The 120,259-nt window shown below is 32.9% G+C and overlaps 9 protein-coding genes, 1 long non-coding RNA gene and 1 pseudogene across 21 annotated transcripts; 8 read left to right on the top strand and 3 right to left on the bottom strand.

The window, feature by feature from the left end:
* Window positions 1–9,159: 9,159 nt before the first annotated feature.
* On the top strand, window positions 9,160–13,998 carry LOC137807799 (protein NRT1/ PTR FAMILY 2.9). Of its 2 annotated transcripts, XM_068608600.2 has the most exons (5): window positions 9,160–9,224; window positions 9,307–9,507; window positions 9,583–9,800; window positions 10,217–10,776; window positions 12,881–13,998. In XM_068608600.2, exons 2-5 carry the CDS (start codon window positions 9,396–9,398, stop codon window positions 13,791–13,793), a joined length of 1,803 nt encoding a protein of 600 aa, XP_068464701.1. In that variant the 5' UTR covers window positions 9,160–9,224; window positions 9,307–9,395; the 3' UTR covers window positions 13,794–13,998. The 2 variants fall into 2 exon arrangements, with proteins under 2 accessions (XP_068464701.1, XP_090155654.1); XM_090299528.1 differs by lacking the exon at window positions 9,160–9,224 and having other exon boundaries at window positions 9,270–9,507.
* Window positions 13,999–17,391: 3,393 nt separating this feature from the next.
* On the top strand, window positions 17,392–20,944 carry LOC137807800 (protein NRT1/ PTR FAMILY 2.9). Of its 3 annotated transcripts, XR_016519149.1 has the most exons (6): window positions 17,394–17,540; window positions 18,207–18,370; window positions 18,461–18,678; window positions 18,905–19,458; window positions 19,542–20,519; window positions 20,637–20,944. XR_016519149.1 is itself a non-coding variant. In XM_068608601.2 (5 exons), exons 2-5 carry the CDS (start codon window positions 18,229–18,231, stop codon window positions 20,458–20,460), a joined length of 1,833 nt encoding a protein of 610 aa, XP_068464702.1. In that variant the 5' UTR covers window positions 17,392–17,540; window positions 18,207–18,228; the 3' UTR covers window positions 20,461–20,944. The 3 variants fall into 3 exon arrangements, 2 of the variants coding, with proteins under 2 accessions (XP_068464702.1, XP_068464703.1); XM_068608601.2 differs by having other exon boundaries at window positions 17,392–17,540; window positions 19,542–20,944; XM_068608602.2 differs by having other exon boundaries at window positions 18,211–18,370; window positions 19,542–20,944.
* A 5,808-nt stretch (window positions 20,945–26,752) lies between these two features.
* Window positions 26,753–29,314, top strand: LOC137807802 (protein NRT1/ PTR FAMILY 2.9). Its single transcript, XM_068608603.1, has 4 exons — window positions 26,753–27,042; window positions 27,141–27,358; window positions 27,588–28,147; window positions 28,373–29,314. Exons 1-4 carry the CDS (start codon window positions 26,907–26,909, stop codon window positions 29,274–29,276), a joined length of 1,818 nt encoding a protein of 605 aa, XP_068464704.1. The 5' UTR covers window positions 26,753–26,906; the 3' UTR covers window positions 29,277–29,314.
* Window positions 29,315–33,687: 4,373 nt separating this feature from the next.
* LOC137805934 (uncharacterized) lies at window positions 33,688–35,449 on the top strand. The gene is made up of 3 exons (XR_011080281.2): window positions 33,688–33,805; window positions 34,083–34,158; window positions 35,255–35,449. It is a non-coding gene; the product is annotated as an uncharacterized LOC137805934 (long non-coding RNA).
* Window positions 35,450–41,178: 5,729 nt separating this feature from the next.
* On the bottom strand, window positions 41,179–47,850 carry LOC137807803 (ATPase 11, plasma membrane-type). 3 transcript variants are annotated; one of them, XM_068608607.2, is made up of 22 exons: window positions 47,748–47,850; window positions 47,291–47,401; window positions 47,055–47,174; window positions 46,863–46,961; window positions 46,635–46,772; window positions 46,353–46,487; window positions 46,045–46,224; window positions 45,731–45,937; window positions 45,530–45,649; window positions 45,320–45,439; window positions 45,046–45,168; window positions 44,853–44,957; window positions 44,615–44,759; window positions 43,940–44,104; window positions 43,562–43,800; window positions 43,341–43,373; window positions 43,140–43,221; window positions 42,867–43,027; window positions 42,454–42,639; window positions 42,191–42,373; window positions 41,930–42,105; window positions 41,179–41,565 (listed from the first exon to the last, which is right to left on the bottom strand). In XM_068608607.2, exons 2-22 carry the CDS (start codon window positions 47,342–47,344, stop codon window positions 41,469–41,471), a joined length of 2,868 nt encoding a protein of 955 aa, XP_068464708.2. In that variant the 5' UTR covers window positions 47,345–47,401; window positions 47,748–47,850; the 3' UTR covers window positions 41,179–41,468. The 3 variants fall into 3 exon arrangements, with proteins under 3 accessions (XP_068464708.2, XP_068464706.2, XP_068464705.2); XM_068608605.2 differs by having other exon boundaries at window positions 47,709–47,812; XM_068608604.2 differs by having other exon boundaries at window positions 47,548–47,796.
* Window positions 47,851–51,270: 3,420 nt separating this feature from the next.
* On the top strand, window positions 51,271–53,571 carry CRR4 (Pentatricopeptide repeat (PPR) superfamily protein). The gene has a single exon (XM_068608610.1). The coding sequence runs from the start codon at window positions 51,620–51,622 to the stop codon at window positions 53,474–53,476; it is 1,857 nt and encodes a 618-aa protein (XP_068464711.1). The 5' UTR covers window positions 51,271–51,619; the 3' UTR covers window positions 53,477–53,571.
* Window positions 53,572–70,008: 16,437 nt separating this feature from the next.
* Window positions 70,009–73,632, bottom strand: LOC137807805 (calcium-dependent protein kinase 10). Its single transcript, XM_068608611.2, has 7 exons — window positions 72,652–73,632; window positions 72,300–72,443; window positions 72,022–72,174; window positions 71,654–71,769; window positions 71,374–71,541; window positions 70,733–70,963; window positions 70,009–70,578 (listed from the first exon to the last, which is right to left on the bottom strand). Exons 1-7 carry the CDS (start codon window positions 73,277–73,279, stop codon window positions 70,405–70,407), a joined length of 1,614 nt encoding a protein of 537 aa, XP_068464712.2. The 5' UTR covers window positions 73,280–73,632; the 3' UTR covers window positions 70,009–70,404.
* A 9,907-nt stretch (window positions 73,633–83,539) lies between these two features.
* On the top strand, window positions 83,540–85,389 carry LOC150028854 (pentatricopeptide repeat-containing protein At1g18900-like; annotated as a pseudogene).
* Window positions 85,390–92,224: 6,835 nt separating this feature from the next.
* Window positions 92,225–93,190, bottom strand: LOC150028855 (uncharacterized). Its single transcript, XM_090300153.1, has one exon. It carries the CDS (start codon window positions 93,188–93,190, stop codon window positions 92,225–92,227), a length of 966 nt encoding a protein of 321 aa, XP_090156279.1.
* A 9,796-nt stretch (window positions 93,191–102,986) lies between these two features.
* LOC137807808 (uncharacterized) lies at window positions 102,987–112,084 on the top strand. Of its 7 annotated transcripts, none has more exons than XM_068608612.2 (15): window positions 102,987–106,042; window positions 106,124–106,252; window positions 106,333–106,521; window positions 106,613–106,659; window positions 106,757–107,066; window positions 107,243–107,345; window positions 107,434–107,643; window positions 108,477–108,581; window positions 109,106–109,302; window positions 109,407–109,622; window positions 109,704–109,979; window positions 110,106–110,253; window positions 110,338–110,471; window positions 110,848–110,934; window positions 111,010–112,084. In XM_068608612.2, the coding sequence occupies exons 1-15, from the start codon at window positions 103,373–103,375 to the stop codon at window positions 111,094–111,096; spliced, it is 4,908 nt and encodes a 1,635-aa protein (XP_068464713.2). In that variant the 5' UTR covers window positions 102,987–103,372; the 3' UTR covers window positions 111,097–112,084. The 7 variants fall into 7 exon arrangements, with proteins under 7 accessions (XP_068464713.2, XP_068464714.2, XP_068464717.2 ...); XM_068608613.2 differs by having other exon boundaries at window positions 107,437–107,643; XM_068608616.2 differs by having other exon boundaries at window positions 107,243–107,309.
* Window positions 112,085–117,272: 5,188 nt separating this feature from the next.
* LOC137805935 (uncharacterized) lies at window positions 117,273–118,861 on the top strand. Its single transcript, XM_068605809.2, has 2 exons — window positions 117,273–118,181; window positions 118,703–118,861. The coding sequence occupies exons 1-2, from the start codon at window positions 117,382–117,384 to the stop codon at window positions 118,803–118,805; spliced, it is 903 nt and encodes a 300-aa protein (XP_068461910.1). The 5' UTR covers window positions 117,273–117,381; the 3' UTR covers window positions 118,806–118,861.
* Window positions 118,862–120,259: the final 1,398 nt, after the last annotated feature.

Genomic DNA, 120,259 nt, shown 5'->3' on the forward strand with positions numbered 1-120,259 from the left:
TTCCTTCATGTGGAACTGTACTGGTAGGCACCGGACGAACGCACGTGGCCGACCGGCCTTATGCACTAAATGGAAACGAACGCACGTGGCCGACCGGCCGTATACACAATAAATGTAAGGGCATTTATGTGACAAGCTAAGGTGGTTAAGATACACCTCCGAAGAATAAGGAATATGCGTTTAGAGAAGATATGTTCCCCGGGTATTCCGGAGCACGACTGACAAGACATATCCATAACCACCCTGAGCCCAAGGGATAGAAAGCCCATTAGGCAATCCTATAAATACTGTGCTCAAGCCAGAGAAAGGGACGTTTTCATTCACTTACGAAACTGCGCTTAGAATCTCATACTTACTTGAGCGTCGGAGTGCCTTCGCAGGTACCCTCCCCCGCCCGACCGAAGTTGATAGCACGAAGGGACGACCGACCAAAGGAGACAGCAAGAAAGGACAGTCGACCAGAGGAGAAGAAGGTCAACACGTCAGCAATTGCACCACGTCAACCGACCGTGCCTGGGCCCCATCTCTCCACTCAGGTACGATTGGCGCCCACCGTGGGGCCGAGGCAAATCTTCAATTTTTGAAGCTATAATGGTTGCGACAAGAAACAACAACGACGCTATGGCAGAACAGATGACTATGATTCAAATCCTCCAAGCTCAGATGGAGGAACTGCGACAAAAGGGGATGGAAGACCATCGTCAACATGAAGAAGATAGACGCCTCCAAGAAGAAGATAGACGCCGCCAAGAAGAAGAAATCGCCTTATTAAGAGAGCAGAATGCACGACTCCAACAACAGGTCGATAATCCCGAACGAGAAGGCCAATCCCATATGGCCGACCGAACCGCCTCTCGCATACCTACACCTGCCAATACCAATCCTGCTTCCAGAGCTGAAACAGTCGAAAGAAAGTCAAGGAAAAGGGGTCATCCTTTTACAGACGAAATTATCACCACTCCACTTCCTGACAAATGGAGAGGCCTCGTCATTAAACTCTATGACGGCTCGACCGACCCGGACGAACACTTAAATATCTACAAGACGCAAATGACTTTGTATACCACAGATAACAATGTGTGGTGTAAAGTATTTCCCACGTCGCTCCAGGGAGAACCTCTTACCTGGTTCACAGAGCTGCCTCCAAACTCCATTAACGATTTTGACACCCTAGCCGCAAAATTCTCCACTCAATATGCCACTAGCCGACCGCATCACATGTCCTCCATGTCTCTCCTAGCGGTACAACAAGAAAAAGGTGAATCTCTTAGAACCTTTCTAGATAGGTTCAACAAAGCATGCATGAACATCCGAGGGCTCAAACAAGAGGTTGCATTGCACCATTTGGTCTCGGCCATCCGACCGAGCCGTTTCACTGAAAGTCTCATCAAGAAACCACCTCAAGACATGGAGGACCTTCGAACTCGAGCAACCAAATTCATGCAAATCGAAGAACACATTGATTACCATCAACGGTTCAAAGCTGTCGGATTCGGAGCCCTTAAAGACCAAACCCAAAGTAAAGAAAGAGAAGTCGAAACCGAACGAACCGTCCGAACCACTCTGAGGTCCGACCGGAATAGGGGAGGCCGAATCCCCAGGTTTAACAGTTACACCCCTTTAACTGTGCCGAGGGGACGAGCCCTAGATGAAGCACTACAAACGGACCTAATCCCGACATTGAAGCAGTATCAAACACCACCGAATGCAGATACTGCTAAGCGTTGTCAATACCATCAGAATTTCGGTCACACGACCGAAGGATGTCAAGCTTTGAAGGATAAAATTGAAGAACTCATCCAAGCTGGCCATTTACGGCAGTTCGTCAAGAGGACAAGGAGTTCAAGATCCCCACCACGGAATACTGACCGTCCTTCCCGTGGTGTCGACCGGTCGTACCGTAACGATTACAAACGCCACACTGACCGTAGCCAGACTTCGCGAAAACGCAGCGAAAGCCCCGTTCGGCGTACACGCCCCCGTACCACAAGTCCCGACCGAAACGCCCGACCTCGCCAACGAGTCCGCGAAGTCATCAACATGATTGCTGGACCCGTTAACTTGGGCGAACCGAACCACGAAACAAATTATATAGCTGGAGGATTTGCCGGTGGCGGGTGCTCAAATTCCGCCCGAAAGAAACATCTTCGTGACATCCAGTCCGCTCATGCTACCACGAGGAAGCGTCCACATATACCTCCGATTACTTTCACTGACGAAGACTTTACAGCCATAGATCCAGCCCAGGACGACCCCATGGTCATCACTGTAGAAATTGACAAGTTCGCAATTGCCAAGACTTTGGTAGATCAGGGTAGCTCGGTCGACATATTGTATTGGGACATTTTCAAGAAAATGCGCATCCCAGAAGCACATATTCAGCCCTATAACGAACAAATTGTAGGGTTCTCAGGTGAGCGGGTCGATACTAAGGGGTACATAGACTTGTACACAACCTTTGGTGAGGAAGACGGCCTCCATAAAACAATAAACGTACGATACCTCCTGGTTAACGCACAAACTTCCTACAACATCCTGCTCGGTCGTCCGTCCATTAACAGATTAAAAGCCATTGTGTCCACTCCACACTTAGCCATGAAATTCCCCTCGGCTAACCACGACATTGCAACCATCCATGTCGATCAAAAAACCGCTAGGGAATGCTATGTAGCAAGTTTGAAAAGTGAGCCAACTCGACGACTCTATACAACCAATACGGACGACCGAGTCCCGCAAAAACGAGGACGTTCCCCCACACGGCGTTCCGGACGACACATGTCCCGTCGTCAAATGATAGCCCTTGTTGACCTCGACCCTCGCATGGACGATCCCCGTATGGAAGCAGGAGAAGACTTGCATCCATTCCCGCTTCGCGATGATCGCCACACTACGCACATCGGTACTTCGCTGAAACCGGACGACCGAATGGCCATCGGGACGACACTTGTTAAAAATTCCGATCTTTTCGCCTGGACGGCCGCTGATATGCCTGGCGTAGACCCACAGGTTATCACTCACCGATTATCACTGTATAGAGAAGCTAAACCAATAGCTCAAAAGAAAAGACATATAGGCGAGGAACGACGTCAAGCCGCACGTGAGGAAGCCGACAAATTGTTACAGGCTGGATTCATTCGGCAGGCCCATTACACCACATGGCTAGCCAACGTGGTTATGGTGAAGAAAGCGAACGGAAAATGGCGTATGTGTGTTGACTACACAGACCTCAATAAAGCTTGCCCAAAAGACTCGTATCCTCTGCCTACCATTGATCGTCTCGTCGACGGTGCAGCCGGACATCACATCCTCAGCTTCCTTGATGCCTACTCTGGCTATAATCAAATCCAAATGCACCCGGCTGACCGGAAGAAGACGGCCTTCATGACTGATTCCGGCAATTTCTACTATGAAGTAATGCCCTTCGGACTCCAAAATGCCGGAGCCACTTATCAAAGACTAATGGACCACGTATTCCACGACATGATTGGTAGGAATGTTGAAGTCTATGTCGATGACATCGTCGTCAAGTCCGACTCATGCAAACAACATATTGCCGACCTAAAAGAAGTTTTTCAGGCCCTCCGCCAACACCAGATGCGACTCAATCCGGACAAGTGTGCGTTCGGCGTCGAAGGGGGGAAGTTCTTAGGTTTTATGCTAACTCATAGAGGCATAGAAGCTAACCCCGAGAAGTGCAAAGCTATCTCCGAAATGCGAAGTCCCAACTCCATTCAGGAAATTCAGAGACTTATCGGCCGACTCACCGCACTATCCAGATTTGTTCCTAAACTAGCCGAACGAACGAGGCCAATCGTCCGACTACTGAAAAAAGCATTCCGCTTCGAGTGGTCGACCGAATGTGAGGAAATTTTCCTCGATTTGAAAACTTTTTTATCAACCCCGCCGGTCATCCAGAAACCGGACGCACGAGAACCCATCATAGTCTACCTCGCCGTTTCACACGAAGCCGTCAGCTCAGTCTTAGTGCAAGAAATTAATTTTGAAGAACGGCCGGTTTACTTCGTCAGCCGCGCCCTTCATGGCGCCGAAATCCGATACCAGACGATCGAAAAGGTAGCCATGGCCCTCATCATTACCGCCCGACGAATGCGTATGTATTTTCAGAATCATCGGATTATTGTTCGGACAAATTACCCTATTGTAAAGATCCTCACTAAACCAGATTTAGCCGGACGAATGATCGGTTGGACGATCGAACTATCCGAATTCCATATTCAGTACCAACCACGCGGAGCGATCAAGTCGCAAGCTCTCGCCGACTTCGCAGCTGAACTCACTACTTCTTCAGCCGAGACCGAACATTCATCATGGATCTTATATGTTGATGGCTCCTCGAACGAGAGGTCGTGCGGCGCTGGAGTTGTTTTGGAAGGCCCCAGCGAGATTGTCATCGAGCAAGCCCTCAAATTCGACTTCAAAGCTTCAAACAACCAGGCCGAATATGAAGCCATATTAGCCGGTCTACGTCTCGCTCAAGAATTAGAAATCACTAAGTTAATTTGCAAAAGTGATTCCCGGCTTGTCATCGGTCAGCTTAACGACGAATATGAAGTCCGAGAAAGCTTTTTACAGCGATACTATCACTTAGTCAAACAGTCGATGAGCACCTTTTCTGAAATTTCTATGCAGCACGTTCGACGCGATCACAATACCCGCGCGGACGCCTTGTCCCGGTTAGCAACCACGAAGTGTAAAGGAATGCATCGGTCGGTCATCCATGTTACGCTTGCACGCCCAAGCATCGACCTACAGGAATGCCTGACGACCGACACGGAATCTACTTGGATTACCCCAATCAAGCAATATTTACTCGACGGCACATGTAGTCCTCTCGGCGAAAAAACCATGAAGCTGCAGGCCGCCCGTTTTGTCTTAATCGGCGACGACCTTTATCGCCGAGGTTATACCCAACCACTCCTTAAATGTTTGACACCAGACCAAGCTTCCTATGTCATCCAAGAGTTGCACGTAGGAATTTGCGGAACTCACTCCGGCGCACGGACAATGGCTGCCAAAGTATTCCGGGCTGGATACTACTGGCCGACCGTCCAAGGTGACTGCACCAATTTCGTACAAAAATGTCTTAAATGCCAAGAGTTTGGCACTTTGTCCCATCAAAAGCCTGAGGAACTCCATTTTATGTTATCACCTTGGCCGTTCGTCCAATGGGGTATGGACATCATTGGTCCTTTCGCCCCCGGTAAAGGCCAGTGTAAATTCTTACTAGTCGGCATTGATTACTTCACCAAGTGGATCGAAGCCGAGCCCCTGACTGCAATCACCGCCCGCAATGTTCAAAATTTCGTATGGAAAAATATCGTTTGCCGCTTCGGGCTTCCACAAATCATCATCACCGATAACGGTCGGCAATTCACCGACCGAACGTTAGCTGAATTTTACGAGAAGCTCCACATCAAACACATCGCTAGTTCAGTCGAACATCCGCAAACAAACGGACAGGCAGAAGCTGGAAACAAAGTTATTTTGAACGAACTGAAGAAACGTCTCGGCCCAGCAAAAGGCAACTGGACTGAAGAACTCTTAGAAGTATTATGGGCATATCGTTGTACTCCTCAGACGACTACACAAGAAACGCCGTACAGCCTAACGTATGGCACCGAAGCTATGATCCCCGTCGAGATTGGCGAACCCTCTCTCCGCCGGCAAACCCTTGATCTTGATCTAAACAAGGAAAGCCTCTCGGTCGGTCTCGATCTCATCAACGAACTCCGGGACAAGTGTAGAATTAGAGAAGAAGCATGCAAAATTCGGGCGGCCAGACGATACAACTCCAAAGTTAAACCAAGATTGTTCCACAAAGGCGACTTAGTATGGCGAATGCGGAGCAGCGCACGGAAGGAAGGAGGCAAGTTCTCCAACAATTGGGAAGGACCTTTCCGCATAGCTGATACGGCAGCCGGTGGAGCCTATTATTTAGAATATTTATCTGGGAAGGAAATACCGAGAACGTGGAATGCCACACATCTCAAATTTTATTACAGTTGAACTCTTTCCTCGCTCAGTCGGTTTTTCCCTAAGGAGGGTTTACGACCGGGAAGGTTTTAACGAGGCACTAAATTAAAATCCAAATCTCCTAGTCCTTTACTCAATTCATATCTCGTTCGGCATCAGAATTATTACTTTAACGTAATAATAATTATTTATGCCTCGTTCGGCATCAGAATTTATCGGATTTATATATGCCTCGTTCGGCATCAGAATTATTACTTTTTACGTAGTCAGAATTTTATATGCCTCGTTCGGCATCAGAATTATTACTTTAACGTAATAATAATTATTTATGCCTCGTTCGGCATCAGAATTTATCGGATTTATATATGCCTCGTTCGGCATCTGAATTATTACAACATAATCAGAATTATTTATGTCACGTTCGGCATCAGAATTATTTACTCAATCTGATGCCTCGTTCGGCATCTGAATTATTACCTCAACGTAATCAGAATTATTTATGCCACGTTCGGCATCAGAATTATTTACTCAATCTTATGCCTCGTTCGACATCTGAATTATATTATTACCTTAACGTAATCAGAATTATTATGCCACGTTCGGCATCCGAATTATTTACTCAATCTTATGCCTCGTTCGGCATCTGAATTATTACCTTAACGTAATCAGACTTTTTTATGCCACGTTCGGCATCAGAATTATTCACTTATTTATGCCTCGTTCGGCATCAGAATTATTCACTTATTTATGCCTCGTTCGGCATCAGAATTATATTATTACCTTAACGTAATCAGAATTATTATGCCACGTTCGGCATCCGAATTATTTACTCAATCTTATGCCTCGTTCGGCATCTGAATTATTACCTTAACGTAATCAGACTTTTTTATGCCACGTTCGGCATCAGAATTATTCACTTATTTATGCCTCGTTCGGCATCAGAATTATTCACTTATTTATGCCTCGTTCGGCATCAGAATTATATTATTACCTCAACGTAATCATAATTATTATGCCACGTTCGGCATCCGAATTATTTACTCAATCTTATGCCTCGTTCGGCATCTGAATTATTACCTTAACGTAATCAGACTTTTTTATGCCACGTTCGGCATCAGAATTATTCACTTATTTATGCCTCGTTCGGCATCAGAATTATTCACTTATTTATGCCTCGTTCGGCATCAGAATTATCTTATTACTAATGTAATCAGAATTATTTATGCCTCGTCCGGCATTAGAATTATCTTATTACTTTAATGTAATCAGAATTATTTATGCAAGTGTGCATTGCCCACATGTCGGGTCCAGCAATTTTCTATGCCACATTGTTCATTAACTCTTCAAAAGAGGCGTCAGACTGTGGGCCAGGGGTCTCCCCCTCGGCCTCCTCATTTAAATTATCATCGGGGTTGATCGGCACCAGCTTTCCATCAACTATTATTTTTTCTGTCGTACTGGTCGTCCTCCAGGGGTGCTCCATGCAGGCAGGCCACTTGTCCGATGCCTAACCGAAAATATTCTTCGCTAATGCGAACGTCCCGTCATTCCGTTAAATTTAATGTCTGACAACTCGAAAGGCACAACAATTATTACGACTCTTCGGCTTTTATTCACCTCGAGCCTGGGGGGCAAGTGTACTGGTAGGCACCGGACGAACGCACGTGGCCGACCGGCCTTATGCACTAAATGGAAACGAACGCACGTGGCCGACCGGCCGTATACACAATAAATGTAAGGGCATTTATGTGACAAGCTAAGGTGGTTAAGATACACCTCCGAAGAATAAGGAATATGCGTTTAGAGAAGATATGTTCCCCGGGTATTCCGGAGCACGACTGACAAGACATATCCATAACCACCCTGAGCCCAAGGGATAGAAAGCCCATTAGGCAATCCTATAAATACTGTGCTCAAGCCAGAGAAAGGGACGTTTTCATTCACTTACGAAACTGCGCTTAGAATCTCATACTTACTTGAGCGTCGGAGTGCCTTCGCAGGTACCCTCCCCCACCCGACCGAAGTTGATAGCACGAAGGGACGACCGACCAAAGGAGACAGCAAGAAAGGACAGTCGACCAGAGGAGAAGAAGGTCAACACGTCAGCAATTGCACCACGTCAACCGACCGTGCCTGGGCCCCATCTCTCCACTCAGGTACAGGAACCATGGAGAACGACCCCATCGAGTCCATTAATGAGTCAACCCATAACATGTATAACATTGTTTCTATTAGGCCATGAGGAGAGAGAAGGTGTGGCTTTTGGGACATTGGATTGATAAATTTAAATCTTCATTTCTTTTGGATAAGGAAAGGTTGATACCTTTTAAGTGGTTCCAATGAAAAAACGTACGTGACTGTTACTCTTATTGAGGACTTTTTTGTTTCTTAATTGCTCATGCAATTGTAAGAGAAAAAAACACTTTTATTTTGAAATGGGAACTTAAGACATGTAGTTTGACTAAAGTGTGAAAAGATAGCTGTGTGAAAAGGGATAAGATTTTTTATTTATTTATTAGCAAATGGGATTCGTATTTCAACGGGACAATTATTGTTACACAGTGAAATGAGTGGGGTAAAGAATTCTTCTACACAAGTTTAATTGAATGATTATCCAGTAACCAGCTAGCAATCGTGATCCACTGGGAATAACTAAAAAAATGGCTTTCAAACGTTGCTTCTGGACTATCTTCTGTCTTGCATGTTTCCTAGACTAGTCAAATTATGTAAATATACCACTCAAGCATCAAATATTCTAATTAATTTAATATTTATGGACTAATTTCTTTCAAACCATTAATGGAGATTTTTATGTAAATCAACCAAAATCTAACACTAAGCATGTGTCCAAAAGAGCAGTGCTTTCATTTTTTTTTTATCTTTAATCCAAATAACTTCCTTTCTACAATTTTATTTTATCTTTTTTACTTTCTCACCTTTTATTTACATTTTATCTATCTATCAAACAGATCATTGGAGAATTACTTAGTCTAATTTATGTAATGTTCTTACTTTAATTACTATTTAAGAGAAAAAGTTAATACTGAATTCAAAATAAAATAAATGGTTTATGCTGTAAGGAGAAGTGTTAGTATTAATTATATAAAAGAAACAGTATTAAATTATACGTGGAATTTATATAGTTTTATGTGTGTTAATAAAGGTAAAATGTTGAAAAAGTTCGTTGATGTCGGCATTTTTGTGCGTGAATTATCTGTGCCAAAAATGAGGTAATTTTTCCATCCACTTATTTTGTTGAGTATAAGCCGATGAACAAGGAAATAGGCTCACACTATAAATTCATAATACCAGGAGGGTGAAGAATGGAACAAGGTTGATGAATACTAGAGAGGTGTTGAGAAAATTTTAACAACTATTTGTTTCCTCTCTTAACCTGAGTGATGAACCTTGTTGGGAAAAGAGACTCAGGTCCAGAGATTATGGAGAAAAATGAGGCAGAAGAGGAGCCAAAGATTAACTACAGAGGGTGGAAAGTGATGCCCCTTATCATTGGTAACTATCTCTAAATTTGTATATGCTTTTTATATGATTCCTTATTACTCTTCATCTCACTTTCACATCATGCAGGGAATGAAACTTTTGAGAAGCTAGGAACCATTGGTACCTTAGCCAATCTCTTGGTTTATCTCACAACTGTTTTCAACTTGGACAGTATTACGGCCACAAATATTATCAACATCTTCAACGGCAGTGCCAGTTTATCCACCGTGGTTGGGGCTTTTCTCTGTGACACCTATTTTGGCCGCTACAGCACTCTCGGATTCTGCACAGTTTCTTCCTTTCTGGTCTCAATCTCCATCTTCACCGCATTCATGCCTTCAAAATAATAATCACTGCTTTTCTCTACTAACTTCTAAAACAGTTTTGAGAAAAAAGTACTTTTGTAAGTTTAGGTGATATGAAACATGTAACCACACCAACCTAGACCTGTTAGAATCCATCTACTGGGAGGGATATTTAATACAATCCACCTAGTGGAGAGTTTTAAGGGTTTGTATCAAACATAGGTTCAAATCTTTATTATATATTGACACATATTTTATAAGAGTTGCTTTTTGAAAAGTAGAACATACCTAAAGTGACTTTGAAAATATTATTATTCTTTCTGTTGTTGTTTATAAGAATCAGTGATCTAATATATTATAATTAAGTTTGATGATACTAATATTTAATGTGATTACTGTGATTGGTTATTGAACAGGGGTTACTTGTTATTCAACTAACAGCATGGATTAAGGAAATGCATCCACCTAGCTGTGGAAAAGAGAACAGCACATGCACAGGACCAAGCACAGGGCAGATGGCATTTCTGCTGTGTGGATTTGGACTTCTAATTGTGGGAGCTGCAGGGATCAGACCTTGTAACTTGGCATTTGGGGTTGATCAGTTCAACCCCAACACAGAGTCAGGAAAAAAGGGAATAAATAGCTTCTTCAATTGGTACTTCTTTACCTTCACATTTGCTCAGATGGTATCTGTATCACTCATTGTATACGTACAGACAAACGTGAGTTGGGCTCTGGGACTTGGAATTCCTGCTGTTTTGATGCTCTTAGCTTGCACACTCTACTACATGGGAACCAATTATTATGTCAAAGTTAAACCAATTGGTAAAGCTCCACTAACAACTATAGTTCAAGCTATTGTTGTGGCAGTAAAGAAAAGAAAACTCAATCTACCACAACAGTCATTGCTTTCCCTCTTCAACTATATTTCTCCACACTCTCTTAACTCCAAGCTTCCTCACACTTCTCAGTTCAGGTAACCATCATCATGTATTTAGAGGGTATTTCGAATGCCTTACACAAAATCAGTATGTTTTCACAATGGCCTTATGATAAGCTTTTTCACTGTGCTTCTTGGTGAAACTTTTTGAAGGCTGTTTTTTAAAAAAAAAATTATATGAAGGTGGAAGACTTTTACAAATAGGTTTACTCGAAAGTTAACAAATATTTCTTCTCTGTTCATGCATTAAAATGCATAATTTTGTATGGAAATTTACATAAAAGCAAGTCCATAATTTAAACCATATATACATTTAATGAGCTTCCCAATTTAGCTAAGGATAAACAACATATACCTTAAATACATAACCATTCACTTTCTTTAAATGTGCAACATGTTTTTTTAATTCACTATTAACATAAATTTATGTTACTAATATTACATTTAAACTAAAGAACATATAAAGTTTCTAAATATTTTATCTTTATAAGAGTGTAAATAATAGTTACTATATTGGTTGCATGAGGAATACTCTTATAAAGAACCATTTGAGAATCTTACGTAACCATTTGGGAATCATTTGAGAATCTTACGTTGAATAGAGATAAACAATATATAATTAAAAGATATATTCACATTAAGATTTTAAGTTTAAAATGATGTTATGTACTTTTATATGAGTTGAGATATGACTTGGACTTGTTCTTATATCCATCCAAAGAACCTAATAGAATCAAAATAATATTTGTTTCTATCATTGGTTATGTCATAAATGTTAAATTTTTGTGCAAAACACACTAGTCGTTTTCATAATTAATGTAGAAAATATATAAAACTTTTGTTCATTTTACAATCAATGCAGTATTTACTTTCTAAATTGATTAATAAATTATTGATGTAGAATATTTTATATTAGGACACCAACTTGTGTCTTCCCTCATGCTTCTTCCCTTTATGTTTCGTTCTCCTCGAGCATCACCTTCTCCTCCTCTTCTAAAGTGCCATTGTCTCATTCTCTCCTACACCACTATTCCTCTCCCTCCATTGCACATCTTTTTTCTCTTATAGGTTCATCTTTGCCTTAGATAGACTTGAATCATGTACACTCCTATTCTCAACTTTCTATTCTTAAATCCTTGATTTTCATATTTTAGGTTTTGAAATCTAAATTCTTTTTATATATTTTCTTGTATATTTGAAAAGTTTATTTATTTTTTGTATATTTCAATACCAAGTGTTTTCTTCATGGTTCTCCATTATGTGAAAAATTTCAAGAACATACTCGTTTTTAAAAAGAATATTTTATATCACTTTTGCTTTACAATAAAACAACTTTCTACACTAATTACCAATTGATGTTGAAAACTTTCACTTCTTATTATTTATATTGATTCATCAATATAAAATATTTAAAATAACGTCAGAACAACAAGATTACAGAGAAAAATAGTCAATATAAATGTAAGTCACAAATTATAATTTCAATATATTTAAATATTTAAAGTTGTGTTTTAGAAAGAATGTTGTCAGAACTTTTCTTTGTCGGTACTTCTAGTATCTTTCAAAGGGTTGGAATTTTATAACAAAAACCATTTTTATTTATCTATTGTTTCTCTAAATTTAATATTTATTACCTTTTTTATCAATTACATCTTACTTTCTAAATATTTCTTTCAATACCTTATGAGAGAACTATCTCCCTTAACAGAAAGTCATAATGCCAGAAATAAATTGTAATTAAGTTAAAAGACTAAAACATGTTTTTTAGTTTCTAAAAAAGAAATCCAAAAGTGACACACTCATAACCTAGTTCGAAATAGCTATATATGAAATTTTATACATGAAGATACATTAAACATACATTTTAGGTTGCATGGATTTTAAAGAATTTTGGAGATAACATTTTTTTTTTCAGCAAATAGCAATGAAATTAAATAAGACCACTTCAGGTGGTCCAACCCTTATACAACAAAACAGATAACATAAACAAATGAAATCATAGATAAACAAGTTTGTTTTATTTTTAAACAACTTGATATGTAAATACTATTAAAAGAGGTGACTGATTCAATAAACTGTGTGCTGTATTAATGAATTCCTAAAAGTGATTGGTTCTAAGAAGTTGAATGTTATGTAACAGGTTTCTTGACAAAGCTGCTATTATAACCCCGAAAGATGATATAAACCCTGACGGGTCTGCATCTGATCCATGGAATCTTTGCAGTATGCAACAAGTGGAAGAGTTGAAATGTTTGGTGAGAGTGATCCCCATTTGGGTTTCAGGAATTTTCTTCTTCGTTGTCATTGTCCAGCAGAACACAATGTTGGTGTTGCAGACCCTTCAAGCTGATAGACGCGTTCTAAACAGCAACTTCGAGATCCCAGCAGCTTCCTACACTATCTTCCAGATGATGAGCCTCACCATATGGTTACCCATCTATGACCGAATTATCGTGCCTTTACTCCAAAAGTTCACCAAAAAAGAGGGTGGCATCACTGTTCTTCAAAGGATGGGCATTGGAATGTTTCTCTCTGTGCTATGCGCAATGGTGTCTGGTTTTTCGGAAGAGAGGAGAAGGACTATGGCTTTGAGCAATCCTATAGGAATATATCCAAGAAAGGGTGAGATTTCTTCGATGTCAGCTCTGTGGTTTATTCCTCAGCTAGCACTTGCAGGACTCTCCGAGGCATTTACCCTCGTGGGACAAGTTGAATTTTTCTACAAACAGTTTCCTGAGAACATGAAAAGCCTTGCAGGGTCTCTTTTTTTCTGTGGTCTTGCAGGATCAAGTTATTTGAGTACTTTGCTCATTTCTATCATCCATAAGGTCACAGCCAATTCTGCAACTGGGAATTGGTTACCTCAGAATCTGAACAAGGGGAGATTGGATTATTTTTATTACGTTATAGCAGCTCTCGAAGTCTTCAATTTAGGTTACTTTATACTGTGTGCCAACTGGTATAAATACAAAGGGGCTGCTACTACCACCAGTAGTGACCTTGAGCTAGATCAAGTATCCAAACCATCTGAAACAACTCATAACACTGTCTAATACTTTCGCCTTCATTATGTAGTTTCTGCATACGTACAAGAAAAAACTTTATCATCATCCCTAGTAATTTTTATTTGATTTGAGAATGATTGTCTTGTCTCTTGTACAAATTCCTGTAATAATCTTCTTGAAAAAATGGTTCAGCCCATAGTTGATAATGTTTCTTTGGCAGCAGAAAAGTTTGCATTTGGAAATAGTTTTATTATATTGTGTCTCCTATTACTCTGCTACTATACCTGCAACATTTTGTATCACAAAATTATAATAGTCACCAAATAAACATTTAATGTTTTGAAGTTATTATTCAAGTTATGTTTTCAAGATTTCCATAATTATTAATGCTTACTTGATTTCACTGTCATTTTCAACATATCTTTTGGCCTTTAACACAAGTTTTAGGATGGTTGTTATTGTGAGATTTCTTCTAGAAAGTTTTCAATGATTTTCTTGGACCAACGAGGGTTGTAAGCACCACCAATTAATTGTTGGACATTACTGCATTATACAACGGCACCCAATTTCAGTATGAAAAAACGAAAATGTACTTAACTCAGAAGTTATTCAAGAAATAAGATAAAACATTTTTTTTTAATACTGTGAAGGAAGAAACACCCCTTACTTATAATTACTAGAGAAGTACCCAAATATATTTTCAAAGGATTCCTTTTAGATAAGTGGAATTTCGTATTCAGTTTTCATTTAGCTTTTCCGTATATATTATAAAAAGGACAAAAATCACTATGTTGTGTTTCTATCTATAAATTAACTATTATCAACAAAACATTTATAGGATTTTTATGTTTGGATTTTTTATTTTTATTTTGTATCTATAATATGTTATCCACATATTAACACAAATTTAAAGGTAAGGAAAGGTGGGGAAGAGTGTAAAAATATCCACTCACCTATACAGAAAAATGAAGTGAAAACCACCTAACCTCAACCCCTTTTTAATTTTACCCTTAAAATAACTTTGCATACTCCTAAAAATATTAACTATAATTAATAAAAATAAAAATATTATATATATTTATAATAAAATAAAAAGTATTACATATATTAATAAAAATAAAATAATTAATTATATTATAAATTTTTTATACATCGATTATGCATAATATATAATCGATTATATATATAAATCTTATATCATAAATTTTATAACATGATTATTATAGCTTATATCTAACATATATAATTAATGGATTATGTTACAAAATTTATATATAATTTAGTATATATTATATATAATCAATTTTGTATATAAATTTTAAAATATAATTAATTATAATAATATAGTATAATTATATAAAATAATAATAAAATAAACAATAATAATAATATAAATATTAAAATAATATTATTATTAGTTAAAATAAAATTTTAAAATAATAATAATAAATGTAAATTAAAAATTTATTAATAGTTAAATAAATTTATTAAAATAAATTATTAATAATTATTATTTTTATTTTATTTTATTTATATCAAAGATTTAATAATAATAAAAACAAAATTATAATATAATCAAATAAATATAGTTAGTCATATAAAAAAAATAAATTTATATAATAATATTACTAATTATAAAAATAAAAATATAAATTAATTAATTAGTTTTTTAAATATAACAAAATTAATTTTAATATTTTATTAATAAAAAAATTTAAATTTCATCACATTCATTACATTATTCATTACAAAACCTTTTCTTACACGTCTACTCTAAAAATCCAATATAAACATATTTATTTTCTTAACTTTTTTTTGTAATTTTTTTAAATCATTACACATTTACTCATCAAATCGCTTGTAAATCCAAACACATTTATTCAAGTCAAGAATTTTTCATGAATACATAGTGAACCGAAACACTTTGACTGAAGTCAAGAATTTTTCATGAATACATAATGACCTATTAAAAATAGGTTTAATCTATGAATTTGTGTGAAAGCAAAAGCGAGATTCAATGGAGGGGTGTGCACTGTTCACATGCATGTTAAATTGTAAAGAAAGGCTGTGGAAGACACATTAGCGCACGTACTAAAATATTCTTCTTGACTACAAATTTTTCGTAAATAATTAATAAAAACAAAAACATTATATATTAGTAAAAATAAAAATAATGATTAAATAAATTTAGTAAATAGTAACAATATTAATAATAATTTTTTAATAAATATTTATAATTATAATTAAAAATATATATATATAACATAAAAATATATTTATTTATATAAAAATTAAATTTATATAATAATATTCAAATTTTATTTCCAAAAACAATGATAAATTTATAAACTTACATTTTATATATTTTAACAAAATTAAAAATTCTCTCACTCATAACTATCACATCAGACTTCAATAATTTTTTCTCACAAATATATTATAATATAACTTAATCCAAATAACTTTACTTTCAAACTTTCTTCTCAAATTATTCCAACTTCACTTCCTCAAATTTTCCCACATCCCTCGAGTCTAAACACAACCCAAAAGCTTATCCATTATTTAAATAAACTTTTCTGTTATTATATCATTTAGTAGTTTTTCAAATGTTTATTAATACAAGTATGTTTCTTTAATCAATTCTTATAACTTAGTAAAATTGTGAATATTATTAATTATAGAGATATCGTAATATCATTTAATTGTAAATGAATATGTTAAATTGAAAGTTTTGTATTGTTGTAGGTAGATGATCATATTATTAGATGGTTTTTGTCAGAGAAATAGTTAATATTTTAAAAAATTACGATGGTTATTAGTTATTTCCATAAATAACATTTTTGTTGTTGATTATTCTAAAAACTCATAAAAAGTTACATTCATATCTTCTATGTGGATTATATCAATAACTGTCGTATAGAAAGTATTTTTTATGATAATTATTTTCATCATTATCATATAAAGTTGTGTAAAAAAAATCATTTTTTACGTAATTTTTTCATATTATATGACAATTTACTTACAATTAATATAGTACATTAAACATATTATGATGATTTTTTACTAACAAAAAAAATTAAACTTTCTTGTTACTTTGATCTGTGTTGATTCTAACAAATTTTGCAAACCCATATAAAGGTGTATGATACATAGTAACTATAATAAAAATATTTTCCAACCTTAGAGAGAATTTAGAAAAAAAATATGAAGTTTTAAATGATAACGTTACTATTTTTTATCTTAAAATAAAATAGAGATATCAAATCCTTTTTAAAGATATTAAATATTGATGTTGTATTAAATATTAATTTTTTTTAGGTGTTAGTTTAGATGCTGAAATGTCAGTGATACTTAATATTTAATATGAAAGTTTTTATACAAAGTATTCAAATTTTTTTGTAATGTATAAATCTAAATGTCTTCCAATAATTATATAAATTATAAATGGGTAAAAAATAGTATTTATAGTGAGGCAAAGTGTTGGAGATGATTCAAAACTAGTTGTTGTAGGGAGTTACTTGAATGCAAAATTTATACAATGGTGGGAAGCACAAAACTTAAAAAATTCTTTTAAGTTTTTTAAGGTCAACTCAAAAAACAAAACCGAAATTCAGCCTATATCTCAGAAAATAAAAATATATTTAAAGTAAAACTGAAAATGTAAAATGAAACTATTAAGCAAGATACAGTGAGTCCTATGTCTCTCTCTTTCTCTGACAAGTCTTTTAGTTGAGTTTGAAGGCTCCGTCCATGATTTTCGTTTCGCACGGGATCAATTAACATCTCTCGTTTCAGGTACTGCTATCACCCCTTTGCATTGCTTTTCGGTTCCTCTCTCAATTTTTATGTTGCTTCATTCCTGAGCATTCCTTTGCTTATGCTTTTCTTTCAAGATATCATCTTTTGATGTACTGAGTTGACTTCTTGTTCTAAGTTTTCTGCTTTATGGATTTTTTTTTTCTGGGTTTGATTAGATTGCAGTAAGTTTTGTGCTTTATAGAAATTTTGCCACAGAGTTTAAATTAAGACAGAATTATGAAGGTAGCATTTTGGATGAATTTGGTAGCATTTTGTACGATGTATCTGTGACTGGGCAAACTTTAACCTGCAACAAACTTCTGAGATTTTGTATTGTGTTCTTCTTGCTTGGGTTTTGCTTTTTGCTTTTGGGTATATCAAAATATATATATATTTTTCTTTTAAAACATGTTGGTCGCCAAGGAAGATCTACCCGCTTCAACCAAACCACAAAAAAAAGGGTAATTTATAAAAGGAATTGAGGAAAGGTAATGACAATAAAATTTAGGACTAAAACCTGGGAGTGAAAACTAGATCTTTAAATCAGCTTGGGTAAATTTGTTAGTAGGTAGGTGCGATGATAGTACTTGGTGTGGTTTTAAAATTCCCCCTATCTCGTGATCTCTCTCATTGGTCGTTCTTGCCCTCCTTTCCTTCTTCAAGGTAGCGCTTAAAGCTTATAATTATGAACACAATTGGCGAAAGAATGCCAAAGAGAGAGAGTTTTGATGATGACCAAGAAAGTTTATTGAAGAGCGATAATAGTGGAACAGATGATGACCCTAAGATTAACTACAGAGGGTGGAAGGTCATGCCCTTCATTATAGGTGAGCAGGGTTTTGTGATTTTATATGCATTGTTTTCTCTTGTTGGTTTTTCTCCTTAGACCTTGATTGATTCTTTTGTGTAATTGGCAGGAAATGAGATTTTTGAGAAGCTAGGAGCCATTGGCACTTTATCCAATCTCTTGGTCTATCTGACTACAGTGTTCAACTTGGAAAACATCACGGCTACAAATATTATCAACATCTTCAATGGCAGCACCAACTTTGCTACATTAATAGGAGCTTTTCTTTCTGATGCCTTTTTTGGTCGCTACAAGATATTGGCATTCTGCACAGTGGCTTCCTTTGTGGTAAATTGCTGCTGCCTGGTGCCTTTTGTTTATGGATAAACTCAACACAGTTAGGGATATCTGAATTTGTAAAGCTAACGACATTCAGAACTAGATAATATGGTTTAAGATAATCTCAAATAGAAGTAGTTCCATTTTAAAATGCTTAGAAAGAAAGGTGCTTGGTTTACCTGATTGGCTTGTTAAATTTTTGTATCTGATATCTTGGTTTCCCTGCTTCATACAGGGTTTGTTTGCAATCCAACTGACAGCGGCGGTTGAGAAGCTGCATCCACCTCACTGTGAAGAGTCCCCCACATGTCAAGGGCCAACAGAGGGTCAAATGACATTTCTAAAGACTGGTTTAGGTTTGTTGATGATCGGAGCTGCAGGGATTCGACCATGTAACTTAGCATTTGGTGCAGATCAGTTTAATCCTAACACGGATTCTGGGAAAAAGGGGATCGCTAGCTTCTTCAATTGGTACTTTTTCACTTTCACTGTTGCTCAGATGATATCCTTAACAATTATTGTCTATATACAGTCAAATGTAAGTTGGGCAGTGGGTCTGGGAATTCCTGCTGCTTTGATGTTTGTATCTTCTATAATCTTTTTCATGGGGTCCAAAATGTATGTGAAAGTTAAACCAAGTGGTAGCCCTATAACTAGTATAGTGCAAGTTATAGTGGTTGCAACAAAGAAAAGGAGGCTGAAGCTCCCCGAATATCTATATCCTTCCCTCTTCAACTATGTAGCTCCCAAGTCAGTGAATTCTAAACTTCCCTATACATATCAATTAAGGTAAACAACATCAAGCAGTTAGCATTTGTTGTTAGTTATGATAGATTATTAGGAAGTGTTTACCAGATGGCTTATGTTAACAGGTTCCTTGACAAAGCGGCAATCATGACTCCCCAAGATCAAATAAACCCCAATGGATCTGCTACTGATCCCTGGAATCTCTGCAGTATGCAGCAAGTGGAAGAGGTTAAATGCTTGTTGAGAGTGTTACCTATATGGGTTTCAGGCATTTTGTACTTTGTTGTAATCGTCCAACAGCACACCATTTTAGTGTTCCAAGCCCTTCTATCCGACAGGCGTATTGGGCAAAGCGAGTTCTTGATCCCAGGAGCATCCTACTACGTCTTTTTGATGATTACTGTGGCAATTTGGTTACCCGTCTATGACCGAAAAGTTGTGCCTTTACTCCAAAGGCTCACTGGAAAAGAGGGCGGTTTCACACTCCTTCAGAGAATGGGTATTGGAATATTTTTCTCTATACTCAGTATGCTAGTATCTGCTAGGGTTGAACAGCACCGTAGAACCCTGGCTTTGATTAATCCTGTGGGAGTAACAATAAGAAAAGGTGCAATCTCATCAATGTCAGGTCTGTGGCTGATTCCTCAGCTGATATTAGCTGGATTGGCTGAAGCATTCATGACTGTTGCACAAGTTGAGTTTTACTACAAACAATTTCCTGAGAACATGAGAAGCATTGCAGGTTCTCTTTACTACTGTGGACATGCAGGGTCAAGTTATTTGAGTAGTCTGCTTATTTCAGTTATCCACCAAGTCACTGCCAAATCTGAAACTGGGAATTGGTTACCAGAGGATCTTAACAAGGGTAGATTGGATAAGTTCTATTTCCTCATTGCTGGTCTAGAAATTATTAATTTAGGTTACTTTGTGTTATGTGCAAGGTGGTTTAGATACAAAGGCACGAGCAGCAGTTCTGTTGAACTAGAAAAAGTGACAAGACAATCGGAAAAAAGTGCTAATGGTCTTAATGATTCGAGTCTATAGCTACTGCGTAGAAATAGGCTACTACTATTTTTCATTGAGTGAAGCCACAACTAGCAAAGGTTAAAATCAAGATTAAGTATAGTAACAAAAATACAGTCTGTTTTTTTTTCTTTTTCAATTAGATAGATACGTTATGTGTAGATGCATCTTGACAGATGAATCTTTTCCCTTTATAGGATACGTTCCTGCATCCGAAACTTTTCCCTTAAAGCACCGAATGACAGTGGAAAAAAGTTTACACTGACATAACGATTATATTTTCCTCAATTTGTTTCCTACAGATCAAGATAATGATTGTAACCACCTGAAGTGGGTCAGAGTGTGTGGTCTTTCAGCTCATCTTACACGAAAAGATCTCGCGAGAAAGAAAAATAAGAACACTATTATAGGCATTCTCATTGATTTTGTAAAATTTTAATTTTACTTTGATTTATGTATTTCTCACACTATTATTAAGTAATTAACACCTCAATTAAGCACTGTATTCTGCACGGTTTGATTCAATTTCCGTTTGTTAATATTAGCACATCATTACGACCGATTTGAAATTTTGAATTACCTGCTCTTGAACTGCATGTGCATTTAGATAGATTGATCCAAAGTGATGACTAACAATTGTGAACATAATTCGATTTGTCATGTTCAATGAGGTATTTTCTTTGAGTTTTAACAACGTTTTTCTCCGAACAATAACACGAAGCTGGACTTGAGTCCAATAGCAAAGGACCCTGATCCAGAAGAAAAGTGTTACATCCACTTCCTTATTCAGTAAAATCCCAACAAATCAATTTTTACGCATTAAAGTAAATATACCAAAGGAAGAGCTTCTATGATCATGTTTCTCAAAATCATTTTTAGACAAGGCTAAAAAAGGTGATAATATTATACTTTATTTTTCTCTCCTTTGAGACAAAAAAGTTGAATCTACACTAGACACGGCACCTTGTTATATTTTAGGTATATGAAGTTGATGCACTAATATTCCAATAATTGTTGTTCACTTGTAAGTATACAACTCAGAGAAATTAATAAGGTCCACAAAAGCTGAATGAATTTGTAGTTGTAATGGCATATGATTAGAATTTCGATTAATACAGCTAACCAATGATATATAGTACAGTAAGGAGCACGCAAATTAGTAGTCAAAGAAATTAAATTATAGAGTTTGTATAAAAAAAAAGAAAATAATTATCATTATATTACGGTAAATACAAAAGTCACTTTATATATATTTATTTTTGAAGTTATTACATACCTTTAATAGTACTCCTTAACGCAGTCTCTTTTTCATTTTTATATATAATAATTTCCTGCTGGATCAAAGTTTTACCTCGTGCAGTTTTGATCCTTTAATGGTGTCACCAACTTGTGAGAAACCTTTTGTGGCGTACTTGACTTTTGTGCATTTGAAACTGTGTATTCAACTCGTATCAGTACCCTCTCAACACTGCTACCACATGGTTGGTGGCTATATTTAATTTATATGATGGTAACCTTTTCCTTAGAAACAATTCACGATAGGCTTGAAAAATTTTAAGCAAAAGGTGAAGAGTGAAGACACTGAGACACACACGTATGTAAACTGAAGTTTGTGCAGTTGTGATTTCGTGTGATTTCATGCAATCTCATGCAGTGCAGTGAAGACACACATATAAGAACCTAGCCCCATCTTAGCCTGGATCTAATAATTGAATGTGTGCTGTAAAAGACAGTTGAGAATAACAAACACATAAAGAAAGTGGACATGCCTTGTATAAAGCATAACTTCATGCATTTATGTAGGGTAACGTGTTCTAAGTTTGCCAATCCGAATTTTTTATGTCCATGTCAATTATTTAACCAATCCAACAATATTTCAGATCCTGAAAGTGAGAGCCACAATTTTGGTAGTGAAACAGACCCAAAAGAAACGACAAAACTGATTCAGTTCATCTGGGTTTCGAATCAAACATGAGTGGTAATCTGAAAAACCAGAAAAGTGCACGTAATCGAGTCATACTACAATGAAGCATACCCGTGCATTTTTAAGCTAACGCAACCATGATAGGTTCAATAATGAGTCGAGTCTCATAAAAATATATAAGAAAATTTATAAACTCGGTATAAACTAGCATGTCATATTAAAAACTCCTTTTCAATTGAAATGGATCATGAAGACTAGACAAGACTCAACAATGAGGACACGGTCCAATGTTTTGAAAACTATTATATGTAAATTACCTATTCAATAAGTGAGTTACTTAATTATTATAAAAAATTCAACCTTACAAAACCTTACAAAACTCACTTATGTGATTATTTAATGATGTGATTTTTAATACATCCTCTCACACCGAAATCTTTCTATGATGTATGAGACTATATATTATGCTGATAACGTTAATTAGTAAATGATTTGATCATGTCAATAAATTAGGTAATATAGGTTTTAAATAATTCTGATAACATATTAAAAAATTGATTTAAGTCTAAGTAAGGTTGCATCGACCGTGTATACTACAAAACGTCTTTATCTTTAGTCGATACGAGATCTGTAACATTAATAATTAAAAGTCGTGTATATTATAAAACGTATTTATCTTTAGTCGATATGAGATATCCAACATTAATAATTAAAAATGCATGAATCCAATAGGTATACATTAGTTAATATATATATATATATATATATATATATAAATTTGTTAAATATATTTCGAAAAGGTAAATTGGTGTAGCGGTTGAAGAAAATGTTTCTTAAATTAGGGCACAGAGTTTTAGCATGGATATGGTTTTAATATGTGCGGTTGATCAGGTCTGAGTGTTGGAACATTTGTTGAAAACAATATAGTTCGCTCATACTGTTTAATAATATATATTATTCTCTTTTAATTTATATAATTTTTTAAGAAAAAAATTATAACAAAACTAAATCCATATACATTTGGATCTGATCTTATTTGATACTTGGATATCAAAGAAATAAAAATGGTAAAATGGTGCCTATGCACGTTTAGGATTTATTTGGAGTGGTGTTTGAGAAGAGAGTGAAAGGTACGATTGTTTAGACAAGTGAAAAAGATGTAGTTGATGTAATTGATGTAAGTGGAGAAAAAAGAATTAATTGTTTACTAAAATGCCTTGAATTTATTTTGTTAAGTTTAAATTTTAAATAATGAAATTAAACATGTGTGTATATGAATAAAAGAAAACAACTGTAAATTTTATATGATATGCTTATGGAAAAAGGAATTTGTGAATGAATTTAATATGACAGCAATAAAATTTCATTAATGACGCAAAAATATTAAGGTTCATTATAGCATGGAAATAAAAGTTATCTAAAATTATAAGAAAGAAATTACACATAAGGGCAAGACTATATCTCACACTGTCTTTTTAAGTTTTTGGATTCTATCTTTAACTGCATCAATATGTTTGAAACCTTGACAAAGGTTTTGGAATACACATTCAAATATAATTGCATAACTTGTTCTAATATTCCTAAATATACTCAATATTTGGTTTAACATGTTATCTAAGGTAAGGTTGGTGTCCTCAATCCTATTTTTGAGGTTTTCTTACCATATATCTTAATCACAATCAATTTTGTCAAAGATCTCTCATTTAGAAAATGTGACCAATATAATCTAGTATTGATCTCTAAAATCAAGTTAGAAGAAGAACATAAGATAGAGGGATGTCACTGGTCTTTAATTTTCACAAATAATGAAAGATATGTTATAGCCAATTAATGACAATATTATGTTTCATTTTCCAAATATTTTCCAAATCATGAAGATATCTTCTTGTAGAAGTTGTGAATACTTATTGTTGCATGGAATGAGATATGAACATATACATATGCATGGACATCCATGAAACTCCGGTCTTAACATTTTATTCAAAGCATCATTATCCCTCTCGTAATTTAGGTTTCTAGGAATGTTTGTTAGGTCAAATTTTATACCCTCATATTTCAAGTTGACGATATTTATCCAATTATCAAACTTAAGGTTTCAAGATCAACTTTCTTATAAAAAGTTATGATTTTTAAGTTACTTCATTAATCATTTATAAAATTTAATTAACTTCTCTTACTTTTTATATATTATTTTTTTTTTCAAAGAGCTCACGTTGAGTTTTTTTTTGAAGAAAGTCCTAATTTACTTTAAAAAAAAATTAATTTAAAAACCAAATATACCATTACAATTCACGAACTCAAATTTATCTTTCTCAATCATATTTCACATGTATGTACAAGTCCAACTTCATGCATGTAAATCAATACAAAAATAAAAAAATTTAGTTAAAAATAAAATCTTATAAATTTACTTAGTTAATATTAGCTTATAGTCTTCAAACTTATGGAGTAGAGTTTAAAAACGAATGACTATTTGACTCAAAATCTTATAACGAAGTTGAAGAGACTGAAATTGGAAATTATGAGGCTCAGACACGTATCTTAAATAACGTGTTCGTATCGAACATACGTATCAGACACGACATTCGTAAGACACTTGTAAAACATGTATTCGTGAAGTGTTCAATTCAAAAAATATTTGTGCGATTTCAAACACAAATTTAAAAAGGAGAAATACATTAATTTTCTAAAAACTCAAACTTATTGTATAAATTTTTATTATAATTATAAAAATAATGAACAAATTCTTTTGAATCAGCCATGAGAAACATCTTTTTTAACCAAAAAAACTGAAACATACTTGTACACATAAATCTTTATTGTCAATTTATATAATTCATAATTATATAATATATAGATATGTGTCTTTGTCTCCTACATTTTAGAGATTATATGTACCCGTAAGGTATGTGCTACATAGATGGTAAGAGATTAAATTTTTATATAAATGAAAAATTAATTAATTTTATAATATATGTAAATCTTAATTTAAATAAGAAAATGTTTATTTTTCATCTATTTTAAATTCTTATTAATATTTATATAAATAAGTATTCCTTGGAGGTTATACTGGTTATAGAATTTGTTCGGGGAGCTGTACCTTAAATATCTTTAGAAAAAAAATGAATATTTTATAAATTAAAATTATTTTATATGTATGTTAGCATATAAAAACTCTTTTATATAATTTTTGTAAGTTCTTATTTTTTAACCTGTTCGTAAGTATTTTCATATGTAAAAAATATATGTTTCATATTTTTGTATTTCTTAAAAATATTTTATAAAGAAACTTATTTGCTTATTCTTCATGTGAAAATGAGCTTAAATAAAATAAATTACTCAAGATAATATAGATAAGTCTTCTCACTTCTAATTAACTAATTACAAAATATAAAAATAATATATTTTGATTATTTTGATTTATCAAATATAAATTTAAAATGATTTAATTTATTATTAAATTTAAATATGACCAATAATATAAAAAGTATATTATTATTAAATTATATAGACTTAAATATACTTTTAGTTCTATAAAATGAGTGACTTTTTATTTTGATCCTATAAAGTTTTGCTTTGCTTTTTATTTTTCTAAAATTAAAAATTACCACTTTTTAAGTAGTATTATATGATAATAATAAACTACTGATGTCCTATAACTATTCCAAGTAACACAAACCATGTCGTCCGATAATATATTAATGATCTGAAATTTATATAAGGTAATTTTTTATGATAATTACTTTATTAACATTATTATCTTTAACATTTTTCATTATATATATATATATATGCTATTGATTAGTCGCTAAAAAAGTCATCAAGTATGAATTTGACTCATTTATATAATTAAATAGAACATAAAATTTAAACTCTTTTATTCATTAAAAAAATCTGATTAGAACTTGGAAAAAAAAGACATTTCACTCATTATCCTTAATTTTCATGTTTTTCATATATTATTAAATTATTAGATGTGAACCCACTCATTCATTCATTCAGATTATAAGATTAATTTTAAAGTGAAATCTTACCTTTCACCATCAACCACAAAAAGGTGAGGTCCTAGTCATTAAACCCGATACACAGTAAAAGCACGATTTCAATAAACTATTATCTTAATTATATATATTTTTTAATTTAAAGTATTATTATATTATTATAATGATTTATGAAGTATACGTGTTTTATTTTATTGGTGTTAAAAGAAATTTTTTCATTCATTTATGGAAAATGATACTTTAATAATTTAAGAAATTGTATATAATTCTTCATCTAATGAGTTTAGAAATAAAATAAATATATAATAAAAGGTAGATTTAGAATTAAATAATAATAAAAAATATTAAAATAATAATATTAGAGTTGCAATATAATTGTATGAAAAATGTGAATTTTCAATGTAGCATTACCTTCATTTATATACAAAGTTCAGTACTCTCCTTCTCTTGTCTATTTCAAGCTTCATTACCCAACACCAAAATCCATTTCTTTCTCCCTACTGTGAAGGAGCAACAGAGTTCATATACAGAATCCCGAATAGATGGGAGCTGAAGAGGCAGGGAGAACAGCTATGGAGACAATGGAGAAAGAAAGTATGGAGAACAATGAGAAACATGTGACAGACAGTGATCCTAAGATTAACTACAGAGGATGGAAGGCCATGCCCTTTATCATAGGTAAGGAATGAAAATCTTGTTCATCCTAAATGCTTTCTGTGTGTGGTATTTTTATTTTTAGTCTTACCTTTTGAATGACTTGTATGTCTAATTTGCAGGAAATGAAACTTTTGAGAAATTGGGAGCCATTGGCACCTTAGCCAACCTCTTGGTCTATCTCACCACTGTATTCAACCTCAAGAACATCACAGCCACAAATACAATCAACATCTTCAGTGGCAGCACCAACTTTGCTACCATCATAGGTGCCTTCTTATCAGACACCTACTTTGGTCGCTACAAGACAATAGGATTCTGCACATTCACTTCATTTTTGGTACAACTTCAAGGCTCATACCTTGCCATGACAACATTCCTCGCACAATTTCATGAAATTTCATCACCAAATATCTAATATTTTCTCACAAAACACACCGTTTACAGAAAAACTCATACATCTACATCAATTACTTGTATAATAGTAATTTAATAGACATCAGGCTTGAGCCTTTAGCCAAGTGGTACATACTCGAGCCTTTGTAATTGTTTCACCTGCATCTAAACAGGGATTGCTTGTGATACAACTTACAGCAGTATTTAAGAATCTGCATCCACCTCACTGTGGGAAGGAGAGCAAAACATGCAGAGGACCAACTGCAGGGCAAATGGGTTTTCTATTGGCTGGATTTGGTTTGCTTCTGGTGGGTGCTGCTGGGGTCAGACCGTGTAACTTGGCATTTGGAGCTGATCAGTTCAATCCCAAAACAGATTCAGGGAAGAAAGGGATCAACAGCTTCTTCAATTGGTACTTTTTTACCTTCACTTTTGCCCAGATGGTCTCTTTAACACTAATTGTGTATGTACAGTCAAATGTTAGCTGGGCAATAGGGTTGGGAATTCCTGCTGCCTTGATGTTCATATCTTGTATAGTGTACTTCATGGGGGCCAAAATTTATGTCAAGGTTAAACCAAGTGGGAGCCCCATCACTAGTATTGTGCAAGTTTTAGTTGTTGCAATCAAGAAAAGGAATTTAAAACTACCTGCAGAACATCCAACGATTTCCCTCTTCAACTATGTGCCTCCCAAGAGCATTAACTCTAGCCTCCCTTACACGTTTCAATTCAGGTAACTCATCAAGCTTAACTTTTTACTTCAGCAATTTTTTATTCATAGTTGGCTTCCCAAGTAGTAAGGATTATTTGTTTTGGCAACATGTTTTCTGCTTTCATTTATTTTTTTCATAAATATTATAAAGTTTTCTGATTATTTGTGAAATGGAAGTATATGTGTATGTGTGTATATATCAAACAAGTCCTCAGTTTCTAACTGAAATGAGAGTTTCATGAATAGATCATTGGAGAAAGCAGCAATTGTGACTCCAGAGGATAAAATAAACCCAGATGGATCTGCAGCAGATCCATGGAACCTTTGCAGCATACAGCAAGTGGAGGAGGTAAAATGTGTGACGAGAGTATTACCTATATGGTTATCAGCCATTCTGTACCACATAGTTATTGTCCAAAATCACACCCTTCTTGTGTTTCAAGCCCTTCAATCTGATAGGCGTTTTGGACACAGTAACTTCAAAATCCCCGGTGCCTCCTACAATGTGTTCTTGATGTTGAGCATGACCTTGTGGCTACCAATCTATGATAGAATAGTGGTCCCTTTTCTCCGTAGACGCACTGGAAAAGAGGGTGGCATCACACTCCTCCAGAGGATGGGAGTTGGCATTTTTCTCTCTGCACTATGCATGCTAGTAGCTGCAGTTGTTGAAGAGCATAGGAGAAATTTGGCTCTGACCAACCCTATAGGAGTGCAACCAAGAAAAGGTGCTATTTCATCTATGTCAGGTCTATTGTTAATTCCTCAGTTAGCCCTTGCAGGTCTATCTGAGTCATTTACTGCGGTTGGACAAGTTGAATTATACTATAAACAATTCCCTGAAAACATGAGAAGCATTGCAGGGTCACTTTTCTACTGTGGCATGGCAGGGTCCAGTTATTTAAGCACTCTTCTGATTACAATTGTTCACAATACCAGCGCCAAATCTGCATCGGGGAATTGGTTACCTGAAGATCTTAACAAGGGGAGATTGGATTTGTTTTATTACATGATTGCTGCTATAGAAATCATGAATTTGGGTTACTTCATACTGTGTTCAAAATGGTTCAAGTACAAGGAAAATGATAGCAGTAGCCTTGAACTCAAGGAACTGCCCAAACAATCTGAAACATCCACTATTGGTGTTTAATGACCAAGTTAATTAATGAATAATTATAATTATAATTATATTAATAGTAATAGGTAGAATATCAAGTGGTGATCTTTTTAGACAAAATTGGATCAAGGTTCTATGCATGCTTCTTTTTAGAAGAATTATATTTTGCTCTTAATTTTATTATGATTAACGTGCCATAATATTTTTGGTTTGCATGAGTATTTTGTTTCGAAAATAATTCTTACTGGGATACCGTGGAAATTTGTATGGATAAATTTTCAAACAAAATTCCAATTTATGATTGATTGTTAAGAACTCTTTAAAAGTCAATTATATATCCTCTCTCTTAAAATAAGGGTAAGGACGGTTTGACACCTATAATTTGTTTACACTCAAGTTTTAACTTTATAAATTATTAGTTTATTTATATTTATTACTTTTATTTTAATATAATATTTTATTATAACAAACAGTCAAGGAATCAATAATTCAATTGTAAAAGTTAATTATTTGATTTATAAACATATATACGTGATACTTTACAAAGTAAATCACTTTAAATAGACATTATGGACTTTAATATATCTAAATATGTCATTTTTTCTATATTAAATACTTTATTTTATATCTGTTGCAATTATATCAAGGACTTGTATAATGATGAAGGTCAAATAATACACATTTTAACTACTTTTAATCTGTTCTTTTGATAAAATATAATTAATTTATTTAATTATTTATGAAGGTTTAACTTATAGGTAAAGAATATTTGCTTGAGAGAACATTTAAATGCTTGAGTGATAGTTCTTTTTTTTCAAGTTGGAAGTTAGAAACTTGGGCAAAAGAGTGGTTATGAAGTGACTTGTTATAACTTGAGTGGAGAAAAACTCAAGAATAATGAATATTTTTATTAAGTTATCACTTAGATGTTGTAAGACACAACAATATGATCTTCCAATCAAGTGGCATTACATTGTTCGTTTTAGCCAAAAAAAACTCCAATACAAATTTTATTATTAATGATAACTGAAAATGTTTATGAATGATACATGTAGGAGATATATTTTAGGACACAAGTTTAAAATTATATATGAACTATTATTTGAATGTAATAATAACTATATGAACATATATTATAGAGATATTGTGGTTTTATTGAATATAATATTATGATTGCATTTTATATAATCCAATATAGTTTTATTGAATAACTATATGAACTTATATATATATTTATATATGAATAAAAGTTGAAAATATATGGTTTAAAAGTTGTACTTGAAAGAGAATAATATGATAGTTGATTAAAAAAAATAACTTACTATTAAATAAGGAAAATTTAGATAAAACATAAGCAGGTTCATTCGGTTTGCTTAAGATATGATACCAATACAATTTTTTTCTTAAAACATATAAATGGATCCTTTATGTAAGGGTCAGAAAAATAGTCTTAGAGAGTGATACAATTAAAATAATATCTGAATATTTTATTATTAAAGTTAAAAGAGTATATAAATAGAAATTCAGTTATTCATGTTTTATTTTAAAAATAATCACCATCTCTCTAAAAACTCTTTTTTCCTTTCCTCTTCCTTCTCTTTAAGATCCTGACTACCTCGCTCATTAGTTTGACGATCGCAGTCCACCATCAAACTACTGATAGTGAATACTAAGACTGTCCAATCATAATCTTTAATAGAGTAAGTTCATTTTTGCTCTTCTCTATGAATCAAATTTTGAACTTGTTAGGTTTGTCTCTGCATAGGCTTTGCATGTGACTCTTTTAGCTTCATGCTTAATCTCTGTTAGCTCAAGGTCCTAGTGGTATAATTAGATTTTTTATCAGGACTTTGTGGTGCAGGTTAGGCTACTCTTGAGCTTTTGGTAGTTTGGAGCTCTTATGGAGCATCTGCTTATGTTCAGGTAAGGGAAGTTAGTTTAAATTTTCAATAGAATCTTAGGCTAGAAGATCTAGATATGAGATGATGTGGTCACCAGTTCAAATTTTGGTTTGCAGGATTTATTGTTTATGAGTAATGTAGTATTATTTGAAATAAGATATGAAAAATGTTGATTTTGATATAAATGATTTATGGTAGAAGATTTTGTTTAAATCTGAAAACTTAGTTGATTTGTATAGTTGATTAGTGCAAGTTACTTTTGAAATGAATAAGTTGTTGAAATTGTTTTTGTTTGACCCTGAATGATGAAATTTGGCATAATTATGTAGATTTTTCTGCATATCTCGTTCAAGTAAGAATATAATGGAAAAAAGAGGTGTTCTCAGATTCCTTCTCACTCAAGCGAATAAATTCTCTCTCGAGCGAGATCTAGAATGAAATTATGGGTACTCTTGGATTGAATCTCGCTAAAACGATAAATTCTCAAATAATTATCTCAAATTAAAAACTATAAAGATATTTTTAATGTCGTGAAACAAAAATCATCTCAATTTTGATTCAAGCCATACAAATATTGTACAAATTATATGAATTTTAAAAAATCCTATAAAAGAATAGCAAAGTTAGTCTTATAATTAAGTCATTATTTTAGTTTTAAAAAATATACACAGTCATATTATTTCTTAAAAATAAAGAAAATTTGAAATGCATATTTGAAATGTCAAATAATTTTCTAAAATTAAACTACTTATCATCACTTTAATAGTTAAATATATGTATTTAACTCGCAGTTTGAACTAATAAAAATAGATTACACTTTTAAAAGCTTTTATTTTTGTTTTGTTCACTTTCAGATATATGAAAAGTGTTTTACATGAAGTCTATGGTAACACTCTATTTTTCTTGCATTCAAAGTCTGAGTGAAGAGTTTAACACAGAAAGAGTGAGAGTATACAGTGTGGTTGAGTCAAAAGACAAGAAGAAAGTTTTATAGAGAGATATGGAAATTGTTTTACACAAAATGAAAGAAAAAAAAAAGGTAATTCTTCTCTTCCTTGTCAACTATATTTTGATAATGTTAAAAATACTATAAAAGAATAATATGTTTCCAAATTAAGAGCATAGTTAAATATGAATTACTCACGTAATAAAAGGTCGTTTATAATTAATTACAATTATTTTAGCTTTTATAATGATATAAAAAATAAATAATTAAAAATAATAAATATTTTTTCTAATAAAATAACCTCTATTCATTTTTTCTTTTTTTCCTTTTTTTCTTCTCTTAATTATTTTCCCTGTTTTTTATCTCTCTAACAGGTGGGACCCTAGGGTTTTTTAGTTGCACCCACTTCCAGAAATTTGAATAAACAAAGATGCATTAAATTCAGCTGGCAGATGAAAAAGGGCAATCCAATTTCTCATTGTCTTCAATGATGAAAGATGATAGAGTCAAAAGATTTCTAGAAGAAAGAGAAACATAAATTGACTCGTTGACTTAGTAGCTCTGAATCATCCTTATCACATTAAATCCAAAGACATTTTCTGAATATAGTTATAATAAAACGAATCTATGTTTAAGATAATTTACAAAAGTAATTAAAATAGTTTTTAGATTTGTTACATTTAAAAAATTTAGTTCTATAATATTAAGACGGTTATATTATATTAAAAATCAAAGCAATATAATTTTAACTAATATAGTTCGAAAGTAAATTGAGTTAAATTGTAAAATTATATGTGTTTGCGCTCAGATTTGTATACTGAGTGACCAAGAGCCCAAAGACTGCATTAATGATGTTATTAATAAATAATTAAGTCTTAACATTTCATAAATAATGATTAAGAAGTAATTATTACTACAAAATTTCATAGTAACGACCTCAAACAAAGACAATTGTCCTAAAATCATTGTTATAGACAACAATAAATTTATAATTAATTTTTGTTTTAAATAACAGTTGACCATCGTGTTAATTTGGTTCTCAAATAACGACGATAGTCCTATGAACTGTCGTTATACGTACTGTACTGCTTTTAACTCTTACGTGTCCAGTTTCTCTCATTTTCACTTTTTCACTTTGCGTGTTTTCGTTCTTCTTTCTTCACTTTGTGCATCCACTATCGCTCCTTCTTCATCTTCACTATTCATTGTCGCTCCTTCACCTATCGTACCTTCGCTCCACTGCCACCACCACGAGTCCTTCGCTAGCACCACCTCCTCCCTGTGCATCTCTCCTCTGCACGCTGCCAATACCTCCACACACGGACATCCGCACGCCTCCAACACCTCTCTACAGCGCCATACCTCTTTTTCACCTCACCTAACCACCACGTCGGATCACTTACTATCATCGCATCAGACATCTCACTGCCACCCACGCCGGACTGCACCTGCAACTCCACTATAGAAGGTTAGTATTTTTATTGGTTAGGATTTTAAATTTTTTAATAAATATTTGAATGTATGTGTTGATTAGTTAATAGTTTAGGGTTTGTGGAAACTTAATTTAGTGGATATTTGATGTCTTGGCATTGAGGAGAAGAATGATAGATTTGGAGTTGGCCAAAATTAGCACGAAGAAACTTTAAACGGTCATAACTTCTAACGAAGAAATCGGATGGAGACACAAAAAAAAGGAAAAAGTTGCTTGAAACGAGGTAATGAATCACGTAGCCGATTCCGAAAGGGATTGGGGTCCTCCAAAAATCCATCATTTACTATTATTTTTTTTAATTTTTAAGTATTATTTAGGTATTTTGAGGTTTTAGTTCTCATACTTACACTTGTCAGAAAATTCTAAAATTTTGCATGATGTTTTCTAGTATAAATTATAAATTTATCAAACCATCATGATTATATTACATTCACAAATTTATTACTCATACATTACATAATGTTATGTGTGTGTTCTAACATGAAATCTTATTATTTCAGTGTTTATTTTTAACATGTTGTGTTGATTGGGAGGAGAAGTACAAATGTAAAGAAACTCACTTGGATGCATATTAAGGTAATCATGTATAACACTTTAGAATGACAAAACTTTTTCATATATTTATAGAATTTTTTGTAAATTTTCATATTTAAATTGTGATATTACATGCATTATTGTTTTGAAAATTTGATACTTTATGCAAAAATAATAATAATTATTTTTTTTAAAATACACTTATAACAACGATTTCATTTGAAAACCCTTTTTAAGAACCAATCAAAACATTATAACAACGATTCCTACTAAAACCATTATTATAATTATTTTTTTAAATTTTTTCGATAATTTTTTACACATATTATTAATATGATTTATATACAACTAATTTATAACGATACCGTAATAAGTTTTGAGAATCATTTTTATATAATATTTTTAACCATGAACTTTTATATGCAGTAGTAAAACATCTATTTAAACCTAATATTGATTTGTGCATCGGAGTTTTATTATAGATATTCCTGTCTCAAGAGATCGAGACCACGGAGAGACAAGAAATCCGATATCACCAAGAGATGAAAAAACCAAAAAGATCAAGAGACTAAGAAAATATCTATCCCTACAAACCTTCCAGAAAACACCAAGAAACTAAGAAAATACTACCTTTGAGAAACAAGAGTCATTATTGCTCACCGAGTGCCCTTACTCGTCAAACATTATCTTGTTCATATTGGTTTTTATTGCTTCTCATAATGCACGGATGCTGACACTACATCCACACTTTCAATGTGGGACAAAAATGGTGATTACAAAGTCAACAGTTAGGTTTCATCATACACTGAACAAGTATTTTAAGTGCTACTTTGTGTTCTTACCTTAATCATTCTTTATAATATGGGTCAAACAATTTCTCTAACAAACCCACCAAATTATAACTAGTTTTGATGTCTTTTAGAATATATGGCCATCTTTAAATGTCTAGGAGGAGATAATGATTATTGCATGCTTTTTTTCTGACATTTTCTTTCTTCTTGTATCAACTTTTTATTTTTATCTTTTCAGTTCTTTCACTTCTTACATTCCAGAAATATAATATGCTCCTATGTTTATAAAAAGGAGAAGCTATCGAAAATCTAAGCATTGTTTCTATTCCATGGTCACTATTTTGCAGGGTTCCAAGGAAGACTCTGATTCGTATCAACTGGATACAAATGAAAATTTCTATGCATAATCCATAATAAGACGTACCTGCTGTGTCAAGAAATGCCAACACACATTATTCATAAAATTCTTTTTAATAAAATGTTTATCATCACTTAAGTCCCATTAAATATTCTCACTCTTAATATATTCATCTTAATATATTCAGTTTGATGTAAATTCTAACTATTCATAAAAAAATCAAATTATTCATAAAAACACACGCTACAATAAAACCATGAAATAAAAACCAATTTTTAGATAAAAAATAATTAGTTGCAATAGTAACTAAATTAGATATCATTTTAGAAACTAAAAAAAATTGGTTTCTAAATTAGTTTCTATTATTGTTAAATAGTTTCTAAACTAGTATCTAATTAGCAACCAATATTTTAACTATCAATTATATAGTTTCTAAATTTGGTAACAAAAATCTTGGTTGCTAATTAGATATCCATTTAAAAACTATCTAACAATAATATAAACTAATTTAGAAACCAATCTTATTTTTAGTTTCTAAAATGGTCTCTAATTTAATTACTGTTGCAACTAATTATTTTGGTCTCTAAAAATTGATTTTTATTTTATAATTTTCTTATAATGACTGTAATTTACTTTCTATTTCATTATTTTCTTGTAGTGATTGTAATTTGCAATATACTACTTAGTAGGCGGTTTACTAATATTTCACAGTAGTTAAATATCTTATTATATAAAATAAGAGTATGTAATTTATGTCATAACATCTATTAAACATGTCGGGATTGGTCTCTTTATATTGTAAATTAGTTAAAAAAATATAGTAATATTTTTTACCCAATTAAAAATTTATTAATAATAGATAGTACAATTTATAAAACTAAAATTATGTCTTTTAACCGGAAGAATTGTTAAAAGTATTTGATTGACCATTAAAATAGCATTGTTGAATTTTTAATATTGAGATACTTAGTAGATATTTTTTGAAATTTGTATTAATAAAGGATCAAATTGAATAAAAAAAATTAATAGGACAAAAATGTAATTAATAATGATCATAATAATAATAATAATAATAATTATTAATAAAAATTGTGTCATATTACTAGTGTTAAGAAAAAAGAAGTTTGTTTTGTGTGAAATGGTTGAAAAGACTTAGAAAATAGTTTTAGAATAGAAGTGATATATTATTAAAGTGAAAATAGTAATAAATAGGAAGACCACAAGTCTCATTTTAAAAAATCATCATCTCTTTAAACTTTTTTTTTTCTTCTATCTTCTCTCTAACTTTTTGAATCCCTACGTCATCAAACTGATTATCGGCGTTCATCATTGGATTCTTATAAGTGAATACTACAAGACTGCCTGATCAGATTAGATACAGTAAGTTCATTTTTGTTTCTTCTTCTTTTGAGTCAGTTTTGAACTTATTAACTTACCTTTGGTATAGGCATTTCATGTGGTGTATCTAACTTCAAGATTAGTTATGAGTCCTAGATCGTTAGATCTTTGATCAGGACTTTGTGATATAGGTTAAGCTACCCTTGGGCTTGTAGGATTTGAGCTTTTTGTAAAGGAAGCTGATTTTAATTTTCAATAGAACCAATCTCAAGTTTTCTTGCATAATTGTTTGTTGTTGAGTAAAGTAGTGCATTATTAAAAATGGTTGATTTTGTGTATTTTGTATAGTATATGTTGTTTTGATCTTAATGAGTTATCAATGGTATTTCATTTGAGATTGAAAGTGTTGAATGGTAGTATAATTTGACTTGAATTGCATTATGAATTCTACTTAAGTGTAAGACTGTATGTTATTGTTTTGTAGATATGAATGATTGGAAATTGGTTTAGAAATAATGAATATATATGTTGACAGAGTATCTCTATCATCTTAAGAAAAGAAGTATCATTTTAATGTTGTAAGTTTATAAAAATATAAGTTTTCAATGTAATTTTTGGTGAAAAATGTTAAGGAGATAAGTTGTTGGGAAACTTTCTACTGCATATCTCGCTCAAGCTAGTATGAGAGAGTGAGTTCCATACCTATTTTTGCTCAAGCGAAAATAGGATGAAAAATAAGGTGTCCATTTTCGCTTGAGCGAGAATCCCGCGGTATTCTTGCTCAAGCGAAAATGGGGTGAATTTGGGGTGTTCTCGGATCCCTTTTCACTTAAGCGAGAGGATTTTCGTCATTTTTGCTGAAGCAAGATTATTTTCGCTCAAGTTAAAAAACTTAAATTTTAAGATTTGCTTCTATGTTTTTTGTTTTATTATTGTTTATTGTTTTTAACTATTTTCTATGTGAATTTTAATTATATAGTTAATTTGAAAATCCTTTAATTTTTATGTGTTTTATGTAAATTTTTGGGTTGTTTACTTTTAAGCTTTGATGTGATTAAATGGTGTGATTTTGAATAATGTAAGATGTGAAATATGAAATTATAATTGAGACATAGTATTTTCAGGAAAGAAAATATCGTATTGAGATTGTTAGGAGAGTGTATTGATTTATGAGTGCTCTGTGAAAGAGATGATTCTGATTCTACAGGTATAATGAAATAATATAGATGAAGTTATTAAGGTGATGAGAGTCGAAGGAGGTTCATATTGTTGAAGATGGATGAAGTCTCTTCTCTACCTAGTGTTAGTGTGTGTTTGATGTAGAAAATAGCTAGTTTGTTTTGAAGTTTGTAATAGGTTTAAATGATCTTGTATGTAGGCTTGTGGTTGTGTAAGGTTGCCTTTTGCTACTTGATCTATCCTAGATGCCTAACCAAGCCTAGATCAAGCACATGAAGTGGTTAAAAGTCTTTTCAAAAGCTTTTTAGAGTTTTCTCCTAAAATCAGGATACCACACAAAAATTAATCTGTTTCTCTGTAAAAGAACAGGTTTATTCTTTGGTCTGCTGAAAGGATTTTCGAAAGTTAGTTAGGGCACCAAAGGTACAACTCAGACAGTTATTTCAGTTAGCTGAGTTGGCAGTTTTCACAAAATAAATCTGTTAAGTTTAAAACTGAATCTGTTGTTTTCATAACAGCTTTTCAACTGTTTTTTGAAAAGAAGTTAGAAACTGTTTTCTATATAAAGAAAAGTCTCTCTCACATGAAAGGATGCTGAACAATTACGTTTTTGACAGAGATCAAACATTTTCTATGTGAGAAGAAGGATTGAAAGTTTTTTTAAAAGGTTTTCCAAAGGAATTTTCAAGTGTGCTTGTTCTAGGAAACCTTTGATCTTGGTGAAGGTGTTGGTGCAGTTCTGCAACAAATTGAACTACTGGTTTTGAGTTCTTGCATCTTCTTTTCAGGTGTAATATTTCCTTTATTCTGGTTTGTAAAGGTGTAAGTGTTAGTCACTCCTTGATAGGGTTTCTTGGAGTGCAAGGTGTGCTGAAATAGGGTTTTTCAGCATTGGTTGTATTGTTCTTGTAGTGTCCAAGAACTGCTGTGTGTGTAAGTGATTGGTACTGTTTTTAGTGTATTCCACCTTGGGGTAAGGTGAAACTGGATGTAGCTCTGTATGAGTGAACCAATATAAAAACTTGCGTGCCTTTTCTTCTCATCCCTGCACTCATTTCTGGTTTTGCTTAATTCTGTCAAGAACTAAATCTGTTCTTTACCAATATAAAAACTTGCGTGCCTTTTCTTCTCATCCCTGCACTCATTTCTGGTTTTGCTTAATTCTGTCAAGAACTAAATCTGTTCTTTTGAAATTGAATCTATTAATTCTGGGTTTAAATAAAAATTGTTCTTCCTGATTTGTTAAAGCTCTCTGATCATAAACAAGGCAGTTGTATATGATGTTGTAACTGATCTGTGAACAAATAGTCTATTCATTAAAACCTGAGAAAGATTCATTCTCATTAAAACCTTGTGTTGAATGAATGTGATTGATTGCTTAGCATAGCTGTATTCTTCATACTCATAAAATCCAACTAAGTTATAACCCTCTGTTGATTACAATTTTAATTTGAACAAATTCAAATTGTATTAGACTGCTCTGAAGAATCAATCCGTTTCATGTAAAAACAATCTGTTCTTTTGCCTCTGATATACTGAAAATTGTGTGTTCTTGCGAAAATTTTATAAGCTCAATTCACCCCTCCCCTCTTGAACTTAGACTCTAATAGACCCAACACATATGACTTTGTTTGTGATTTGAAAAATAATCTGGCTTGACAGCTCATATGAATTAACCTTGTCATATGAGGTGATTTGATGTTGAGATTATATATTATGCGCATGGTTGTGTGGATTCACATCGAGTAGTATAACAGATGCAGGTATTTGAATGTTAATTTCAATACACGAGTCTTTCATAAGTATAGTCAAGTGTTTCTGTGTTAGTGGGTCAGTAAGTCTGACATGAGAAAGATTAACTATAAATTTGTATAGACACTTGATTTCTTTTTGAAATGTATGAGGATTGATGAATTTAAGCTTGTTAATTAAAGTTACATCTTATTAGAAGTTTTAAAAATGGCTAACTTACTTTGTTGTTTGTGTTGTGTTTTTTTTTTTTTATGTGATGATTGTGTTTTTACACAAAAAAAGATTATGTTTAAGGTGATAGAACTTCACTCAGCGAAAGGAGCATTTGATGTTTTGTTTGTATATTTTGTTTTAACATATGTAAATATTTATTTTTGATAATAGAATGCAAGATGTAGTATTTAGATGTAATAAATAAGGATGTTACAACTGTGTTAAGCTCAATGAAGTTGAAGGCTTTGTGTTAAATTTGTAACATATTTTATGATGCAGCCAAAGGGGATAAGTGGTGTGTACACTTGATGAAACAATGAACTATACTTACAAAAAGGAAAAGGCTCAAAAGGAATAACCTCGTAGGCTTTTTGTCCCTCCAGAGTTTATCATCTCCAAAATTCTGGCTTGTCAGTCTGAGGATGATGATTGCTCCTAAAATTGTGAATTGGAAAAGTTTTTGACACTTTCTCCATCACAAAGAGTGCCTATAGCCTCCATGTTAACCATATATTTCAGGAATGGCATGGCCCACATAGTGAAGAATCTCATAATAGGTTGAAAGGACAAATGCATACTTGTGATATACCATTATTGCTGCACTCCCATCTTTTCTGCCATTATTCTTTTCGGCTTCTAGCAAATGGATATGGATACTCATTCATCCAAACCACCTTCTTTTCCTTCTGGATTCAGGGCTTCACAAACTATACTTTAACTATTAGTATTTGAACCACAAATACATTATCTCTTATCCTACTCTCCTGCTTCTAATTGTAGAAACAGTGATAGAGAGATCCCAACTTTTAGCTTTTGTGCAAATCACTCCAAATTTACCAATGCATTCACTTCCCTTTCATCAAAAGGTTTCAAAGGGGCTTAACTCGTTTATATATTAAGAAAAAACGTAACTAAATTAACTCATATATAGTTGACAAAAAAAGTACATCAATCTGTTTTAAACTACTTGTTTAGGAGCCAAACAAATATAATCCAACTCAGGGAAACCTAGCTTGATGGGTTAAGTTAGCTCAACTAAATTATAAAAAAATAGAAGAAAAAAGTACTACCTTTTATAAATCATTTAGAGAATTCAATCTTAAAAACCCAAATTAAGTGAATTAAAAATAAGAAGAGAAAGAGTTAGGTGAAGAAATTCAGCTCATAGTCACTTTGACCCAAAGTTAAGTAAACAACCTCATTTGAACTTTTTTACCAACCCAAACAATTAGTGACCAAATTAACTCAACTCGTATGACATGACACCTCTATCACCATAGAAAGTTACAATAATGCACTATATTGTTAAAATACTCTCCTCACCTTAAAATATCAGCATTCAATTTTTTGTTTTGAACAAGGTGTTTATCTCCATGACACAATCTATGGATAGTTCTTCAATTCCAACTTGTTCTGTTTAATTTCCAAAAGAGAAAGAAACTGAGGAGGTATATAGATAGAAATGAGTTCAGAAGCATAGAATACAAGGATGAATTTCTCACAGTTCTTGGCATCATGAAATTGTGGAGAAAACGTGGGAGGTAGAGTGATAACTAACAGGAAACAAGATCACATAAATTGACCTCACAAAACTCGAAACAGACGGCAGAGTAAAAAGGACATTAAAGTTGAACATGTGTAATCATTACATTATATTCTTCTCAGCAACACTAGAATGTAACTCTTTACAGTATAACTATGCAAATATATGATAAGCATATTCAAACTGTGTATGCTTGCTGAATTGTGTCTATGTCAAGTCCCTTCAATCTCACAACTGATTCTACATGACCTTTTAGTGTATGGAGTTCTCTCAACCTGCATACAATCACTAGGAAATAAATAACTGCGGTTTATAGAAAATAAATTTATCCATATAAGACTTTAGTATAAGTATTTATCCTAAAACAAAAAGATGAAATTCTTAACTCATATCTTAGGAGAATTAGTGGGAGTAGTTGTTGTTGTTTTGGTTATTGTTGTTCCACACTTCAAAACATTTTTTGCAGCTTATATTCAACTTGCATGGAGCATCTAAAGCTCCAAACTTTTGCAAATATTTTTAGATATAATTATGCAGTTGTATGCCTGCATTGCATATGGTATATATCCCCTTGAAATCGTGAATGCAATATTCTGATATTTATCCCCACCTTAATTCCTTAGAAATAAAAACAATTACCTTGCAATTTCAGCTCTCCTTTTAGCTTCTTCGGCCATTTGATTGAGTTCATTGACATGTGTGCGCTCATTGAACTTGCTGTCAGGTGGTTGTAATCCATGCAATGTTCTTTGCGCATGTGCCCATTGAAGTTCACGTTGTTCCTTCCCAAAGTCCTTTTGCCTTGTGAATGCAATCTACAAGACAGTGAAATCCATAAGCATAGAGCAAGAACTAAAACCAGCCTCGGGTTAATCACTCAATAAAACAAGCTCTGCTCACCCTTTGCTCAATGACAAGATCCCATGCCCTACCGCTGAGAGCATAGCGAATTAAAAATTTAATGATATCAAGTGGGATATAGAATATTATGTTATATAACCATATAACACCAGCCCAACCCCAACCTATTCCTTCAATTGCAGCAAAGCTCCAGTTAGCATATACTGCAATCAAAGTGGCAATCTGCACAAAACAACAAATCCATCACCAAACTTATTGCGATAAAAAAATGTACAGCAGAATTAAATGGTTTTGTGGCTTACCAGTTGAGCAACTATAAAAGCAACCACCAGCAATAAACCAGGACGCTCAACATATGACCAACCTCGTGATCGAGTTACAAATATAAGAGCCTGACTAATAGTGCTCACTTGAAGATAGATTGCAGACGCAAGTTTTCGAAAATCATGCTGAGCAGTTTTTTCAAGAGTTGAGACTCCAAAAACTTGCTGAAAATGAAAATATAGCAGACAAGATGAATAAATCAACTAGCCATCCAAAACAGCCAAACGAAGAATCTAGGTAGGTAATGAGTGAACATTGATTCAAATAAATAGGAAACATTAGATCATAACATTAATGAGTCCTAGCTAACATTGCTGCCATAAAGGGTGAAACAACGTTCACATATGTCACGATGAATTCAGATATGAAACTGAAATCATAGAAGACATACTGGGAAAAAATCTGTTTTGTATGCTGCCCAAAAGAATATGACTGTCATCATCGCCAAGTAACTTCCAAGCACAACACCAGTAGTAAATATCTCAGCTAGCTTCCAGCTATCTGGCAGAGGAGATGGTTTTACACGATCTTTAGAAATTGTCATAATAGTTCCTGCAATGTTAAATAAACATTAGTCACCAATAAAACTCAAGGTCACATACATTGAAGCATGATGCAGGAGATAGGCAACAGGAAAGAATGACAAAGAAAAGAAACAACGAACCATCATTTAGGATGGCGATAATAAGCACCATAAAGGGTGGAAAGTCAAACTTCCATATAAGAGCCAGCAACATGAAACCAAGCTGTAAGCATGTCAAACATGTAGAACATAGCAAAACAAAATTAGACCCATCTCATCGTTACATCATCCAAAATGGCATGCCAGGTAGAAAATTAAACCTGGAGTTGCAAAATGACCTACCACAATACGAATTGTAATTGAGACTGCATAAATCTGCATGATAGAAGTAATATTGATCAAATGTAAGTATAATAAACAGATTATGACAAGCGAGATGACCAAAACAAAAATATTTCCCAAACACTAATGTACGGTATAGAGGATCATAGCAGTAGAAGTAACAATGATATAGATGATTTAACAGGGGGAAGCTGTTGAGTAACAGTAATTAAATAGCTCACTGTATAATTTTTCATTCTCTGAAAGATAGCTCGGCTGGTCAAAACAGCACTAATAATAACACTTAGGCCCGGTTCTGTTAGAACAATATCAGATGCACTACGAGCTGCATCAGTAGCATCAGCGACAGCTATACCAATGTCTGCCTTCTTGAGAGCAGGTGCATCATTCACTCCATCACCAGTCATTCCACAAATATGTTTCCTAGCTTGCAAGCGTTTCACAATCTCATACTTGTGCTCTGACCAAATATACAAACCAACTAATATGAGCAAAGAATCATATAATACCAAATTACTACAATTACCAATTAACCTTCCATCCACCACATGTCAACAATAAGCAAACCAATAAATTGCAATGACAACACAGAAGCATACCAGGAAATACACCAGCAAATCCATCAGCCTTTTCTATTAGCTCATCAATTGGTAAGGCAGCAATGGATTCATCTTTGTCCTGTCCAAGCAAAGCTGATGAAGGATACATATTGGTACCCATTCCCAAGCGACGGCCTGTTTCCTTTCCTATAGCTAGCTGATCCCCTAATAGAAAAAGGAAGATACATAATTGAGTATTGGGAGGAGAAAACGGGGTTCATAATTTCATACAAGCATTATATTGTTGGCCATTTTCAGAAATAAAAACCTTTACTTTAAATGTACAAGTTAATTTCCAAAGATACCATACCATGGATTACAAATTCTTTCAGTACATAACAAAGATAATCAGATTGCGGTTTGTCAACCCATCTAAAGCAAAATCTTTCACCTACTTGTACGAATATGTAAATTTAAGTTCCATAATAACTCAGACCAATAATGTCCACAAAAAAAGAAAATAATTCTGATCAATAAGTAACAAGTTTGGTGAATAACAAGCAAGATAAATCAGGATTGTCAACATTCACGGGACTAAGATCACATCTGCTGCTTATATAATACAACAGCTTATTTCCAGTCCTTATTAAACTTGTTACATAGGCTATAAAGAATTATGATTTCATTATCATAACACAAGCAAAGCAAAGGTGTTCACTATGTTATGTTACAGACCTGTAATCATTTTGACATTTACTCCAAGGTTTAGTGCCCTCCGTATTGTTTCTGCACTATCATGCCTAGGTGGGTCAAAGAGAGACAGAAGGCCAACAAATTGCCATGGACCTCCAGCACTCTCTTTCCTTCCATCTGGAACTTCCTGTATAAAAAAATGAAGAAGCCTAAATTAACGTTTCCAACTTAAAACATTAGTATAAAAAGGCACCGATTGATTAAGCAATAAATTAATTACTTGGTATGCTACAGCAAGAGATCGTAAACCACGCTCTGCAAACTTGTCTATCACTGAATGAACTCTACGTTCAATCTCTGGCTTATTGTGTGCAAGATTCAGGATCTAAATATCATGAACAGATCACATCACAATGATAATACACAAGACCAACTGTTAATATAAAACTACACAAACAATGTTGCCAAATTACCTGTTCCGGTGCACCTTTGCTTACTCTATGCATTTTACCGTCATGATCAAGATAAGTCAATGCAGTCCGCTTATCAGTAGGATTGAAAGGAAGAAAATGTACTTCTTGTATACCAGCGCGTGCCTTAAGTGGCAGTAAGTTAAAAAAGAAAAAAGCTAGTCAGCTTGAATTTAGAAAGATGTGTCAATGTGCACGTTATAGTTGCAGGCTTGAAGCTAAAAAATATGCCTCAAGAGGAATGCAAGGGAATAATAAATGTATGAATATGACTAACCTCCTTTGGGTCAGCTAACATCCCAACTATGGCTGTATCAATTGCATCTTGATTCTCAAGCCTTGAAGCTCGGGCAGCCATCAAAATAACAGTATCTGGATCCACTCCTTTTGCAAAAACCTTGATTAAAATCAAAATTTATCAGAACAAGTGGATATCAAACACAAAAATAACCAACAAATAACACCATTCAGCCATTAATCATCCAACCTCAACTAGATTTTTGTCAACAGTAAGCTTATTTAGTGTCAGAGTCCCAGTCTTATCACTACAAAGCACATCCATGCCTGCCATTTCTTCAATGGCTGTCATCCTCTTTGTGATAGCCCCCTGCAGACATTATCTCCATTAGTTTTTACCTGCATATGTCCACCCAAACCCAAGGTGCTAAACCAAAAGAACCAGACTGACCTGCTGAGATAGCCTGTGAGAACCAATGGCCATGGTCACAGACAAAACTGTGGGCATGGCAATTGGAATTCCTCCGATCAGAAGTACAAGGAGGTTATCAATTCCAGGACGATAGGGTCTATCTTGGATGGGATACATAACAATAATCTCGATAACCATCCCAATTGCAATTGAACATATGCAAAAGTTCCCAATTGCAGTCAAGACCTGAAAAAGGAGCAAAAGAATATAACAATGAAATCTGAAATTCTATACAATTAATATCAGTAAGATTGCAAGGGAGGAGTGAAAAGTTACATTCTCTCATAAGTTACCTTTTGAAAGTGACCCACTTGATTTGTGGTATCAACAAGATGAGCAGCTTTCCCAAAGAATGTATGAACACCAGTAGCAATGACAACAGCTTCAATCTCTCCCTGTTTGCAGGTTGAACCAGAGTATACTCCATCACCAGGACCCTTTGTCACTGGAAGTGATTCACCTGTAAGTGCAGACTGAAAAGCACAAAACACAAAGGAAAAAGAGGATAATTGACCAATTAGGCATGTGGAGGATTCAAAGAACAAATAGTATGTGATAGATATTTAAAAATAATAATAAAAATAATAAACAAATAACCCACTTGATCAATTTTCAAAGGATCCCCTTCAAGAAGCCGAGCATCTGCTGGAATAATATCTCCGAGCTTGATGCTGATTATATCACCAGGAACTAGGACAGCAGCATCTTGCTCATTCCACCTACCATCTCTAAGAACCTTTACAAACACATTTATGAGAAAAGAAACTATAAAAGGAAAAAGAAAGACAAAATTCCTTTCAGATGCAAACTGGACCAATAAGAATATGGAATCCACACACCCAGGCAATATTGAGATAAAACAAAAGAAAGACAGAGTTGATACCTTCGCTTTTGGAGCGAGCCGAGCCATGAGAGCTGCTGCAGCATTACCAGCATTGTTCTCCTCGATGAAACTGATGGTTGAATTGATGACAAGCAATGTAATGATACCCACAAAGTCTTGCCAATCAGGAGCTTTCCCCTGCACAATTTTTCAAGGAACAAGTCCGAAGAATCAACCTACAAACTCATTCATTGCCAATATAAAGTCTCAAAAGCTAAGTTCACTCACCCCTCCATTTGCAAGCGCAATTGCCATTATAGCAGCAGCCTCCATAACCCATGATAGAGGATTCCACATAAATCCCAAAAACTTCAAAAATTTGCTCTCCTGAAAAGTACTCCAGAAGACAATTCACCATAAAAATTCAATTTTGGAAGTGTGATTTAATGAATGAAAAAAAAACAGAGAGAGAGAGAGTACTCTCTTCTCTTCAAGCTTGTTGTGACCAAAAATGGTAAGCCTCTCCTCAGCAGCTTCACTGCTGAGACCTTCCCTGCTACATCTCAGATTCTCCAAAACCTCCTCAATGGGTATGTTCTCCTGCATTCACAAAGTAAATAAAAATAAAGTCCCATCAGTGAAAAAAAAAAAGGCCAAGAAAGACTCAACAAGCAACAAAACAGAGATAGAGTGATTCAGATCTGTGTTAATGTTACCAAATCCACAGTTTCCTTCAACACAGCCTCCAGCACTTGGGACTTGTCCCCCATCCTGGGTTTCTTCTTCTTCTTCTCTGTGTATCTCTATAGCTACCAACTTTGCTCTCACTAGCAAAACCGTTCAGAAATCAAGAGTTAGCTTGCGTGCCTGAAGAAGTGCACCAACCGAAAGAGTTGGCACTAAGTACAAGTAAATAAAAAAAGTGTGCAAACTGCAAGAGCGTATGGTATGGTTATAGGTAGGAGTAGACAACCTAACTATGACCCCGAAGTTTGGGATCCAAGATTGAAACGATGTACAACAACAACTACTCTTCACAACACAGAAAAGCACAAACACAAACTCCTATGGATTGCATATGCATGTGAAAGAAACCATGTTAGAGTTGCAGCAGTATTAGTAGTACACACATACATTACATACTTAGAGCCACTTGCTAGGTAACATACTCACAGTCACATCTTTATTTATCTCTGCCTATCCTTCCCTTTACATTTTTTTCTTCTTCAAATTTTGCTTTTTGAATGAGATAATGTTTCAAGAAAATATAAAAGTTATCTAATTTCACCTTTTATTATGGACATAATGCCAAGCTACATTCCAAATATGAATAATTAAGATAAAATCTAAAATAAAATGCCAAAACTTATATCAATAATTTTTTTTTATGATAAAAATCCAGTAGAAGAGATAATGTCTCAGTCTTAATAAATGCAAATTTTTGTCTTGCTTCACATTATATTTGACATTGTATTTTTATATTGCTAAGTTATTTGTCTAAACTGTGATCTGTAGTTGTTCTTTTAATATAAATAGTTTTCAATAAATATGTGTTGTAAAAGTGTTTTTTTAAACATATCTGGGCTCAACAATTTTATAATTTTTATACAGTTTTATTGATGCGAAATGATAAGATTTTATAGATTTGGAGTTATCTTTGTGATTTAAATTATATTCTAAAACATTTTCATTTTTAAAAGAAACCAAAGCTCTTAATATTTAGTAACTAATATGCCTTGTTCTAAAATAATTATGGGTAAAGTTTTGATATAAAATTTTAAGAATATAAATGTTTTACTCTTAAAAACATTACTAATTTTCAAACTAGTTTTCATTATGTTACTGTTATGTCTCATTCTGTCTAGAATTTAATTAAATTGAGTAATGTACGGAGAAATAGCCTTTATAATAATTGTTTACAATATTATAATGGCCAATATTTATACTTATTGGATAAGATCTATATAAAAATTATTTCTAAATAAATGCAAGTGGATAAAAGTTCCTGAGTTGCATTATAACATTATAAGAGATGGGAAAATATATTTTGTCTCTTATAAAACAACATTGAAACATTAAAATGGCAGGCAAAGAAAAAATACAGGTGAATTAAATTGCATTTATAAATGGAACCATTTACTATTGCTATAAAAGGGGATTGGTGTGAAGAAAGAAGCATAATTGGAAGTGAATGGTTGTTCAACTAAAACTTGTATTTTGGAAAGATTTTAAAAAATATATATCTAATCTGTTTTTTTATATTATGAATATTTATTGAAATGTTAGTGTAGATATAGGTAAAAGGTATAGAATCACTTCAAAATCTTCTATTTTAGGTTTTGTTTGTGTTTTTATCCTTTAATCATCATTGCATGTCATGGGAATCTTTCCTATTAGTGGTTTCAAGGTTATGACATGGTCCATGTAAGAAATATCATTATTTAATACTCATAAAAAATATTAAGAGTGGGTATGACAAATAAGTTAGCAAAATTAGTCCAAATTTTTTTAAGAAAATGTAATGCAAGTGCATTTCATTTGAAGAAACAGTAAAATGAAATTTCACCATTTAGAAGTGAGAGAATGTCATGCAAAGATGGACCATGTTTGCTGCAAAGCTTTTACATCACTAACAAAGTTATGAATTATAACTAAGTATCTTCTCATAAAAAATTAAGAAAAATATATACAAATAATATATAACAGTTTTATGGTAAATGTAATTACAAACTACAAATGTGATGTTTATATAATTATTAGCTTAAAAGTTACAAACTAGGTACTAATTATTTTTTGAACAAATCTTGGTACATATTGTTGAATTTAGGGAAGGTAGGGAAGGTGGAAGAGTCTTTCAGTCATCTGTTTTCCGTCTGCGACTTTTCTTAACGTATTTGGGGTCTTGATTTTGAGTGGCTAGGCGTGTCGTTTGTTATTCACAAAGATCCTTTGGTAATTTTTCTACAATTCAGGTTAAGTCAGACTTCATATTTGGTGAATGACGTTTGGCGTGTAATTTGGGTTAGTGTTGTGAGTGAAATTTGGAAACATAGGAATTTTGTGATCTTCGATATGGGTGTGGTAGATGTGCTGGAAGTTTTCGCATTGGTACAGGTAAATGTTTGATCTTGGATTTATGCAAAGTCTCGTGGTGCTCCATTTACGTACTTTAACTGGGATTTTGAACCCCGTGATTTGTATGAGGTTGATTGTTTAATGTTTTCTAAATGTTTAGTTTAGTTTTTCCTTAGTTAATCTGGAAGTTGTCTCTAGGTCGAAGTAAGGTAAAGTTTTTGCTCTTTATGTATAAGGGTTGGACGGTTCCATTTATTTATTTTTTATTGTGATAAAAAAAATTTATTAAATTCTATGTCTATATATGTATGTTATGGGAATATAAGGTATCCACCATCTTTTAGCAAAAGTAGTTCATCCATGACCTGAATCAAAAGATTTGTCCAATTTTTACTTGTAAAAAACAACAAGTGGAAACATTAAATGAGTATAATTTCTTTTAAGAACAATATAAGTTTTAGCATCACTTAATAAAGTAGTAGCATGGAAATGGACGTGTTTTGTGTTATTTGGTGCGGTGCGGCGCAGAAGAGAAGGTGGAGGCTGGACCAGTGGCCATTAAATCTATGCCAGCATAAGCACATGCACGCACTTACTATCAAAACTCATCTCTCTTACTTTTCTTTCTCATATATAATGTATAATTGTATAGGATGTAGACACTATATATTCTTGTTTTTAGTTGTGTTTTTTCTTTTTATTTTTATATTAAGACGTATTTTATTATTGTATAATATGTTTATTTATAAATTTTGTAATAACTTTTATTATTGATAGAGTATTTAATGTATATTAAAACTTGAATAAAATGATATGATTTATCGTGTATTATTTTTTTATGTATTTATTCTGATTGGTTGAGTGATTGCTTATCCGGTCTCAACCGATATAAAATGTAAATTGTAATATAAAAAATCAAAATATATTTTTAGTTTTTTCTCATATTCATTGATTAATATATTTTATTTTAAAAATAAATTAACAAAAAAGTTAAAAGAAAATGAAATACGCAAATTAGAGATCAAAAAATATGAGAAAACATTTAAATAAAAATAAAATATATTCTTAATATTTAATATAATAAAAAATGTAATTGAAATTCAAAAGTAAGTGAATGTTAGAAAATAGTTTTAGTTAAAGTATCTTAATAAAAGAAACAAGTGAGACAGCTTGGAATGGCTTGTTGATTCAACTTGCCGTGTCAAATAAAAAGATTGAAAGTGATTTGCGACGGTGTCCATATTCCTTTCGCTTTCCCCTACCATATGCAATTTTTTTTTCTTTTTAATTATTTATTTTTTAAGCTTTATTTATATCAGAGAAGTAATTGATTCAAAAATTAAAAATTATCATTTTAATAATTAAAATTACTTATTTTAAATTTATTTATTTTAAACAAGACATGCTGCTTAAACATTACTTTTCAACCAACCAAATGTAAGATAAAAAAATATTTTATTTCAGATTATATATTTTTATCTTTTAAAAAGTACACGTATAAGTAAGAAAAAAAAGAGGAGAAAATGGGTCTATCGACAATAAAAAATTGAATAATATAAATTATTAGATGTGATATTTATGTCGCTCCCAATATCACTTTTTGTTTTTAATCAATGAGACTGTTAATATGGAATTTCTATTCAAATGAATTATCAAATGAAAATAACTTTATCATCATATAAGTTTTACAACATGTATTCTCAACCCATTGAAGAAGAGATGTGGAGAGTGATAAAGACAAGAGGAGAAAGGAATGAAGAGAAAAAGAATGCATCTCCTCTTCCATGGAAACAAAGATAACCTTATCCAGATGGGAGGCAATGAGCCACCATAGATTGTTGAAAATGAAACTATGGAAAAGTTATAATACTACACATTGCCTTAGTCCAAATTGGTGACTCAACATACCAAGCAACTTTGCACTAAAATACACTTTTTATAACTAAAATATCTAAAAGTTTGAGCCATTGATGGTTGTTTGTGTTGGTTCCTCTTCACACCAGCCATGGGCTTCAACCATTTTTTCACTTCCAAAATGCACAACCACAGAACACGTGAACCAACTCCATGCACGAATCATTACAACAGGATTCATAAAAAACCCTGCTTTTACCACCAGACTCGTTCTCTCTTTCATTTCCTCACCCCATGAGCCTCTTGTCGAGTTTGCTCGATACGTCTTCTTCAAGCACCATGCTTTTCGTCACCCCCAAGATGACCCTTTTCTCTGGAATGCTGTTATCAGGTCCCACTCTCATGGGTGTGACCCCAGAGGGGCCCTGGTCCTAATCCGCTTGATGCTCGAAAATGGGGTGTGCCTGGATGCGTACACGTTTTCCCTGACTATGAAGGCTTGTGGGAAAGTGGGTTTGGTGAGAGAGGGAATGCAGGTTTGTGGGTTGCTCTGGAAAATGAATTTTGGGACTGATGTGTTTTTGCAGAATTGTTTGATCGGGTTGTTTGTGAGATGCGGGTGTGTTGAACTTGCACGGCAGGTGTTTGACAGAATGCCTGACCGGGATATTGTTTCGTATAACTCGATGATTGGTGGGTATGTGAAATTTGGGAAGGTTGAGCAGGCGCGTGATTTGTTTGATGGTATGGAGGAGAGAAATTTGATTACTTGGAATTCGATGATTGGAGGGTATGTGATGTGGGAAGAGGGTCTGGGGTTTGCTTGGAGTTTGTTTGTTAAAATGCCGGAGAGGGACTTGGTATCGTGGAACACGATGATTGGTGGTTGTGTGAAGCATGGGAGGGTGGAGGATGCTCGGAGGTTGTTTGATGAGATGCCAGAAAGGGATTTGGTGAGTTGGGTTACCATGATAGACGGTTATGCGAAATCGGGTGATGTTCTTGCTGCCAGGCGGTTGTTCGATGAAATGCCAAGGAGAGATGTTATTTCTTGTAATTCAATGATGGCTGGATATGTTCAGAATGGTTATTGCGTTGAGGCTTTGAAAATATTTCATGATATGAAAAGGGCAGGGAATGTGTTTCCTGATGATACTACGTTGTTGATTGTTCTTACAGCGTTTGCCCAATTAGGACACGTGGAAGATGGAGTTGTGATACACCATTATTTGATGAAGAAGGGATACTCTCTGAATGGTAAGCTTGGTGTTGCTCTAATTGACATGTATTCAAAATGTGGTAGCATTGAGGATGCGATCTCAGTGTTTGAGAATGTTGAGCAAAAATGTGTTGATCATTGGAATGCTTTGATCGGTGGCTTGGCTATTCATGGAATGGGTGAGATGGCTTTTGATTTTCTCATGGAGATGGGAAGGGTTTCAGTTATTCCTGATGATATAACATTCATTGGAGTGTTGAGTGCTTGTAGGCATGCTGGCTTGTTGAAGGAGGGAATGATATGTTTTGAGATCATGCAAAAAGTGTACAAGTTGGAACCTAAAGTGCAACACTATGGATGCATGGTGGATATGCTTAGCCGAGCAGGGCATGTTGAAGAAGCCAGGAAACTCATTGAGGAGATGCCGGTTGAACCCAATGATGTGATATGGAAGGCTTTACTTAGTTCTTGCCAAATTTATGAAAACTTCTCTATGGGAAAGCCTATAGCTCAGCATTTGACTCAGCTATATTCATGCAGTCCAGGTTCCTATGTGCTCCTGTCTAATATTTATGCCAGTTTGGGCATGTGGGACAATGTAAAGAGGGTTAGGACTGAAATGAAAGAAAGACATTTAAAGAAAATTCCAGGTTGTAGTTGGATTGAACTGGGGGGTACTGTTCACCACTTCTCTGTAAAAGATAGGACACACCCTCAGGTTACTGAGATTTATTCTTTGTTAAGTAGTTTGTAAATTCCTATTTTGAAGCTCATCCATGATATATTGTTTGAGGTGGAAACTCGTGCAATGTGAATGAAAAAACAACTTGAATATAAGGTATTTATTAACATTGACGTCTAAACAAATCTATTAGTGATCATACACCGTATTAAATTGGAATTTCTTTTTATAATTATACAACTTGAATATGAAATCTTAAGTTTTTATAAGTTAGCTTCGAAAACTGGAAAATGGTGGACCAGGGAGAACAGAAGGTTAGAGTATGAGAGTAGTGTTACTGTTTGATTTATTTGTAAAACAAAACTACTTTTTAAGGGAATCAAAACAAACATCCGAAATGTGATTCCGACCATTTTGTTTTTCTCTTAGGATGAGAGATTGTGAAAGCGATTTATAAAATAATTCCCAATGACATACTTCATATGAATAATAATTATCAAAATTTCCTGTTAAATATTAACTTGCAGATGTTCTTTTTTGGACTAATCACATTTTATCCAAACTCAATGTCTTTTTATTTCCTGCTTTACTGAACATCTGTTAATTTATATTTATTGACAGATGCATTATTTCGGTTACCATCTTATTTAATTTATCGAAAATCGGAAATACTATATATATTTTGTATTGTGATAATTTAATAATATTTTTCAATGTCATTCGTATTAGAGATTTTAAGAATAAATTCAGAATATCATTAATAGTGAATATAGAAAATTGGAACCTTAACAGAGATACTTAATTAGAATTTGTACTTTATAAATATTGGATTCTTATTTTATAATAAAAATTATAAAAACTCACTTATCATAAATCATCTCATTTTATTTGACTTTTCTACTTTTTTTAATAATTTATTTTAAATAAATTATTTTATCTTCTAATAGAATTCTAACTTGAAAAATCTGATGTGAAATATGGTTATAAGTTTCAAATTTCCCTTACAATTTTTTTTTTTTTGTATTTTAGTTTGAAATACTTGAAGTTTTGAGGATTATTTATTGAATTGTGAGAGAACACTGGTTATATAATTGAGCACTTTAAAGTCATGGACATTTTTTCATTGTATAAAGGTTGCAAAATATATTGAGAATAATGGATTGATATGAAATTGAGGTTATAAATAGATGAATTTTTGTTTGATTTGTGTATTAAGTATTGACATCTATAATTTAACTGGTTAATCTTTTAAAGAGGGTTTCAATTGATCTTGTGATATTTGATTAAGTTTTTAAGAGTTTTGTTTGATTTTAGTTTTTTTTTTCCTATTTTTTTGAGATACATTTAATTTATAAATTAGATAAACTATTTGAATTATAATTTAATTTGATTTTAAATATAGAATGATTATTGAATGTTATTAATATTGGAATTGTTGAATTTGTGCCTTAATAAGTTAGGTTGATTTTGATTAAGGAAACACTATGAAAAATATTATTGGTAAAAAATTTGAAATCTATACAAGTGGAAGAATGTTTTAAAATATGAAGATTTTATGTGATTTTTTGGAATTGTAACTTGGTTTTGATCTCATTAAGCTTTCCTTAACAAATGTTGTTTTAACATTTTATTTAATCATTGTAATATGATGATGACAATCGGATAAATAAATAAATAAGGCCTAAAGAGTGTGAACTCCAATAACTTAAATGCAATGTGTAATTTTCTTTTTTTATATTAAACTATGCACTTGGTTGAGTCCAAGGTGTATGACTTCTAACAAATTCTTTAAAATTAAAATTGTGATGTTATTTCTATTGTTTATTGAATGCTTTTGATTGAAAAATTTGAAAATAAATTTTACATCCGATTATAATGTCTTTGATATTGTGAAATCCAATTTTTTATTTGTTTTCCATATTCCAACAAATGAGAATTTGTCCAACAAATCTTTACTTAAGAATAGAGCTAATTTTTTATTTAGATTTGTTGAGGAAACTATACTTTACGAAAGAAATTTGTTGATTATATGTAATATTTTAAATATATTATTTGTTTATAGTTGGGAATGTTTATGTATATATGATTATGTTGAATTAACCAACTTGTATGAATGTAATTATTTGAAGGTGAAATATTTGATATTCTTGAGTTTGCATTTGAATAATTATCATCATTATTAAATAAATGAAAAGTAAGAAAAATCTGTCAAACTCAACTCCAAATATGCAAAGTATTAGAACATTCAAAAAATAAATATTGAATAGATTCTTCATATTTTTTCACAAAGCGTACACATATAACATATATGCAAACTTTTATTCTAAATATATTAATTTGTAGGAGGTCACCCATGAAAAACTTTCCAGAAAAATTTTGGAAGACTGAATAAATGAAATCAAATGAATTTACCCTAACCATGAAACTCCTAATTTATATCTATTATAGATTTTTTATTCAAATCTACCAACCTTTTCTTAATTCAACTAATCTACTTAAGAAAATATTTAAGGGAATAATTTAATAAATCTCAAAATGAAAGAAACTCTAAGCAACTAAAACTTGAAATGAAAGAGATTTGATGTGATTTACCTAACTTATCTGGATGAATATATATACTTTATTTATAGTTTGTCCATAAAACTTCTCATTTGAGCGACACTAGTAAAGAAGAACAAACTTTGTAAATGAAGTTTTTTATACTAATTTAACTAAAGAAACTACTTTTACAATTAACAAAATTTCCTCCATATAATACTCAAATCAACTTATTTTAATTTAAGTAAATTCAAAACAAACAACCTATTAAAACAAAATATCCAGAAATCAAACTCATACATCAAATATAAAATATAAATAAATAAAAAACATCCTTTAACCCGATTCAAACTAGTAAAATCCAACAATATTCATAGGTGTACATAAAGCTAATAAAATCCTCAACCACACATATATAAATTCAATATTATCATCACAAAATCCTTGCCAATTATATACTTCTCATATCATTATCAAAACCCAATAATTGAAATCTCAATTAACAACACCACAATTAAATTCACAAGTGTCTATCATAAGATTTAAGCTATTCCAGATTTCATTCTTACCATTTTGAATATTTTATAAAGTAGTAAATCAAATTAGTTTCCCTTACTTTCCTAAACTTTTCAAAGAATTTATCTCAAAGCTTAGAAAAGTTAGTAAAGTCCTAACTTATCCGTAGGAAATTGACTCTTAAACCAAAACATATAAATATGAATGTAGATGCAATAGATTCATGTATTCGACTCATATCTCATATGCAGTAAGAAAAGCCAATTAAATATAAAACCATGAAACTTAAGATCTAAGGGAAAGAAAAATCTTAATATTTTTTTATTTAATTACATTATCCTACATTTTGTCACTTTCTAGTCTATATGATTTAATATTAAAAAAAAACTCATAAACCGAGAGATAAGTAAAAAACAAATATTTTAAAGAGATTAAATTTTTAGCTAAATAAAGTACTAGTTGATTTTATACTTAATAGCTTTAAAGTAATAAATTATTTATTCTCCATTTAACTTAAATTTTCTCACCCATACCAGAACAAATTGAGATCAATTTATATTATCTAATTACCATTACCAGATTTGGTTTCTAAGTAAGTAAGACTGAAAAAAAATTACAATTATTCAACTTTATATTACTTTAAGTTTATCTTAATATATTTATCTCAAATTTCAATCCATATTTTTGGATTTGGAATAGATATAGATTAGATGATTTTATGGATTTTAAAAATCTAAACTCAAAGTAAAGTTGGGTTAAACACTATAAGAAAATCATTAAATAAAAATTAAATTTAGAGACTAAAAATAATTAGTCACTATATTGACTAGATTAAAGAAAAAAAAATTCAAATTTAAAAAAGTTTATATTGTTAATAAAAAAAATTAAAATAGTTTCTAAATCACTACAATAAAATATAGAATTACTTACCGATTATTATATACAGATAAAAATCTATATGTAAAGTGAATGTTACATATAAATATTTATATACGAACTTTATTTAATATTTAAATAGACATGACATACAGATTTTTTCGTATATAAAAGGTAATTACATACGGCTATCATCTATATGTAACTTTGACGTCTTGAAGCAGAAATAATTACATACAAATATAATCCGTATGTAAAATATTTAAAATTTAATTTAAAAAATAGAAATTATTACATACGGATATAATTCGTATGTAAAGCATTTAAAAATTTAATTAAAAAATTGTTACATACGAATATAATTTGTATGTTACTTATTTTAAATTTAATTAAAAAATAATAAAAAAGTGTTACGTACGGATTATATTCGTATGTAATGTATTAAAAATTTATTTTAAAAAAATTGATCTGCATGTAACTTATTTCAAATTTAATTAAAAAATATCAAAAAGTAATTAAAAAAAATTATTATATACAGATAAAATTTGTATGTAACTTATTTTAAATTTAATTAAAAAATAACAAAAAGTGTCACATACGGATTGTGTATGTAATTTATTTAAAATTTAATTAAAAAATATAATTTGTGAGTGATGTGATAGTTGGTAAATAATTTATAAATTATTTTAAAGATATAAAATAGATTTACAAATTTATCCTTATTATTAAAAAATATTTGAATAATAAATTATGATATATATATATATATATATTTAGTTTGAATTAATTAAATTTTTTTAATATATAATATTCATAATTACTTGTATTTTTATAAAAAAAAACGAAAAATATAATAGAAAATATTATTGTGTTAAATATAAATAAATTGATTAACTATATTAAAATTTATGAAAATAATATTTATTATTATATACATTTTGTTATTTTATATGAGAATGTTTAGAGTTTATATTATAATTTTATTTTATTATTTTCATTATTTATAATTATATATTATTATTATTATTAATATAATTAAATATTTTTAAAATTATCAAATAAATTTATGTAATATTTAATTTTTTATTTTATAATAAAATGTGGGATACTTTATGGTGTTTTTGCTAAGATCAAGTCTAGTGCATCTCAGAAAATAAGAAAAATAAATATTTAAAGTCCTGTAAATTTAATGCATGTTTTTTATTACTAATTATAATACCTAAAGACGATTTTGATTATTAAATTATTTTTTAAGTCTAGTTTATTTTTAAAGTTCAAAGATTAACTTCTTCTTAAGTAGTATAAGATGACGTCATTTTATACTCGAGCTAAATCAAAATAATTATTTACTCGTAATATGATCAATATTATTTGTTTACATGTGATATTTTTTAAAAATAACATTTTACTTAATTTTTCTATATATTTTTGTATCATATGTCATAAAATAAATATTTAAAATCTTGTATATTTAATGCATAAAAAAGATTCTTTATTATTAATGATAATACCTAAAGATGATTTTGATTATTAAGTGATAATCCTATTAATGTATTTAATAATATTAATAATATTTAATAATATTAACAATATTAATAAAATTATTAATATAATTTATATTAATAATAATAATAATTATAATAAACATATTGGTTTTGGATTAAACTAAGCCTAAACATACTGTTTTTGTTAGGTCAAGATCAAGTTGGAAATTAAAATAAATATAAATATATTTTATTAAATCTAAATGTTATATCTATTATTATTCCTAACTTTTTGTCCTAGAATATTGGTTCTAATTTTTTTATATTAATGCTTATTTTCATTTTGGTACGGTGTGTTTACTTGATTTGAAATATTCTTTGTGTCTCACAACAAATTATTGTTAAACTTTCATTAGTGTAGGATGTGTAATGTTTCTGTCATGGTGAATGAAGTTCGAAAACCGTCTGTATTACAGTAGTTAGTTAAGTTTGGAAGCACACGAATAACGTTATTTTTTAAATTAATGTTAAGGTAATTTTTATATACAAATTAATCTTTCATTATATTTTTATCTTTTATTTTAAAATATAAAGTATAATTTTCATGGAAGAATTTTTTTCTAATTAGAAAAGACAAAAAAAAAATTATTAAACAATTTATTATTATTTTTTTACATATTATTTTCTACTTTTCAATTTTTTTCACTCATCCAAATTAAAAAATACAAATACATAAATACGAGAAGATATTTGTTTGGGCTAGTCATTAATAAGATTAGTAAATAGCCTAGTCTTACTGAATTAGCATATGCACATAGAGACAGTAAATGTGACAGAAAGGGGCCCAAAGACATGTGTAACGGGCTGAATTGGGCAATGGAAAAAGATTAGATTTAAAAGCAGATCCATAATGGTGCCCACCCCACCATCCATCCCTCACATGATGTGTGTCAGTTCAGTACCTTCCGTACTCTCCTATTCTGTCACACCTTTTTCCCAACCCTACCTCTTTCATCTTTTTCTTTCACATACTAAATAACAAAATTTTTGCTTTTTTAATTAAGTGTTACTTATATTTTAAACACTAATTAACATCAAATAAACTATAACCACAAGAAAATACCAAAGGAGAAAAACAGAGTTTCTTCAATAATTTCAATCAGTATTCAAAATCATTGTAAAACAATTTTTATATATACCACGATTATAACATTAATGGTGTATTTGGATTCACGAAGACATTTAAGGAAGTTAATTTGAAATAAAAAGTATGAAAAAAACGAGGTTAATTGGATTTAATTATTTTAGACTGCATTTGTTAAAAAAGAAATTAAAATTTGTGAATATGTTATGGTCATAGAAAAAAATTGATTTAATTATTTTAGACTGCATTTGTTAAAAAAGAAATTAAAATTTGTGAATATGTTATGGTCATAGAAAAAAATTGATTTTTTTAAAATGTGTAAAATATAAGTTAGTAAAAATTATGAATGGGGCTATACCATTAATGTAGGATAGTGTTTTAAGTACATGGCTTTGTCCTTTCTCTTTAAAAAAATACATATACATGCTTTCTTAAAATGGGTATATATACATTCTTTCAACAACATATACATGTACATTGTTTCTTAAAAAGGGCTTTCAACAACTTTGAGATGGAGAAATGTGATTAATGAAGGGTTTAACAGATGTAGTTTTGGATTCGTATTATGGAGTTTTTAAGATGTAGTATTGTATAAAGTAGAAAAAAAGAGGGAGCTACTTAGGTTCTGTTTGGAGCATTATTGAAATCACGTTACATCCAACCATTAATGCTTCCTCACCCTATCTCTTCAACGCGACATGCTTAGGCTGGCACCCTAATCTTTCTGTCCTTTCTGTCCTTATATTACCAAACCTATCACTCAAAACTCTCACATAAATATTTTCTTCTATCATTTTTTTTCCTCATAAATTTATTTCAACAAAAATCTATAAATGAAACTATCTCATCATTAATTATCAGAGCAAATCTATTTACGGTTCAGACTCAGAATTCGGTTCGCAAAATGTGAAATTACTTTCATCAATATCCAAAAATTATTAAAATTTAAATTTAAAAGAAATTAAAAAAAACCTTACTCAGATTTATTCTCGTATATTCAATATAGTTTCTTATTTAGAGGTTAAGTTAAGTACATTAATTATATATATATATATATATATTATTTTCTTTTTATTATCTGAAAGATAAAATTGTGATATAATTTCAAACTTCAAAATAAATAATACATGATAATTAATTCTAACTATATCATCTTTATTTACTGACATATGATAATATTTTCTTTATGTGAATTTTTTTAATTTTTTTTAAATGGGTTTATTGTGAAATTTTTTTATTTTCTTTATCAGATTTATTACATACATCTTCTGCTATTTTACTAATATTAATTCAAATTTTATATTGAACATCATAGTATTACACTCTTCCTTTGTTTTTATATATTATGAAAAGTATTTTTTTTGTAATATTTAGGTGTGAGATTAATCTTTGAAATAATGCAGGAGACCATTTTACCTATGTACCACATGTATTCTTTTTTTTATAGAAAAGATTCTCTAGGTCATATTTAATAATTACATGAAAAATGACTCGAATTCAAGAGTGTTGTCAAATTAAAAACCATCTTGTATGATTATTACTATTGATCCACATATTCAATAATGTATTAGAAAACATGTTTAGAACATATTCAAATATTATAAGAGTTTAAATTTTTATCACATAATTAATAAGAATATTTTTTATGTTTTTATTCAATAAAATATAATTTAAGTATAAATTTCAAACTAATCATTACAAAATTAACTTTTACGACACATAACTAGGCTGATTAAATAATAATGTTGCACATTTAAATTAAAATAAGGCATAATTTTAGATATTTTATATTTTATATTTTATATTTTGGATATTATAAATGTTTTTTCTCAAAATAAATTAGATTTATATATATATATATATATATATATATATATATATAACTTCTATATTAGAGTGTATATTGAAATAATCATTCATTCTTAATAAACCTTAATATATAAAATTTTGTTTTTACTATGAAATGTGTAAATGTGAGTGTTTGTGTGTATGTGTCACTCTAGATATAAATAAAAGATATTTAATGTTTTGTTTGGATGAGTCATTTTATTCTTGATGAAGATTTCAGTCAACATCAAGAGTAAATTGACCCATCCAAACAAATATCTTAAGGTGTGTTAAAAAAGATTGTAAAAATTCAGAGAGACTTTCTTTGGGGTTGGGAATCTGAGGGGAGGAAGATTGCTTGGGATTCTTGGGGAAAAGTGTGTGATTCTCTTGATGTTGGAGGACTTGGTATTATTGATATTAAGGTCTTTAACACAACCTGGTTGGAAAAATGGACTTCGCGGTTGGGTTAGACTAAGGGTGGTTTATGGAAAAAGATTCTAGAGTATAAGTATGGAGGTTGGAAATGTCTGAAACAACCTAAGATGAACAATTGTGAATCTCTCTCATGGAGGGACTTGAAGGAAATTTGGAAGTTGGAAGAGTGGGGTAGGAGTTTTGAAGACTACTTTAAGTGGGAAGCTAGTAGCTATTTCTTTATGGGAAGACAGGTGGGTGGGTAATGTTACTCTAAAGAGTACATTTCCAAGACTTTACTCCCTTAGTGTTGATAAAGATATTACGTTGAATATTTGTGGGGATTGGAGTAACAATGTTTGGAGGTGGAATTTAATTTGGAGAAGGGGCCTCTTTGAATGGAAGAACCTTCAGGTGCGTCAACTTCTTGAGGTAGTGCAAGGTTCGAGCTCGGTTTTGACTTTTGATGACAGATGGACTTAGCAATGTGGTGAGTCTCTTGAGTTTTCGGTTAATTTAGCTTATGGTCTTTTAAGGGGAAAGATTGAAGGGGAAAGCTCACGTATGTTCAAATTTTTTTAGAGGATTAAGGATTTACCCTCGAGCCTATGTTACACCTTGGAGGGTGCTGAAAAACAAGATTTTTTCTAAAGTTAATTTGGCTAGACGCGATGTCGTGGTTGATAGTACTATTTGTTGCTTTTGTGGGATAAAAGAGGAGTCTACTAACCACTTGTTTTTTGGATGTATATCTTCTTAGCTTGTTTGGATCTTTGCTTAGGGTGGTTAGGGTTGGTGGTGGTTGCTCCCCAAGATTCTTACTCACATCTCTTACAGTTTAATATTTGTAATGCATCTGAATCTGTTAATTTAGTTCTAGAAAGTGTGTGGGTTGTGGTGGTAAGGGAGATTTAGTGTCATAGGAATAATGTCATTTTCAAAGGTGGTGTGGTGGATCACTCTGAAATTTTCTATTTGGCCCAACTGAAGACTTGGTTTTTGGTCACTTCTAAATTTCTCTCTGCTTGCTTCTCGTTTTCAGATTGGTGTCTTGACTCCCTGGTATGTCTATATTCGATTTAGTTTGTTGGTTAGTTATTGGTTCATGGGGTGTTGTTGCTGGGGCATTTTTTGTTCGAGTGTATGGGTGTTCTTTGGTTGTTATTTCTGTATGTTGTTGGTTTTGAGGCAATCAGTCTCTGGTGCTTCCCTTTTGTTTGGTGTTTGTTTTGGATTTTCCGGTTTAGGTAGCTTTTCCTGGTGTTATGGGATTAGTTGTTAGATGTTAGTTTCTTTATGGGTTTGGGTTTTTTTTTGGATGTGACATTTGTTTCTTGTGGTTTGTATAAGGATTTGATCACCCCTGAAGTGATCCCTATTTATTTTTTTTATTCTTTTCTGGTGATAAAAAAACTATTGATGTGGATTTGAGAGTTGAGAAAGGTTGGACACTATTCATGTTTGGTTGGATAGATTGACACTAATTTGGGAGGAAAGAAAATGAGAGATGGAGTGAAAAATGACCCCTCCTAAACTGTGAAGAAATGCAAAAAAACTTTTCATTAAATTGGTCAATAACTAATGTGTCTCTCGATCTTCACGTACATGATATTTCTCATCCATGTTGCCATGGTGCATAATACTTCCTTAATCGATTACCAAGCTTTCCATAATCAGTTATGGTTTAAATAATATTTTTTAAAGAGAGCATAAGGTTACACTATATATTGGTGGATGTTTGGATTTGAAAGGGGGCAATAAGGTGCATGAAAAACATTATTAATAAAATATACGGTCGTCAAGATATCATTACCATCTTGTTAAGACATCCTATATTAATGCACCCTCATATTAAATACTCAATATCCATATTAAATTTAACTTAATGCTTATTTGAGTAAATTAATTGAATATGAACTCAATTAAGTTGGGTGTAATCATTTTTTTAGTCTGCAGTAAATCATCATTTAAAGATGGTATTACAACTTATATAAAATTTTAGTCTGCAATCGAACAATGATAAATCAAAACATATTGAAGACCATTAGCTATACTTAAAAAACAACTCAAACATGGGACAAAATATAGAAAACATAGTAAAATATAATTATTTTTCTTCGATTATTTAATCTCTTCTAGATTTTCTTCAAAACATCACTGAATATGTAGAGAGTGAATTATATAATTACCATGTTCATATTAATCCATACCACAATATTTTGTTATGGAGTTGTTCCTTCTTTTTTTCCAGGAAAATCTCCCCCACAAAGTGTAATTAACATAATTATATCTAATTGCATTAATTCCTTTGCAAACTATTTAAATTAAGGTGACTTATACTCGAATTTAGGGTTATGAGCAGGAAAAGGAATCACATAATTTGATTGGAGGAAGAATATCCACAAAAAGGAATTGCTTTCCGTAAGTGGAATCCTTGGCGTACCTTCCTCATCAAATTAACATTCTACTCCACTTTATCATACTTTACACCTTTTTCATTCACCTTTGCTCAAAATCAAGAAAAAGAAAAAGAACAAAACAAAGTGTCATCAACTTACCAAAGGAAAATACCATTGATTTTCGTGTCTTACATATAACTATAGTTAGAACAAGAAAAGTTCACAAGTTGTGACATATTTTGATATTTAATTCTTGTTGTTATATATACTTTTCACGAGTTAATCTGTTTTATGACTTATATTTCTGGTTGTGGCACTGCCTTAGATTACATCGACGCATTACACACCAAAACGACAAAATAAAAGGCAGATGATGAAACAAAAGGTGAAAGTGAAAGATGTCAAAATATTATATGGTAGGTTGTTCATCTCATTTTAATTAGAGATCTCATTAATTATTGTATAAGTACAAATAATCTTTATTTTATAAATTAATTTTTATAGAAATTATTATAAAGTGGACTTTAAGCTAACTCAAACATATAAAATCGACTCATGCGGTGAGTTTGTACTCACTTATATATAATAAATTGTCCTCATATTTAGTCGATGTAAAATCTTCAACACACCTCCTTATGCCGAAAGTGACAGCTCGTGAGTGGGATAACATATTATAGATGGTCTGATATAGCAGGTGACTTGATAAGTCCAACAAACACTCACTGAGATAGGTTCGAAATGACTCTGATACCATATTACAAAGTGGATTTTAAGTCTAACTCAACTTCATAAAATCGGCTCATGAGGTGAGATTTGCACTTACTTATATACAATGAATTGTCCTCATCTCTAGTTTCTAACAGAGATAAATTAAATTTAAATTATTTTTTAATATAATATTAAAATTCATCAAGATTTATTAATCTTATCGTGTTACACTACTAGGTAGGTGTAAGAGAATATACTAAAATTGGTATATTAATTAAAAATATAATTAATTTAACGTATATAAATATAGATAATTTCATTTTATAAATTAATGTTGTAAAAAAAAATAAATTTAAATCTATTTTCTAATACCATACAAAAAATAATCAATAATGAAGTTAGTGACTATCACTTCCATGCATGGTTTGAGATTTGATTGAGCAAATTTGTAGGCATCCAATCTTTGACTACTAGCTAGCTTTATCATGTTTGAAAAGTGAGTGAAGTGATAAGCATTATAGTTTTCATTCACTCTTATATTGACATTTTCACTATTTAAATCGCAAAAGTAAAATTGTAAGTACATGCCCCGATGTTGACTTTTATAGTAATCATCTTAAAGTTATATTAAAAATATTACGTTCACTGATTATTATTTCATTTTTACATACAAATTTTACTATTATCTTTCATCTTTCACATATAACTTTATCTTATAAATTCATAAGAAATGAGTCATTTATTGATTTAAGTGGAATTAAATATTTGAATTTTACTAAATAAAAAGATGTGGTGGTGATTAATTTGAAGCATGAGAATCTTAGGTTTTGTTTGAGTTACCCTTGGGGTGCTTTCAACGTAAGAGAATAGTATTTATGTAGGGTTCAACCACTTATCTATATGTAATGAATTTGGGGAGGGAAGTGGTTGTGAGCAATTCAGTAGCTGAAGTGGTGAGTTATAACCCAAGGTCCACTACTTTAACTCACTATAACATGTTGCTATTCTTAATTTATGTTGCATTTTCATATTTCCCATATATAATTTATTTTTAAAACCAACTTCCATATATATTATTTTAAATATATGAATTAACATATATTGATTGGAAAGTAAATCATAGTCAACTAACAATTTATAAATAAAAAATAAATAAAAATATCATGATAACAGTAGGAATGAATGCTAACCAAAACAGTAAAGAATTAAACAAATAAAATAAATATTTTTCTGACTCATCTCCTGGCAAAATAAACTTAGAAAAGCACGTTAAAGACAAATTTTTCTTATACTCCATCAATTTTGAAAAAAAAAAATTACCCCTCTTAAAAATGATTTTCAAATTATTTTTTATGAAATGTTTTCAGAACATGCATGAAATTCATAAAATATATTCTTGAAAAAAAAAATCTAAAACTAAATTTTTGGAATAAATTTTTCATAATGTATTATTATATACGTTTCAAAATATGTTTTTTGGAATAAATTTTTTAGAGTATTTTCCTGAAAGAACTTTTCAGAATGATGGCAGATTAGATTAAATATTTTGATCATTTTATCTAATTGATGAGGTAGAGGGATAAATTTCACTAGGTGCATGGAGAAACACCCTAAAAATACAGAAGAAGCACTATCTTTAAATATGGACCTTTTGGGCTTACTTCACTGGGCTCATTCTTCCAAGGCTTCTTCTTCCTTCACCCCTACATTTTTCTTCCTGCACCCCCACAATTTTCTAAATCCCGAAATTAGCCTTAATATTTTATTTGAAAAGGACACTGTGATTACTGGAAATAGGAATATGGGATTGTGCTAGGGATTCAGCAATCCGGAACTGAATATTTTTTTTTTCTGAATGAGGGGTGTTCCAGAAGCAATTTTTGCATAAATTATTGATTTCCGGATTGCTGAATCTGGAAGTCTAATTCTATTACGGATTCATGGATCCAGAATGCTTTTTTTTTAAAATTATGAATTTTTGAATCCGTATGCATATTTCTGTTACGGATTGGTGGATCTATAATGCTTTTTTTTAATGATGCATGTTTTGAATTACGGATTGATGGATCCGAAATTTTACCGAAAATGCCAATCCAAAATTTTTCCGGATTCCATAATCCATAATGTAAAAAATAAATACAGTTCAAGTGCATTTTAGGGTTTTTAAAGAACAATAGAGATAATTTGGTCTTTTCATAACATTGTGGGGGTGCAGGAAAAAAATGTAGGGGTGCAGGAAGAAACTGCCTTCTTCCAATATTTTGGACCTTGAGTCCAAGATGTAATGTTTTATGTAAACAACCGTTTGGACATTTCTACCTCAGCCTCCGTATTTTCATCTGCACCCTCTTAAATATGTTGATACCTGGCAAAGGCTTCGTAAGCAAAATATGTTTCTTTATGGTATTATAAGATTTGTTTAAGCTTTTTAGAAATCATATAACATGTTTTAAGTCTTTATGCTTGATAACATTCTTTATCATGTTGCAAATGCATTGAACTTCACAAACACAATTGGGTGTAGGTATGAAGGCCTCCATTTCTTCCCATGATATCTTCATATCAGTAAAATATTTTGAAACATTCCTTTCACTTTGCTTCATTGAATGTATCTCCTGAAGCATATTTGATATTCTAAAGTAATCTCCTTTGGAAAAAAATTATTTAAGGTCTTTCCACAAATCTTTTTGCATTATCAATATCTATCACACTTTGCGCAATTTGATAATATATAATGTGAATGATCCAAGACATTGCCATAACATTGTATCTCTCTCTAGAATCATATAAAGAATCATCGGTCCAAGCGTTTAGGTATGGTCAGCTCGATTTTGGGCGAGTATGGGCCCAAAGGGTGGGTTGTGAGCTCAACCCAGATGCTGGTAGACAACTCGAAAAAGATAATTAAAATAGAAGGGAATATTCTCATTGTTTATAATACATACCAATAAAAGTTGTTGGGAATAAAGTAGTTAGCACCCGAGAATAAAGGTGCATGTGAACATAATGTGTTTTTGTTGTTAAGCACTCGGAAATAAAAATGCACGTAAGCAATATGTTTCTGTTATGATTATATGCTTTTTGTTGAGACTATATTCTCCCTGTTGAAATATTGTTATGTTAAGATTGGAGAAAATCGTTAAAGGGATATCTATAAATGGGGCTTGAGACCCCAAGTAAAGGTATGCTGTTTTTGAATACTTGAGATTAAAACTGATTTAATATTTTTTAATGTTTTCACTTACTTGATCATCGGAGTGTGATCAACAGGTGGAGTCTTTTTTGTCCCAGTGGAGCACCAATTACATCAAAGCACTTTGGAGACAAATCAAAAGAGGAGTTTGTCCATTTAATTCGTCTTAGGTCAACCGACGAGAACCATAATATGAATGATCCAAGACATCACCATAACATTGTATCTCTCCCTAAAATCATGTAAAGAATCATCACTACTAGGCGTGATTTCAGTGTCATCAACAAATCTTAATTTTATTTTTTTTTTAATAAAAAGGACACGTCTAATAACACAACTTCATGAATGGTAATTGTCTTTCGTTAAACTAAGAATTGATTAGCATCGTAATATAAACTTAGTGGAGGATTTTGTGTATCATCCATGCTAAAAGAAAAAATGTAGGCACCAAAACACAACAGAATAAAAAACGAGTAGAAAGAAAACAAGAAAGAATGTCTAATATATATATATATATATATATATATATATATATATATATATATATATATATATATATATATGTTGTGCGGAAGCTGAGCGTCTAATATCAAAGAATATCCAATATGCTCTGCTACCATATTATATGGTATGATGCATGAGTGTTGCTAAACTATTCGAACATAGGTTGTATTCACATGAAAAACTGTGGAACCCACGACCTGTAAAAAGAAGGAAAAGTTCTTATATTGTATGCATGCAAAAACTTATAGAAAAGCATGTGAACTCTAAGTTTATATAAAGTGATAATAGATATATAAAGAAAAACGAAAACCATAAAACCTCCAACAGACTTTCAATTTCATATTTGGTTGATTTTAAATTAAAAGTCATTGATATTTAAGTAGTTATCACGTTTGAGTTGAAAAACCTTTCCTGTGTGTTTATATTTTTTTATTTGTAGGTCGTGGCCCGCTGGCCCGCAAGGTGGTTGTCATGGGCCTGTAAAAGCCTATCCATTTGTTTATGTTGCGGTACTGTTTGGTCCTAAACAAGGGAGTAGCTAGCTTCTATAACCAATTTTTCCTTAGGCTTACAATACTTTTTTCAAAGAAAACTTTTCCTTTTTCAAAATATTTCAAGAATTTGACCCTTGGTTAAGAATGCTCTTAAAAGGCTCCGTTGGGACACCTTTCTCTCACATTTTTTTCCATAACTTAATGACATATTAGGACATAAAAAGAAGCATCCTTCATGTCAAATCTAGATAACCTACAAAATTTATCATTTCATTGTTTTAAAAAAACAATAATGGTGTAAAACTGTGCAATCATCCCCTCCTCTCCCCTGAAGCAAACTGAGCCTAAAGCTTATGTGGATTGTTTATTATGCATCTACCCATCATGTTCAAAGACTGAAGTGAATAAAAAAAGTTCATGAATTAAAAAAATTATTTGAATTTATTAAAATGCATCACAGTTTTATATACATAATTAAACAATTCAAAAAAGAAAAAGAAAAGGTGAGCATAAGATATCTATATTTTTGTAGGACAAATTTGAAATAGGCACTTCACATTCTCAGAAGTTCACAGCGCCAACGTGACAAACCCCAACACAAAATAAGTTAGACATATGACATTTATCAATGAAATTATGGAACACGAACAGGACAAAGATATACAAAGAATATGTGATGTGACATTTTGAGGACAGCAACTCTTGCTGACAATCTATCAAACAGCTCTACTACGCAGCCCTCCAACGCATGCTTCAAGCTACACCCAATCCAACTGAAAAACGCTCCAACACAAAACTCCCTTGCTTTCAAGGAGAGATTACAGAAACCATGCTTTCAAGCATAGTAAGTAGAAATTAACTGAGTGAGCACTAAGGTTACAGAAAGAAATAACTCCTTGCTCAAACCACTACAGCTTGACCACTAATACCGTCATGAAGCTGAAGTGACCCATCCTTCATCAAATTTATGCTCAAGCTCTTGAATCTCTCTCTTGAATATTGTCTAGACGCTTTTCTCCAATCAGTTCCAGTTTTCATCATGGCCACAAACTCTTCATAACTGATGCGACCATCCTGTGTAAACACAAAATTAGAAATGTGGGACTACAGGATGTAACATGATTATTCTCACCTGAGTAATTACGAGAGAAGCAGGCTTATGTGTTTTTCTTTAAATTGCATTGGCAGTGTTTCTAAGAAAAAAATAGTTATGGCATGAGTGTGAAACCTTATCAGTGTCAACTTCACGCATGATGTCATTCACTACAGCAGTGTCATTTTCTCCCGACTCATCTACTAATGCTGTCTCTAGCTCCTCAAACTCAATATAGCCACTCCCGTCTTTGTCAAAAAACATGAATGCTTTTCGGAAATATTCATCATTCTCCATTCTTTGCAAGTGAATTGTCACGGCCACGAACTCTCCATAGTCAAGTACTCCATTCCCATCAACATCGGCCTAAGCAATGGATAGCAAAGAAAACATCCTTGAATCACAAATTATTATTGCAAATCTACATTCAATTCACAATCCGGGCTTAGGGTATGAATGGCTAGTCAATTTAAATTTAGTCTATCCTCTTAGATGGATCAAGCTCAATTCAAATGAAATATTGGAGTAATATGAAGCAGTTAAGTCAATAAAAGTAAGAGGTTATATCAGCTTTAGAGCAAATTAAGGAGTGTCTGATATTCTCTCTCATTAAACCATTTTCCTCAAGCTAAGGCTTCAGAAACAAACAATCTTAACATCCAAATTGAAAGAGCCTCTCATCAATTTTTGAATAGCGAAATACTACCACAATAATCCATCGTAATGACAATTTATATTAAGAAATTACAATATAGATGGTATACACGAAAGCCTACCACATCCATCAGCATCTTAATCTCGGGCTCATCCAATTGTGAACCAACCTTCCTCAACCCAGCCTTCAGTTCCTCGTATGTTACCTTACCATCTTTATCAGTATCCATCAATGTAAACATGTCTTTGATGATTTCTACCTCTTCAACAGATAAGTGCTCTGCAATTACCTGCAGCGTTTGTTCAAAGAAACACAAATCACCACCATTCCAACTTCCTCATACTTCCAATACATATTGAACTTGAGTTAACAATTATGCACAGACTGAAATAGATGCTAACCCGAAGTGCTCTCTTTTTGAATCTATTCATGACAGAGAACTGCTTAAGCCTTGTCCTCACAATATCTCCTAACGGAACATTTGAAGCTTTCTTTGCATTTTGCAACCAGGGATGCTCTGCAAACATATTTGAGGACGGTAAACATTTAGCATCACTTTCCAAATAATTAGGCCATATGGGGCCTCCTGAGTCGTAAGGGTACAAATAAGCACCAAATTCTTATTTTCTTTTAGGAGAGGACAATGGAACAAAGGGTCCACAAGAGAATGAGAATACTCTTAGCAAACAAAAACAAAAGAACAACGTACATGGAAATTTTGAGCAGTCTAAACATTCCCATCTTGCTTCACAAACCATAAAGTACTTACCAAGCACCTCTTCAGCCGTCAAGCGCTTCTTAGGATCAGGCTCCAACATGTGGCGCACAAGGCTCTTAGCACTGTCCGAAATCTGAGGCCACGGTTCTCTCTTGAAGTCAATCACTCCCCTCAAAATCGCCAGAGCCACCCCTCGTTCGTCCTCTACACCAAATCAAACCAAACCAAAACATCTCACTAAAATTCAAACACCCCACCAGTCACCCAAACACAAACTCAACAACACATTAACAACCAACATTTATCGATGAGAAAAAAACAACACACACCTGCCCAAAACGGAGGAACCCCACACAACAAAATATAAAGAATCACCCCAGCACTCCACACATCCACTTCTGGCCCATAATTCCTCTTCAATACCTCTGGTGCCATATAGTAAGGACTCCCCACAATTTCGGAAAATCTCTCCCCTGTCCATTCATCGGAAAAAGAACATCAGCACACTTCACCGAACCCAGATAAAAAAATCAACCCACACACGTGAATCAACACTTATCCCAACTTAATTAGCAACATCGACTTCACATCTTAAACATGAAGCTGTTTTTAATGCTCAAAGCATTCATAACGGTCCTATCTGATTTGAGTAAAACGAAACAAATTCATTCACTCGCGTACCAGGTTTGAAAAACACGGAGAGACCGAAATCAATGGCTTTAAGTACAGAATTCTCCTTCTTATTCGCAAAGAGGAAATTCTCGGGCTTAAGGTCTCGATGCATGACGCCATTGGCGTGGCACATTCTGACGACCTCAGCAATGGTTCTGGCGACGTGCGCGGCCGCACGCTCGCTGTAGTGGCCACGTGCGACGATCCGGTCGAAGAGTTCGCCACCGGCACAGAGCTCCATGACGAGGTGAACGTTCTCATGGTCCTCGTAAGTGGCTTTGAGCTTGACGACGTTGGCGTGGTCCGGCAGCGTGGACATGATGGCCACCTCGCGGCGCACGTCCTCGACGTCGACGGCGGTCCTGAGCTTGCGCTTGGAGATGGACTTGCAGGCCAGCTCCTGCTTCGTCTCCCGGTCCGTGCACAGGTACGTTATCCCGAACTCACCCCGACCTAGCTCCCTACCTATCACGTACTTGTCCCCGATGAGGCTCCGCGACGTCACGTCCTTCAGCACGCGGATCGGAACGCCCGACCGGAGCGCCTCCTCCGCGTAAGGGTTGGGTTTCGTGTTCTTCTTCCTCACGCGGTTCGAGTGTGCCACGTCATCCCTCACGCACGCGTTGCAGTTCCCCATGTCACCGGCTGACGGAAACAGAGAAGAAGGTGGATAGATGATGATGATGGGGATGATGGTGAGTTGGAAGAAAAGTGGAGTTTTATTTCACTTGGAAGCTGTTTGACTGTGAAATGGCATTTATTGGTTTTGACAAAATTAAATCATTCTCTTAGTTGTTTTAAGGATTCCTTACCATTTTACATACAAATATGTGCCTCCCTACAATTATGGATAAACTGACTGTAGACGCCGCAGGTTGTCCTAAAACTGCTTTTCAGTATTCATTTCCTACTTTTTCAAACTTAACTTATCAACCCTCTCCAATTCCTACTTCAATTACTTCTCTCAAATTTAAATCAATTTGGAATCATGTTTTCTAATTGAGCTTAAAAATTGGAAGAAAAATGTTGGTGCGATTATTGTGGATCATTGCGTGGGGCAATGACACTTGGAAAATGTTTTATTTATTTATTTATTTTAATGTATAAAGTGTATGATGGGATGGGACCCATTCTTGCCTTTTGGCTGCTTGGGGCATCTGCGTTACTTTTTTTTTTTTAATTTTACATGCAAATTTATTAATCAATATTTTTATGATAAAATAGGATAAAAAGATAATTAGCTTATTTGATTTGCTTTGGTAACAAAATGTTTAATTACAAGTAACGTGGGTTGATGCAATCATATATACTTGGCACTACAATTCATATTAACCGTTGGATTGGTGTTGTTCTTGTTCATATCATTGCAAACATGTGAGCTTGAAGTTTACTTCAAAGATTCAGTGATATAATAACATTGCTACAGCTATCAATCAAAGTTAGCCACTAATTTTGAGACTTGGTCCTACTCTTTTCTTTCTCCTAACGTCACTATATCCTTTAGTGCAACCATTGAAAATCAATTTTGTATTAATTGTCACAAAACATCAATTGATTCTTCACTGATATTTGAACAAGACAATCAAATACTTCTAATTGATGTGTGTTCTTGACAAGGTCAATGTCTCAACGTTAATTAAATCCCAAAAGCTATGTTCTATTTACATTTTACATTTTACAAAAGCTATGTGATCCATGACTATGACCCACTTGGAGCAAAATAATATTCCTTCTGTGCCAAAGTCAACAAATTATGATGACTTACTTTCCCCTTTTCTATAGAAAAAAAGAGATAGAAAAAAAAGATATGATTAGCTTTTTTCTACATTGAAAGGTTATAAAGTGTTGGCTATTGGGTAATGGGCAATGTTTTTCTTCTCTCGAAAGTTATCCCTTTTAACCTTATCATTAAATTCTTAATATTCAACTCATACACCGTAAAAGCAAGTTCTTATTCTTTTTATGGTTTAACCGCTTAAGTAACTTCCTTTCCTGCATTTTTAAGTAATACGTCACATTCTTGGTCCACTTGAATAAGAAGAAATACAATAAAATAATAATAATGCATTTCTCTTGAAAAGTTCAATGAAAATTTTAATTTAACTCTTAAGAATAAAAATCATTTGTTTATTTTATCTTCAATTTAAACATTTTATTTTTTTAATTTCCTTTCTCCTGTAGCATGCAAAGTATTATAGTTTAACTATATGACAATTTTAAAGTACATTTCAGTCGCACTCGATTTGTCCAAAAAAAGAAACACAGGGGACAAAGAGAATAGAAACAGAGGAAAGTAAAAAATAATCGAAATATAAAAGAAAATGTACTATTTTCAATGAAATCAAATAGGAAAAATTAGGTTTTTTTTAATGTATTTAAATAAATAAAAGAAGTAACGTCTAAGCAAAGAATGAGAGACATAAAAGGGATAAAAATTAGAAAAACAAATGTAAATGTTCTTAAAAATAGGGTAAAAAGGGATAGGTAGAGAAAATTGTTCTGGTGAGTGAGAGGTGTGTTGGTTTTGATGTATTAAAAGAGTATTATGGTGTGAGAAAGTTTGAATGAAATGATTAGGTGTTACCTAACAAATGCAATGCACAATGAATAATGATGTAGAGAACCCATACTTTTAATCTATTCACTTCTACTTTTCCAGTTAGACCAAAAGTAGCCTAAAACCCCATCTTACACCATCATTGTGTTGGATCATAATATGCATTCAAAAAAATATTCTAATTTAGATCATTTGCTTATTTTAGATAAATATTGCAAATCAGAAAATTATATCATAGGCATTTATTTTAGGTTAGTGTGGTATCTGTTAACTTTCATGTAAAATTTCCCTACCATAAATTATAGTATCAGCCCATTATAGAAAAAAAAACATTGATAAGAAACACTCATGATTAAGTATGATTATTCGCATATTCTCTTATAAAGTCCAAGTTTTATTAGTGGTAAATTTTGTTATAATTTCGAAATAACATGAATTTTAGTTCAATTTATGAATATAGTTTAGGATTATTTTTTCTTAAACATTATTTCAAACATTTACTGTTAGATTTTTTTAATAAAATCATTATATAAGTTTCGTCCAAGAATAATAATTAGTTATTTTGAAGAATATTGAGAGAGAGAAGAAAAAAAGGATATGTATTTACAAAATTGATGGAGGCGACTTTTATTTAATCGGAAATCGAAGTGATAAATTTTACCATAAATAGAACTGTGTTTAGAAACTTTGATGAATTAAAACAAATTTATTTCATGTTTACTTAATATAACTCTCTGGTTTTTATTACACTCTTCTAGTTTCAATTGTTATTTTTAATTAAAATTTGATGATTAAACAGATATTCTAGTAACCCATGCAAAAGCTGTTTTGTAACACTGCTTACCACAAAATCAGAGAAAAAAAAAGTAAAAAGAATATGAGATGAAAAATCTAGAGCTGGAGCGAGGATAGAGTTTATAAAATAAAAAATAGCTAAAATTATAATTTATATATTAATTATAATTATAACTTTTTTATTCATTTTAAAATCGTTGAACATTAAAATTGAATTTTGTGTTTTTTTTAGCAAATATTAAATTAATTAAAAGAAATATTTTAGGATGATCAACCTTATACAAGTGTCAAAACAAACCACAATAAAAACATTCAAAAATATTTTCACAAACTAAAACACTTATAGGAACCAATGTTTTACAGATAAGCAACTCTTTATTTTTCAGTATTATAGAAAAAATAAAATAAAACATATTATACAACAAATATGCATATTTCCAGAACAATATACTTTAAACAGCTTTTTCACATATACACTCCAAAAAAGATTGGATCTTATATTCCTCACATTGTATTTACTCAATAGTTCCTCTCCTTTTACTTCAATTTCATTTATGTTGTTATTCCTTTCAGTCTTTTTTATGTTTTTGAGAATAAGAGCTTGTTGAAATATTCCAAAAATAATATTTAGTGAAAATTAAGATCGTATTTGGTATCAAAGTCTACTCACTTATAAACAAATAATTAGATAATTAGAGTAACCCATTACTTACACTTTAATGTAATAAATAATCGTAGCTTTCATTTACTTCTCGCCTACAATATTTTCATCTGTAAAATTTGAAAACCAACCCTTTTCATATTTTCTTTCCTTAGTAGTTATGATACTCAATACACTTTACATCTTATTAATAGTATTTTATGGGAAAACTTACTCTCAAACTTAACTATAAATAATCATTTTCACACTCAATATAACATTACAGTATATTCTAATTATAAACATATATAAAAACATACTCCTTACAATATTATATATATATATATAAAAGTAAATAAGTATATCATTCTAAAGATATAAAGTTGTTTCAACAGTATTTCTTGATAAAATAAATTAGTTTATTTACTTTTTTCACTTAAACGTTAGACCATAACAACATGTTGGTTGTTTAATACTTAGACACGCAAATGTTATTCAAGTAATATATTTATTGTTGAGTAACTAGATACCAAATAGTTTTTCTTGAGTTTTCATCTCTTAGGGAGTGACATATCCACATAAAGTGGTCATTATTACCTAATTCTAAAGGTGAAGAAAGAAGTTGAAAAAATGGGATAAGAAAGAAAAAAATGTTGCAAAAAGAGGTGAGAAGTTATAGGTAGTTTTTGAATAGAGAAAAATATATATTTTTCTTATATTTATTAAAAAGTAAATTTCAATTTTAATTCAATCTTATAAAATTAATTTATAAATTAAAATTTGTATTTACTTATATATATATATATGAAATGTTGTTGTGAAATTTTTAATATGAATTAAGTTTCTCTTTAACTTACTTTCATCCTCATTTTTAAATCTAAAAAAGGAAAATATTTATTAAAAAGGCGTTATATAATTAGTTTCTTCAAATATAAAAACATCTAAAACTTATATATGTAAAGGTGCACAGTTACTACAGCAGACAAAAAAAACAAGCTTGAACACATAATATTTCATACAAATTTTGCACCCAATTTTACTTCTCTTTACTCATATGCTCTGTTTGGATTGAGGAGGGGATTTGGAAGGAGGGGAGAGAGTGGATTTGTGAGGATTAGAGAGAATGTGTGAGGCTATGTGAGATTATTTAGATTGATGGATGATAGAGTGAATTTGTGAGGATAGTTTATTGTAAGTTTACAAATTTATTCTTGTTATTAAAAAATATTTGAATAATTAATTATGATTTTTTTTTGTGTGTAGGTTTAAATTAATTAATTTTTTTAATATATAATATTCATAATTACTTATATTTTATAATAGAAAAATAAAAAATATAATAGAAAATATTTTTGTGTTAAATTGAAATAAAATTATTAAATATATTAAAATTTATGAAAATAATATTTATTATTATATTCATTTATTATTTTATATAACTATATATATTTTTTTAATATTATAATTTTTTTTATTTTCATTATTTATAATTGTATGTTGTTATTAATAGTATAATTAAATATTTTTTAAATTATAAATAAATTTATGTAATATTTAATTTTTATATTGTAATAAAATGCATGTCCAAGGATATTTTGGTAAAATACAACCATCCTACATTAATCACACAAATCTCTTCATTTTAAAAAAATTACTCACCCTCTCCCCCATCCACTCCCCTACCCTCAAAACCCTTGAAACAAACACAAAAAATACTCTCTCCCCCTCCCTCCTCCCATGAAAACAAACACACCCTTATTGTCTTCATATTATTGATAAACCCCTCATCCAAATTGAAATATAATCTCCTTGTATATTTCCTTTCAAGTATAATTTAATCTTTCTCTCAAGTATTTTTTTCAAATATAATTTAAGGTATTTCTTTCTGTATTTTTACATTTTTTTTTTCTTTCACCACTACATTATTCGAAATACTCAAATTATTTTTGACAGATGTTTTTCAAAATTAAAAAAAAAACATTTTATAATATTCTTTTTGAAATTAAATTTTGTACTTTCAGAATAATAAATTTGAATTTAATAAAATGTGTTTCATAAAGTATCTACAGGAAACATTTCAGAAAAAAAAATCATAAATCATTTTTAAAAGAACAGTCTTTTCTAAAAAGAATGGAGTGTGGGAAGAAATTTGTTGGAGGTGAAGGAAGAAACACCCTATAATCTACTTTATATGCATAGGAGTCATTAATCAGTCCTTTTTTCTCCAATGCCCGTCCACAACTCCAATATTAATGTTTCCACTTTCATCACTCTTCCATCCTCTAGAATAAACTATTTTCATTCCTTATGTTTCAAAATCCAAACCAGAGTTCATTAAAAAAATAAAAGTCACTATCATTGTACACAATCATTAAAATTTTAAATATATATATATATATATATATATATATATATATCCACTTCAAATAAATTCATCTACAGTTAATAAAAAAACTTAAATCCTTACACTTTCAATACCTTTAATTTGAAAAAACACCTTTTATGATTTTTTAAACAATTTTTTTTAATAAACAATTTAAAAACTAAGTAGATGTAGTTCTAGAAAAGTAATATTAAAAAATATAGTAATAAACAAATTCTTAGAATCTTTATTTGAATACACGATTTTGTCACTGTCATTATTATTAAAAAAATTTCATGAAACACATAATAATTATATAAAATTTAATTTATACATTTTAATACCATTTTGGTTGGACTTTAAAATAAATTATTCCTATTACATTTTTTGATTAAGTAACAAAACTTGTAAAATGTCTATGCATTTATTACTCTTCCTAAGATAACTTCCCCTAAGATAACTTTCTCTCTTTATTCAATTGAGAGTTTCTGACACCTCATAATTTACATATAACTATTACAATAAAAGTTCTACAATTTTTTATACAAACTTGGAGTTTTTCAAAACATTCTTAATACGTGATTATGTTTTATAGAAATACAAATATTTACATATTCATAGTTTAAAATAAAATTATGAAACCTCTAAGACTCTCCTGCACTTGTATGGTCATTTGCTCATGTACATAGTATAATCATCGTAGTTCAAACACAGCAAGAAAAACAAGGGTAAGCTAATGAAAATAGATTTTTATAATATACACACTTAAATCTAAAGAGAAAACCAAATTACATTATCAATTTCTCAAATTATTCAATTTTCTTCAAATCTCAACAATAAAACAATCACATAGATCTCACATGGATCTACACACCCAGAATATTCAACAAACGTCTTCCGGAAGACCCGTATTAAGTAAGCCCTACCAGAGATTAACACCTGATCCAAAAATTACTAGCAAATCCAACATAAAGGATCAGGGTAAGTTCAGTACAACTCAAGCCGTGCATCTCATATGTCACAGTATGCATGAACTCCCCCATCAGCTTCTCACCACATGATATCTTAGTCTATGTGACTTAGATCATCAGTGAAGCTCAGAAATCTCTATTACCACATATGCATAAATACTTAATACATAACAAACATCAGTCCATACATTATCCCAAATGTATGAATTCAATTTCATATTATTCCGTCATACAATATCATTCAAAAAGTGATCCACAATATTCAAAAGTTTATTTGACCTAAAAAAATAACACTTTAATATTAAATCATCAAAACCTAATATTTCCACAAATTTAAATAATATATAAACAACAACCCAATATATATAAACAAACAACATCCCTGCAAAAGAAATTGAATATTGGGACAACGTCCCTTCCTCATCTAGATCTTCTAGCCTAGGGTTCTATTAAAAAATAAATTTAGTTTCTCTTACCTCAATTGCTTGTTTTCCAAACAACTTCTAGAATTTTATTCCCCACAGTCCGGATAACGCAATTTATCCAAATAGAACAAAAATTCAGTATATAGTAGAATAAGTTGAGAGGATTAAACTTCTCAACTGACCCCATCAAGATTGATGACTAAATCCTAAGGAAAAACAGAGAACAAAGGATCTTTAGAGTAAAAATGAACTTACTCTGTTTAAAAATATGATCAGATAGAAATGTTCCTTAACTCCTCAGTTAGAGCGTGGTATCATCATATTTTAAAATAGATGAAGTATGGAGTGAGAAATTAAAAGAGAAGATAGAAGGAAGAGAGGAAGAGAGAAAGAAAGAGAACTTTTGTGCCTGGAGGGGGTTCTCTTTTTGTTTTTTTAAAAAACATTGCTGTTACACAGCCGGTTATAGAATTGGTAAATTTGCCACTATTTTTCACTGTGTATCATAATTATTTGAAAATTTCATAGTTATATTTTGATTTCATCAATCTAACACTGTTGTGATTTCAATTAAATAAGCCATGGTTTGATGATTACAAGTCTATTGGTGTTAAAGATATTTAAAAAGTAATTTATAAAAGATAGTAGAAATGAATGGAAAGATTGCATACGATTTAATTAATGTAGTGTAATAATTTTTCTGATATTAATATATTTAAAGAGTAATTTATAAAAAAAATTATAATTTAAAAAAAAGTTATTAAAATAAATTTAATATTCTTTACTTTAATATAAAAACAAATATTAAAATGATAATCGATTATAAAAAAGTTATAACTGATTATCTTTGAAATATACATTAAATTTTCACAAATATTCTCTGTGTGAAAAATTTAAAGCATCAAATTCTTCTTGTTTTATGTGATTTTTTCAGTCTTTGATATTTTCTCTTAATCTTTTCATAGTTAGAAGCAATTACTAGTTAAAGTTAAATACAATAGTCTTGAGCAACCTAGTTGAAAATCCTAACCCTTTTGTTTTGGTCCATTGTTGTGGAAATAAGTAAAAGGAAAAAAAAACACGCATTGAAGGTTGTAATCTGTTTTTCTTTCCCTTATAATAAAAAATACACATAATCAACTCGTTTAAACTTCTGTTAGACCCATTTAATATTGTAAAACGTATATGTTTTTTATGGATTCATTTAACACATGCAATACTTCCACTAAAATAAAACTAGGTCTGTTTTGATTCTATTTCTTTATAGATCCAATGACTTTACTCTATTTATTAAATGAGTAGTCATGGTATGAAATTACATTTAAATAAAAAACTACTCCAGGAAACAAGAAGAAAAAAAAAGTCATTTTTTAACCTTAGCATATTATTGACCTACTTAAAACAATAAATATATATATATATATATATATATATTATTTATATAACATCGTTAGAATCAATAAACTCATCTAAAATATTACTATTTTAATATTTAGAGTTTCATTATAATACTTTCATTGAAAAATGAAATGTATTTAAATTCTCTATAATATCAATTCTTAAATTTGGACATGTGGAAATAATTATTAATATTAATAATTATATTATTGATATTGGTTTAATATATTTTTATATTATAAGAAAATAATTAATTATAATAATAGGTAAAATAAAATAATTTAATTGAACATTTTATTAATATAAATTTTATATTACAGACAAAAATAAAATAAAAAAATATTTTATTAATTATTACGTTTTATATCATAAGGTAATAATTAAAATAAAATTTATTAATTTAAATTTTGATATTTTATTTATTTTAGTATATTTTTATTTTGAAATATAACTTTTTTATTTATTAAAACTTTATAATAATTTATTTTTTATTTTAAAATTATTTTATATCAAATTACTTTTGTTTTTTTCACAATTTAAAAAATATTAATACACAAGAAAATATTTTATTACATCCATCAAATATTCACTTATTCATTTTATTCTCTATCCTATTTTTATCTATCTAAACAACTCAACTTTTCAAATTTTTTATTATTATTATTATTTTCATTTTAAAGAAAAATATTAAATATTATGTGAATGTAAATTGTTAATGACGAAAGTAATAATTTATCTTTGTTTTCAGAAAGAAAGAGTAAATTCCAACCGAATTTTTCTAATGGCTAGGCCTAAGCCACGATGCCTTGCCAGGTGTCTCTTCTAAATCAAAATCAGACAATTTTGCAAAGGTTGGTACAGAAAACAAGAGATGTTAATATCAGGTCATGATTTCCCTTGTGTCATAACCAAAGTTCCCAACTCTGTTGGAACCAGAGCCGCCACACTCTCACTCTATCTTTCTTTGTAACCCTTCAATGGTCTCCCAACAGTGCTGAGTGTTTATCCATGCAGGTACCTCTTGATTTCATTCATTTACAATCCATCTTTGCTTCACAAACTACACTGGTTTCATGGCTCAATGATGAAATTACACCCACTTCTATGCTTGGTGCTTTTAGATCACCATTGATTTGTGGGGTTGTTCCTGGGTTCTTCTTTGATGTGTTAAAAATGAGTATTTCTAGCATACACCTGCATTAAGTTGTCTCTCATTGGATGTAAAAGGTTATGGAATTTTTATTTACAGTTGCCTCTGAACATGTCAATTTATTTATTCTAATTTTACCCCTTAAGCCATGGATTTTGCTAGCAACTCCGCTGTAGAATTCTTGTGCTGGTGAGTGAACTTTTGAATCATTCAACTTGGCATATTGTAGTTTTATTATACTCATTTTTGGTATTCACATGTCCTGTTTCTAATACAAGTATAACATGGAATATTGTCTCTCTCAATATTCTGACTGCTAAGCTAATCACATCAATATGATGGATAAAGGCACTTGATGTTAAAAATATTGTGGTTTGTCCCTACTGTTCTTATTATTTATGAGAAAAAGTGAACCTGATTCCTTTATATTACTTCTAAACATGTTTACTCTGACTTACTCAAAAGTAATCTGTTAGTTAGTTCACATGCTAAGAGTTTACTCATCCAAATCATAAGTAGTACTGGCGCTGAATGTTGATGCATACAAAATTTGCAGCTGATGCTGCAATATTGATATATTTCTAGCTTCAGAAGTTAGAGTAGGACTTGTGTCTGGTGGCATCTGTAATTTGTAAGGGAGATTTGTTGTTTTCTTACTACAATGATGTGTTTGTACATACATAAAAAGTTTGTGAAAAGTTGGTCTCTTTTGTGTTAAGTTTCATAATTATGAACTATTTGACCATGCTACAAGCAAAGCAGATCAGTGCACTTTCTAACAGTGCCAGGCCAGGAGTTTTCTCATTAGTGGTTCCCATTGTAATGCAGCAGATGGCAGTCCATGCTCTAGCACTGAGAATGAAGTTTGTCTGTCTAGAAGACAACATATTAAAAGTGAAGTTTTACCTGCGCAGAGGCCATCCTCCTTAGTGTCCAAAGCTAAGTCTGAAGTGGATGAAACATTGATTTCAGAAAACTCAGTAAATGGGCCACCTTGCTGCAAGGTTGAGGGTGTTGATCAATCTCGTTGTATTCAGCAAATTGTGCCTGCTTCAAGGTCATCAATTAAATCAGATTCTGTAACATATGCTTCTGGTATTGATGGCGTACATGAATGTTTTGAGCACTCCTCTCCTCTCGGTGCTGACCAGTTTTACAGGGCTGACATTGCAGCTATACATTTTATTTCTGATTTAGCTAATTGTAATTTGTAAGTTTCCTTTGTCAAATGGAATGGAAATGCTAAGCTACTCTAAAAATTGTATGGTTGATACTGCTAGAACCCCAACCAACATCAGGTCTTCAAATGTGAGACAGACTAAAAAAGAGAGTTTTACTAATGTTCATCCAAGACCATCATCTGTTTCAACTGATTCAGGGTGTAAACGTACTAGTCATCATCGCAGTGGAAAGTGTAAAGTTGATAAATCAAATTTAGGTAAAAGTTTTAAGCGTCTTCCTTCTTCTGGGACAGAAAAGTTAGTTGTATCTTAAAATAATGATGAACGTGGACAGAGAACAAAAACAAAATCAAATCACATTGTGACAAATTTTGGTTCCAACTTGCATGCTTCAAGTACACAGATGGTGGGATCAATCAAGGAAAGTTACACTAAACATCCTAGGGATATGAAAATATCTCCTGGAACTGCTCCAATAAATTGGCATTTTATGACCACAAGGCTTGTTGTGGAAGTGGTTTCAGATATTCTGAGGCAGTTAAAGTGGGCTCCTACAGCTGAAAAGGCTCTATCTAACCTGATTTTTTCAATGGATGCATACCAAGCTAACCAGATCTTGAAAAAACTCCAAGATCACTCAGTTGCTCTTAGCTTTTTTTCAGGCATGATGAACATACTTACACTACCATGGTTGGTATCCTTGGTGGTGCTAGACAGTTTGATACGATAAGCAACTTGCTAGATCAGATGGTCAAGGATGGATGTTAACCCAATGTTGTAACATACAATCGCCTAATTCATTGTTATGGCTGTGGAAACTACCTTAAAGAAGCATTGAACGTGTTCAATGAAATGCAGGGGGTGGGATGTAAGCCTGATCGTGTCACCTACTGTAAGCTTATTGATATCCATGCTAAAAGCTGGATTTACTGATGGTGCCATGTATATGTACAAAAGAATGCTAGAAGCCGGTCTTTCTCCGGACACATTTACTTAACAGTGTTATAATCAACTGTCTTAGAAAAGCTGGCAATTTAGCTGCTGCTCACTGGCTATTTTGTGAGATGGTTGATCATGGCTGTGTTCCTAATCTGGTTACGTACAATCTCATGATTACCTTGCAAGCTAAAGCAAGGAATTACGAAATGGCATTGAAACTATATCATGACATGTAGAATGCAGCATTCCAACCTGACAAAGTTACTTATAGCATAGTAATGGAGGCACTTGGCCATTGTGGTTATTGTACCTGAGTGGAGAGATGGGGCCCAGGCACGGTCGGTTGACGTAGTGTAGTTGCTGACGTGTCGGTCTTCTTCTCTTTCGGTCGGTCGCTCCTTCTTGGTGTCTCCTTCGGTCGGGCGGGGGAGGTACCTGCGAAGGCACTCCGACGCTCAAGTAAGTGTGAGATTCTAAGTATGGTTTAGTAAGTGAATGAAAACGTACCTTTCTCTGGCTTGAGCATAGTATTTATAGGATTGCCTAATGGGCTTTCTATCTCTTGGACTCAAGGTGGTTATGGATAGGTCTTGCCAGTCGTGCTCCGGAATACCCGGGTGATAGCTGTCGTTTTGCTGTCAAATTAATATTAATATGATTCTAGCATAGACTTGTCTAACACTAGAGAGATGATAGTATAATTGTGGACAAATGTCCCCAAGTCGTCTCCCAACGAATCCAATAGTAAAATCAGTTGATCAGGGTTTAAAATCTATCTGCAAGCAATAAAAGTTAGCAATAACAATAAAGATAAAAAAAGGGGTTTGAGATAGTTGTGCAGAAAATATAAAGAGATTAAAATAGCAAATAAAAAGCGGTTGATCCCAAGTTCTTCCACCATTGAATTCTTCACAGGTTCTCTAAAGAATAATCTTTTCTCAATCCTCCAACAGAGCTAAACCATATTGAACATGCGCCGATCTGATTCAACTGAAACTCACCAGTAAAGCATGCGTCTACTAGTTTAATCAATACCCACTTTGTTCCATGCGTATACTCCATGGGAATGCTTACCTCCTCTCCCTTGAATCATGCGCCCAAGAAATTAATTAGAACAATGCGAACTAATTAAGAAACCAAAGTTTAAGATAAGGAAGACTCTCAATCATGCGTTCAAGTACAACCTCTCACAAAAACCAGTTTTCCAGGAGATTAGACAATAAAAACAACTGTTATAGAGAATTAAAAATCGAAACTTTTATTGAACAAAACCTCAGAACTCAATGGGGAATTACAAAAGAATCAACCAAAAAGGTTTAGCCTTCCATGCGGAGGCAAAACAAAAGAATTACTAAGAAGAAAATAAACTAAGAAAACCCTATGAAGCTCCCTTTTCTCCTTGATGTTTGTGTCCTTTTATAGGCTTTTCACCTCCAAGGATCTTGAGAGAATATTGTAGTTTATATTTTGTTAACCGTTTCCAAGTTTCTATCTTTCCATAATTCTTGTATTTTGCAGAAGATTTGCTTCTAATTCTGTTTCTGAGATATTGTAGATTTTATTTTCTCTTTCTTCTCCTCAGAATTTGTTTCCTGTTTTGGTTCAAGAAGCAACTTGGACTTTTGCATATTTGGCCCATTCACAAAGGTAGATGCTTCCTCTGGATAATTTACTCTAAAAACACAAAATTAACAATAATAATAGTTAAGGCCCAAATAAACCCAATTATAAGAATATTAATTAAAACAAGGGATTTATTTATTATTATAGTCCAATAATCTATGAATAAGGCTAGTGAGTGTGAATAAATATATGCTCATCACCGGGGAACATATCTTTTTTAAACGCGTATTCCTTAATCTTCGGGGGTGTATCTTAACCACCTTAGTTTGTTACATGCCTTTACATTCATAATGCATTCGGTCGGTCGGTCGGCCACGTGTGTTCGTCCGGTACCTACCGGTACACTTGCCCCCCAGGCTCGAGGTGAATAAAAGCCGAAGAGTCGTAATGATTGTTGTGGTTTCCGAGGTGTCAGAAATTAATGGTAACGGCATGATGGAACGTTTTCTTTTTGTCGAAGGCGGCTGAGATGGATCTAGCGGTGTAGGTTGAGTGACGGTTCAGCTACCGGCTGATGGAGGCCGTAGGATGAGTGGGGATCTAACGGATGAGGGTGAGAAGGAAATCCTATAAATAGTGTTTGGATTTGTAGAGGGACCACGTTTTCTTGAGTTCGGCATCTGAATCGCTCCGAGCACCGAGTCCATATTGCGAGTTGTGTGGCTGTACGATCTGTAATTGCCGACAGTGCTGTGATTCGTGAAAGGTTAGTTATGTCGTCCCAACTTTCTTCAAATAGAATAGGTAGTAGAGAGTCGAGCGAGAGTGGGGAGTCATCGTCCGGTAGTAGTGAGAGTACTAGTGGGTCGTTGGGTCCGACTTATGATTGGGTTGAGATGGCCGTTAGGAATACCGCTACGATGCTTAGGAAACCTGATGACCTGGATAAGGTGATAGCAAAGGCTCCCCTTGTGCGTTCGGGTCTGCCATCGGATATTGTAGTTGCTGAGATATGTGGGTATACCGACCGTGTGTGTCATGGGAAGGCAAAATGCTCCGGTAGATTTTTTCTTTGTGTATAATACTTTGTTTGTCGATTTAAGAGTGACCCTGCCGTTCGATGAGTTTACAACTGATGTGCTAAGGTTTCTCAACCTAGCGCCGACTCAGCTTCACCAGAACTCGTGGGCGTGTTTACAGGCCTACCGAATGGTGTGTCAGCTCTTTGACCTGACGCCCAAAGCGGAGGTGTTTTTATTTTATTATAACACGTATCCGACCAACCCAGTAAGTTGGGTGTCGTTGGTGAGTCGTCCGGGGTGTGTTCGTTTTGCGGCCTTCACCACGTCATACAAGAATTTTAAGGAAAGGTATTTCAAAGTATTTGTGGAGCCGGACGGTCGAGAGCATTTCTATCTGGCCGAGGGTGGCACCAAATTTCCCTTTCATTGGACGCAGAATCCAACGGCGCTTACTGCTAATTCCCGAACGGCCGTGTCGGTGTTGGGCAAGGCTGAAATGGCAGTGTTCGATCAGCTCCCTCACAAGTTGCCCACGAGGGAGATAATTTCCTTATATACGTCGTCCGACCCTTGGGCGGATTTTGTTGGTATGTTACTTTGTAATTTGGGTTGGTCGAATTGTTTCATTAATAGTGTATAATTCCTGTATGTTTTGCAGAGATAATGACTCGGATGGACGCATCTCTTAGCGCGTACATGAACAACTTACGCCGACAAAAGAATCGGCAGGTGGGTTCGGTTGAAGCGAGCGGGGCATTGGCGGTTCAGCCGGCCACCACCGTACCTGCTAAAGGTGCGTCGGCTGCAGGGGCTGCCAAGAAAAGGGGACGTCCTGTGAAAGGGAATCAAGAAGGCCGAGCGGGGCCTTCCCGAACAGCCTCTGAGCCAACATTGCTATCGGCCGGCATGGAAGTAGCGGCTCATTTGCAGGTGGAGTTGACCGCAGAGGAAAGTGAAGTGTTTTCCACCATCCCCACAACCAAGTTAATGGTGGAAACGTTGGAGCTGCAGAATCGGGCGCTCATAGCGAGCCGGACGGTCGTCGAGGAGCTCGAGAGAGTGACGACCGTCACGGTTCCGCGTTTAAAGAAGGAAGTGACTGAGGCCAACCAAGCTTTGAAAGCGTCGGCCGAGATGGCTGAAAAGTTGAAGGGCCAGATAGAAGAGAAACAGGCGGCCATAAAAGTGCATGAGGAGCAGAAAATGGGCCTCGAGGCGCAGCTGAAGGAGGGGGCCGACCGGGAGGAGGTTCTAAAGGCTGAAGTGGCGAAGTGTCAAGACTTCATGCTTCGTATCAGTGAGGAGTACTTCCGATTGGGCATCCAACAAGCGGCCTGTTTGCACGGGATACCGATGGAGGATGACCGGTATGATATAGAAAAGGTAGTGGTGGATGGGGAGTTGGTGTCCGACAATCCGAACGAGGAGGCCGAAGCGGGGACCCCAGGACCACAACCGGACGCCTCGTTTGATGAATTGATGAATAATATTCAGTAAAGGATTGTTGGGCCCGACATGTGGGCAATATACACTTGTAATTTGAATATTTATATTTTGTTGGTATGATCGGTCGGGGTGGTATGTGTAGCGCCTATGCCGAACGGGTGATAATGTCTGAACAATGTGTAGTTTATAAGTAATGATTTATGCATTCGGATGCCTAACGAGGCATAGATGATTTTGATTATATCTTAGTAATAAGTTGAGTCCGATGCCGGATGAGGCGCGGGCAGTTCTGATTACGTTAATGAGTTAATTCCGATGCCGAACGAGGCATAGATAATTCTGATTACGTTAAAGTAATAAGTTAATTCCGATGCCGAACCAGGCATATGTAATTATGATTACGTTAAAGTAATGAGTTAATTCCGATGCCGAACGAGGCATATTGATGAGCATATATTTATTCACACTTAATAGCCTTAATCATAGATTATTGGACTATAATAATTAATGAATCCATTGTTTTAATTAATATTCTTATAATTGGGTTTATTTAGGCCTTAACTATTATTATTGTTAATTTTGTGTTTTTAGGGTAAATGATCTGAAGCATCTACCTTTGTGAATGGGCCAAATATGCAAAAGTCCAAGTTGCTTCTTTGAATCAAAACAGAAAACAAATTCTGTTGGAGAAGAAAGAGAAAATAAAAGCTACAAGATTCCAGAAACAGAATTGGAAGCAAATCTTCTGCAAAATAAAAAGAATTATGGAAAGTGGAAACTGTTTACAAAATCCAAACTGCAATATTTTCCCAAGATCCTTGGAGCAGAAAAGCCTTATAAAAGGACACAAGCATCAAGTAGAAAGGGGGAGAGTTTCATAGGGTTTTCTTAGTTTCTTTTCTTATTTGTAATTCTTTTGCCTCCGCATGGAAAGCTAAATCTTTTTGGTTGATTCTTTTGTAATTCCCCATTGAGTTCTGAGGTTTTGTTCAATAAAAGTTTCGATTTTTAATTCTCTATAGCAGTTGTTTTTATTGTCTAATCTTCTGGAAAACTGGTTTTTGTGAGAGGTTGTACTTGAACGCATGATTGAGAGTCTTCCTTATCTTAAACTTTGGTTTCTTAGTTAGTTCGCATTGTTCTAATTAATTTCTTGGGCGCATGATTCAAGGGAGAGGAGGTAAGCATTCTCATGGAGTATACGCATGGAACAAAGTGGGTATTGATTAAACGGTAGACGCATGCTTTACTGGTGAGCTTCAGTTGAATTAGGTTTGGCGCATGTTCAATCTAGTTTAGCTCTGCTGAGGATTGAGAAAAGAATAATCTTTAGAGAGCCTGTGAAGAATTCATTGGTGGAAGAACTTGGGAGTCAATCTGCATTCTTTACTGATTCAAATCATCATTTATATTTTCTTGCTAAGCGATCACAACCCCTATTTCTTTACTATTATTGCTAATTTTCATTGTTTGCAGATAGGTTTTGAATTCTATTCACTGAAATTACTATTGGATTCGTTGGGAGACGACTTGGGGTCATCTGACCACAACTATATTATCATCTCTCTAGTGTTAGACAAGTCTACGCTAGAATCATATTAATTTGACAGCAAAACGACAGCTATCAAATTTGACAGATAAGAAGAAAAACCTGATAACCAAAATCAAATTGGAATCCCCGGCAACGGCGCCAAATTTGATAGTCCAATAATCTATGATTAAGGCTATTAAGTGTGAATAAATATATGCTCATCACATATATAATTCTGATTACGTTAAAGTAATAAGTTAATTCTGATGCCGAACAAGGCATATGTAATTCTGATTACGTTAAAGTAATGAGTTAAATATGATGCCGAACGAGGCATATATAATTCTGATTACGTTAAAGTAATAAGTTAATTCCGATGCCGAACGAGGCATATATAATTCTGATTACGTTAAAGTAATAAGTTAATTCGGATGCCGAACGAGGCATAGGCTAACGTAATATGATAGTTCGGATGCCGGACGAGGCATATATGAGTAGTATATGAAAATAGGAAACAAGGATTCTGGTTTATAGTGCCTCGTTAAAACCTTCTCGGTCGTAAACCCTCTTTTAGGGAAAAACCGACCGAGCGAGGAAAGAGTACACTTATATTATATTAATTCAACTGTAATAAAATTTGAGATGCGTGGCATTCCACGTTCTCGGTATGCCCTTTCCAGATAAATGTTCTAAATAATAGGCTCCACCGGCTGCTGTATCTGCTATGCGGAATGGTCCTTCCCAATTGCTAGAAAACTTACCGCCTTCCTTCCGGGCGGCACCTCGCATTCGCCATACTAAGTCACCTTTGTGGAACTGTCTTGGTTTAACTTTGGAGTTGTACCGTCTGGCTGCTCTGATTTTGCATGCTTCCTCGCGAATTCTACATTTGTCTTGAAGTTCGTTGATAAGATCTAGGCCGACGGAGAGACTTTCCTTGTTTAGGTCAAGATCAAGGGTTTGTCGACGGAGGGAAGGTTCTCCAATTTCGACGGGGATCATGGCTTCAGTGCCATATGTTAGGCTGTACGGCGTTTCTTATGTGGTCATCTGAGGGGTACAGCGATATGCCCACAAGACTTCTAGGAGTTCTTCAGTCCAGTTACCCTTGGCTGGGCCAAGACGTTTCTTCAGCTCATTCAGAATGACCTTGTTGGCGGCTTCTGCTTGACCGTTTGTTTGTGGGTGTTCGACTGAACTGGCGATGTGTTTGATGTGGAGTTTCTCGTAAAATTCGGCTAACGTCCGGTCGGTAAACTGTCGACCGTTATCGGTGATAATGATTTGTGGGAGGCCGAAACGACAAACAATATTTTTCCACACGAAATTTTGGACATTGCGAGCGGTGATCGCGGTCAGAGGTTCGGCTTCAATCCACTTGGTAAAGTAGTCAATGCCAACCAGCAAGAATTTACACTGGCCTTTACCGGGGGCGAAAGGGCCAATGATGTCCATACCCCATTGGACAAACGGCCAAGGTGATAGCATAAAATGGAGTTCCTCAGATTTTTGGTGGGACAAAGTGCCAAACTCTTGGCATTTAAGACATTTTTGGACGAAACTGGTGCAGTCGTCTTGGACGGTCGGCCAATAGTATCCGGCTCAGAATACTCTGGCTGCCATTGTTCGTGCGCCAGAGTGAGTTCCGCAAATTCCTTCGTGCAACTCTCGGACAACATAGGAAGCTTGGTCGGGCGTCAAACATTTAAGGAGTGGTCGGGTATACCCTCGTCGGTAAAGGTCGTCGCCAATTAAGACAAAACGGGCGGCCTGCAGCTTCATGGTTTTTTCGCCGGGAGGACTACATGTGCCGTTAAGTAAATATTGCTTAATTGGGGTAATCCAAGTAGATTCCGCGTCGGTCGTTAGGCATTCCTGTAGGTCGATGCTTGGGCGTGCAAGCGTAACATGGATGACCGACCTATGCATTCCTTTACACTTCGTGGTTGCTAACCGAGACAAGGCGTCCGCGCGAGTATTGTGATCGCGTCGAACGTGCTGCATGGAAATTTCAGAAAAGGTACTCATCGACTGTTTGACTAAGTGATAGTAGCGTTGTAGGAAGCTTTCTCGGACTTCATATTCGTCATTAAGCTGGCCGATGACAAGCCTGGAATCACTTTTACAGATTAACTTTGTTATTTCTAACTCTTGAGCGAGGCGTAGACCGGCTAAAATGGCTTCATATTCCGCCTGATTGTTTGAAGCTTTGAAGTCGAATTTGAGGGCTTGCTCGATGACAATCTCGTCAGGGCCTTCCAAAACGACTCCAACGCCGTACGACCTTTCATTGGAGGAGCCGTCAACGTATAGGATCCATGATGAGTGTGCAGTCTCGGTTGAGGAAGGAGTGAGTTCGGCTGTGAAATCAGCAAGAGCTTGCGACTTGATGGCTCCTCGCGGTTGGTACTGAATATGAAATTCGGATAGTTCTATCGTCCATCCGATCATTCGTCCGGCTAAATCTGGCTTAGTGAGAATCTTGACAATGGGGTAATTTGTCCGAACAATAATACGATGATTTTGAAAATACATACGCATTCGTCGGGCGGTGATGATGAGAGCCATTGCTACCTTTTCGATCGTTTGGTATCGGATTTCGGCGCCATGGAGGGCGCGGCTGACGAAATAAACTGGCCGTTCTTCAAAATTAATTTCTTGCACTAAGACTGAACTGACGGCTTCGTGTGAAACGGCGAGGTAGACTATAATGGGCTCTTGGGTGTCCAGTTTCTGGATGACCGGCGGGGAAGATAGAAAAGTTTTCAATTGGAGGAAAATTTCTTCGCATTCGGTCAACCACTCAAAGCGGGATGCTTTTTTCAATAGTCGGACGATGGGCCTCGTTCGTTCGGCAAGTTTAGGAACAAATCTGGATAGAGCGGTGAGTCGGCCGATAAGTCTCTGAATTTCCTGAATGGAGTTGGGACTTCTCATTTCGGAGATAGCTTTACATTTTTCGGGATTAGCTTCTATGCCTCTATGAGTTAGCATAAAACCTAAGAACTTCCCCCCCTCGACGCCGAACGCACACTTGTCAGGATTGAGTCGCATCTGGTGTTGGCGGAGGGCCTGAAAAACTTCTTTTAGGTCAGCAATATGTTGTTTGCATGAGTCGGACTTGACGACGATGTCATCGACATAGACTTCAACATTCCTGCCGATCATGTCGTGGAATACATGGTCCATTAGTCTTTGATAAGTGGCCCCGACATTTTTGAGTCCGAAGGGCATAACTTCATAGTAGAAATTATTGGAATCAGTCATGAAGGCTGTCTTCTTTCGGTCGGCCGGGTGCATTTGGATTTGATTATAACCTGAGTAGGCGTCAAGGAAGTTGAGGATGTGATGTCCGGCCGCTCCATCAACGAGACGATCAATGGTAGGCAGAGGGTAAGAGTCTTTTGGGCATGCTTTATTGAGGTCCGTGTAGTCAACGCACATTCGCCATTTTCCGTTCACTTTCTTTACCATAACCACGTTGGCTAGCCATGTGGTGTAATGGGCTTTCCGAATGAATCCAGCTTGTAACAATTTATCGGCTTCGTCACGTGCGGCTTGACGTCGTTCCTCGCCTAGGTGTCTTTTCTTTTGAGCTATTGGCCTAACCTCTTTATACTGTGATAATCGGTGAGTGATAACCTGTGGGTCTACGCCAAGCATATCAGCAGCCTTCCAGGCGAACAGATCGGCATTTTTAACAAGTGTCGTACCGATGGCTATTCGGTCGTCCGGTTTCAGCGAAGTGCCGATATGCGTAGTGTGGCGATCATCGCGAAGCGGGAATGGATGCAAGTCTTCTCATGCTTCCATACGGGGATCGTCCGTACGAGGGTCGAGGTCAACAAGGGCTATCATCTGACGACGGGACATGTGTCGTCCGGAACGCCGAGTGGGGGATCGTCCTCGTTTTTGTGGGAGTCGGTCGTCCGGATTGGTCGTGTAGAGCCGTCGAGTTGGCTCACTTTTCAAACTTGCGACATAACATTCTCTAGCGGTTTTTTGATCGACATGGATTGTTGCAATGTCGTTATTTGCCGAAGGGAATTTCATGGCTAAGTGTGGGGTGGAAACAATGGCTTTTAATCTGTTGATGGACGGACGACCGAGCAGGATGTTGTAGGAAGTTTGGGCGTTGACCAGAAGATATCGTACATTTATTGTTTTGTGGAGACCATCTTCCTCACCAAAGGTTGTATATAAGTCTATATACCCCTTAGTGTCGACCCGTTCACCTGAGAACCCTACAATTTGTTCGTTATAGGGTTGAATATCTGATTCTGGGATGCGCATTTTCTTGAAGATTTCCCAGTATAATATGTCGACCGAGCTACCTTGGTCGACAAAGTCTTGGCAATTGCGAACTTGTCAATTTCTACAGTGATTACCATAGGGTCGTCCTGGGCTGGATCTATAGCTGTGAAGTCATCGTCAGTGAAGGTGATCGGGGGTATGTGTGGACGCCTCCTTGTGGTAGCATGAGCGGACTGGATGTCCCGAAGATGTTTCTTTCGGGCGGAATTTGAGCACCCGCCACAGGCAAAGCCCCCGGCTATATAATTTGCTTCGTGGTTCGGTTCGCCCAAGTTAACGGGTCCAGCAATCATGTTGATGACTTCGCGGACTCGTTGGCGAGGGCGGGTGTTTCGGTCGGGACTTGTGCTGCGGGCACGTGTACGCCGAATGGGGCTTTCACTGCGTTTCCGCGAAGCCTGGCTATGGTCGGTTCGGCGTTTGTAATCGTTACGGTATGACCGGTCGACACCACGGGATGGACGGTCGGTACTCCGTGGTGGGGATCTTGAATTCCTTGTCCTCTTGACGAACTGCCTCAAATGACCAGCCTGGATGAGCTCTTCGATTTTGTCCTTCAACGCCTGACATCCTTCGGTCGTGTGGCCGAAGTTTCGATGGTATTGACAATGCTTAGCGGTGTCTGCATTCGGTGGCGTTTGATATTGCTTCAATATCGGGATTAAGTCTGTTTGTAGTGCTTCATCTAGGGCTCGTCCCCTCGGCACAGTTAAGGGGGTGTAACTGTTAAACCTGGGGATTTGGCCTCCTCTGCTCCGGTCGGACCTTGGAGTGGTTCGGACGGTTCGTTCGGTCTCGACTTCCCTTTCTTTGTTCGGGGTTTGGTCTTTGAGGACTCCGGATCCGACGGTTTTGAACCGTTGGTGGTAATCGATGTGTTCTTCGATTTGCATGAATTTGGTTGCTCGAGTTCGAAGGTCTTCCATGTCTTGAGGCGGCTTCTTGATTAAACTCTCAGTAAAACGGCTCGGCCGGATGGCCGAGACCAAATGGTGCAATGCAACTTCCTGCTTGAGTCCTCGGATGTGCATGCATGCTTTGTTGAACCTATCTAGAAAGGTTATGAGAGATTCACCTTTTTCTTGTTGTACTGCTAGGAGAGACATGGAGGACATGTGATGCGGTCGGCTGGTGGCATATTGAGTGGAGAATTTTACGGCTAAGATGTCAAAGTCGTCAATGGAGTTCGGAGGCAGCTCTGTAAACCAGGTAAGAGGTTCTCCCTGAAGGGACGTGGGGAATACTTTACACCACACATTATTATCTGTGGTATACAAAGTCATTTGTGTCTTGTAGACATTTAAATGCTCGTCCGGGTCGGTCGAGCCGTCATAGAGTTTAATAGCGAGACCTCTCCATTTGTCAGGAAGTGGTGTGGTGATAATTTCGTCTGTAAAAGGATGACCCCTTTTACTTGACTTTCTTTCGACTGTTTCAGCTCTGGAAGCAGGATTGGTGTCGGCCGGTGTAGGTATGCGAGAGGCGGTTCGATCGGCCATATGGGATTGGCCTTCTCGTTCGGGATTATCGACCTGTCGTTGGAGTCGTGCATTCTGCTCTCTTAATAAGACGATTTCTTCTTCTTGGCGGCGTCTATCTTCTTCGTGTTGGCGATGGTCTTCCATCCCCTTTTGTCGCAGTTCCTCCATCTGAGTTTGGAGGGTTTGAATCATAGTCATCTGTTCTGCCATAGCGTCGTTGTTGTTTCTTGTCGCAACCATTATAGCTTCAAAAATTGAAGATTTGCCTCGGCCCCACGGTGGGCGCCAATTGTACCTGAGTGGAGAGATGGGGCCCAGGCACGGTCGGTTGACGTAGTGTAGTTGCTGACGTGTCGGTCTTCTTCTCTTTCGGTCGGTCGCTCCTTCTTGGTGTCTCCTTCGGTCGAGCGGGGGAGGGTACCTGCGAAGGCACTCCGACGCTCAAGTAAGTGTGAGATTCTAAGTATGGTTTAGTAAGTGAATGAAAACGTACCTTTCTCTGGCTTGAGCATAGTATTTATAGGATTGCCTAATGGGCTTTCTATCTCTTGGGCTCAAGGTGGTTATGGATAGGTCTTGCCAGTCGTGCTCCGGAATACCCGGGGAACATATCTTTTTTAAACGCGTATTCCTTAACCTTCGGGGGTGTATCTTAACCATCTTAGTTTGTTACATGCCTTTACATTCATAATGCATTCGGTCGGTCGGTCGGCCACGTGTGTTCGTCCGGTACCTACCGGTACAGTTATCTTGAAGAAGTTGAACCAGTTTTTGTTGAGATGAAACAGAAAAACTGGGTGCCTGATGAATCTGTTTATGGTCTTTTGGTAGACTTGTGGGGAAAGGCTGGTAATGTTGAGAAAGCTTCTGAATGGTATCGTGCTATGCTGAATGAAGGTTTACTTCCAAATATACCTACTTGCAATTCCTTTCTCTGTGATAATCTTTGAAATTTTTGCTTACACCTTTAACTTTAGAGTAATCTCCTTTCTAAACACATAGTGTATTATATTTTCTGTCTTTCTTTTAATAATTTCTTTTAATATATTTACATGGTATCAACTTGTCAAGTTGTATAGTAATATGCATAAGACTAAGTACCTTTATATAAGACTAAGATGAAACCTTTATATAAGAATACTCTATTTCTCTCATTTTATATTCTCAGGGTATATATGACTAAATTGTTCTGCATATATTAAGCTATAGCTTCTCTCACAAACTCTGACTTATTATCTTTGTTTATTTACCCTCAATTATACTTTTTACAGGACATAATCATTACTGAGTTGTTTTTGATTAATTGTTTTGTATAATCAAATTAATTAATTAGTATACTTGTAGGATGTAAATACCCCGAAAAATAGCATCTAACTATTTAAATACACATTCTACATATTGTATATACATATTTCTACATAAGCTTAGAGTTTTTCAAAACATTCCTAATACATGATTAGGACATATAGAAATACAAATATTTACAATATAAGTTTCAAAATCAACACCTGTAAGATCATCTGCTCGTGTACGTAGTACAGTCATCGCAGTTCAAACACACAACAAGAAAAGCAAGAGTAAGCTAGTGAAAATAGAATTTTATAATATACACAATTAAATCAAAAGAGAAAACCAAATTACATGATCAATTTCTCAATTATTTAATCTTCTTCAAATTCCAACATAAAAAATCACATAAATCTCATATGGATCTACACATCCAGAGTATTCAACAAACAATATCTTTCGGAGGACCCGTATTAAGTAAGTCCTACCAGAGACTAACACTTGATTTAAAAATTATCAGCGAATCCAACAGAAAGGATCAAAGTAAGTTCAATACAACCCAAGCCGTGCATCTCATATGTCACGGTGTGCATGAACTTCCCCATCAGTTTCTCACCACCTGATATCTTAGTCTATGTGACTTAGATCATCAATGAAACTCGTAGATCTATGTTACTACATAGGCATCAATACTTAATACACAAACAAACATCAGTTCATACATTATCCCAAATGTATGAATTCAATTCCATACTATTTTCATCATACAATATCATTCAAAACGCAATCCAAAATATTCAGAATCCTAATTAACATAAAAAACAACACTTAAATATTAAACCATCAAAATTTAATATTTCCACAAATTTAAATAATATATAAACAAACAACACAATATATATATATATATATATATATATAAACACAACAAGAAAAATTGAATATTGGGACCACGTCCCCTCCGCATTCAGATCTTCTATCCTAGGGTGCTATTAAAAATTAAATTTAGTTTCCCTTACTTTAATTGTTTGCTTTCCAATAAACTTTGAGAGTTTTATCCTAAAACAAAAATTCAATATATAGTAGAATAAGTTGAGAGGATTAAACTTCTCAATTGACCCACCAAGATTGATAACTAAATCTTAAGGAAAAACTGAGAACAAAGGATATTTAGAGCAAAATTGAATTACCCTGTTTGAAAATCTGACCGAGTAGAAATGTTCCTTAACTCGTCAGCGAGAACGTGGTCTGATCAAATTCTAAAATAGATGAAGATTAAGAGAGAAAATTAAGAGAGAGAAGAAATTATGGAGAGAGAGTAAGGGAGATAAGGAAGAAAGAAAAAAATGATGCAGGGAGAGTTTTGTTTTGTTTTTTTTTTAAAGAAAGTGTTGTTGCATAGGATAATTGGGATTAAGAATTTAAATGATAAACATTCATTTATAATTACTACAGTATCTAACTCAAAATGATTCTCTATTTTATGTTCCTAGATGAATAATTGAAGATAAAAGAAAGAGATAAATTAAAAAAAAAACTGGTTAAATAATAAGGATTGTAAATAATAAATTGGAGGCAACTTATGTTAAGGGCTTTGAAGGTGAAAATACAGGTTTAAGACCTTTCTAATAATTTAATCTTTTACAAATATTTTTATTTCATTTTTTATGATTTAATTCAAATTCTCGAAATTAAAATAGCTTTAACTACAAATTAAGATTTATTTTAGTAATATTCATATATTGATATATAAAATACAGTATTCAAACTTTTATATATTCATTGTAAACGTTGCTGAAGACACATTTTTCCTTATATGCACATTTTTTATACATCCTAGTAATAATAGAAAAGTTAAGAAAATAAAGGAAACTCTTATAACATGAGTTCCCAAGGCAAATCATGCACTATGAATTTCAAACCTATAAGCTCTTTTTAACATAAACTGTAATACTATCACTAAAATTATTTCTATCTAACTTTACACTAGGGTGAAAAGTTGATGCTTTTCAAGTATATATAAACTAAATTAGAAATCCTTTTTCAAAAAATAAATTATTATTAACTTGTAAATTTAGAGTCCAAAATTACCTTTTTATCTTTATTTTACAAAGGCCATTTTTTTCTCAAATTAATTATTTTAATTTCTTTTACATCATTTATGTTTACTAATCTCAAGATTAAAACATCCAAAATGACAAACACACATAATATTTTCTTTATATAAATCAAAGAGTTTAATATGTTTTAAGTTTCTATTTTTTTAAATTATACTTGTTCTCTTTAAACTTAAAATTGACCGCTCTCAAATTTTAAACTTTTTTTCCATTAACATTTTAGTTATTGTTATTTAATATCATTGTTGATAAATCAACTAACAACCATTTCATCAATATGGGAGATGTGATATTCACATATTTGTATATAATTATTTTTTAGTCCCAAAAATCCTAAATAGTTTCTCAACAAATATTTGATTAGTTTTAATTTTCAATTATATTTATCATTATTTTAAATTTCTCCCTGTAGAATGTGGTAGATTTGTTTGTCTTCCTACACAAGTTCTGATTTAATATAACAATTATGTGATAAAGTATTATTAGTTTGAAGTATCTTTTGATGATTTCATGGTAGTTGTAATTTATGTATATGAATTGTTGATTTTCTATTCCCAATATCATTCACATTTCAAAATTTGGCTTGGCAAATTTATATTATCAAACAAAATTGAATGCCTTGAAATTTCTTAAAAATAACTTGAATCAATAAAATCATCATATTGCTTTAATGTTAAACTGGACTTAGTAAAGAGTCACACAAATGTCACATAATTTTTCAATGATGATATCTGATGAAATATATATATTAAACAATAAAAAATATAATTCATGAATTAAAAATAGTAAAATATTATTGAGAAATTAAAAGTTAATTTCGGGGAAAAAATAGCTACTAATTAATAAAGTAACATTAAAAAGACTAACCTTATATTTTTTTTTCCTAATAAATAAAAAAAAGGAAAAAAACGAGGCTCACACTTATTATTAAAAACAAGTAAAACAATAGGTAACTTTTTTTTTCTGCATAGACATACAAAGATTTGTATGAATTTTTTTTACACATAGTTGTTTTATAAATGTTAATAAAGTATTTATGATATAGTTGATTATTTCTAATACCTAATCAATTATTGTATATTATTTACATTACATTTTAAAAATATAATAGATATATTTTTAACATAATTAACTCCTTAGTTTTTTTTAAATAAATAAATCTATAAATAAAAAAATATAATAACTTTATGCTTATTTTTTTATATATTTCATTGAATTCAAAAAAAAAATCCATTTTTTTATTTTTTATTTTCGTAGTTGTTTTTATCTTTTATGCTTTACTTGAGGTGTTAAAATTGAAGAATAAAAAATGAAAAATAAAAAATGTAATTATTTGAATTAAGGAAAGATAGTAAAACAATAAAAGTAAATAAATAAAATATTATTAAGTTATTTGATTGATGTTGGAAAAAAATTAATATATTTAGAAAATTATTAAAGTGTTCCTATATTAAGAAGAGAACAAAATTAAATGTTAAAAGAAATATTTAAACATCTACATTCATTTCAAATTAAAAGTTTGTATCACTATGAATTGAGTACCCAACTACAAAATAATATTTCATATTTGGTAAATATTAGTTTTCAATTTTTTAAAAATATTTTAATGTAAAAAAAATAGAAATTAAATTAAAATAAATTTTAAATTAACAGAAGAAAAATCATTATAAAGTTTAATAAAAAATATATTTTACAACGACAAATTTAAATTATTTCACAAAAATACAAAAAATTAAATTATTCAATATATATATATATATTAATAAAATATTGACTATTATTAAAACATATAAATTATACTATCATAATAGTAGTATTTTTGGTTCATATCATAATATAAGTATTGTTGGTTCATGAGAAAGGAATGCATATCAAAAATATTTTCTTCACATAATGGTAATATTGACATATAAATAAATTCATTATCAACTTGCATTATTTGACACGAGAACAATTTTATAATTGTAGTGATGTCCACCTCACTTTCATTGCAAATTATGAAGATTTCCCTCAAAGGATAACATACATATAATTCCACAACTTTTCATACAAATCATTACTTTTTAATACAAACAAACAAGTTTTTGTCTCAATGTCTTTTCTTCTTCATCAAGATTAAAACCTTTGAAGCAAATATAATAAGATGAGATTAGATACTAGAAACATACTAAATGATAAAATATGACAATTTACATATCTATTAACCTGAAATTCAATTACTATTTAATAATTATACTAAGTAGTAAAAACTAAATGTTAATAAAGAAAACTTATGATTATAATTGATAAGTTTTTTTTAAGGACTTGGGTACTAAAAATTCATTAAATTCTAAATCTAAATAGTAAATATGAGTGTTTAAGAAATTTTTCAGTGAGAATGTGTTCAAAAGTTTTTATTTAATAGTATTTTTAACTTTGTGCTATTTATTTATACTTTTTTTAATCTTTATATTTAACTTGAATTTTATTATTTTTTTGACAAATGTCAAATTTAAAATATGTTTATCATAAATTTAAAATCTAATTTATATGTTTAAATGATTTAGTTTTTATAAATTCTATTTATAATATAAAGTTAAATGTTTAATTTTTTATTTGTTATCAACATTAAAACAATTAATTTATTAGTTTTAGTTATAAAAAGAACCTTGTGCGTGCTTACACATAAAATAATAATTATTCAACCAGATAAGATAACACTTGGATTTTACATCATTTTCAAGAAAATGACCCGAATTTATCATACAAATAATACAGCAGATATTATAAAACTTGTGATATATTTTTTGGGGACTATAGGTTTCTCATTTTTTCTATTTAATAAATAATTTTGTTAAAATATATGTTTTTGAACCCCTATTCCGGGTCAGGTTTAGTTGGAAGATCACGTGATAAATATAATCTGACCCATGATGTAAACCAATTATGTCATCTCATTCTTTAGAGCAACAAATTTAATGTCAATATTTACAACTATATATTTAAATACAGTCAGTTTAAATTAAATTGTTGTAGAAAAAAAAGAATGAATTATATGAAAATTTAAAATCTTTAATTTTTCCGTTTAGAAAATAATAAAAAGAAGGATTATGCAATAAAGAAATAGGAGTGGGTGAATGTTGATCGGATTGATTTATTAGGTATAAATAATTAAATTTATTTTTATTTGTTAAATTTATCAGTATTTCCCTGCTTTGTGTCTCATGAAACCCCACCCTCTTGTGTGGGTAGGTGCTCTCTCTATTCTTCTCTTCTCTTCACTGTCTTCTTCCCTTCTCTTCACTGTCTTCTTTCCTTCTCAGTTTCCCCAAACCCTTCCCATTCAAACTTCTCACCACCTTCTAGATTCTTCCGCCGATCCTTCTCCATAACCGTTATCACCGGCCACCACTCACTACCTTCCTCGGCCACTTATCTAGGTCAGGTCACTCTTTATCTCTTTCTCTATCTTTTCGTAGTTTGTGTCGCTTCTATACTATTTGCACAGCCACGCTAGCCGATTCTTGCACGGGTGTTTATGCACGCGAATCGGATTTGTATGAACTCAATCGATGGGACACAAAAAGAGAAACTCAGTGCCGCGCACGAAACCATCTGCGGCGGCTTCTCCGGCGGTGCAATCCGGCGTCGGCGGAGCCGCCAACGGTTCCACCTCGCCGGACGCTGACGCTAGCAATGTTTCCGATCACAAACCACATAACCCTAGCAAGATCGAATTGACTCCGCCCCAATCCGAGGGTTCCGATTACTCCACAATCAAGCTCGAATGCGAGCGCGCCCTGACCACGCTCCGCCGCGGGAACCACAACAAGGCAATGAAGCTGTTGCGGGAGATTTGCTCCAGAGAGGAGGGTTCGCCTCACTCCGCTTTCGTCCACCGAGTTCACAGCCTCATGTGTTTCAAAACGGCGACGGTTATCACCGACCCGAGCTCGAAGCAGCGGCATTTGAAGAACGCGCTAGAGTCGGCGCGCCACGCGGTGGAGCTCATGCCGAATTCCGTTGAGTACGCGCATTTCCGTGCCACGGTGATGTTGGAGGCGGCAAGTGAAGGGAAAGATTACGAGGATGTGGTGCATGAGTGCGAGAGGGGGCTCGCTATCGAGAACCCCAGTGATCCTGCCAAGGAGACGTTGCAGGATGAGAGTGAGCAGAAAGCATCATCTACTGAGGAACGTATTGCGCACGTGCAGAATGAGTTGAGGCAGCTTATTCAGAAGTCGAATATAGCTTCCTTGTCTTCTTGGATGAAGAATTTGAGTAACGGGGAGGAGAGGTTTCGGTTGATTCCGATAAGGAGGACTCCAGAGGACCCCATGGAGGTGAGGCTGGTTCAGACTAGAAGGCCTAATGAGATCAAGAAAGTGACCAAGACGCCCGAGGAAAGACGGAAGGAAATTGAAGTGCGAGTGGCTGCTGCCAGGCTGTTGCAACAGAAGTCAGAGGCACCACAATCTCCGAATGAAGGAGATAGGGATGACAGACCATTGGATTCATCTGCAGGATCTGGTCAGAGGATTGGTGATAGGAGAAGGCATGGAAATGTGAGGAAGAGTGGTTTTACAACGGAAAGGATGAAATGGGTGCACTCCTATTGGAAGTCGGTTAGCGTAGATAGGAAGAAGAACTTTCTGAGGGTTAAAACATGTGATCTTAAGTTGCACTATGGGTCTTCGAAGGATACTTTGCCGAATGATATATTGTCAGAGGCTTTGTCTTATGCTGAGGCCAATAAAACTTGGAAATTCTGGCCTTGCTGCAACTGTGAAGAGAAACATTACAACCCGGATTCTCATAGGCATCATGTTGTGCAGGAGCATATGGGGAGTCTGTCGCCACATATGCAGAGACTTCTGCCCCAAAATGTGGATAGTGAATGGATTGAGATGATTCTTAATTGTTCATGGAAGCCTCTGGATGTCTTAGCTGCAGTTAGAATGCTTGATAATAAAGCAAGGTTCAAAAGTCCATCACTTCCTGAGGATTTATACTTGGATAATCATACTCTGGACTATAATGTTTGTTTTAAAGAAGCAAGCAGCTCTTACATTGAGAAGGAAAGTTCAGGGGACACTCTTCGTAATTGTTTGGAAGAATGCAATAACCATTGTAAAATTATAGAAAATAATGTGAGAGAAGGTGTTGAAGACCAACTATCTGTGGCTGATCGCATTATTGATTGTTGGCCAGTATCTGATGATCCTGAGCGTGCAAAACTTCTGGGGAAGATTCATGGCATGTTTGAGACTCTTATTAGGCACAAATGTCTTGCTGCTAGTCATCTGAACAAGGTCATACAATTTACTATGGGTGAGATACAGGGTCTCGCTGCTGGTTCTCAACTTCTAAGTCATGGCGTGGACCAAACACCAATGTGCATATGCTTTCTAGGACCTTCACAGCTTAAGACAATCTTCCAATTTCTGCAGGAAATATCTCACGCATGTGGCTTGGCCAGAAATGCTGATAAAGGTAGTAGTCCCACAAATGATTTGCTGAATATCAGTCAAGGTCCCGAGATTAAAGACAAGATTGTACTCGATGGAGATGCATCACGACTCCTACTGGATGAGTGTTTACTGCAAACACAAGTCACTGCTGGTACAAATCAGGGGTCTGTCTTGGATGATGTGACCACCCCAAGGTCTCCTGATGGAACTTCATGCTATAACGATGCTTTTCTATCCTGGATATTTTCAAGTTCTCCTATTGGGGATCAAGTGACATCATGGCTGCGGATCAGAGAAGATAAAATAAATAAAGGAAAGGAAATTGTCCAGATGCTTGAGAAGGAGTTTTATCACCTACAGGGCCTATGTGAGAAAAAGGGTGAGCGTTTAAGTTATGAGGAAGCGCTGCAAACTGTAGAGGATCTATGTCTTGAAGAAGGTAAGAAGAGGGAAACTGTTGGGGAATTTGTTCAGCGAAGCTATGAATCTGTCTTAAGAAAGCGAAGAGAAGAGCTCATAGAGAGTGAGAATGATATGATGTATGTCAGCAATAGGTTTGAGTTGGATGCTATATCAAATGTTTTGCAAGAAGCAGAAGCAAGGAATGTCAATCAATTTGGTTATGAGGAAACTTATGCTGGTGTAACTTCTCAATTATGTGACTTGGAATCTGGTGAAGAAGATGAATGGAGAATGAAGGACTACTTGCACCAAATGGATGGCTGTATAGAAAATGCTATTCAGAAACTGAAGGAGCATTTATCTATAGAGGTCAGTTTGTTTGTTTCATATGTCTACAGAGATAACAGCAAGGATATCCTTCCTTGTTCTAACCTTCCTTTCACTATGTAGCTTAGCAAAATTGATGCCCGAATAATTAGAAGTGTCACAGAGATGCAGCAATTGGAATTCAAGCTTGGGCCTATTTCTGCTAATGATTATCGAGCAATATTGGTGCCTCTAGTGAAGTCGTACCTAAGGGTTTGTATTCAAACTGCTGAAGCATGTGCTGTTGTTTTACCTTTCCCTTACGTAATTGTACATTTGTTTTGATATTTTAGGCACTTTTGGAAGATTTAGCCGAGAAGGATGCAAGAGAGAAGTCTGATGCTGCAAGTGAAGCATTTTTGGCTGAACTTGCTCTAGATTCCAAGAAGGCTGTTAAAGGTGGAAGTGAGAGCACAAAACATGTCGAGAAAACAAAAGATAGGAAGAAGAATAAAGATCACAGAAAAGCAAGAGATATAAAGGTGTTTATCATGGATGTTTAATGTTTTTATATATGGGGTTCATTGACTAATTTTCTATGACAACTGACTAAACTTTCTTTCTCTCTTGCAGGCCACGGGTGATCATGTGCAGTTCTCAGTGGGATCTACTGTTCCCGAGTCAGTATATGTTTCCTTTTTTCTTGATTTTTATTGTGTATCTTCTAAAATCACTGTCAGTCTTCTTAAAATTGATTTTGATGTGTTTCTGTTACAGTTCCAATCTAGTTGCACCTGAAAGTGACTTCCTAGATCATGAGGTTGGTTCTATGAATGATGATGACTTAGAACAACTTGAAGAGGAATTTAGACGGAAAATTGAGCTAGAAGAGGAGGAAAAAAAGCTTGAAGAAACTTTGGAGTTCCAGCGAAGGATAGAAAATGAAGCCAAACAGAGGCATCTTGCAGAGCAACAAAAAAAGTCATCTGGGTTGTACTTAGAAGTGGAAGAAGATCTTCAAGATTGTCAAACAAAGGCCGATACTGATTCACTAGATTCATACAAACAAGTAAGAGAAACTGTGCAAGTAGGAATCTCTCTCCTTTTAGTTTCTTCTACTGCTTGTAGGGAGATAGAATTTCTGCATGTAGGGAGACAGAATTATACTACTTTGCAAACGAACAAATGAAAGGAAATAATACTTTATAAATAAGAATGTGTTATTAAACGAAATATACCTCTGAACTTACGCATATTTTTCAGGACCAGTTGGTACAGGATAATGGATCCCGAAGCAATCTGGATGGTGTTCTAACAACCACAACAAATGGTTCCATTTATTTGCATCAGTCAAAAGTTAAACAATGTTGGTGGTTTGAATGTCCTAAAATGTGTAGTTTATTATTATTTTTTTCACTTGAGGTTCTTAACATTTATTTGTTTCATTTTTGCAGCAGATTTGCCTAATGGAGTTGTTCGAGAGAATGGTCTACCTGTGTCTGATCGGCGTGCTGGAAAAAAACATAAACGGAGAAATTCTTCCAGACCAGTCGATGGAAAGATTGAATCTTTTTCTTCAGAAAAAGATAATGCGGAGGATACACATACTGATTCTCATTTGAGAGAGAAATCCAAATTTAATAACAGTCAGGACAATAATAATGGTTAGTTTAGCTTTGCCCAAATACACTTTTGGTGTTATGGTGGTGCATAATTTCCAAATTAGGGTCTTATTATCATATTTGACTCCTAACTATTTTCAAAAGCAGTATTCGACTCAGAATGAACTGTGTTACTAGTTTGTGGGACTGTATATATACCTGGCTTATGTACATTGTTTAGACAATTTGTTTGCCAGTGTTAAAAGTGTGTTCAATATGTTGATTTAAACCTCCTCTTTTACTTTTTACACCATTAAGTATCCTAATCCTTTTACATGTCTGTAAGTCAGTGGTTGGGCGCTTGTTTAGTCATCTTTGTTTTACCCAGTCCATTCATCTGTCATTTTGTCATAATTCTCTTTCTTTACATGGCTCTCTATTAGAAGACATTCCAACTTTATTATCAGTAATGTTATTCATTTTGTGACTAATACTGTGGATGGGAAATTTTGCGATTTATATTCTCTAATGACTTTGCTTGTTGATTTATTTTTTTGATGGACTTAGTTATATAATGACTTTATCTGTTATGGATAGAATGGTTTGGGGTTAGTTATACTTTTTCAAATAATACATGTTTAGAGATCCTTTTCCCCTATTGTACTTTCTTCTCATAATAAAAAAAGTTTCTGGTTGAAATATAATTTTCCACTTTTGCTTTCTTTCCTGGGAGGATTCTGTCAATATGTTTGTTGAAATGTATGTTCATACAGAAATCTTATTTCAGTTGTTAAGCCTAGTTGAAGTCATTTTTAATATATTTTAGATAATACTAATAATAAAAGGCATCTTTCGAGTATGAAAATTAATTCTCTATTACTTGGATGTGGCATCAGTGTGGAAAAACAATGGATCAAATGTGATGAGAGAGTTGCCAGTAGAAGATGCAGAGGAGGAAAGATTCCAGGCTGATCTTAAAATTGCTGTGCGCCAAAGCCTGGGTATAACTTTTACATTCTATGCATGCATAGACCAATTATTTTTATCTTATATACATCTAAGATGGATTCTTATACTTAACACATCTCTCTTTATTAGCACGAAATCCACCTCATTGTAAATGACTCGGGAAATAAAATGAAACGGCTTGAATGGTCTATTTTTGGAAAGCTTACCTTTCTCCTATTCTGACCCTTTGGCGTGTTGCTTTTTGTACTAGCCTCCACAGGACTAATTATGTGTATGTGCCTGCAATTTACAAACTCTAGAAGTATATTACTAGGTATTTACCGAAGATATACAATACCTAAATAAGAGATATTTCCTCTCAACAAGAGAAACCTTCCAATCCATGCATAATTTCTACATGATCTACAAGAGAAAATTGACAAACTATTAGCTGAATCCTGGGAGTGATGCTAATGTTTCCTGCTCTAAAATGTAATTCTGGGTTTATATTTAGGTGTCATGGAACCTGGATAGATTATCCAATACTCTAACCTCAAAAATATATTCTTCTTATCAGACACGTTTCAAGCCCGGGGAAGTTTGCCTTCGGCTTCCAGTTTAAGGATGTCCCAGAGGGCTTCTTCAGTGTTAGATGGTGTTGATTGCTCGCCTGTAGAAGACCCAACTGATAATGTGAATGGGGCAACTTTGCTTGGTACTGGACTGAAGAATGAAGTGGGTGAATATAATTGTTTTCTCAATGTTATTATACAGGTAGGTCTTAGTTTTCTACACAATTATAATATCAACCGATGCACTATTTTATTGATGTATTATTTTCCATGGCCTAAAGCATTTTCTTTCTCTGTTGAGCTCAGTCATTGTGGCATTTAAGACGCTTTCGAGTGGAATTTCTTGGCAGATCAAGAACAGAGCATGATCATGTGGGCAATCCTTGTGTTGTCTGTGCATTGTACGAAATCTTTACTGCACTGGACATCGCATCTAAGGATTCAAGGAGAGAAGCAGTTGCACCTACATCACTGCGGATTGCTCTAAGTAATCTGTATCCTCACAGTAGTTTCTTCCAGGAGGTAACTACATTAACATAAACAAAGAATGAAGATATTTCTTCTGTGGATGATTTAATTAATATACTGACTGACATTTGACAGGCCCAGATGAATGATGCTTCTGAGGTACTGGCAGTGATATTTGACTGCCTTCATCGATCATTTACTCGTGGTTCAAGTGTTTCTGATGCAGAATCAGCTGAAACTAACTGCATGGGATCCTGGGATTGTGCAAATAGTAGTTGTATAGCACATTCACTTTTTGGAATGAACATTTTTGAACAAATGAACTGCTATCACTGTGGTCTTGAATCCAGACATATGAAATATACTTCCTTCTTTCACAATATAAATGCCAGTGCCCTCCGTGATATGAAGGTATCTTTATGGAGATTTTCTTCTTACACTTGATAATTCTTGGTGTTCCTTATTTTCTGCTGTGGGAGCATCCACATGCAATTATGCCTGTTAAGTACCTTATCTGGATCCTTCTTCACTTCTTAGGAAAAGTCTCCTGCAAGTTTCTTCGATAATCTTTTGAATCTTGTCGAGATGAACCATCAGTTGGCTTGCGATCCAGAAGCTGATGGCTGTGGCAAGTTGAACCACATCCATCACTTTCTCTCAACTCCACCCCATGTTTTTATGACAGGTACCTAAGGTTGTTGCTTATGGAATGTTGACATTTTTTATATGCTTTATAGATACTTTCACTTAACATGTTTATTATTTACAGTCCTAGGTTGGCAAAATACATGTGAGAGTGCTGATGATATAACAGCAACTCTGGCTGCCCTGAGCACCACGATCAACATCAGTGTCCTTTATGGTGGTTTAAATCTTGAATGCACCCATAACTTGGTGTCAGTGGTATGTACTTTAATGATAACTACGTGAGGAATGTTTATATTTAGTTTCATTCTAAGCCTCTAAGATGAATTTGGCTTTATTATGAACATTTTCCGGTGAAAATTCTTTTAAAAATATTACCTTATCTGAAGGGACTTCTCTGGCACTGAAAGGATTCATTTGTATACTAAATGAGCTTATCTTAATTGTCTAAAAAAATGAAGAAAAAATCTAAATGAAAAACTTCAGATAAATAATATACTTTTGTCACCGACCCCTACTTTTTTATTAGATGGTTTAACAACATTTTGTTTTGAGTGGAAAAAAGTAGTTATAACTTATAACACTTGCCACAGTTGACTGTCTTATGTGTGCTAATGTGTTATTTACCTTTTAGGTTTGCTACTATGGTCAGCACTACCATTGCTTTGCTTACAGCCATGACCATGAACAATGGATTATGTACGATGACAAGACTGTCAAGGTGAGTTGAATCTAATAAGCAGATGATTTTTTTTGTCATTCTTGGTGTGTAAATTTTTATTTCTTCAATGATCAGGTAATTGGTGGATGGGGGGATGTTCTTACAATGTGTGAAAGAGGGCATCTACAACCTCAGGTTCTTTTCTTTGAAGCTGTAAACTAAATTTTTGGTGGAAATGATAACATCATTTGCTGGACTGAAGAGTGTTGAGTTTGGCATCCTGTTGGTTTCTCGCGTGGCCTTGTTTATGCAGATGCATTACATTTCTGCATAACACTAAAGTGATTTAGGCAAATAAATTTGCAAGTTGCAGTGATGTCAACTAGTTTTGGCATACATACCTCTGATGGGATGTATAGCATTTTAAAATTTGATACAATTCAGTTTAGATAGAAGCAGGTTCTGGTGGGGGAGAGTGATGACAAATGCATTTAGTGTAACAGGATGACTTAGAAGAACCCAGAGAGTGGTGTTTTGATACCGAATTTGGTTCGTTTTGAGAATATCAGATTCATTCCTTGTATCCTACCAATAAGCAGGTTTTGGAATTTGCTAGATGAACTACAATTTGTGGAGGTTGGCCAGCAATGTATGAGAAGATCTTAGGATGTTCATGATGGAAATAATTGCCCATTATTATAGGGAACATTTAACATGTACGAGGAGAGTTTATTCACGAGTTGTCGAAGAAATTTCCCTCCCACCCCCTCCCTCAAAACAGAAAAAGGGATGTATAGTTCTTATACAATTAGATTTGTCAAAATGTCAGCTTCTTGTCACTTCAGCTGTAAAAGGAGTATCGTTTCCTGGTCTACTGGACTACTCTTCTCCCTTACAAGATACCTTGTATTGGAACGTGCTGCGTGGCAGATTTTGTGCAACAGTAAATTGAGGAGCTTCCACCAATCTTTGGATCCACAACACTGTACTCTATTTTTGTTTACTTCCGCCTGGGTGTGGGATGGGGATCCGTAAGTTGAGTACGATTGAAGCAAATTAACTAATGTCATCAATTTCTAGTTGCAGATGTTAACTGTAGTAAGCCTTGAGTGAGGAAAAAGCTGAGAGGTTTTGGCACAATTTTGTCCCACACTTTTTCGGAATAGCGTCAAGTAAGATGGATTATTATAATATACCCCATTGTTCAATATGCATTAGTGCAAAATACTGTGCGATTTAACATTTGTACTCGTGTTCCTTCTTTCAGTCAGATTTTTTGAACTAAGTGCAAACTTTAAGATAAATAACAAAATGTATAAAGACACTTTTTGGAGATCTTTGGTATCTTTGACGCTGACTAAACAACTCGGATTGTTAATCTTTGGTGTTTTTGACGCTGACTAAATGACTCAGATTGTTGATCTTTGTTTCCTGATATAATGCCGTATTAGTGTTGTTAATCTTTATCAGTTGAGTTTGTTATAAATAATTGTAAACCCTAATAAGCTCTATATAGAAGGTCATCTGCAAATTATATATTTTATCATTTCAGCAATATAATTCGATATGTGGGTAGACTCTTTATTTTATTTATTTGTTAGTTTTCTTTAGTGATATCTAAGCTCATTGAGAAAACAATGATTTTGTTGCAATATCAGAAGAAAAAAATGTGGAAGCTAAAGCTTTAGTTGTTGAATATTCCGTAGTATTTTCCCTTCACAACATTCGGTCAATCTTGTATGGTCTCAACATGAGACTTTATTCAGTGACCAATTTTCTAAGTTGCCCCAAGTTTCCTTTAGGTTAATTGTTTTTCTGTTTTTCTTTTTTGTTTGATTTGATAGCAACGTTATTGGTATAACCATGAGTTTTCAATGGAAACATCGAAAACTATCTTTTATTTCTTCTGAAGTCTTTTGTTTGTTTACCACCAAATTGCCGGATAAAAAAAATCTGGGTTAAAATTGATTGTTATAACTTTTGTAACATCATTGATTATATATTCTTAAATAATCAATTATAATTATAATTATAATATATAATAATATAAATATATTTATATAGTAAACATTCAAAATTAGTTTTAAAATAATAATAATAATAATATATAAAACAATAAAATTATAAATCATAATTATAATAAGATTACTAAAATAAGACTAACTAAAATAAATGTATATAATAATATATAAAAATAATAATTAAATCATAAATAATAAATTATAAGAAATAATAAAAATAAATTGAAAAATAGTCTAAATAAATTTATTAAATAATAATATATATTTTAATTTTATTTTATGAAAATATATTTTTATATTTATTGGTAGTATTAGATTGTTTTCATGATATGATTCTTGTTTTTATTTTGTTTGATTATTATAATTTGATTTTTTTTTTCATAATACTATATTATACCATTTTATGTTTTTAATATTATTTTGTGTTAAATTTTTATATCAAATTTTGTTTATATTATTTAGTTTTCCAAGAAAATTTATTTCAATTAAAAAATTATAATTATTTTTATTTATTTTTATTAAAAATTTATTTTCAATAATTTTACATGTATATACAGTATTATAAGTCGTTTTTTTTTCAACTGATAATGTTTTATATATACTACCCCACTTTTTTTTTTTTTCAAATCTATCATTTTTGTCTCTCGAAGTTCGGGAATCCAAACAAAGGATTAGTTCTTGGGCTGATTCTCGCTACACCATACTATTTTTTGGATTCTTTCTTCCTGCACCTCCATATGTTCTTCTTTCACTTTCATAAATTTCTTTCACTTTCATAATTTTTTATATTAAAAAATATTTTTCTGTAATATTTCAGATTACGTAATTCAATTTTTTTTTCAAATTCATAATTAGCTTCTGAATTATGTAATCTAGAAGTTTTTTTTAGATGTATAATTAGTTTTTGGATTAAATAATTTGGAAGTCTAAATTAGTTTTCGGATTATGTAATCCGAAAGCCTTTTTTCTCAAATGCGTGTGCGGATTACATAATTCATAAGTTACTCTCAAATCAAGACTTTCAGAATATATAATCCAGAATACTATTTTTTAAAAATATATTCTGAATTATATAATCTGTAAGTTATTTTTAAATTTGAGATTAAATTCCAAATTATGTAATCTAGAATATGGGGGTGTACAAGAAGGATAAAAAAGTATTTTCATGTTTTGTATGGGGTGATAAAAGAACATATGGAGGTCCAGGAAGAAACAATCTATTTTTTGACATGCACCCAACAACGTTATGTGAAAAGTTCCTCGTATCCTTAAGGAGTAATCTTTGCCTACTAGATATTAATATTCATAAACTTAATCAAACCATCTCAAATATAAAAATCTAGAATTCAAAAAATACTTTAAGATATGAATATCTGAAACTCATAACTCAGTATTTCACCTTCCAGATTTCTATATCCTAAAGTTGTGACAATGACTTCCAGATTTCTATGTGCAGAATTTTGGATATCGGGATCCGGACATCTTAACTAAAAAAAACGAAGAACAAACATGGTGACTAGTTTTTTATGTCAGAAAAATCTGCACGACAACTAGGAGTGAGTTTTCCTCCACCGCTACGCCAACCCACTGTACCACCACCAGCTCCGTTTAAACGCAGACTAAACACTCTTCTGCAGCTTTTTTTCTAAAAAAACAAGATAAAGGCAATGTTAGGTTTAAAAATCTATGTTGGGTGCATATAAAAAATAATGATATGGTGCAAAGAAAGTCCTAGTTCTTGAAGGTCACACACTGAGGGACAACTTCTGTTTCTTTGGGTTACACATTCTATACTTCTTCATTTGAAAGGCAGGTCTTACAAATCCTTTACATGCTGTTTTTACTTACCTGTTTATAAGTATAAGGGATTGTGGTGATAACCTTTACTTTCATCTCTCTCGCAAGGTGTTATCCCAATGTTTAAAAGTAAATTTTGCTTGATTAATGACAATGTATCATTGAGTTATTTTCTAATTAATTTAAACAAACAATCTATGTTTATAGTCTTCGCCTATTTTCTCAAAAAATACTCATTATGTTTGGCTCAATTTCACCCAGTTTCATTGAAGTTCACTCTCCAACAATTAAAAAGACTAAGAGATTTCAATGAAAGATTGGGTTTGACAATTTCCATCTTCATCTTTACAAAATAAATTCATTTTTATCCTTATATTTATTCATGAAGTAAAAATTTATCTTTATATTTAATGAGATTTTTGTCTTATCTTTATATTGCAATGCTTAACATAGAACAATAAGTTAAAATTTGAAATAAAAATAGAAATATAAGTACTTCATGTTGTTGAGTCGTTATATGATTTCAACTATTTTGAAACTCAAATATGAAATGCTGCTTGAGAGTGCATTACTAAGTAAAAATAGGGAAAATAAATTCTTAAGTTTTACCTATAACTTTTTCATTATTATTTTGATAGCACTTTTTCACTTTATTGATATATTATAAATAGGATGTCATTACTGTCTTTCACTTGTAGAAGCCACAAAAATATTAAAAAATCATAATGATACGTACTAGTAAAAATAAAATAATTAAAAAATACAATATAATAAAACAAAATATATATTTTCTATATGTAATCTAATTTTATTAAGATATGTTTAGAAGATCAAATCAAAATATATCTTCCAACAAAGTAGGTCAAACTTTATTAGAATGTTTACAGTAGTTGTAATTGTTGTTGTTTTCCGTTGATCTATTTCGAATTTATTTTAGACATAAAGATTCTCCAAATACTCCATTTAATTTAATTCATCACTAATAAAAAAATATATTATCAAAATTCAGAGAAAAAACAAATATCCATCTTTATACCAAACATGACTAAAGGACCAACCCTAACATTCCTTTCACATTAGCACAATATTTTTTCACTAGTTAATGCTTATTTTCTGTACATTGTGATGTTAGAGAAATTTTGGGTTTTATTCTCTTCCTTTTTCTATTTATATATTTGATTTGTTTTTTTTTTTTTAAAAGAGCATGGGGTGTTGTATGAATGAAGGGTGATGATTCTTTAATACAGTAAAACTTATACCTTTAACAATTCTATAAATTATTATTTTAATTAAATTTATTTTATTTCTTAATTTAAAATATTATTGTATTATTATAATTGATTGTGAAATGTATGTGGTTTTCTTTTTTGATTGTTAAAAGAAACTTTTCCCGTGAATGAATTGGTCTTTTGAATTACACGTAAATTCATGAACATGTTTAAAATTGAACAAACCCCATATCATGTTTTCACTATGCAATATTTGTCTGTCAAACGTACACCTTCTTTAATGGAAAAGTGGTTTCAACAAACAATAGAAAAACAAATACAGAATGAAGTTCAACAAATCAATCTTAACAAACAAAAGAGAAACAAATACAGAACAAATCAATCTTAACTTATGAATCTGTTCACCATAACATAAACAACACTAATATCTTAAAACAATATCATAAACTAAAAACAATGATTGATAATTCAAAAAAATGAAAAAAAAAATAACATTTTAACGAAACTGTAAAAACTAAAATTCACATATCTTATAAATGAGTTGATTTTTTCACACTTTTTAATTTTACATTCAAAAACATATTTAATTCTTAAGAAAAATGATATAGTGATGATAATTCAACTTCATAATGTTAACAGCACCCAAAAATTAAAAAGCACACAAATACTTTAACTTTTGGTGTAATAAAATTAAAACATTTCTAAAATACTCCACATAAATTCATTTCTAAAATACTTCACATAAATTCATTCTTTTACCCAAAAAAAAACATAAATACCTTATTTTTTTAAAACACTGACCTAACCTAACAGAAATGATATGACACTTAATTAAAAATAATTTGGGATGAATGAAGTAAAAGAAAGTAAAAATACATTTTTTTTGATTAAGTGTTAGAAGGGTGTAGATGGGAAATTTTGCAAATAAAAATGGTTGTTTTCTGTTAGAAGTGAGTTGCTTTTTAGTTGAGGTTAGTTGAAGATTAGATTGTTAAGACGATAAGAACATATTGTGGCACAAATCTATGAAATGTATATTCATGAAATAAGATTACTGCTTAAAATCTGAAGCAGCAAAAAAAAAAAGTAGACAAAATGACCAGATGGTACTTAACCCAAATATTTAGGAGTTCTCACATTCTCCACACACCTATCCCTAACGGCATCACTCACCATGACCCTACACCTGCTCTTTTACTGGGTCTTTCCATGCCCACCAGATCCGCTTGTTATTAAAGCATGCTACCAATGTGAGAAACACATGCAGCACCCATTCCACTTCAACCTTTCTCTTTCTCTCTCTCTCTCTCTTTCTCCTTCTACCTTTCCATCTCACTAATGTTCTTCTCTTTCTTCATCCATTCATCGCCATCACCACCGTGGAGGGATTCATCGCTTCCTCTTTTCCTCACGAGGGGTTGCAGCATCATCTCTCAACATAGCTGGGGGGGGATTCAAGAATGACCCTTAAGGGTGGCACAACCCAAGCCTGTGCGGCATGCAAACACCAGAGGAGAAAGTGCACTTCTGAATGCCTTCTTGCACCCTACTTCCCTGCAGACCAACCCAAGATCTTTCTCAACGTCCACAAGCTTTTCGGAGTCAGCAACATCGTTAAGATATTGAAGATTTTGGAGCCTAACCAGAAGAAAATAGCAATGGACTCTATCATTATTCAAGCAAATTATAGGGATAAGTACCCTGTGCATGGCTGTTGGGAAGAGATTTGTAGGCTGCAATACCAAATATGGCTTGCAGAAGAAGAGCTTCATGCAGTTTATCAACAGCTTGAAATATGCAGGCAGCAGCAGCAGCAACAACAGCAACTGCCTCAACATCATCACCAAGGCCCTCCTTCCATGCCTGATGATGTTACTTCACAATTAGAATTGGGCATGACACCATGTACTAATAATAATGCACTCTCATTGTTTAATCATCATACTCCACAACCAAACACTTACAACAATAATGTCACTGCATTGTCTGTGTCACAGCAACATTCCTATTCCAACAGTAACAGCATGGATTATAGCTCCCTCTACTTAGATTCCAAGGATAATGCCATTAATCCTTTGTGGGTTCAGTACCCCTGTTCAAATAATGACAATTCTATAGGAATGCAAACTCCATTGGTTTCTTCACAGCCATTGGCCATCCAACAAAATGTTGTTGAGGATTATGTTGACATGCCTCCCATTTTTGATTCACTTGATGATAGACAATCGTACATTTATTCCAAGGAGCCTTACGAATCAAGGTAGATTGATTAATCATGTTTTGCATTTGCTTAATGACGATCATGAAGTTTCAACTTTACACATCAGTAAATCTAAAATATAATTTTGGTCTTTTGTTAAGGTTTTAATTTGATTTCAAGTTTACATTTTTTGTCACTTTCATTCAGTGTTTATCTTAGAACAAATTAATCCTTCAATTTTAGTCAGTTTTTAGCATAACAATGTAGATTTTAGCTTATTTGAGAGCCTCTCTAACACTTGTCACCATATCAATGAGATAATTAAGTAAAAACTGATTCAAAACAATGTAACATTTTTGTAATCAGAAAAAAAAAACAGTAGATAAAAATGCAAGTATATATACATCTCTAAACTATAGAAATGGAACAAACCATCAATTAGTTAGCAAAAAAAACAGCTATATAGCTTAAGTTCATGCAGAAATTGCATAAAACGAATGCGTAGTAGGAATTGAATAATTTAGCAGTAAGATTAAATGCTCATATTTGATACATTATTTGTATATATGTTGTGCCTGCAGTTCAGAAGAATCACTGAAAGATATAAGAAAGTGCACAGATCATGTTTCTGAGAATGAATTGAAGAGTGCTGCAGCCTGCTTTAGCCTTACCAGTGTGAACTAATCAGCAATATGTCACCTCTCCCTCAACAAATGGAAAGATATACTAGGTTTTCCTTTTCTGATTCTTTTATTCTTGGTAAGCTTTTCATAGATTTTTTTATAGTTTACAACATTTTCTATAGATGTAGATATTTTCCATTGCATTGGTTATATGCAAACCCAAATAATACTATCCAAATAGATATTTCATCAATCTCTGTGCTAAACTATTCTACTGTTCTTAGTGGCTAAACCTTCATAGACTAAAGTTTTCAAGTACAAAGCTATAACATTTAGAAAAGTACTAAAATTATTCGTCTATACAACTTTTTTTTTTGTATAGAAAACATTTTAAAGCATAAATTTCACTACACTTCATGTATTTAATTTATCTATATAATAACTAAATATTTTTTATCAATATTAATTAAATGTATTCACTCAACATCAATTAGAATAAAATATTCATAAATCCATATCAAAATAAAAAAATTTAAACAGATAAGCATATTTTATATTCAATTTATATTAAATATTTTTCCTTAAATATTTTTTGAATTTATATAATTTTTCACACTTCGTGTATATTTAAGGTTGTCCACACAATACACGATATTCATTATACCGATTAATTAATTTTGTGATGTCTAATATAGCTAATTAATTATGATTATACAGTACTCAATCATACTACTTTTTTAAGTCAATTTTATTCGAAATAATTTTTTTAAATAATAAAGATGACTTTTAATATACAATCAAACTGAAAATATAATTAAAATAATTTAAGCATATATTATTTTCATTAAAAAATATTTATGTACACAAAGAAGAGATGTTATAGTGAATATTTGTCTCCTAAAATAAGGTTATAAAAGCCATTTTAAATGTTTGTATTTAATAAAGTTATATTTTTCATGTAAAACTTAATAATTTAAAATCATTGATTAAAATTTTAATTTAAAAAAAACGTTGATTTGATTTAATCAAAATTAATATTAATAGAAAGTTAGATAATAACAGTAATGTTATTTATTATTTATTATAAATTTTATACACAGATTGAAAATGATTTTAAACAAAGGATAATTAATTAATAAAATCTTTCATGAAATTTAAAGTATTTTATTTATGAATAAAAATATTTAATTAATAATTAATTAAAAAAATTATCACATATTATGGAAATGATATTTCTCTATATTCATTCAACACATATATGTTTATATACAATCAGATTGGAGAGATATGATCCATATAATTTGCTACTGCATCTACCAATTTTTAATGACAAAAAATAATTAGTTGTTATAGTAACTAAATTAGAGACCATTTTAAAAACTAAAAAAAAATTGATTTCTAAATTAGTTTCTATTCCTGTTAAATAGTTTCTAAATTGGTTTCTGATTAGCAACCAAAGTTTTAACTACAAATTATTTAGTTTCTAAATTTGGTAGCAAAAACATTTGTTGCTAA

The sequence above is a fragment of the Phaseolus vulgaris genome, chromosome 3 (assembly GCF_051622355.1).
Source record: "Phaseolus vulgaris cultivar YP4 chromosome 3, ASM5162235v1, whole genome shotgun sequence".
Classification (NCBI taxonomy): Eukaryota; Viridiplantae; Streptophyta; class Magnoliopsida; order Fabales; family Fabaceae; genus Phaseolus; species Phaseolus vulgaris.

Bases quoted from the DNA above. Each gene is read 5' to 3' on its own strand.
- LOC137807799 (XM_068608600.2), top strand. From the start codon at position 9,396: ATGAACCTTGTTGGGAAAAGAGACTCAGGTCCAGAGATTATGGAGAAA. The intron at 9,508-9,582 runs GTAACTATCTCT...CACATCATGCAG, and splicing joins AGTGATGCCCCTTATCATTG to GGAATGAAACTTTTGAGAAG. The intron at 10,777-12,880 runs GTAACCATCATC...GTTATGTAACAG, and splicing joins CCTCACACTTCTCAGTTCAG to GTTTCTTGACAAAGCTGCTA.
- LOC137807800 (XM_068608601.2), top strand. From the start codon at position 18,229: ATGAACACAATTGGCGAAAGAATGCCAAAGAGAGAGAGTTTTGATGAT. The intron at 18,679-18,904 runs GTAAATTGCTGC...TGCTTCATACAG, and splicing joins GCACAGTGGCTTCCTTTGTG to GGTTTGTTTGCAATCCAACT. The intron at 19,459-19,541 runs GTAAACAACATC...TTATGTTAACAG, and splicing joins CCCTATACATATCAATTAAG to GTTCCTTGACAAAGCGGCAA.
- LOC137807802 (XM_068608603.1), top strand. From the start codon at position 26,907: ATGGGAGCTGAAGAGGCAGGGAGAACAGCTATGGAGACAATGGAGAAA. The intron at 27,043-27,140 runs GTAAGGAATGAA...TCTAATTTGCAG, and splicing joins GGCCATGCCCTTTATCATAG to GAAATGAAACTTTTGAGAAA. The intron at 27,359-27,587 runs GTACAACTTCAA...GCATCTAAACAG, and splicing joins GCACATTCACTTCATTTTTG to GGATTGCTTGTGATACAACT.
- LOC137807803 (XM_068608607.2), bottom strand. From the start codon at position 47,344: ATGGGGGACAAGTCCCAAGTGCTGGAGGCTGTGTTGAAGGAAACTGTG. The intron at 44,760-44,852 runs GTAATTAATTTA...TTTTTTATACAG, and splicing joins CTCTTGCTGTAGCATACCAA to GAAGTTCCAGATGGAAGGAA. The intron at 43,028-43,139 runs GTTCGTTGTTTC...TTAACATTGCAG, and splicing joins TATCGCCATCCTAAATGATG to GAACTATTATGACAATTTCT.
- CRR4 (XM_068608610.1), top strand. From the start codon at position 51,620: ATGGTTGTTTGTGTTGGTTCCTCTTCACACCAGCCATGGGCTTCAACC.
- LOC137807805 (XM_068608611.2), bottom strand. From the start codon at position 73,279: ATGGGGAACTGCAACGCGTGCGTGAGGGATGACGTGGCACACTCGAAC. The intron at 71,770-72,021 runs GTAAGTACTTTA...ATATGTTTGCAG, and splicing joins GACGGCTGAAGAGGTGCTTG to AGCATCCCTGGTTGCAAAAT. The intron at 70,964-71,373 runs GTAGGCTTTCGT...TCCATTGCTTAG, and splicing joins TTAAGATGCTGATGGATGTG to GCCGATGTTGATGGGAATGG.
- LOC150028855 (XM_090300153.1), bottom strand. From the start codon at position 93,190: ATGGCTCTCATCATCACCGCCCGACGAATGCGTATGTATTTTCAAAAT.
- LOC137807808 (XM_068608612.2), top strand. From the start codon at position 103,373: ATGGGACACAAAAAGAGAAACTCAGTGCCGCGCACGAAACCATCTGCG. The intron at 108,582-109,105 runs GTATAACTTTTA...TCTTCTTATCAG, and splicing joins TGCTGTGCGCCAAAGCCTGG to ACACGTTTCAAGCCCGGGGA. The intron at 110,935-111,009 runs GTGAGTTGAATC...TTCAATGATCAG, and splicing joins ACGATGACAAGACTGTCAAG to GTAATTGGTGGATGGGGGGA.
- LOC137805935 (XM_068605809.2), top strand. From the start codon at position 117,382: ATGACCCTTAAGGGTGGCACAACCCAAGCCTGTGCGGCATGCAAACAC. The intron at 118,182-118,702 runs GTAGATTGATTA...TTGTGCCTGCAG, and splicing joins AAGGAGCCTTACGAATCAAG to TTCAGAAGAATCACTGAAAG.